This window comes from Chamaea fasciata, unplaced genomic scaffold (assembly GCF_029207755.1).
Source record: "Chamaea fasciata isolate MVZ Bird 193981 ecotype frontalis unplaced genomic scaffold, bChaFas1.0.hap1 SCAF_6, whole genome shotgun sequence".
Classification (NCBI taxonomy): domain Eukaryota; kingdom Metazoa; phylum Chordata; class Aves; order Passeriformes; family Sylviidae; genus Chamaea; species Chamaea fasciata.
In genome coordinates, this window is record NW_027094091.1 from 63,231,805 (window position 1) to 63,375,983 (window position 144,179).

General features: G+C 37.0%; 2 long non-coding RNA genes across 4 annotated transcripts; both read right to left on the reverse strand.

The window, feature by feature from the left end:
• Nucleotides 1-30,133: 30,133 nt before the first annotated feature.
• On the reverse strand, nucleotides 30,134-96,744 carry LOC136291490 (uncharacterized). Of its 2 annotated transcripts, none has more exons than XR_010721569.1 (3): nucleotides 96,723-96,744; nucleotides 31,934-32,072; nucleotides 30,134-30,205 (listed from the first exon to the last, which is right to left on the reverse strand). It is a non-coding gene; the product is annotated as an uncharacterized lncRNA (long non-coding RNA). The 2 variants fall into 2 exon arrangements; XR_010721570.1 differs by lacking the exon at nucleotides 96,723-96,744 and adding an exon at nucleotides 41,138-41,186.
• On the reverse strand, nucleotides 96,739-111,188 carry LOC136291489 (uncharacterized). Of its 2 annotated transcripts, none has more exons than XR_010721567.1 (7): nucleotides 110,978-111,188; nucleotides 106,800-106,854; nucleotides 106,035-106,146; nucleotides 104,057-104,121; nucleotides 102,045-102,115; nucleotides 100,586-100,646; nucleotides 96,739-96,867 (listed from the first exon to the last, which is right to left on the reverse strand). It is a non-coding gene; the product is annotated as an uncharacterized lncRNA (long non-coding RNA). The 2 variants fall into 2 exon arrangements; XR_010721568.1 differs by having other exon boundaries at nucleotides 96,867-96,934.
• Between the last annotated feature and the right edge of the window lie 32,991 nt (nucleotides 111,189-144,179).

The following is a 144,179-nucleotide window of genomic DNA, read 5'->3' on the forward strand; positions in this document are numbered from 1 at the left end:
TTACAAGTTGCAGGCAGGCACAAAGGTCACCGGCTCCATGAGATGTAGAGGTGCCATCAGAAAGCCAATTTCCATGCAGACAGTCAAATCCAGTTATTATTTAAATGAATGTTTTAGAGGTATATGTGTAGTAGAGGGGATACACATTATTTTCTAAGCAATTAACCTATTTTAGAGTTTCTACTGCTTGAATATCCAGAAGAGGGTGTCCATGTACAGCTATAACCTGGACACCCTCCCCCAGCATTACCTACTCCAATAATAGATCAGTGAGATTTGCAGCCTTTGCCACTTCAGTAATGAGCACAAAATTCTGACTGGAGGTGATGTAATTGTGGGACATCAGGTCAGCCAGGCTTCATATTAATCCTTTGCTCCTTATTTCAGTTAAGAGCAATGTAACTGAGAACACATGTAAAAGATTGAGATAATTTGTTCCCAGACAACTTTCTTAATATTTTTTATGCCTTTATACAGGATTTTTTCTGGATTTCCATCACTCCTTTTGGGGATGATGGCAACTCAGCCTTTTAAAAGTGACAGTTCTATAGAGATACATGCTCATAGACCTTATTTTAAGGGCCCAAATGACTAGTATGGTAAAGTTCATTTTATAATTGAAGCATGCATAAATGTTTAAATTATAAACCAATCTACAAGCCTGCAATAAGGAGACAATGCTGCTTCCATTCCCTTTCAGAGTAATATTGGGCAGTGGTTTTCTTTAGGATCTAATTGCTTGGAAAGTTCAAGTGGTCAGAAGCATCTTTCCTTAAAAGACAAAAAATATTGACTACTTCAATTAAATCAAACCTTCTAAGCTCACATAAAATTCTCTGTAATCTTTTTCATGACGTAGATTTTTTGCCTGTATTAGAGGGAATCTAATTTTGCACACTAAGTGTTCCAAAGGACTATTTGCTGCACATGGGGTAAATGACTTGCATTTTTTGTTTTGTTTGTTCATCTGATGCTGCCAGAAAATACCACTGGAGGGGGAATTGTTTCTCCAATGTGAACATACTCCTAGTTTTTATAGTTTCTCCTGAAAAGGTTTGAGATAATTAGAAATAAGGCTTATATTTGCTTTTTGCTTTACTCATGCCAAATGCAGAAAGGCTGAAGCAGTCAGGGGATATGATATTAAAAGTCAAATTACAATAAAAAAACTACAACGAGTGATTCTTTATAGCAACCAAAAATTAAAAGCAAATAACAAAAACACCCTTTGGGGTCTTTGATTTGGTAATGTCCTAAAATATGTACATAGTTTTATGCTAAAAAAATAAATCCACTGAAACTGAAAATAAAGCAAAATTAGGCCTATGCTTGATAGCTTTAAACTGAGTAATAGATCAAAACGTACAGATATATTTCCCCAAAAAGATGCATGTCCAGCTTTAATTGCACATAAATATTTATGTGCATATATATATATATATCAGTGTTTCTGTAAAATTAAATATCTTGATAAACAACAGTTCTGGTTTTGTCCATACCTTACTAAACAAATCCAAATTACTCTATCATTATGCATTACATTAAGACAAGGAAAATATCCCATGTTTCCCTCTTGCCAGCACTTTCCAAGGGTTTTTTTCTTTCTGTCATTTTTTCCTTCCTTAGAGTGAGAAAGTTCCTCTGCATTAAAAGCAACTCATCATTGGAAATCTAAAATGCAATCTTATGAAGCCCCACAGAAAAAAACACTGTCCTTAATTAAAGTTGTACCCCATTGCTGATTTTTTTTTACTTGACAAAAATGTAGATTTATTTATTTAATAAGACATTGAGAAACAATTTTTTTGCCTTTTTCTTCCTCTGGGAAGTGCTTTATTGTTTGCTTCCTTTCTCTAGCCTGCTTGCTGTGTAATTTAAGACTGATGCCTCCCTCTGGGAAACAAAACTTGATCAGAGAACAGCCTGCACTGTCACCTAAACAAATTATGTTTTAGTCACTGCTGATGTTGGCTCTGTCATAATGGAAATGTATAATTAATGCCTTTTCTTTTACTGCTTTGGAAAGACAGCTCCCTGAATCTGGTTCAAGAGAGGGAATTTTAGGACTGAACACTTTTCTCTTTCTAACCATTAACCCAATGGATCCCTACCAATGCCTCTAGAAATGAAGGATCAGGTCCCTAATCTCTACAGTTATTTATTAAATTTGCAGTCCAGATCATTTATTATTACTAAATAATAAAAATCTGCTGTGCAGCAAGAATTTGGCAAGGAATAAGAGAGGAGGGAAAACTCAGGAACACAGGTTAAACCCTACATTTCTCCTTTCAGCAGAGCTTGAAAAGATTAAGCTATTTCCATTAGTTTCCTGCAGAGTTGCAAGCAGTGATAATAGACATGTGCTAATTTCAGTATTGCACTGTGCTATGAAACAGCACTTTAGATCATCTTTCACCTGTGACACGACTCCAAATACCCCCAATTAGCAGCTCTCTTTTTGTTTTCAGTTTTTGTTGTTGAACTTGTAGCAATGACTAAACATCTGGTATTATGACTACAAATAGCCTTCATCTCCTCACCTCTGGGATGCAGTGTAGCTTTAGACTATTTATACTTTCATCTAAAATTCTAAATGACCAAATTATTCTTCTGTAATAGGTCCTAAGTGACAGTAAATGGATGGTCTCAGCTTTTACTTTCCAAAATGGACATCTCTCTCACCTCTTTTAGCTACTGCCCTGCATAAAAAACCGAGACAATGAAATAACAGAACCACCATTTTCAGGGCTGAAATAACCTTTGATTTCTACAAAGATACATAGAGACCAAGAAACACCAAAGGCAGTGTGCTTCAAACACTTTCTAGTGACATCAGAAACTGAGCATCTTTATTTAAATTCATTATCACTATGTCTGGAGCTGTACAGAAACCAGACCGAGTCAGCAAAAGTACACATCCTCAAAGAGTTGGGATCTAGACTGGTTGAAAACATGGACAAAACAGACCTGGCTTCTAAAATTAAACTGCTACTCTGTGCCATTTCCTCATCAGGTATTTCTATACATCTGCATACAGTTTCCTATTTCCACAGAAATATTCCCACATTTTGAAAAATCTCTAATTCCATTGCTGCTGCCACTATTCAAATAACATTTGTAATTACAATTGTCACCATCATCATCATCTTATTTTATGAAATAGAAAACTGTGGTGGAGGAGTTAAGTAATTTTCTGGACTTCTTAAATGATTTTTTTTTTTTTGTCTTTGAGTTAGAAATAGATGAGAAGGAATTGTAAGGCACAAGGTCTTGAGCTGATGTAAAATGGGTTACTTATTCTGAAGTCATAAATAGCTAAGATTAATTCAGACAAGTCTTGAATCTGTCCCCAAACATTCTGACTTCTAGTCTTGTAACTGAACCACTGAAGTATTCTTAGTCTATTTAGAGTCCTAGGAGGCACATAAATGCATCTGCTGAGTGTGATAGTCTTTGTTGATGTGCCCAAAACTATGACAAGTGCAACAAAAAAAAAGTTTGACACAACTTCAATCTAACAGTGGTTCTCCCTAAGGAGAACTAAATCTAAAATGCTATTTCCTTTTTTTAATGAGAATAAAAAAAACAACCACCAAGAACAAAAAAAAAGCCACCTTTTTTCAGTCATTAGTTTAGAAAATAATTGATTTTTAGAAGAATCATGACTCAGCCAAAGCATCTCTCATATTTTGAATCTGATTTAACTTTTTTTTTTTTTTTTTTCCCTGTGAAAACTATCCTTGAGTTCCCTGGCTTTTTATTATTCTACTTCTTGTGTATGTATGGAGACTAGGATCTCTTGAGAAAGCATCTGGGACAGAAGGAGGACAGGATAGAAAAAGAGACTTCTTACCAGCTTTATTCAGAGAAATCAAATCATCTAAATACCACAGGCCAACAGTAAATTAACTTTCTGATCTTGAATTGGGCTGGGTTCCAGGTATTCTAGGGGACACAATCTTCTGTTCAGGCATTCAGGTAATGAGAGTGGGGACAGGCTTGGCTGCTGGCTCTGGCACAGCCACTGAAATCCTTTGTGAAACAGGGACGCAAGTGTGTAAACAGGACCTCCCTTGCAAGCCCTCTTTACCTGGTCCCTCCACTTTTCTCCTTTTCAGGTGGTGATAAGTCATTTAAGTCCACTGATATATCAGCTGTCAAAGACTGATTTTTATAGTATACGCAGAGCTGAGTGGGTCGAGCCTTTAGGGGTGTGATCTAAGCCTTTTGGGGTGCATGTTTTGCCTACAGACACCCCAGTGTTCAGTGGGCAGTACTGCTGAGGTCTGGGTGTGCCCTGCAGACCTGCCAAAGGGGCTGATGGGGCTGGTTTGTGCTAGCCAGGGAGCAAATCCTGGCCTAAAACCTTTCTCCTCCTCTGCAAGAGCAGCAGATTGGTGTAAAACAGCACCATTTATGGTCTGATATGTCTGGAGACAACAAGGCCACAGGGCATAATAAAGTACACAGAGGACCACTTGGCCCATGCAGCTTTCCTTGTTAAAAACATCTCCCTGTTCCAACTCATGCATCACATCATCTGTCTCCTTCCTCTGAAGTGAATGCCAACAGATATTGGAACACAAGGAAAATATGAAAGAGGATGCCTTGCCACAAGCTGAGGGTTTTGGGGTTTTAATGTTGATTTCCCCACAGTAGAAACTTCATTGTCATTAGCTATTCAGCACAGCAGAGGGACCTAAATATCAGAGCCTTCAGCATTAATAATATTTGGGACTTAAATTTTTGAGACCCTGGGAAGTTTCCACTGAGCACTGATAAAAGATGACACAGGAAGAAAACCAGAAGGAGCTTTGAGGATGAAACGACAACAGCTGAAAGGTACTAATCATCACCATCAGAAAAACAGGCACACTTCCACACAGGCACCTATGGAAAGTGGCTGACAGCTGTGTTAAAAGTCACAAAATCTCTCTCATGACATCAAGCACAATCCCGTGTAAGCAGAAAAACACTGGAAAAAAGCAAACCCAACAGTTATGTGCATAGACACACACACATGACTAGAGAAGAAAAAAGGCCAAAGTCTCTCTGTTTGAATAATTGGGAAGAGCACAACAACCCTGGGGAACCAGATTTTTCCGAAAATCTATTACTGGAAATCCTGTTTGCTAAACTTAACAGTCTGACATGGGATTCCTCACATAAATCACTGCAGTCAGGCAAATGTAGGAATCCCTCTGAGGTCTTCATAATACTGTCAGGAGATATCCCCGTGTTAACCTCCCTCCTGTGCAGCTATTTTTGTTCTTCTCCTTAGTTTGCAGAACAAAAGGTATAATTTATTTTAATTATTTGTTTTCAAGTCGAATGGCTACAGACTCTGAACAAGAAATATCATTAGGCTCCAGCATTTCGAATAGCATTGTCAAGATACTATTCATTTGGAGGCACACTAAGAGAATGATAACATTTTCATTTAACATTGATAAGCTGAATGCATTTATTTATAAAGGTAGCACACGAACTTATATTCCCATAAAATATATTCAATAATGGGGCTGAGATCTGAAGCTAACAACATTATCAAAGGGGAAAAATACACAGAGAAAGGAAATGTTATAGTACATTTATCATTTACATACCCTGTGAGGTCAGGACCTTTATCTTTCTCACAGTATTTACTGGAGTGGGATAAAGATGGATGTGCTCTAATGTACTTTTGTTTTCATTGCATGGATAGCGCCATTCCTCACTCACAATGGGCAAAGACAGAAACAGAAGTATGTTTCAGTGACATGTCTTTTATCCATGATAGGTTCCATCTTCATCCTTGTACGTACTGCAGCACTTGCAGTAAATTGCTTAATATACATTTACCTGAATTTGCATCTATGCATTATCCATACAGATAGCTCAGAAAGCCCTATTTCAATGTAAATGGGGAGAAATATCACTGGAGAGAAGGAAATTAAGCTGAAATAAAAATAATGCAAGATGAGAGTTAGGACTGAAGCCTCACGATGATCGCACAGAACAACTGTGAGGTTCCCTTATTACTTTATAATTGCAAAGAAAACATGGACTTGATAATTAAGACTCAGAGGGTGAAAAAAACAGCTCTTAGCCATAACAGGTATCTCAGAAGGGCAATACCATTGAGAGTACCTTGTTCTGTCCCCTGTGCTTCCCACTGCTGGAAGCAACTGTGGTGCCCTCCTGCCTTCTTTCCTTCCATAAGACCAGCTGCATTTTCCACAGCAGGCACAGAGAGGTTTGACTAACACCCACCCACACAGGGAGGCAGGCAAAGGAGTTAGGGAGGTTTCCACTCTTCCAAGCTTACACATGGGAGTCCCTAATATAGGCTACTGTGTTAGTTTTGTGTGATAGATAAACCTTAATTTTCCACCCTATTTACATATGGATCAGGGGTTTCTGTGTCATGGACTGGAAATTGTGTGTTCAGTATCTATTATTGCCTGAAAGGCCTGTGGATTTATTTTTCCTTGTAACACCACTGTATATTAATGTAACATGTTCCACTTGAATCCCTAATGGTACTTTCACAATTAAATGAAGAGAACTTTACAACGTTCTTCTAAATACTCACAACCTTGATTTTACAAACACATTCCACAATTTAGTTGAGTTCAGCTTGAGCACTGCATCCTTTTAGCCTCCAAACACTGGCCAGAAATTGTAATAGCTATCTCTTGGGAAATGCCTCTTATGACAGAGCCTATTTTCACCATTTATTGGTATCTAATGCCACCATAGTCTTGTTTTCATTCAGAGAAGCCAAAGTGCTTAATCTAACATGAGAAAAAAGCCTCTCCTGTGGCTTTGCCTCTCTTGTCCTGCATTCTGTCTGTGAGTGGCATAGCTCTAAGGAATACGTTATTACTGCTGCAGACCACTCCAAATGATTCAGAGACCCTTTATACCGTAGCCAAAAACAGATGAAGAAGAATTAGGTCCTCAGGGACCTAGATATTATCCAGTTCAGCTGAAGTCATTCTCACTTGGTTTGTCTGAGAGTGGTTTTGCATTTTAATTTTTAATAATTCTTTAATCCAACCAAAATGGGGGAGAGCAAATAAAGCAGAGTCCCTCTGCTGCTTCCTTCCTTCTTTTCTGCCTTATTCATTTTCCCATATTTTATTTAATTCCATATCCCTCTGGTTTTTGAAGATGTTGATTGAACACATTGATATTTCTTTTATGTACTGTGAAGCACTAAATAGGAGCTTGCTAGGAACTAGAACATTTTCCTATTCTCCTTTTTTTACTAAAACAAAGTCTTCTGTGAAGACCCCTCTTTATATTGCATTGAAAGTTAGAAGCAATTAGAAACAGCCAAACTAGAGTTAAGGTTGCCCTGTATCCTTTATAGATTCTCTCCCTTTCTCTTTCACCTCCTCCTTCTTTTGATCCAACTTTCTTTTTATTTCTTCCTAATTTCAGTTCTTTCATTTCAGCATATTTCTTTATCACACTTTGTCTTACCATGGTCTAGTTCCTGCATATTCTTTACAGAGACGTGTGTATATTACAGAAACTCCCTCAGAACCTTGAAAGATTTTCTTTATTTCAAAAGCAGTTTTATCTCAGTTTCATAAAGAAAAAGATTAACTTTAGCTCAAAGCTGCTCTGTGAGAAAAAGTCTCATTTCTAAATGCACAAACCAGAGAGAGAACACACCCAAACCTCAGTAGGTAGCCATCTTTTTTAAAGCCAGCAATTTAAAAACAAAAGCTATAAAATACAGATACAGAGGGGGAAGCCGAACAGTGAGTGTAGGAGAAATGTCATTTACTTCAATCTTCACAACTCCAAAGTCTGAAAAATCAGTGTGGACTGAGCCTGTATCTTACACGTAATTACATGTAATCTGAAGAGCTGAAGTGGAGAGGATTAGTTTGCTGCTCGTTCCAGCCAATGCTCACAGCCTGATTGTATTTTCAGGGCACTGGTGGGCAGCAACAGATGGTGGTCATTTCCCTGGCAGCCCATAGCAGGGATAATTACCAGACACAGTTCCAAGGTTTATGATATTATAAACTTCTCTTTCATTTCTCATTCACTGCATGTGGAAAGTACGGCATTTTAACTCCTCTCTTATTGATTTTATACTAGTGCAACACCTTTGCCTCCAGTGATTTTGAAATGATTCAGTGGTGAAGTAAAACAAGAAATAGACCTTTTAAGTCAATAAAAATAATAAAAAAACCCTGATCTTACTGCTTTTTGTTGTTGTTGTCGTTGTTTTTGTGGGGTTTTTTTGGTTGGTTTTTTTTTGGTGTTTGAAGAACAGCTTTGTGTAAATGGAATAAAATGCAATAATTGCTAGCAGAATTTGATTCTGTCCTTTAAAAAAGGCCAATGATTAAGGTGATTCTGAAATAAATTAGTCAGTGAATTGACTACGCCTACAAAAACAGTAACACTTGGAATGTGCCAGCCAAAATCCAGAACCCCTGTTTTTAACTGGACTAGCTGAAACTTTTTTGGATTAGTTGGTTCTGGATTAATTTCAGTACAGCAAATAAGGAAGATAAAACTCAGGTCCTTGGGAGTAAACAGAATAGATGTTAAGGCAAGTTAGAGCACATGGGTCAAGAGGAGGCACAGATTTTAGCAGAACATTTTCCTTCACATCTCTTAGAAAGGGGAAAGAAATTAACTGCTCTTTGTGTCTGTAATAACAATGAAGAGACTCACTCTTCTGATAAACTTAATTAAATGTGCTCAAATTGGCTAAGTCTGAAATTTTAACACATTTCAGAGGCTCAACATCTGAGCAGGGAGTTTTACCCAGTCGGTCCAGGACACTGAAAAGCTTCAGAATCAGGCCGACTTGAGCTGAACGAACAAAAGCAAGAAGCTCTGCACCTAGGGCAGAATAACCTTGGTGTGACAATATAGGCTGGAAGCCAACCTGCAGAGCAAGAGCACTCTGGCAGTCACTAGTTGGAAAAGAGCTACAAAGTGTGCTCTCACAGCAACACGGCAAAATACACACACACACTGGGAGGAGAGCAGCCAGCAGGTCCTTCATTACGCCCTTTAACTCAGAGACAGCCTGTTGGGGTTCTCCTGAAACACGGATTTTTGATCTCTCCAGCTTGAGAGAGGTGTTGAGAATTCTGAGAAAATCCCGTGGAAGGCTGTAAGACAGTCCCAGACTTACAATACAGAATGTGCAAGGAGAGACTGGTTTGGCACAGAGAGAAGGTGTTTGTAGAGTCTGCGGCTACACAGCTGCAAATAAAATGCAGCCCAGCTCTTCTCAGTGTGGATGGCAGAGGAAAGAAATTGATGGGAGAGCAGGGCTGGAAGGGGTTATGCTGAGAGGCAGAGCAAACTCATCCTTGGAAGTTCTTCAGACTCCAGAAAACAAGGCCCTGGCTGGCCTGACTGAGGATTGGTGACAGCTGGGGTTTGAGAGGAGTGCTCCTCGGAGTGAACTCCTTTTCAACCAACATTTCTACCATTCTCTTGCAAGTTTTCTTTCATTTTGTTTTTCTGTGCAGCACTTTGATGATAAACCCGTGTCTTAAGGAAGTGCTCTCCACCCTTTCCTTGAAGTGGAAATGTAATAGGTGACATGTTTTGCTATGGATTTCTTTGGAAACCAACGCTGGCAAGAGTGTAACAAAACAAAGAACATAAAAACCCCCAGAATACCAGTAAATTTTTAGGCATTGTGAGTTCATTTATTCTCTCAGTTTCTAACCATATATTAGCAGGCCAGAGACAACTAGAACAGCACAGAAGTCACTGAAAGACAGCCCAAGGGGAAACCGAAGTGCTCAGCACTCCCACCTTCTACACCTCTAAGGTATTTGGTGCCTGTCGGGAGACCTCTCTCATATAGAAGCTGAGAACTGCAATTTCACTTATATTTGAAAGCCAGAAAGTAATACAAGTTGGGATGAAAATAAATTATAAGAATTTAACAGAGTAGAAAAGATATAGCGAGGGTAAAGGAAAAAAAATATTTTCAGAAAAGAAAAACAAACAAACAAAAAACAAAACCAACAAAAGCCCAAAAGAAAACACCAAAACAAAACCAAAACCAAACAAACAAACCCAAAAAACACCCCCGCCCCCTCCCCAAAAAAAAAAAAAGTAATGCTACCAAATTAGCTGCTTAGAGAACTTCAGGGTTCTTTTTTCATCTAGTTAGATAAATAACCAAAGACTTAACATACTTCTTTTACACCAAGTAGTTTCCTAAAGTTATGATATATTGCCATGGAGATAATTTATGCTCTATACCCAGTACTGGTTTTGTCTCTAATTTTGCTTCAGGTGTGGAATAAAGTTACACCACCTTGCAAAATTCTACCTTGTATGTGGGTTATTACTGGGGGCTGGTGAAGAAGAGTTGGTTGTTTTGTAGAATCTGTTAGAGAAAGTAAAAAATGTCCCCCTATCTCTTATCAGAGGCCTTCTGAGACCTTCTTAGGGAGTCCTGTCACACTGACCTCTCATGACGATTCCCTTCAGATCTCACCAGAATTGATCCTTGGCAAGCTCAAAAGCAAGGAGAAAATGAGAACTGACAGAAGATACTCTTCCTAGGAGTAAATATATTGCCTCACTGAAGCTCTTATCCTTTACTGTCCCTGAGTAATAAGTCCTGAAGCTGGCTTGTGAAGTGCTGTAAGAAAATGAAACTGCGGTCTGAGAGATACTAATATTTCTTGAAAGAAGGAGGGGGATCATTCCTGTCCTCTGATTAATGCCTCGTGCACTGCTCTAGTCCATTAGAGACATAAAGGTGCCTTTAACAGGCCCCTGAGCAAAGTGCTTTATGCAACGTACTCCCTGTCCTTGACACAGAGACAGAGAGGATCTTAAGCAGCGTCTCCAACTAACACAAAGTATTCAGAAAGAGAGGAGTGCCTCCAGGGAGCTCTTTCTGCCAAGAGAAATTAGAGCAGCTCGTGGTTATTCTGACTTAAAGGAGAAGCCAAGTGGTGTTATGGGCTGTGGGGTGGTGAAGGTGCTGACCATGCCTGGCACTGGGCTCAGTGGCTGAGTGGAGAGGCCACGGCTGAGCTTCCCTGCTCTGTCCTCCAGGGATTGTGAGGTCATCCCGCTGCTCCCAGCCACCACTAACAAAACAAGGGGCAGGCTTAGGCCCTACCAAAATCATGAGGGTGGCAAAACTTCAGAAAATTATTGTATTTTGTTTGTTTAGCACAACTTAAACCATCCTAAACCACTTAAGCGAGGAGGATGGATGTTTCAAATGCATTTTCATTTCTAAGTCAGACTGATACAGGGAGCAGCATTCAACAGAATGACTACTAGACTACAATGCAACAGGAGAGCTGCAATGTGCTTACATTTCAAACACAGGTGGTACAAACACCTTTGTGGGCCCTGCCTGGTAACATTTTTAAGTGCACGTGTGTGTGCACCATATGGCCTGATCGCTGTATGATCTTCTCTGTCATTTTATTATGGTTTTCTTATAAGTGTTGGAAATTGCTGTTATTATGAAAGATCAGCCCATCCACTCAAAAAAAATCCAAACAAACAAACAAAACGAAACAAAAAAACCCCACCCTCCACAATGAAACTATAGAAATTTGGCTACAAAAAAATAACGTGAAGATCTAAAAAAGAAAGGATGACTGGATATAAAAGAAACAGTTTGAGAATTTTAAGGGACAATCAGAAATTTTGGGAAAAGGGGAAGTAACAAAGGAAGGAGGAAAAGATTATTTCTCTGTAGTACTTTTACTAGAGTACTATCCCAGATTACATTGATAAGAGCATGAGTTCCTTAAGGTCACTAACACAGGAACTAATATAAACTCACAATAAGAGTTACAGAGCTGACAGGAATAGCCAATCTGTTGGCACTCTTCTGTTCTGTCACTTAACATCTTAATGATAAGTATCATGTTAAACCTGAGTACTTGAGCAAAAATATTATTTCCCACCAAAAACTCATCAAATATTCCACTAATGTCACATTTCCCACAAGAACATTTTCCTTCAAAGAAGCATTTTGCACCAAAACACTCAAAATAGAGTTATGAACAGCAAAAATTTTAACTAGAAGTAGTCAATTCACCGTCGACCTCCACAATTTTCTTGAATTTAGGATCTCTGTAACATCCTGAGGTTCCACAGAAGCTCTTTTAGAAACAATTTTACTATGGAAGGTGGAAGCCAATGTCAGGAACTTCGTGTTACTGTTTATGCAAGTGAAATTCCTGCTGAGCAACTCATCCTTTGCTGTGCTGTTCTACTTGTCTATTTCTATATGCCAGCTATGGTATTTTCTCAAGTATATATACCCTTATGATATCTAATCACTGACAGTGAAACATTCCACTTAGGTATGGCTCCAGCAGTGCATAGGAGCCATAAAGAAAACTTAATGAGCTTCCTGGGGTTTGCCTGTAATAGAGAAATGTGCATGTGGCATAGAGTTGCTTGGTGCTAATTCTGAAAGGGATAAAAATAAAGGTGTCAAATCTAATACAGGGAAGCCTTTCTCCAGTTGGGAGAAAACAATCAAGTGTTGAATTTATAGAAAACCCTTTTAAAGCGCTAACCTAGAGATTAATGAAAAGATCTGAAACTCCCCAAAATGTCTGCATTTAAATTGCTTCTTTCACAAGTGATATGGCTAACAAACTTCTTCCTATATATTTTTGACTTACATCCTTTTATCCCATGTCCTTCTCTGCAGTAACTCCACTTCTCTCCCATGCATTCCAGTATCATTCTTTGTCACTTTTGCAATATAAAGACCTTCCTCCAGATCATCTGAAGTCTTCATTCTGCTCTCCCATCCCCATCCCATCTCCCCACAAAACCTAGTAAGAAAGAAGAAACAACCATGAATGTGAGACACAATTTTTTTTATAACTCATCTAGCACAACCAAATAGATCAACTCAAACTCCTCTTGTTTTTTCCCCAAATTCTCATTGTTGACAAAATGTCTTCCCTCAGGACAACTATTGAAAATTGAAAGCAATTCAAACCCCTAGGAGGTTTGAAAAAACTTTTTTTCTCTCAAAATTAAACTGCTTAATAGGTTGAAAAATTACTTGGGAGAATAATAAATATTTGCAGAACAAATAAAACCAGATGACCACAAAAACAAAACAAAACAAAAACAAAAACAAACAAAACAAAAAAAACCCCTAAAAATAAAACTAGGAACCCAAGAAACCTGATGTTTACCATAACTTTGAATCACAGACAGAGGCTCTTCCTAAACAAACATTATACTGTTTTCCCATCATTCCTGAATTATTTAGTTTCATCCCATTGCTCTTTTTCAGCCATCTTCCAGACCATCCCATGATTTTCAGAGGGAGCTCTGAGTGCTGCATCTCAGCACCAGAGCAGCTGCAGTCTGGTGGTGTAGAGATGGAGCTGGAGAGAGAGTCCCTGTAGGGGTTGTGGGCTCAGTTAAAGTGGGACTTGATTCCATAACCAGAGCTCCAAGAGGATAACCTAGGTCCCAGCAACTACTGGCAGTGAGCTACAGCATCGTGCCTATGCACCATCTTCACACTCCTCCAATTTCATGGGAAGAAAACCCAGCTACGTATACAAGGAGACTGCAATCTGTTCAATATACTTTCTGAATCAGATTCTTATGCACAACTAGGTTTAAAATACCTATTTTGAGGTGTGCTGTGGATAGAAATATTCTTATAGAAACAGTTAAGGGTCCTCTATTTTTTTTTCTGTTGTTCGTTTTAATTTTACAAACAAGAATTTCCTTTCCGTCTTTACAAGTCCCTTTTCTTATCTTTCCTCTCTACCTAAAATGCAATAAAAAGAGCAAAACCACATAAACATGAGAAACATCATAATAATTTCTTTAAAACCTAAATGTTTTGAGATCAGACAGAGAAGCATATGTATATTTTATGAAGTTTGCAAACATTAGATACTCTGATCAAAATATGTTGTGCTTTATGCTGAGGAATATCTGGGGTAGAACATTTTCTGTTATTTCAGATGTACACTTGAACTTTCTACTTAAACTGAGAATTAAGTCAGCCAGTTCTACAGTCCCAAAGGCTTCATTGTTTCAGTGATTAACAGTATTAGCTCTTAAAATCAGCTTCTCAGCTACACAACTTTAAATAATTCTCCACCTAAGACCTATTCTGGTCAATTGTTGGGAAAAGATTGGAGATTTGAAGACACTTGGTCACTGTGCAACATCTTGCTACAGACTAAACCAAGGAGAAAATATAAATAATCATTAAATAGTAACTTTAAATGAGGCAATAAAGAAAAAAAAGTGCAATCTATACTGCAAATTCAAAGTGAGGCAAATAGAAATTTCACATTTTACAAGCTCAGAAAAAGTTGTGAAACTGCTGTAGGCTGGAGTAGTTGGTAAAAATTAGGATAAATTTTTGCTGTTCCAGTAAATTATAAGGTCAGCTCTACATCAGTGTAGAATTACCACTGACACCACCAAGAATATCAAGTTTCTGTGGTGGTGTCTGGAGTCCTTTACCAGCTTGACCACTCACCAGTCCACATGGAAAGTTTGTATCCTTAGGTTTGGTGGGTCCAAACCTCAGGCTGAGGCGTAGAGAGAGCGTGGAAGAAGAAAGAGTGACTCTCACGTAGGTTGAAGCTAGATGTTTATTGCTCCCACAGGGCCACATCCAGAGAGAGAGCTCCTGGGGTTCTGGTTTCAGCTTTTGTATGGGGGGTGTGGGGAGGGGCAAGCGGGAACCATAACCAATACCAGGTAAGGAGGGAGTGACCAAGACAGAGAGACAATACACAGGACATCTGATAGGTGATACAGGGCGGAGAAGCCATAGGCTCTGCCAATCACCCCAGCCTCTCACCAGCATCTGGGCTGGGTTGCAGGGAGATGGACAGGACCCACAACTAGGGAAAAACCAAAGGGATTAAAACATGGCGTAGTCTGGAACAAACCATTCTACATAAAATTACAAACTAATAATTTCACACCGCTACAAGTTTTTAATTTTTTAAAATTTTGAAAATATTTTAAAATTCTGAAAATAGTCTACTTTCCAACCACAAATTTAAATTAAGAAATTGCTTTAAGAAATCAAGAAATTGCTTTAAGAAATTAAGAAATTAACTGCTTTAAATTAAGAAATTTGTAATAACTCCACGAAATGATAGTAAGATTTGTTCATATTCATATATCATGGCTCACTTATTATCTGCAGTTACTTTTTAGAAATCTTGTTTAGAAAGCTACTTATAAGGTTGTGTGTAAGGAAGCGGCAAATAATCATATGATGCTGTTAAATACAACTTGGAGGAGATGCTCCCTATTGTAATAAAGAATTTATTTGACATTCTTGGTGCTTATTTCACCATCAAATCAAAGTTAATTTCTAAAAAAAGGATATTTAGCCAATGACTTTGTTACTTTTCAAAGCCATCTCTTTTTTTCTCATAAAAATACTTGCCTTTTTATGTGTAAGAAAAAGAAAACAGGGAAGATCAGGACTGCATATGGTGTTTTCCAAATTTGAATCTAAAAATTGCTAACAGCAGTAAAGAACAAGCTGGCAAGACTACAGAAACATACTAAGCAAGAATTCAAAGATAACCAAATAATCTCACTCACGTTTTCACATGAGCAGTCCTACTAAAAACAATGGGAAAAGTCATACCAGAACACTTACATAACATTTTAAGAAGTTGCAGCCTTCTTCAAAATAATGAGAAATGTTTTGCACAGACAGGTTTGTGAGGAATCTTATGTAAAATCTGAATGTAATTGTTCTTAATAAAGACTGTGGAGATGCATCGTTCCCTCACTTGCCTCATCCATTTCTTGACCTTCTTTTGCCCTGAAAAACGTTCCAGGTATGAATAATAAGTCAGCTGGTTATGGTAGACTTTAGTGATACACTCAGTTCCTTTCACTGCCAAATGTTGCAGATTTACAGTACACTGTAAAGACTGAAGTGCAGGCATAATTATCTCATTTCTTCCTTATGCAGATGATTTTTGAATTCTTACCACCTCCACATTTATGACTCATTCCTCAAGTCAGTCTCCTGAAGGAAAAACCCAAGAGATGTCAAGCAGAAACTGTGCTCAGCCAAAAGAGCAGGCATGTTGCTCCTGGTTCCCCTCCAGGTACTGAGCCTCAGAAGAGCAGAGAATCGCATGATGTTTCTTTTTTGAAATGAAAAAGATCTGTGCTAGTGGCTCAGCCAAAAGCAAATCTTTGCAGTGTCTCTGCTAGCACTGTGTCCCCTGTAGGTCACAGTGCCTTTCCATGCCGTACCTTCAGGATTCTATTTTGAATGCTGTTTTAGGATCATATGATAATCTGATATATACACAGGTTTAATTTCATTTTTGACCAGTGAATTATTCAGCTGATATCAAATACATGTGAGATTATTTTACCTGATAAACCTTTCAAAGTTGCTCTGGTCCAATTCCTTCATTTTTACATAACAGGCTGCTTGATCAAGAAATTCTCAAATCTGTACTTGTACATACAAGTAACTACAGTTTTACTTGGTCAGCCATATTCTGAACCCCTTTCAGCTTTCAGAACAGAGTTCTTTCAAAATGCTAACGAGATACACAGTTCATGGGGAGTGTCCTCTCTTTGTACACACTGGAAGTGGTAAGGTCAGAGTCACCAGCTGGACTTTGCATTCTCGTGACAGAGGCAGACTGTCCTCTCTGACTCATCCCTGCAACGTGGTGAGGGAGCTGACAAGGAGCTTCTTTTCCCTGTCTCTTTTTTTTATTACATCTCTCACTGCTCTTGCATTAGTGGCCTTGTTCAGCACAAGATTTTTATGCATGTGTTTCATTGTTGTAAGTATTACACGATGATGAGGAAGCAAATACTTCTTTTTTTTTTTTTTTCCAGGGGATGTGTTGAACGAATATCCTTCAGGGGATAAAAGCAGGTCAGCTATTTCAGTAGGCAGCATCTCCAGATGTAATTCCTCTATGAATTATATACACAGATATAAACTCACAGACACTTCTTAACCGAACTGGCATTTGTAAAAGAAGAGGCAGCAAACTGAAGAAGCTAATTTTCTATGGCAATGATCCTACAATGTGAGTTGTAGCTGTCTTGTACAGACTGACTTCATTTAACTCCTGAAAATGGGTCTTATACACACTGACTTCATTTAACTCCTGAAGAAAGGCTTACTTTGATGTCAGTTGATGTGGTTACTTTGGTTTCTAAATCACGTCATCTATACTGTATTTAAGGAATTCTTTTCAGAGACTGGAAGAAAGAAAAATTGGCATGAAGGTATAATTATGAACGGAGAAATTGTTCTTTATGATGTGAGCTACAAAAAGTGTCACAATGTTCTGAATTAATGAAACTCTCCTGTAGTACAGGAAACAGTAAAATTAGAATCTCAAATGCATTAAACATATGCCTTAGGAATATTTTAACGGATAAAATTAGTTTATTTCAGTTGCCAGAGATATAAATGTAGTTCAGAATATCTGTATAAACAGAAATACAACCCACAAAATTTACTAGTAGTTTAAATATTCATTGTCAAACAAGTATAGTGATGGGAACCATATTCATGTCATGTGCCTATCTTTTTCAATGCCAGATTGCAGTGCCCACTGATGACAATCACCATTTTGTGAACTTAACTGTTTATCTTGACTGAAGAGATAACCATCTCTTCCTCTGAAAGTAATCAGAAAGTTTTCATCAGACTTGAACAGTGATGTATCAGGAGTAACTCTGGAGGATATTATGTCCTGTGGGCACACTTTTCCCTTACAGTCTCTCAAAGAGTTTATTTTCAGCCTAAGATTATTTTGCTCCTACTTTATACCAGCAATATTGCATTTTTTAGTCAATGTGTCTATGAACGCAGCAGAAGGGACGAATTACAGACTCCTATTGCTCCAGCTTTCTTCCATCCATATATTCAGGTATCAAAAGCAATGGAAAAGAATTAACACAATTTAGAATTTTGGACTTCTAAAGCCAGCAGTTCCTTGGCCTATGTACGGAAACGTCTGCCACAAAATTAAACCAGTTTTGGAGAGGACACACTGGAAGTCAAGGCAGATGCAAACCCTTGGCCTACTATTATCCACATTTAGTGTGGGTGGTGAACAGAAGTTTAACTCAATTGTGTCCTTCTGGAAATAAAGTAATATTTTTAGATATAAATGTTAATTTGTCATCTGAGGATGCTATCCCTAAATTTAAGGGATTGAGACTTCAGCGGGGGCAAGAGTAGAAAAGAGTTGAAGCAGGAAGTGGAGGAGGAAGGGAATTAATCAACCAAAGGTTGTATATAGTATTTACTGGGAAAGTAAACATGTTTTGTGAAGAGTACCACTATGAATATTAACTAGAGGTCAGACAGACAGATTTAGGAGTGTATTTGTGAGATGGTAACTAGAACATCCTCACAACATTCTTTTTTAACTTTGACCGTGATCAGTAAAGCTTCTTTTATTTGTTTCCGTCAGCTTACGTTAAGTCATCGCTGAAGAAAAAGAAAACATTCTGCTTTATTTGCTTCATAAATATAATTATAAACTTGCCAGAACCAGGTTAGCCACAAATTAACATGACAGCTACATTCACTTCCACATGGATTATTTATGAAGAAACTTTGATGGGCTAAAGCTACTGATAGGACCAGGTGTTGCTGTAGAAGCCAATAGAGTTGCTATAGTGACAGGCCACAAGAATGGTCTAAAAGGTATGATAAATGACAAACATCTTGCAATTTGCAAGCAAAAAAGCTTGGCATTTAGGAAATACTTGCTACATCTGCAAATTTATTTTCTCATATGGGAAAAGGCAGGTATATTGTATCAGGGTTCACGTTAAGTTGGTATACTCCCTTGGCTGTTTTATTCCTATAAACACTGTCTGTGGAGGAACTAAATTACTCCCTTCTGCTGTGCAGAGAGAGATAGTGTCTCTTACTTTCCTCTTAGCATTAGACTTAACAAATTTCCACAAGATGATTCTCTTCAGTACCTTTGAATTTACCAGTGTATGCTATCTGTGGTGGCACTGGATTTTAAATATTTAAAGTTCATTCACCTTTTCAGATCTCTGAGCTGCTGTGGAAACTGGTAGCAGGTTTTCCAAATAAATAATACAACATAAACCTATTTTATACGTGAGTTAACACTTCCAGGCTAAACAAAACAGGAAAAAAAAAAAAAAAACACAAAAAAAACCAACAACAAAAACAAAAAAACCAAACCAAACAAACAAAAAAACCCTTAAATTCAGAACCTCCATAACCATAGTAGAGAATGCCTAGAACTTTTAGTAAAGCTGTTAGTAAAATCTCAGAGCTGTCTTTACAGTGTCAGACCCTCCTGTGTGATAAATGTTGCATTCGTTGATATTTACACATTATAAGGTCTCCATTTTTCCTTCCACCTACTGAATTGCAGGAGGTCAGAGACAGTTTATGAATACACTGACAAGGCTTAAGACAAGAGATGGGAATCACAAAGCTAAGAAACTGCACTTTTGCAATAGCATAAAGTTGAATATTGGTGGCAAATTAGTATTTAACTTTGAAGCAACACCTGTAGTACTACACCCCCATGCAGAAAGCTTGAATTCACGGCAAATTTGTCAAACAGTACTTGAATGCTAGGTAAATCACATTTCAAAATGGAATTGGCTGCAATGGACACTTGAAAATTCCATTGCAGTTCTCAGAGGTATTATATATGTAAGGTTCACATTAATCTTTTAAATCACCTTCTGCGTTTTTGGTCTAAGCAACTTTTGTTACTGCCCCACTTGCCTTTTCTCCTTTCCACACCTTGTGGAAAAAATATTAAACTTAAGCAGAAATGGCTATGATTACCTTCTTCCTCCAAGGCAAGAAACTTCTTACTTCTGAACTTGTGAAACACCAACACATGAACAAGCGCCAAAACCTGTAAATTTCAGAAATCATCATTCTTTATGGAAATAAATTATAGTTTGTTACTTCAGACATATGATGTGTACTGGCTATGTGAAAGAAAGTCATCACCAAAATGACTGTATTTTGGGACTGGAAAAGCAGCACACCCAACATGAGTTTGCTGCAAGCTGCTAGAAATAAACCTTAGAAAATGTTGAGTTGCATCTTCTCTGGCACACACAGTTATGCAACAAGCATCAAAAGCAGGGGGAGGTGACAAGGGAAGAAAAGTGTGGAACTGTATTCAGCCTCTACTCCAACACAAAGGACTGTTTCTTTCAACTAGAGTCAACTTCACATCACAGAGAGTTGCTACACTTCATCCCAAACAGAAGGAGGAGGCAAAACTCCCACTGACAACTGTGAGCAGGAAAAAGACTGGGCTCATGCCCCCCATAATGCTGCATGTTACACAATTAGGCTTTTAATGCTCGCTTCAGTGCAGCCTCATTGCATGCCATGGAAGGAGTGATGCACACAGATCCCTCCTTAGGGTCTGGCTTTACTGGGTGGCTGCTTCCTACCTTCAACCTTCACCACAAGCTATTGCTAAAGAACTTGAGCCCATCTCCTCAGGGCTCAGACATGCCTTTTCCCTTTCCTCAGCCTCCGACGATGCTCTCTTCCACCAGACGTCCTCAGAAAACCCCACAGCCCTGAGCAGGGTGTGATAATCCACATCCCTCAGAAGGAGGATCCTCCCCACCTGCTTCTCACTCTGTGGCCCAGGTTCCTTTTGTGTGCCTTTCACAGAATCACTGGGTTGGAAAAGACCTCCAAGATCATCAAGTCCAACCCAGCCCAAACACATCAACTGAACCATGGCACTGAGTGCCACATCCGCTCTTTTTTTTTTACATGCATCCAGGGATGGTAGCTCCACCACCTCCCCGAGTAAACCATTCCAGTACTTTTTCACCCTTTCTGTAAAAAACTTTTTCCTAATATCCAACCTCTATTTCCCTTGGTGCAGCTTAGGACTGTGTCCTCTCTCGTTCTGTCAGTTGCTGCTTGGAGAATGAAATCAGCTTAATTTCACCTGCCTGTTGTCTTGTCCCCCACGTGGCGGCATCCATCACCTCGCTGCACAGTTCACTGCTGTCGATGGCAAGCTGCTTTTCCTTGGAGAGATGGTGGAATGACACGGTGTGGTCATCAAAGATAAATCAACAGAAATCTCAAGCTTGGATATGAACATTTCACTTGAAACATGGAGCTTTGCTAACTCGTGTAGGCTGCTGGGTGACCTCTTATTATCTGCCAGTCTGGTCCTGGTCTGGATTTTCACTCATGGATTGGCTCAAAAGAACTCAAAAGAAAATAAACACAGGGGTAATCCTCATCCTAGCCCTTGATCATACAATAGTGGATGTACTAGGATGTACTAGACTGTATTGCACAGTTCAAGACTCAGAATATTTTAAAGGTTTATGAAAAAAAAATTAAAAATTAACAGCTTTCTATCTCAGTATCTCTCTTCCAAATGCTGGAATATTCATGTTCGCTACTTTTCTCTCTAAATTCTGTTAATTTTATATGAGACACCACATAAAGCACTCAATGATTTCATGGACAGAAAACTGCAAATTCTTCATTTTTAATTTCTCCATATCAATAGCAAAAAAAAAGAAGAAGAAAAAAAACAAAACAAAAAGAGAGAATTAACTAAAACAACAGAAACTACTAGAATTTAAGAAGGCTGGAACAGTTTTATAACCCCAGGAACTTCTGACCTTGTAGTGCACTTTGAAAAGACAAAGCACATGAGAGGTCTGAATTCAAATAAGCCAACCAGAAAAATATTAAGAACCAAGAAATCTTCTAGACTTCAGTGAAATCTCTCTTCAAAGACTCAACATGTACAAGTTTTATATGCCTGCAGTACTTCAGGGTTTTTTGTTTGTTTTTTTAAAGACAAATAAAGACATGAAAAATATTTATCACCATAGAGGAAAGGAAATGGATTGTTAATGCTATATGAAAATGTTATTTACAGAAGAAAAACAAAGTGCATTATAGGCAGAAAGCCAATGTTTGCTGAACTGCTTTGCAAAAGTGAATCTTCTCCAATCAAATGTATTTTAACTATACTTACTTTGATTTCCTTTTAATTTAAAAAAGTCCTTTTCAAAAAAAACAGTATTTTTTAGTTCCTCATAAGATCTTGTGGTTCAGAGGAGGCAGATTGAATAGTAACACACATCTTTCTTGTTTACTACATGGAAGTTTAGTACAGTACACAGCTTAGATTTAAAGAGAAGAGAAAAAGAAGAGAGAAAAGCATTAAAAAAAATAAACCATCATTCTCCTCTAGGTGGATTTAGAATCAGGTTTGGTTGTTGGGTTTTTTTGGGTTTTTTTTGGTTGTTTTTTTTTTTTTTTTTTTAAGAAGGATATTAAAATATTCCGCTACTTAAGAAATACTCTAAGGTTGTATTTCAATATTTAATAATAAGAGAAGTGGAACAAAACATTTTGTTCTGCCTGGTACTGAATAATTTATCTTTATATTGATCTTTACAGACTTATTTTCAATATTTGGGTTTAAAATACAACTACTGAAACCACTTCTGGAGCTACAAAAGACAAAAAGGAAATATATATATAGACAAGTGTTTAAGGGGTAAAAATGCAAAATATGGTTTTGGATAAACTTTTGGAAAATGTTCTTTGCCATACTCCACCAAGTATTCTTAACATTTTTCTTCTAGCATGCAATAAAATTTGAATGTGATGGTTCACAAAACATCCCAAACAAACTACATTTAATTTCTATTTATTTCAGATAAAAAAAAAATCCATCCGGAAATCATAGTCTATTTGCAATCTCTCCATATCATAATTCAGCTTTTTTTTTATTTTTTTTTTAATCGTTTCCTTTTGTGCCCTGTGGGGCAGAATTATAACACTATGTACTGAATAGAACAGCTTGAAGACTTGCAAAGGTATTTCTTATTATGTCAAATTACTTTTCTCCCACTCAGAACCATCCTAAAACCAGCCTATTTTAGAGTGCCCATGCAAATAACATATATTAGAATTTCAAAAGGAAGGCAGAAAAAAAGCCCACAAACAAATCCTTATTTCTAGACTTCCTTATTTGTCTTACTTAGAGTAATTTTATCAGTCTTTCTGTTGTAAAGACTGTGTTTTAGTATACAATGTAAGATAATGACAATTTATTTTTGTTCTGTTTGCACAACAAGAAAATAGATATAGTAGATAAATTAATCACTGTAAAACATTCACTGAATTCTGCAATTAGAGCTTTCTTATTGAACGACTGCATTCCCACAAATGCTTTTATAAATCTTTATTTTTAGATGGAACAGCATTACCCACCTTGCATAATGCATTCGTTATGCACTAGGAGCAAAAGAGTAGCAAAATTAAGAACAACAGTCCACAAAATAATAATTTTGGACTATTACAGGTGATCATTCACAGGGATAGAGTCTAAATGGGTACAATAAATGCAAGTACATGGCCTCTGCAAGCCAGGCTTTCTCATGCTCTGAGAGTGAGGTGCTTGAAAAAGGCCTTTCTCTGAATATGCAAAAACATGGAAAAAAACCCACTTACTTGTCCTGTTTCTGTGAAAATACACCACACCTGAACTGGACCAAGAAAGAAACTGCTGGCAGACTCCTTTATGGCTATCTCTTCTAAATGTACTTCTAAATGAGGTTCCAAGAAAGGGAAAAGCTTACAGACACAGGCTGAATTCAAAGCAGCATCAATTTTGGGTTCATTTCAACATCAGACTGATTCCTTGTAGGAATTTCTTTCAAAGGCTTTTGTCCTTCGATCTTGGTAAAGTTTAGAAGCATATAGTGTCTTAATTCCAAGACACCCAAGCCCTGAGAAATCCAGTAACTGATTCATGATCATCTTCAAAACAAAACAGAAAACAAACAAATAAACAAACAAAAAAAATTTACCACATGAATACTTTGGATAAGCATTTTTTAAAGTACAGCAGTATTTCAATGAAGAAATATGATAATTACTCAAATTAATATTTTTCAATGAGAATTTATTTTTTTTTAAATGTTGCCAGTAAGAATATGAAGATCAAGGAGAAAACACCAGTGTAAAAGCAAAAAACAAAACAAAACAAAAAAAACCCCAAAAAAAACCCAACCAAAAAACAAAACAAAAAACCCCCAAACAAACAGCAGGAGAATATGAAATATTTCCATATATACTTGAAATACTTTTTTGTATTGTCAAGAACCAGCTTACACCAAAGAAGTTCAAAATGAATCATACAGAATATCTGGCTGGAAAATGTAGAAGTGTAAAAGTAAGTTTTGACTATTCATAGGAAATTCTTAAATATAAAAAAAATTTAAAAATAAACAGTCAAATAAGAGGATAAAAAGTTAACTGAAGCCTGAAGAAAAACAGAATTGAAATCTTGTAAAATTAGACCTTCACTTTAATGACAAAATATAATTCAACTAAGCAATTTCAAATGGTTCATAGATGCTTTCACAATGCTAGACCATGACTCAGAATCAAGTGATTAGAATATACTTCCTGAGGTTTACTGCTATTCATTACTATTTGATCTCACTCCAGAGCTGCAAGTCTGTCTTGAGATATTAGGTCAATTTACTAATTAATTTTCAAAGATAAAGACTTCAGATGCACTTCATAAGAATGCATTTTTTCTATGCAAATAAAATGTCTTGAGAATCTTAATAGTTTTAATTCATATTTCTGCTAACCTGGCTATGAAGTTATGTCAATTTGACAAACTTTTTGAGTGCAGAAGAATTACAAGCCTTTGATGCTCTAGCATAATGAGGAAAACCCATTTCTTGACAGCTTCACCTACAAAAACTATAAATTTGTGTAAACGTTGTTCTATGTACAGCATGTTTTAAATTATTGGGAGTTTATTGATGCCTAATTATCATGGGTGACGACTGTAGTGGCACACAGAAATTATACAGAAGGGGTCAGAATAGTCTCCACATAGCTTTAGGATCAGAATTTAGGTGTTACAGGCATGAAGAACTTCAGCCTCCAAGCAGGCAGTCACTGTTCCACGAGCAGCAGCTTGAAGGCAGAAGGAGCCTGAGGCAGCACTCAGGGGAACACCCTGCTCCTGACACCAGTCAGACTTCAGCACTGCATGTGAACAGACAGGCAGACAATGCAGTGAGCCTTTACCAAATGCAACTTCTGAGTCAACAGGAGGCCCCCAGAAACACGGCTGGGTCAGGAGCTTGGAATGTGGTCGAGGCAGCCGTAACTGACAGACATCTGTGCTTAGGTGCACTTAGAAATAAGTTTATGGAAAGGCAAAAAGAATCTGAGCAATTAAAAAACTGTCTTGTACTTATTAGAGTTTTATACTTATTATTTATACTTAACTTCACAACCATGACTGCACAAGTTCATAATTTAGTTCCATGGCATTCATTATCCTGACTTAATAAACAAAACACACGTGCACAATTTCAGACTGCAATCAACCACTAAGAAAGACCTGACTTGGAAAGACTACACAATTAGACTATGTCCAAAGTCACATGGGTGGTTTTGAGCCCTTATTATACCACATAGATCCAAAAGGCTAATCTAGTTTATGGTGAATACGACACATTTCAGGATCTATGAGATTTGTGCCTATGCTTATTTATTCATTCTATAGCACAGACTTTTGTTGCACTAGGTATCAATTTGCCTCAGTTTCCTGACTTTTGGGGTACCTGGCCAATAGTTATCATCCTAAAATTCAGCAAAACAGGATAACCCTTAACTGCAGATCTCGGGCTACCTCCAGACATTAATTAATCAGCTGGTTACTTAAGATGTTAAAAAAACCTGCCTCAGTATATATAACACAGCCAAAAATGTAATCATATTCTATAGAATAATGTGATTCATGTGTAGAACCTTCCTGGGCACTATCTATAGCGTATACTCTGGGAAATGCAAACTCAGAAATTATCTGAAGCCTGACAAGCTGGTGGTGTATTTTAATTTATGGGAATGATGGTTAAAGGTGATCTGAACAAACAACTGAGAGTTGAAGCAGTAATTAGTGGAACCAGGCAAGTGTGGAATGATTAGGGATAAATAAAATAAAGTCATTTTCTAGTGGAGGGTGTCAGAAAGGTTCTTAGGAAGAATTCTAAATGATTTGAAATTGTTTTATGAAAATTCAGTATTATTATATGGATTAATGATCCATTAATGTCTATCATTTATAATCATAATAAAGTTTACTACTCGAAGCTACGTAAAATAATGGTGTATTTAATATATCAGCATAAAGATGGAGCACCAAACTACTGCAGTTAACTGCTTATATATGCTGGGCAATAAGCTTCTTCATTACGTCGTAAAGTCACAGTCTTCAGGACTCACTGTTCTTCCTCTTCAGTTCCCTCATATTCAATATAATACCTGAGTTATGCACACCATTCTTAAGACTTAAACCTCCTCTAATGCTTTCTTCATTCTGAAAACAGTATCAGAGGAGGATGGGACTTCATTTCCTCACTTCTAGAGCTTCCCCAGCACAGTAGTCCCAGCAGTTGTCTGTGTGAAAGTAAAGAGTCATTTGGGTGGCTCATTCAGATATGAGGACCCACATTAGCTGCATTTGCTAAGTGACAAGTTGCAGTGCCAGAAGAGACATTTAAAAGCATACTGGAATAAAACTTCCATTTCTTTCATGAAGGGACTACTAAGATGTTGGTTATATGAAAAAAAATAGCAGTGCCACAGTGCAAATGCACCATCTATGTTCTCCAAAAACCATTGACCAAGTTTTATGGAGCCTTAGCTACAGCTGGGGAAGAAGTGCATGGATTTTAAATCCCAGCCCTAACTGATCCTGAAATTTTTCAGCTAGCCAGATATGCTAGACTAAGATTACAGAGATATTGAAATAGTAGCTCAGCTTGTTGGGTGCAGAAGAAAACTGAGGCATCCAGTAATGCACATCACAAGGTCCTCATTTGAGTGCTTCTCTCAAAAGGGGAGAAATCCTATCATTAGCAGATTTGTTGAGGTGATGTTGACTCCAGTTGCAACTTTCAGAACAAAACAGGTGTTCCTATCCAACAAGTAACATAGCAGCATTAGGGACAAATGAAAGATTTTGGAGCATAACTGTTGTCAGATTTCACCTTTTTTTTTTTTTTTTCTCCCCCATATAGAAGTGGAAAACACACATTAAGCAATAGTCTGTACCTCTCCAAAAAGAGTACGTGGGATTAGAGAATATATTATGAGAAGTATAATTTTCTGTGGGACAAGTGGCAACCTCATGTCAGATACAGCTGTGACCCCCCCCTTGAGTGGGGTGGAGAGGTCACATTTCTATTGTCCATGGTAATATAATCTACAGTGTGTTCAAATGTAGATTTTACAGCAGTAATTAATACTGTGGTTATTTTATGTGATCTTTTCCTGTGGTCTCCAAAGAAACTATAGCCAATGAAATGGTTTAATTCAGTGAACTGAACTTAACCTGATCCTATCATAGTGACATTGATTGCAGATGTGTTGTAGCTATTCTGGGATAAATTAGACCTGATTTGAATACGAAAAGAAAATCTGAGATGCATCCAAAGTTCAGAAATTGAATTTGATTCATAGAAATTTTGAAGCAAGAAAAGACTATCCAATCTGACCTGTTGTGTAACAACAGCACAAGGCATGGTATGCCTGCAGATCCTTGTTCTGATTCAGCCAGTTTATGTGCAGACATGCCTTCAGAAATGTAAACGGTGACTATTTTGAATTCCTATGTCTGAAAAAGTGCCTAAAATTTTCAAATTGAATATTATTTCTAGGAGATACTAGCATTAATATTTCTCATCTTGGATAAAAATCCTACAAGATCAACTTCTGGTAATTTTGTCTTCTTTTCTGTCACCTGCTGCAGGTGTATCTGTTGGGTAGACAGAAAAAAAAAAAAAGAAAAAACCCACACAAAACCACCAACCTGTAAATTCTTTCATATTCTTTCATACTGCATCTGACAGGGAACTAAAATGAAACTCTACTACTTGAGTGCTACCAGAGTAATTTATTTCATAATGTAGCTTTGGATCTCATTCAGCCCCTTAGTCTGACGGTACCACATCTTGATGTCCAATGTTAAACAATAATATCTCTACATTATTTAGATCTCTACTACCGTACAATGCATCCATTGGCAAACTGCTTCCTTGAACAACTAGTCTCTTTCAAATTTGCTGTTGTTTCACTGTCATCATAATTCAGACATTAGCCTCATACATTCTTCAGGAATGGGATGTCTAACCACCACAAAAAGAAGATACAAGTCAAGATATAAGATAGAGGTTTGTTGGATTTGTTTTTTGGTTTTGCAGCTGCATCTGGTTTTGTCTTGCTATTGCCACAAGTTTCACAGCATTTCTTGTAAAGCCTGTACCTTTTCTTTTCTTTTGCTAAACTGGCAGCTTCTGCTTGCTAGCACATGGTTTTGTTTCCCTCAGGAGAACAGCAACAAAAAGGCAAAACCAAAAGGCTGTAAAACATCCTTGCTCTTGCTTCTGCTGTAATAAGCTCCAGCCCACCTGGTTACAAGGCAACAGGTATCTCTTCTAACATCTCATCTTTCACATGTTTTTAAAGGAATGTGTTTCAGATCTTAGGAACTTTCTGGACATGACCACTAGCACTACAATGCGATAATCCACTAAATATCAAAGAAACAGCATCATTTTATCTCCTTTGCAGCCAATGAATGGATAAGTCCAAAAGCACAGTATTCCTAGGGACAGGATTTTCACTAATGAGCAAGAATGTTGGTGTGGTGCCATGTCCCTTTTACTGGACTCAACTGCAGAGAAGATAATCAGGAGAAAAAGAGGACAGATCTGTGATGTCCCTAAGTTCCAGAAGCTCCTGTTTGCCAGTAAGCACCACCAGGGCAAAAGGCTTTAATTTTCTCTAATTCATGAAGCAAATCAGCCTGGCCAATGGCCAGTTTTAGAGCAGCAACTCAAAGCTAGCTGACTCCATCACAGTACATTACACTATGCTAATCCTGCACTGTGCTAAATCAGAAAGATTTCTCTAAAATTATGAAAGTGAATTCTCTTATAGTTTCCTACTAATAAATAGTAAATAGGAAAAAACCCAAAAATCCAACATATGAACAAACCAGAAATCCTCCTAGCTATAAGACTGTTTGCAACTGATGGATTTTAAAAGTTATAAATTATATGTACAGTGGTGATTTTTAAGCAATATTTGTCTATGGTTTTAAAAGGTTAAGAATTAAAAGATGTTGAACTAAATTCTAATTAACTGTGGGAAGTCTTGCTGCAAGACAAGTGGGGTGAGAAACAATTGACTTATTACAGACCTTGAAAGAGAGCAATGAAGAGGGAATGAAGGCCCTTGGAGTTATTATAAGATTGCAAAATTTGTGAACTCAACAGTATCTATGGCAATACAATTTAAACCCAATTCATATCAATTTTACATGATTTCTTTCTCATACAAAACTAAATCAATGAACTAAATTAATAAAAGTGTCCATAAGGAAAGTTGCACAGCTTTAAGCAAAAGAGCTCTAAAAATGACATAATCAAAAGCAATGCAGCTCATGTGAAACTGCCTCGGTTTGGGAAGACAGGTATCTGCCAGGTAATAAAAAAAAAAAAAACAAAAAACAACAAACTGCAGTTTCCTTTGGGATGGAGAGTGTAAAATCCCCCTCCCCACTCCCTTTTTTTCTTTTTTTAATTATAAATTACAATCAGAGGCTCTTAGGCAAAGATTTGGGAAATAGGAATAGCAGTTCTTTACTAGTATGTATTACAAAGCAAACAAACACAAACACACACACAAAAAAAAAAAAAAACCTCACCAAACAACTACAGCATTAATAACAAACGAAAACAGTACCAAGAGCCTTGAGGGCTTTGTTTCACAAAACCCAGGGCAGTTTGGTTTCGGTGTCCCTGCAGGATCCTCAGAGCACCAAGCTGGAACAGTGGAAAAGTCCCGGGCTGGTCGCTGGGATGGCAGGGTGTCCCGGCAGGCAGGGGCAGGATGTCCCGGCAGCGCAGGGGGTGCAGGGTCACGCTGTAGCAAGAGGAGCAGCGCCGAAGAAGCCGAAGGCGAGGCAGAGCCAGCCACGCTCCCGCGGGTGGCAGAGAAAAACTCAGGATTCCGGCCGAACCGGTGATAGTAGATTTCCCAGGACTGGATCCCTTTGGCCACAGTGAAACTCTTCCAGCCAGCAACAGCCGTTTTCTCTCTCTCCAAACGCTGGAAAAAGAAGAGCCCGCAGCTGCCTTAAGCTCTGTCCTTTACCTGCATTATCTCCCCCTTCCAACTTTGTCCACCTCTTTGTTTTGGTTAAGTACTCTCAAGTATCCAACACTTGGTCTCCTTGGTAACTTATGGGGAAAAAATTCTTTAGAGAAAGAAGGAACAAACCTAACCCCCAACAGAAACCAAGCAATAAGATCATCTGCTGATGAATAGGAATGAGAGACGCTGTAGAAACAAAGAATTATTTGATCAGTTTGCACACAATCTGTTCTATTTTTGAATATGTGGTAGAGGCCCTAATTGTGTTATCCCTGTTCTTTGCAAGTCCTTATGTGGTAGAGGCCCTAAATGCTATCCCTGTTCTTTTGGAATCCTTTTCCCAAACTCACTGACATTGGTAAGGACAGTAGCAGGCCCCTGCTATTGATTGTGTCCTCCTTTACAAGGCCACAGGCAGGCTCCCAGTAACCTAATGCAAACCTAGATCCTAAGAATATCTGGCTAAATAATGAATAAACTGTGACACACACACACACACATTGTGCATAATCACAGTGAAATCTCTGAAATTTCCTTGGTAACTCAATTAGGCAGTTATAGTCTAATTGCATTAGAGCGAGTGTTACTCACTGGGCTCAATTCTTAGAATAGGCTGTCACCCAGTCTCCTATGTTACAGTTCTGGACTTATTCACACACCAAGCCTTAAAACTTCCAGGAAATTATCACAGATGATGGAATGGTGCAGTAGCATCCTCTCATTACCAAATTCATATCCCAGATGGCTTGGCAGTGACACTCCTCCAGGTCCTGCTGTCATGCAGGTGCTTTATCCGAATTACCTGTATTCCAGGCTCCTGGACACCTTCCTGCACTCTTTCCCTACACATAATGCATCCACCAGGCATTAGCCCTCACCATCCTTCACCCCACTGGAGCAGGATGGGGCCAGCTGAAGGAGGCAGGGGGAGGAGATGTGGCTGCAGGAACCGCTGGCTGCATGACTGGTGGCCACAACTTGGAGACGCGGAACCCACACATGGGACACACAGCAGTTCCTTGCCGTGCCCCGAGGTCCTGGCAGGTGAATCCAAATCCAAGTGCACCCTGCCAATTGCTCTCCTTGCTGAGCATGGGTTCCTCGGGGCTTTAATTAATTCCCCTGCAGCGTGAGCGCCTCCGAGTTGGATGCACAACTCGAGGAGTCTGGGCGGATAATTAGCATGATGGAACAAAGACTAATGGACTGATGGAAACAGTGGAATGGAAACATTCAGGAAAAGAGAGAAGTGGAATTTCAGTGAGACACACAAATCTAACTGGAACTCATTCTGGCAGAGGCGGTCACTACAAAATACACATATATAAATATATATATATATATATATATATATATATATATATATATATATATATATATGCATGCGCACAATATTTTTTTTGTTCTTCACTCATTTCCCTGAGTGTCCCAAAGGCTTTGTGTTTGAGAAATAACTCCTCTTAGTTCTAAGTTGTACCTGAAGCTGTATTTAAAAATAATGTCTAATCATTTTTTTATTTGGCTTAAGAACTCTTAGGGCAGTTGGAAAAAGAAAAATCATAGTTTTCATTTACTTTTGTTCTTGAAATGCTGCTTTATGAACCCTATCCAGCAAGATGAAAACCTGAAAAAAGGGGAAATTAAATCACAGCAATAAAATATGGAGGCATTTCTTTGACTTACCCAATAAATGTGCTAGTCCAGATAAATGAGAAATGTGTATATTCTGTTAGTGTTCTTCTTAAATATGAATTTCCTTTCCCCCTTCTCTCTCAATTCTTCTATGCCAGGGCACAACCTTCCAGGTAGTTCTTTTTCATTCCTGAAATCAGACAGCAGGAATGCAAGTTTTCATGTAGTACCCGTTTTCTGACTTTACAGATCTGGTCAAATTTATGCCACTACTATGTTCTGGCATGCACTTTTCTAAAATAAATGAAAGGTAAATATAGTATCAATTTTGCATCAAACAAGTCCATTCCTAAATTTACCAGAAAAGTGAATGATTTGAGCCAAGCATAATGATGTAAAAATTTTGGTCAAATCTTTAAGGCAGAAGAAAGATACTACAAAAAATTGAAGTCAAATTAAACCTGAATTAGATTAAAAGAAAATTCCACAGAACATTATCAAGAAGTACAATGACATGCTAATGGTTTAAATTATATCATTTTTTCAATGAATTATCTATCTTTAGGCTCAACAATATAAAGTAGTGTAAAGAAAAAAGAAAGGGAAAACTGATGCCTTTGGTCTCAGATTCAGATCTTTCATGCTGTACATCTTAAGTAAGTGGCTAATAACTACAGGATATTTCAAAGATGTCACCTACTTATCCCATGACTACCTGAAGTTTTCCCCTTTGCTCAGAAAAAATATTTACTGCATCTATGAAAGGCTGATTTCAGGCAGCTACTGGGACCTGATCTGGAATGTGCTAATTGGAAAGAAATGTGCATACAGGTGTCCCAAAAACCCAGATGACTGCCTTGATCAGCAGTCTAGGTAATTAGGACTCTGTTTCGGGGGTTTCATAATTTGGAGTGTAGTGTTGTAGTGTTGTCACCAATACAGGAAAAAAAAATTAAAAAACAACAAGAACAACAAACCACCATTCAATCTTGTATTACATGTGAAATTCACTGTATCCAGATTAATCAATCTGCATTTCTTTGCTATTGCTTGTAAAATCTTTATGCTTCTTAAGAAATACCCTTATTTCACTTTCAGGAAACGGGGCAACATTTTCACACTCTGCAGTTCCCTACAGAAATCCAGGCTTTCGTAGGAGAATTAAAGAAACAGAGAGCAGGCGCAAATGAACAAAAGGGGTCAAAGCATGAGGATTTTTAGGTACATCTCAGAGAGCAAAACCTGTCCAAATGGGAATAAACAAACCTTTCAGTGTGGCAGGTCTTTCAAAAGGTATACCACCTCTGATTCATGCTGACTAACCCGCATGAGTCTCTTTTCCATGTTCAGTGCTACAGTAAAATCCCAAATAATATCCAATTTAAGAAAGAGCCAGTGTCAGCTGCCAATCAACACAAGTTCTGCTTTACTATGTATCCAATTTATTCTCTAAGAAGAGCCCCAGGTGTAGTTTGCTGCTCACTTTATTTTGAATTTTTCTCACACTGCTGCAGCTTGGTTTTACTTGTCTTTACCACTCTGGATGAAGCTGTTGCAGGGTGCACATGTGGTTCCTGCTGGTGTTCCAGAGCTGTTCATTATTGTCAGCATCCAGCACATGGTGATCTTCCTACAGGCTGCCAACTCCTCTTTCTCATGCGCATAGATTTTATGCCAAAACAATGACAAGTACTATTTTTACTTAATAAAATTACTGTAATAATATTACCTTGCATTTCTATAAATCCCCTTTTACCCAAAAGCCTTAAAATAGTTTGTGGCTTGTTGTTTGTATGTTTTTCTCCCCTGGATATAATGCTACAATTTTTTCTATCTGCCACCAAAAAACCAAAATCAGCACCTTTTAAATATAAGACATATCTACTGTTGTAGCACAAAGCAGTGCTACACCATTTTTGCTCAGGAAGCTGTGGATGCCCCATCCATAAAAGTCTTCAAGGTTGGATGGGGCTTGGAGCAACCTGGTCTAGTGGAAGGTGTCCCTGCCCATGGCAGGAGGTTTGGAACAAGATGATTTGAAGGTCCCTGTCAAAACTAACAATTCTATGAATTTAAACATGTCCATATGACTACAGCAGTCACAGAAAACAGTATCACAAGCATCCCAGTGTAGAAGCACAGCAGGACTACATTAGAAAGTACCAATGTGGACCTATTTGCTGCTCCTATAGTCACTGCCACCAAGAAAATAGGGTCACAGGTCTGGTGACCTACCAAAGTGGATTTAAGGGGAAGTCTGAGGCATTGCTTGCAAAAATAGATGAAAGGAACTCAAAAGTAAAGACAGCAGTGCCTAAGATGATAAGGGTCACTTATAATTGTGATTATATCCAAAAAGCCTAAACAAAGCAAAGTACCAAGTTTCAATTAAAACATGGCAGAAGCAGGTGAGCTGTTTAGCATAGAGGCAAACTAAAACAGCTTTTGCCTCTCTAGCTCCCAGCTAAAACAAGGTCCTGATGTGATGAGAACTTGTTCTGTATTCAACCCCATGGGCAAACTATCCTAATGGCTTAGTAAGTTTCTTACTTTCACATAAGCTTTTTGAATGCTTTGATTTAGAGACTGAAACTCCGTAACAGCACCAAGTAGTATTATTTCTCATAAGTGCTGTAGCAAAGTCTGAAAAAGGAGGGCAGAAGAGATCACATTATTTCCACAAAAGATATTGCAATACTGTAGAGAAAAAGCTCACTTTTTCTATGCACTTCATCACCTAGAGTTATAATATCAGCTGGTCCTTGGGATGGTCATTTGCACTGTGCCACAAAGATAGGCTGCTCACCTACGAAATAAATGTAGGACATAATGAGCTTAATTGTAAAATTAATAAAATTTTGTGTGCTTTTCCACCCAAACTCCTTCTGTACCTAACAACTAGCAAAAAATTGTTTTTTCTAAATATGCGTCCAACATGAACCCTTGAAGCCCTGTACATGCACATCAAGGACAGCTCATGACCCCAAGTTTGCTTGAATAAGTTTGGTTTTTTTAAAAAAGGCTGTTATAGTATTGGCCCAGTTCTTATCTCTTGCAGACAGTGGCCCAAATCTTCCCTGTTACACAAGTCCAATCTCACATTGATTTCAATAGGTTTCAGCAGAATAACTGAAAGGAGAATTTGGCCCGTAATCTCTGACTATATCGTATAACTAGAAAGTGTTTGGCTAAGATTAGATTCACAGATAGCCCAGGAGGATAATTCAAGGACTCCAGAACCTTTATTTGCACCAATGTCTCTTTCCTTTGGGGAAAACACAAAACAAAAGAAAGTGCCTCTAAAGGCGCTATATTCCGGAAAAACAGGAAAACCCTTAACTAATTTGCTGTTTCTTTTCCTTCATCATTAACACAAATAAGAGAAAATATGTATGTTCTAGAACAAAAGTTGGGTTTTCTTTTTCTGAAGTCTTCTTTCAAAAAATGTGTAAGTGAATATACATGATTGTGTCAGCAAAGAAAATATCTTTCTGCTTATCTTTAATCCTATGTACAATATACATGGAAACAGCAACTGCCTCGAAACACATTCATCTACAAAGATTTTCTTTTGACTTCCTTTGAGCTGATTGCCTAAAAACCATGGGCCTAGTTTCTCCTGTGGGCTGTTCTGTGCTACAGGTAAGCACTTTATGAGCTCAGGGATGAAACTTTTTTGAGGCTTTTTGGGCTGTGTACACAAGGTAAATTCCTACAATCTCAAACTTGTGAGGACAGTAAGTTTAAATGCTTGTTCATCATGGAGAAGGTGGCTTATTCGCCCTTTTTCTACTTTATTCTTTCTCCCTTGAAATGAAGTGGGACTTGCAAATTAGCAAGAATTAATCCCCAAAAGCAGAAGTCACCAAGGAAAAAGGACTTGTTAGCATTTCACAGCCATGCGGCTGCTCACTGCTGGCTTTTAAAAGACAGGCACAACACTCCTCACGTTCAAACAAATGAAAAACAACCAGAAAATAAAGTCAAGCACTTCTAAATGATCTGAATTCTTTAGTCATACACCACCACTTGATTTATATTATGAGATATTATGAGATGAGAAAAAAACCCCTGTGATTTCTATCCATCATGAATGAGAAGGTCAATAAAGATCACAGCCACATTTCCAGATTTTAGAAAGATATTCATCTCAACAAATGCAGCAGATAATCTTTTTTTATGAAGTAAACAAACAAAAAAATGCCCAAACTTTGAACCCTTGACGCAAAAATAATCAAGAAATAAAAAGCAAATGGTAATTTTGAGATCATTTTTTAAATGAGATTACACTTGAAAGGCAAAAGGAGAAGGCAAATGCTAAGAGCACAGGATCAGTGAATTAAAAGAAATCCCAGGAGTAATGGGTAACTCAGAGCCACTTCTGCAAGCTTTCTTGTATTTAGATTTTTAATCTATTATACCTCTGGAAAGAAAAACCTATGCGGGGTTTAGGTGCCTGCAGAAATGTAACTTGTGGAGAATACTTGCAGAAGCTCTGCTCCCTCCCAGCTCTCCAGAGAAGGCACTGATCAGGGCCACAGGACCAGCTGCCAGCTGAAGGTCTCCTGTTCCCTTTCCAATTTACCTCGGGCCATAATGACAGCCTGACACACATTTAATTAGCAAACGGCTGGGGCTGGTATGGATGCCACAGCCCACCAAGTCTGCCACTGTCCCTCTGGCTGAGGTCCTCATCTTGGGAGAATGTTTGAGAGCTGCTTTACAGGAGCACTTCAGTCTGAATCCATCATCCCTGGCCACCTGAGGTGAGTCTGGACTTTGCCTTCAGGGTAGTGCCCTGACCCTGGTTGAAATCACACCCTGGGCGGGGACAGCAAGCAGCTGGTGGCAGTTCAGTTTGATGAGTTAAGTTTTAGCTTTCATGATTTTCAGATTCTGTGCTGCCTAGGGGTGCAGTTCTGAGCCTCATATTAGGTACTAGTCAGCTCTCTTCACAGAGCAGGTAGACAAACCAAATCCCTTTCCTGCTGGAGACCAAGGGCAACTTTCAGGCCCAAAAGCACAAACAACAGTGGACTGAAGGGAGGAACAAGACGAATGAGACCTCACAACTAAAAGCTGTAATTGGACAACTAAACGCCAATATGCAAATGGACCAAAACTTACAAAACTATAAGACCTTGTGACCAGTCAGCCATTTAGTGATCATTCTAAGGCCACCTTGGGTGTAGGCCTGGTCGGGCTCCTATCCTTTATTTCCTACCCAGGCTCAGCTCTATGTGGGTAAAATCAGTAATGGCTGTTAATATCAGACAGAGAGGGAGCATCCCAGTGTTGTCCTTGTCGACTGGTGCAGCAGCATAATAAGTCTACTTATTTTACATTTGAGTGGTATGGACTCCGAAATCTATTCCTAAAAACAATTTCCACAAAAATGAAACAATTCCAACTTACGCCTGTATGCAAGATCAGACTCACTGCACAATTACAGGGAATTGCACTCTGCCAACACTGTTAAATTGAGGACCTCTGGTTTCCTGGCTCTGCTACTGTTGGACAGCTTATGTTCCTACTGCTTTGCTTCCATCTGTGCTAAAAACAGAATCCTTTTTGATTAAAATGTTGCTGAGTTATATTGTGAAAGTTCATTTGAACTGTGCACTCTCCTCCTGTAGAAATATTCCTCCTCCATTTGGATATAAGATATAAGCATTTGCGAGTTACACCTCCAGCCTGAGTTATTTCAGAAAGAGGGGGGGTAAAATAGATCTTTTAATTAATGTACAGTTTTTCAAGCAAGGGGAAACTTAAGCTCTGGAGGAATAGGCTTCTTCTATTATGTGTGTATATATATTGGTTAGGTTTTGACTGGTTTGGGGTTGCTTTCTTTGGTTTTTTCTTTTTTTTAATAATAGAGATAGTTAACAAAAAATTATAAAAAAATGCCTGGAGGAAAGTGCAAGTGGAGAATATCCACCCATGGGATGCACAGGCTCTGATTTCAGAGTTTTCTGAAATTAAAAAAAAAAAAAGACTCCTGTTTAAGATCATTTTAAAGGAGACACAAAAGGAAACATAACTTAATAGAAACGGAGGTTCTAAACATTGGATTGATTGTATTTCATGAAGAAATCTGAGGACACTGTGGTCTCCACAATAAATCTACTTTTTTTTTTTCCTTCCCTTTTAAATCATGAGCAACTTTTCCTGTGTTCTGAGCAAGACTGATGATTGCATGGTCATTCCAGTTTCCTAATGAAACCGTGCTAACTGCAAAGCCATATTTTGGTGTATTGTGCAGCAGGTAGGGACATACCTTTTTTTCATCGCAAAGACTGTAAAGTCTATTTCCCAATTAATGGAGAAAGGATAAAAATGTAACATATTAAAACAGGGACTAATAAGGAAATTACCAGAGGAAATTAAGATAAATTAGTAATTAATTAGACTGTAATTAGGAGATAATTAAGAAAATTAAGGAATTTAAGACGTACGTTAAATGTTCTAGCTAAAACAATAGTTCTAGTTTAAAATCTAATGTCATTAAGCACTTTTGTAATTCTCTGGGACACGTTTCAGAAATTGAAGTAGCAAAGTTGGCATTTTCAGGTGGGCCTTCAGCCAAAACAATATCTCTGTGTTCAAGAATAGTGGATTTATTCTTCTTCGAGCAGAGTTGGATCTGTTTCTTGGGAACTGTTCAAAATTTGGGGAGTGATGCAATTCCTGCACTGAAAAAAAGATCAGGTCTGAGTCCAGGGTTGAAGTGCCTTTAAGTGAATGAATCCAGGATTCGGTGTTTTGTATCAATCTTGCTGACAGCGGAGAATATTAATGGAAGAGATGGAGACAAACAGAAAACATTCCCGGCATTTCCAAATCTCAGGATATGCTCGTGCCAGAGTTTTATACCCAACCTGCTCCTGGAATGGGCAGTTCCAGGAAGGGTCACTTAGGCTGACACAAAGGCAGGTTTCACAGGTGTTCTGATAACAGAAGCACTGCTGTCTCTCACACTGATGGCCAAACATCTACTAATAGCAGAAGGAAGATCCTGTTTGTTTCCACTGGTCTCCAGAGTTCTGGTGCCACTCAGACCTAACATTTACTTGGAATATGCATTATTTAGTAGGTTGTAGCTCAGCCCAGGTACAACCAAGAGCAGGCATTATGTGCAGTTATAAGCTCGTAAGTCCAACCTAACCACACTTTTGTACCAAGTTCTTACCCTTTGGCAAAACACAAAAAACTCCATCCACACAGTGGGAAAAGGTCTGTTTGTAACAACTCTATCATACTGGACTTCAGCTATTCCAAAGCAATCCATTTTCTGACACGCTTAACCAGGAGTAAATTTAGGTTTCAAATTATTACACTGAAATTAGCCTCTCTGCCTGTTATTCCCATCTGATATGAATTCTTCTTAGACCATAAAGCTACAGAGCTAAAGCCTGATTTAAAAAAAAAAAAAAAAATGAGCATACACTATTTTCTCCATGATGAAATAGCTGTCTCTCTTCAATGAATTTAAACATGAAATTATATTTGAAGAGTGATGTCAGATAAATGCTGAACTTCTGTTCAGGCAGTGAGCTATATCTTTATATTCTCTAGGTACTGCTTTGAGCCACAGGCCAGCTTCAGGAAAACTGTCCTTGCTGCTTATAATGAGCAGTTTGTGGGATGTTTCTGGGAGGAATCCTGAAGAAGGAGTACCCAAAAATTTGCATGAAAAAACAGGGGCAAAGGTTTTGGTTTTGTTCTATAATTCTGTTCCCTCTGTCTCTTTCATCAGAAGTACATCAAAATATATATAATACCTGAATATACAGAATCTATTATTTACATGGCATTAATTACTTGGATGGAAAGCACATTTACCAAAGAAATCTGTGCAGGAACCACGGGAGTGACCCACTAAAACACAATCATCCTTTAAATAAATATAACTACACCACAATAAATATAACTACACTGCAATAAATAGCAGAAGCATGCACTACAGTCAGAGAGGAGGAGTAAAATAATATGTTCAATTGTAAATCACTATGCATGGAAATTTAGCCAGGCATAATACAATTACCCGACTGGAGGTCAAATGCAATTTCACAGGGTGAATAGCAGACTATGACCATGTATCTGTTTAATTTTTTTTTTAATTTCAGTATGATCCATCTATTATCCAACATTTTGAAATATATTTAATTTTTCATATGCTATTCCAATGAATACAGTTAATTAATATAGCAGACAATTGTAATTATCATAATTTTCACAAGTAACACTTTAGTTAATATTTGGAGGTTTTTTATTCCAGTCCCCCATTCAAACTAAAAAGGGAAGGAGTGCAAAGTAGACAGAGACTATTGACCAGAGTACTCATCTGAAATCACATAAAACTACCTATCATTATAATGGGAATAGATACATTTTCTGGAGGGGAAAAGTACTATAAGTAACAGAGATAGGGCATTAAAATTAATTTTCTAATGAATATATATACATATGTATATATATATGAGGAAAACTTCAGAGATATCTTACTGATCTATAAATCCTCCATGAGATATAAGAAATAAATTTAAATTAATGAGTCCAGGTTTTAGCTTTCAAGCCCACAACAATTATCTCTCCTAGAGTTCTGGTTTGTGGACAGTCTCAGGCTGGGTCTCACAAAAATAAGGATCTTGCTCTTTAAGTCCTTCCTCATGCTTTGGAGCCAGTGTTTACTACCTACATCCTTTATTGTTACTTACCAATACTCAGGGTTTTTTTACTGCCTTTCCTTGAAGACTTTGATTCTGTAATGCACACAAGAAACAAAATAGCAAACAAAACAGCCAGGCTTTTTTTTTAAATGTGACTTTTTTCATCATGTTGATTCAGAGTCAGAAGAACAACTCTAAACAGAGGTGCTTGGGTCAGTTTTACCTCTGAGACACTGCTCTAAACAAATCAACATTCATGGAAACATTTCTATCCTTTCACTGGCCAGTTCCTTTGTTAGCTTGCAAAGCCAACTAAGAATTAAAAAGTCGTTATTTTTGAAAATGTGGTTTTAACCAGCCTTTAGAGGCTCACATAAATACCTGATTTGTGGTATTCAGATTGACACAAATAGTTATAACTTGCAAAATACAATGCTTATCACAGTAAATTACATGTATTGTTCATCACCTTAAAAACCTTTAGTACTAAAGGTTTAGTACTACAAATACATAAATACAGTGCTTCATCAGTAAGACATTGAGTTGGATCAGTGCTGGCTCTCCCTTACATTTCTGCACTACATACCTGTCTCATTTTGTTAGTTGTTTAATAAACTGGTTCCCAGATCAATCCCACAAGTACAGTGTGGTCTCTGCTTTAAAAAAAAAAAAAAAAAAAAAAAAAAAAATTAAGAATATGATTCAGCTGATACATATTTTAGAGGCATTCATCCATGCAGTACTTAGTGACTTCTTTAGGCCAGGAATCAGCAATGAGCAGCAGTGTGAAGCAACATTTTCTGCTGCTTTGCTTATGCATTGTGAAGACTGGAAACAAATAAAAATACAGCTCAGTTTCATTAATTAAAAAAGTTCTTTGAAAAAGACATTTGCTGCATTCATCAGCCATTCCCTGGGTGGGGCCATATATGCTGTACGCCTGAAACACAACTGGGACAGGCCAGTGACACACTGGTGCATCTGGTCACGTTGTTTTCTGAGGCTGTCACAGAATTAAAGATTTTTCTTCTTGAGTGCAGACTGATAACATCAGTGGAGTCACAAGCCTACAAAAAAGAGGTGAACTTGGCAACATCAAAACTGAAACCATAGGGTAAAATTTATGTTTACTGTACGTAGCCTAGTTGTTCAAAGAGCTGAGCATGCTGGCACCAGTCCAGCAAAGCACTTAGAGGACAGCTGGGACTCCTGACGTGCCAAGAGCTCACCCCAGCAATCAGCACTGTGCTGAGAACACAGCACCCCATAGGGCAGAACCCACCCCAGACAACTGGGGCTCCTATTGGTACCTGCTGATAGCAGGAATGCTGGTGACCCACTCAGAGGGACCAATGTTACATAAGGAAAACAAGGAATTCCTACCACAGAAGCTCCACCTTAGTTACTGGAGGTTTTACTGTGGCTTTCAACACAGATGTAATTTCATTTGGTTCTTCTGCCCAACTATTATCAATATTATTATTATTACTACTATTATTATTATTCCTTTATTAATATAAAGTGTTTTCCCAATTACATTGATCAATAATTGCACAGCAGGGCTTTGGCCACTGAAGGAGGAAATGTTCATCTCTGAATACATCTACCAGCTGCCCTTGAAACCTCATTAGCACCTTGTCTGATTGGTTTTGTTGGTAATGAGCTTGCCCTATATTGGTAGAAGAAGAAAGAACAAAGTTTAAATACCAAACAGCTTAAACTATTAACTTTTCTAAGAGGTTTACATATGAGATCCTGGGGGAGTTTTTTTAATCCATGCCAAAACTGCAGGGGCCAGCACCTGGATGCATTGCTTGTGTGCTGCTTTATGGCTGTGATTAGTAACAACCTATCCCCAGGTTTGAATATGATGAAAGATTTCAGGGTTTTAATTCCTTAAATACAATATCCAGCTTTGCATCTAAGAGGATGCATACTTTTTCGCATGCAACAATCTAGAAAGGTGCTTACTAATGGAGAAACTGACAACATATTTATCTACTACTTTATCAGTGTTTGCTCGGGACTTAAAAGAACTTTTTGACCTCAGAACAGAGGACCCACATTATTCATCTCAAAATTTCTACAGCCCTGAACGAAACTCTCAGTACACTGACAAGAAGATTCCACCCAGGAATTTTTTCCCATTCCCGTTTCACTGTTGACTTTTTTTTTTTTTTTTTTTTTATTTAGACCATTCATCAAATCCTTGTCATTTAGAACAAGGCTTTTCTACAAGACAAACAAGTTACGATCTTAAGCTAAAAACCTTCTGTAAAGGCAGCACACCTTCTCATCTTGAACCTAATAACTTGCTAGTAATAAACCACAAGAGAAATTCAAAAGGCTGATAATCTGAAAATAAGGAATGATGGGAAACAGAAGGTTTCATAACAGCAGGGAAAAAGCAAACATGATTGGTTTCCTAATTTCAGATAATGCTTCCCCAGCAACCCATAAAAAACAGTAATTCCTTTAGTATATTTTTAAAGATAAAATTCTATCAAAAACCACTCTGAGTACAGTCAATATCTTCAGACACTGTGTGTTCCTCAGTTCTTGTGAGATTTTTTTCTGCCATATTCAAATATGTAAATCAAAGCTTTAATCTGAAAGCTTGTTATTTTTGCAGTGATTTTCTCTCTTGACTTCCCTCCTATGTATTAGCCTGCCTCTTCATCATAAAGTAATTCTTAATTTTCCTTCCACTTCTGTTTCTCCTCTAATTCCACTATTTTGGAATAAAGGAGATCCCCGCCCCCAATCTTTCTGCTAATCATTTAAAAACTAACTTGTCAGTCCTAACATAGCTCTATTCATTCATATTTCAGCCTGGCCCATAAAGATCTTTATGTAGATATTATATAGGTATTAGCCATCCCAAAACACAAACAAAAGAACCTAGCAAAAGAAATGATAGATCAAGTGTTGGGTATCAAATCTACACCTGTTATTCTTTGACTCTGCTTGTTCAAGTTTGCTTCAATATCATTCAGAGGATCTGCCCCCTGCTCTCTATTTCAATATTTTCCCTTGATTAATATCTCTAAAGAAGTTTAAAGCTTCTGCCTCTTTTTTTCTTGTCTTCATTAAGTGTAATTTTCAAATGAAACTGATATCTGGAGCCAACACATATTTTTGATAGAAGACAGAATTATTTCCATTTTTCTCTGCGTCCCTGCATCCTCCTCCTGCCATGCTCATACCTTACCCCTCGCTCCTACACATATATTAACCAGAGTTATGGGACGGGCAGCCACAAAAATGATTTCTAGAAGAAACTCCTCCTTATGAAATTAAAATACTAAGGAAAAAAACTTCCATCCTTTAAAGGTAATGATGCTAGGAGGGAATTCTTTTTTATCATTTTTCAGCAAGTCTGACTACTCACATATGATTTGCAGAATTCTCCTTGCCTTGCAAACACAGACACAGGATATAAATTCATATCTTTCTGCCACCATGAGATGGCTTAATGCTGGATACTTCACAAAGTCCACAGCCATATCTCCAAGCAGCCTGTATATGAAAATGAAGTTTTAATTCTCCAGGTGACACTTCCTACTACAACACTATGATTTATTTTCTTTAACTTTGGGCTAATAACAAACAGCAAATAGAAATTAATTTTAAAAATACGGTTGCTCAATGGTTGTATAAAACCCATATCGTAGTGGTAGGATGGGATGAATGCAGAAGGATGTACTTTATTCAGTGCACCTGTGAAAAGTAATAGAAAACTTCAGCCTCGAAGAGAGGGAGCCTTGATGGTTTCCATTACTCCCTCAGTCTTTTCCAACCTGCTGCCCCTGAGCCATAACTCACCTGGATACATCAGTGGGACTTAATTGTCACACATCTTTATCTGTGCAAAGAAACAAAAGCAAAGAGAGAGAGGCTCACAGAGAAGAAGAAAAAAATAGCACCTAAATTATATACACAGCAAGGCTGTAAATCAGCCTTCCCTTCTGTTTCCTACAGACTTACTTCCACCACATGATAGGTCACGGTCAGGTTAGTACAGTGAAGAGACAGAGCTTCTTCCCTTGGCACAGAACCTGAGCTGTGTGTTGGCTTAATTTAGCCACTTCATTATTATAAAAAAAAAAAAAAAAAAAAAAAAAACCAGCCTTGGTTCATGGCACACAGTAACTTTAATTTCCTCCAATAAAAAATGTAAAAACTTATTAAAAAACTCTCATTCTGCTCCAGAGCCCTGAAACTAAATCATTGATTTCATAATCTTTAAATTTTAATTAAAACTAAACTCTCTCAAAACAAATTAGAAATACATAAATATCGTGTGTTAAGAATACCAAAGGATTGTTCTGACAAGGTACAGTGTCAGTCCCCCTGTCTCTGTGGATGCAGCATGGTACAGAAATGTGTTCTGTGGTTTCCTCAGTCCCAGCTTCAGTTCATGATCAAAGGAGCTTGTCAAGTAGATGTCACAAAATTGTCACTGCATTAAAAATGAACATAACTTTTTCTTTTTTTATTTTTTTAATAAATTGGCTGAAGTTATTACTATTAGAAACTACTAAATGTTCCAGAATCCACCAGAGAATGAATAAGAAAGCCCTGTTACCCTGTGTGCTGTGTTCAGCGGGCTCCCTGCAGTTGGTTTTGGTGGGCAGGATAATGCTCCAAGGGTGCTCCACCATGACAAATGCCAGGGGAGTCTGCCTGGGAATAATGGGGTAATAATTTTTTCCCCTTACAGATCATTCATGAAGTTTTAATTCTTATCTATCTGACACATAGAAAAACACCAAAAAAACCCCAGAAAACCCAAACAACAACAGCAACAAAAAAACTCACAAAAAACTCAAACAACAAAACCAAACAAACCACAACAAAGTAAAAACAAAAAAACAAACAAACAAACAAAAAAAGCACCAAACCCACCACAACCCTAAACATTGTTTTAAGTTTAAAATGCTTCCACCAGTACATGTATTGCACAACATTTTCCACTCATACTGGTAACAATTTTTGAATCGTTTTACAGAGTGAAAAGGAAAACCATTAGAAAATTTGTAAATTTGTAAACCTTAACTTAAAATTACCAGAAAACTGAAGGCTCAGCAAAAATTGCCACTGCAAACTGTTATACACCTGGAGCATGCAGCTTTATGGAGACAAAAAGCCTGAATGATCTTAATGGACTTCTTTTCTCCAGCAACAGCTTGGGATGCTAAGAACCCATGCAAATTTGAACCTCTGGAAATGATGCTTTGCTTTTATTGTCTTGGTTTGTTATGTTGCTTAAGTCTGGATACAAAAACCCACATAATTTTGGTGAAGATTTAGCTGTAAAGATTCAGAATAAAATAATTGTGAACAAAGTATATGTTCAACAGGAAACATCCCAAGGAAATCCTCATCAGCCCTCTTTATTATTAGAAAATAAAATAATTTTAAATTCTTCTACTAGTTGCTCAAACATTTTCTAATTTTTATATGAAGGGCTCGTTCCACTCAGTCGTCAATATTTACTTGGGAGAATTTACTGGGTGCTGATTACTTTTTAAATGTTTTGGAATGCTTTAGGAAAATGCTCATAAACTATTTCCAAGAGTAAAGGAGGGTGAAATACTGTTTGAAATACACAAACAATCTTGTATCCAGCACCTTTAAATGCTTTACCATTTCTAGCGGAGAAGCTCCTACCTGAAACTTGGGATTGTCTCTCACTTACAAGGACTCTTCTTTTGCTGGATAGGGGAAAAAGCAAAGGATAAGGGCAGGCTAAGGCTTTGATCACACTTTCCATACGCTCAGCGTTTTGGCAGATGATCTCTCTGAGGAGCCCATCTGCAGTGACCTACTCACGAGCGGGGCTGTGCCGAATTCTATCCGTGGCTGCGGCAGCTAGATGCCACTGTGGCACAAAGCACTGGAGCTGCAAGGGAAGATCCTTTTTTTTTCTTCTTTCCTTCCCTTCTCGCTGTCTGCCAGGCGCACAGGAGCGAGCTGGAAGCAGCCAAGCTTACACACAGACAGGAGCAGGAACTGGACAGGTTCAAGAGATTTGGTGCAGGGAAAGGTCAGGATTCAAGAGGGGACCGTGCTGTGAAGGAATGAGAGAGGGAATCAATAAAATACTGAAAAAGAATGAGCTAGGATTATGATTCTGAATTAAAATGTAAAGTGAGCATGAGCCAGGGAGTGGCTCAAGATACTGTGATTTCATACTGCAAAACGAACAGGCAGAAAAGGAAAGAGAAAACAGGTCTGAGTCCAATATTCTTATATTTATACAGCACAGAATAGAAACTGAGAAATTTGGTGCCAAGTATTTGTCTCCTGAGAGTCTGCTGCCTTAATGACAGAGAGATACATCCTGTGGATTTTGATTAGACACAATTGTTTTGTTTACTATTCAAACATTCAAAAACTGAATGAAGAATAGGAGTGTGGAAAGAAAAAGCAAGCGAAATCTCAGGCTCCTGTTTGTTCCACGCCTGGTAAAAAACCAATTCCTACACTTGCATTTTCTTCTTTTTGTTCCAAAGAAACATTTGTATCATTAATCTGTGTAATGTTTCACATGATTATTTATATGAACAATGAAAGTCTTGTTCCTGATGTGATAAAGTTTTGAGTAGCTTAATCTGCTTGTGGGGGACAAAGAAGAAAGAAATTGTACAACATATCTTACCTCTGTAAAATACTAAGTCGTATCATAAAGACAACTGAAAAGAATCTGAAAAGCTACCTTTACTCTATGAAAAAAAAAAAGTTAACCGCAGATAAATGTGCCCCTGAAGAGAAATTAAACATCTTGCCTTACAGCTGCTGCCATAGCCTGAACTTCTTATAAATGCTATTTTTTTGAGGGAGAGAGCTCCAGTTGCTTAATAAAGCTAAACCACTCAGCAGTAGTACTCCTCCAGTTGTCCTTGACAGCTATATTTTTTCATGAAACTTATTTGCTTGGATTTAGAAGTTTCAATGTTTTGATCCTTATTACTGCAGATCTGTAAAAATGACAAAAATACCACAATATAAATTACCAGAAATTGAAGAGATGGAGTCTGATGATTTCTGCTGAATTTAAATTTTCAACACTTCTCTGAAAATATAGGAGAAGTATTTGGTGAGTCCTCCCTTCTGCACAAGTGACTGTACAGATGAGGCAATGGAAGCTGTGCTGGAGAGTTATGTTGATCACTGGTGAGGATTTTATTTGAAGGTAAAAACTCCAAAAATGCCCTATACTTCATTGTAGTAGGGGAAAATATACATACTTAAACAGGACAGCCACACCCAACCTTTCCTTTGTTTCCCTCTCCCTTTGGGTTTAATATATCCCCTTCTCTTTCCACAGTTTCACAGCATTTCAACTTTCCCCACCTTGGTTTTCTTCATGTGTTTCAAGAACCAAAGCCGGGCCAGAGCTGGCTCATTGACATGTGGCTTGTTATCCATCACCAGGGGCACACAGACTCCTGCTCTGCCACCAGGACAGCACCTCTGCCTCTTCAGCAGCAGCTCCAGCCCTGCTCGTTCCCTTTCTGCAGAGGAAGAAGGGGTGGCTGACCCCTCGATATTCCTGTTCACACAGGAGAGCAGAGAAACACCACGTACACAGCACTACAGACAGAACAGCTCGCCCAGGAGATGCAGAACGTAACTCAGTTCCCTGCTGCAGCCACAGCCATGCAGAGAAGATGAACTTCCCCCATCCTGGACAAACCCAGGAAACCTGGCTGATCAGCACTCTGCTCCCTGACCTGCTACATTCCCTCAGGAGCAAAGTTGACTAGCAGGAGATTTCTGCTGGAAAAGCACTGTCAAGCAAACCTTCAGGGAAAGGAACTGAATCTCTTTTTTTAGGTTTGTTCCAGGATTTTTTTTTTTTTTTTTTTGCAGCAGAACATGTTATGTTGTCCACAATAGACAGCCTCAAAGTTTTTAATGCATTGCAGAGACCTTGAAATCTCGATCTGATATATGGCTCCTTCAGTCTGTGCTTCTTCCTACATCATTATAAACTTGACCTTAATTAACCCTCTTAGTGAAATGGAGTTTGTTGATTCTCAAGGACAGTCTCATTGAAAAACAATGTTGCAATATCACTCAAAAGCTAAAGTAAGGCTGCTTTATAAAGGGATTTGTACTAATAATCCTTGAATATTAACAGCTTCTTATGCTATGTGGTTTATATAAACTTATCCACATTTCCTTTAGCAAAAACTATTTCTCTTGGGCAAACACTGCATTGACTTAGTAAAAAAAAAAAAAGGCAGATGTAAAATTAAACCAGGATATCCAGTAAACACAGTAATTTTTGCAGTGATTTACCTAATAACGTTTGTCCCTTCACATCTTCAAACTTTTCACACTGTTTTATAGAGAACAAATATATGGACCAGATCCTTAGGGTGGATAATTTCATTTTAAAAGCCTCAATGGAAGAGCTGAGTGTACCAGTAATGGCTGCCCTGCATCATCTAAAGCTCTTGGAATACGCTCGGGGCTGATGGTGAGGAAGGTCTGTGTTAGCATCCAATCTGTATGCTACAAATAGGACAAAAGAGAACAGCTACTGATCTTTTACAATTCACTTTAAAGGCAGCATATTCTTTCTTATGGAAATAACTGAGACCACTCAAAACTAAATTGCTTTCTTTGTCCAGAGTTTAAAAGTACAGGCTTCAGAGCTGATGCTCACACATCTTTTTGTCCTTACGCATCCCTGTGCCTGTCCTCACTTTAAAGAGCTATAACAAGCTGTAATTATTCCTCAGACTGTTTAGAGACTAAAGAGAGATTATGAGTTAGTTTAACAATGAAAATACACATACAGAGCATGTAAGTACCTGAAGTTACAAAAAAAAAAAAATCCAACTGATATTTTCTGAATGGTAAAAACATTAATGTTTTTATCCCCATAAATTACAAACTGTTTTATGGATGTACAGTACACTTATTACCTTGCCATTAAGTACATTTTATCCTCTTGATTCTGAATAACAGTATACATATATAATACATATATAGCACAGCATGCATATATGATAAACAATAAAATTTAAGATTTTGCATACTAGGGAACCACAAATAAAACTATCATTTACCAGTGGGTTACTGTGCAAGCATTTCTCGCCTGGTATTGTACCTGAAATTCACAGAATTCTACATTTTCATCCAAGTCTAGAGCATTTCTCATTCCACTTATTTTTCTACTACAGTGCTGAAGTATCTAAGTAAAAACCTGAATATTTGAATATTGTGTCCACTACAAAGAATATGCTGCCATGGAACCTCAGTGGGTGATGAGGGAAGCACTCTGCAGCATCTGAGCAGATGGTTCAGAGGGTGATGCTTTGTAGTGGAAGTTTCTGGTCTTCTACCAAAGCCCAGTGCTGGGGAGGATGGCTGAAACTCCACATTAAGGGGGAGCTCAGAGGACATAACCAGTCCTCTGCCAGTGTTTAGCACTAGTAATTGCATGGACTGGCAAATTTGGTTCATCCAAAACTCTCACCTGTCCTTTTTGCAGAGACTCCTTTCCCTTATGGATACAGCAGAGAGAAAGAAAATTCTTGCCATTTTTTTGGGGTGAGATTCAGCAGGGTAGGAAGAGCTTTCTGCACTGCAGAGACCACCATAAACTGCCAGTCCCTGTCCCCTTCACTTGTATTTTCTGTCATTAGAATGTTCAGTTTTTGAAGACCAAGATATTGGAGGTTTCTCTTATATGCCTACAAATATTAGCTGTTTTACTTGAAAATTAGAAAAAAGACATTAGATGCTAACTTGCTGATGTTAACAAAGACAGAACTACGTGTTGTTCAAAAGGGAATAAATCTAAAACACAATATTAAATGCTCAATTAGCTTACAGTCAAATGCTAGGCCTGTTTACAAGCATCACTATGTCTACCTGTCACTATAACATTAGTAATCATTTGCCCAAGTAAAAGATGTTAAACCATGTTAGCACAGAGCCCAAGTCATTTCTCTCACACCAAAGGTGCACACTACAACTGTGACACACAGTACTCAAGAAGAAAAACCTCACTGTTCCTTCTTGTCTCTCTCAAAGCTCTTCCAGATTTTGTATGTTTACAGTAGCCCAGCAAAATTATTTAGGAGAAAATAATAGGTTTACCTACAGCATAAGAAATGCCCAGCTGTCCAGATACACCTTTATCGCAAAGATTTAGTGAATGGAATTGTTTTAATCATAACAACAAGTCTCCTTGACTACTCTTCTTACCAGCTGTTCAGTTCTGCCTCAAATTTGATTATTTTAACTACTGTAGGAAAGGAGAGGGTCAAGGCATGCTTTAACCTAGTTACCATGCCTTTGAAAACAAAAACAAAGAAAACAACAACAAAAAAAAAACACCAAAAAAACACAGAGCCAAAGAAAATTCCCCAATGCCAAATCAATTAATTGCTGGAAGGATTGAATGGTCACATGGTGACCATTCAAAATCTATTCTATCCCCCTGGTTTCCTTCTCCACCCTTTTCTTCACCCTGGGCAATGACCTACTGACCACCACTTCCCTGTTGTATACACTCATATGACAGTAAAGGCCAGACTAAACCACAACTGAGTGTGATGAAGCTGGGGACTATGAATCTGAGTGCCCTGTTTCCAAGTTCAGATTTATCATCTTTATTTGCCAGTCTGGCATAGACAGAGCGTATTTTCTCTTTCTCCTATGACATATAACCTTTAGGACCTAGGACTCAATTTTTCAAATATGTCAAACTGTTTAGCTATGCTTAAAAAGGTAACCTTTGTCTATGTGGAATGTGAAACTTTTTGATTGAAGGCATTTTCTGGAATATTTAACCAAAACAAGAAAGCCTAGCATGGCTGGAAATTGTTAGCTTTTGTTTTTCATTCCCTGTAATATCATGTAAATTGTTCAAGCTAATTCTATTTACTTTCTTTGATAGGCTAATGTAAATACATTCAAAGAAACGTTTACTTTTTCTATTTACTTTGTATAAATTTTAAAAGAAGACAGCTGCTTTAAAATCAAAATGATGAAATATACAATAAACCTGGGCAAAGAGCTGAGTGCATCTTTCCTATTTTTGCTATTCTAAGACAGAAGAACTTGGCAATTTTCCTTAGGCAACAAAGTTTTGACATGATTTATTTTAACCAAACTCTATTTATTTTTGCATGTTTGTAGCAAAGAAAACATGGGGGGGGGGGGGGGGGGGGGAGGGGGTTCAATTCTAATATCTGTAAGAATTCCATCTGATCTATCCAGCCCTAAATATACATTTAATTGCATCCAAAAATGATACATTTCCTTTTCAGAATGTTCTAAACATGCAGAGGCTGGCAGATTGAAAATAACATTTACAAATGAGAAGCCCATGCTGTGCCTTTTTTTTTTTTTTTTTTTTTTTTTTTTTAAAGTAAGAAAAATAATGACTCCCTGAAAATTGGCAAAATGTAAGAGCATCTAGCTTGCTAAAGGTATGAGAATTTAGCTGGTCATTTCCTGAATGATACCTGACTATTAATTTTTTAGCTGAAAGATCATTGACTAAATATTTTACAGAGGGAGAGTACATTTATCATCCTGCACATGGTGAAGGATTTCTCTTGAATAAATATGACCAGTGAAACAAATGAGGCAAACATTAACTCATTTAACAGCCTTAAAAGGACAAGCAGCACAAGTAAAAACTCCTCTGGGAATGAACCTATCCTTATGAAGGACCTCATGAGGAAAAATGGAAAAAAAAAAAAAAAAGAGTGCTTTCTATTAAAATAATTCAACATCCCCTCACTTGCCTTCTCAAGCCTCATGCTGAACAAAGTGTGCAGGAACCTGAGAATGAGGACTGACAGTATCTGTCTTACAGATGTGGATTCAAATATATGCACACACACTGGAATGCTGCATTCTAAATAAATCTAAATTTCTATCTTTGTTCAAGAAAGCCTTCCCTTTGATCCCAATACCTACTCTATTTTTGAGTAAGTGTTACAGACACTTAGATGGCAAAGAATAAGTTTCATGTTTTCAGATTAAAATTACTAAAACCATGTCAGACAATGCAGAAATTCCACTCAATGCCCATTAATCCATTATTAGAATAAGAAATGCATTATTAATAAGGATTTCCTTCTTGTTAAATAATACACTTCCATCTGTGATACATGGCCACCTAGTGACTAATTTAAATTGATTGAAACATTTATGTGATACATACTGTTAATTACATTTCACCTTCACCACTTTAACAATTCTGGAACAACTGTCATGGATGCAGCACTAACTGGTGGCAATGAAATGATAAAAACTTTGAAAAATTTGGCTTGCACTTAAATAAAAACATTAAAAGAAGTCAAAGAGAGTTCCATTATTTTTTAAAAATAATGCATTCTTGTTTGGAAAAACCTCCCACATTTAACATACTTAACGAGGAAAATGTTTGCATGGTTTTTTAAAATTTAAATATAAGTTCAAGATGGAATTGCTTTTTTTTTTTTTTCCCCATGTTCCAATTGTCAATAAAATATAAAACTCTTTGCTCAATTTCAGCTGAAACTGAGTAGTTTTCAGAGTTTGAGAAGTTAGTTTCTTTAGGGTTTGCCTTCCGTGAGGTTAGGTAAAAGAGATTATTGTTTTTACATTTCAGCACTTCCAGGTTCTATCCTAAACTACAAATACTCACAATGTCCTAACACACATCCCTATCTTTGTTGTAGCCATTTCATGTGGTTTTTTTTCTGATACTTTGCACCACATTTCCAAAAATAAAAAAAAGCAAACCACACAACCCCTCCCAACCCAAAACCATCACCAAAATTGTATTTGAAGTTGCAAATAGGAATTTGAATTGTGCACATTAAGCTGTCAAGTTATTACATCCATACTGAATGCTCACAGATCTCTATTCAAACATAGATTAAAATCCAGGCTGCTTATTTCGAATCCTATAATCTTAATTATAGATGCACATTGCTAGCAAATTTTGTTTACACATACCATTTCTTCAGAGTGTATTATGAAATGCACACAACTGCTGCTAACCATCATGAGTGAAATAAGCAATAGAAATGGGAAACTTATTTATTACCTTTCCCTAGCTGATTTTATTGCTGTAATTCCCCTGTTTTCATTAGATTCAAGAACTAAACATTTGTACTTGCTGGTGAGCTGAACATGGACCAGAGAGGTAATTTGAAAAGTGATGGTGACATATGGATTGGTGGTCTCTTGGACTCCTGCTGCCTATAAAATAGCCATACAGCAGAAAAATATGAAGAAGGAAAAGTATCCAAGACCTCCAGGTGGAGACGATGGAGAAGGAAGATTAAATAAGCATACAATCCCGACAGTTCTTTTTCCATTCCTGGCAGTTCTTGGCATTTGAAGGCTTCTGTATCATTAGTCATGACACAGTGCACTTCCCCTCTCTCTCAAGCTTTCTGCACATTTTCGAGCTCCTTTCCCTTGTAAAGTTTAAAGGTACAATTGCTTTAACATTGTTTTTTTGGGCTTTAAATTTAGCTTAAGTTTTCTTTCGTCTCATTGCGAAGTCAGTTTATTTCTGGGCTAGTTATGAATGAAACTTTAACAGAGCCTAAGAAACTAAATTTGTTACTACAGAGTAAAAGATTGTTTCCACTATGTATCAAATTTTCACTGGTGAAACATTGCGTAGCATGACATATTCTCTGTTCATAATTACAAGTTTAAAAAAGCTCTGGCAACGATGAAAACAAACAGCAACTTTCCCCAGCTAATTATATTTGACCTTTACTTGCAGCGCAGTTTGCAGCATAAAAGTGCTGAAAGTAGCAGGAGTAATCTCAGATAATGGGTGTTGTTCAACAAAGAAAATACTTCAGAAGCTGCAAGTGGTAACAAAAGAAAGAGGTGTTTTCTATCACACTGCTCGTACCAGTTATTGTTGGAATCACTACCAAGCTGGGACCAGTTCCTGGTGTGTTTCTGTATCACTGCTGCATTCCTTCTCTGACTCTGACACCTGCAACCAGCCAAGGCACATCAGTGATCACCACAATTCTTCTTCTCTTAGAAAACAGAATTCCCTGAAAACTTCTCTTCTTGTCCCTCCATGTTGAATAACAATATGAAAAATAAAATACAGTAGATGATCTTTAAGGTCCCTTCCAATCCAAGCCATTCTTGGCTTGGGTTAGAAGGGACCTTAAAGATCATCTATTTCCCATGCCCTGCCATGGGCAGGGACATCTTTCACTAGGTCAGATTGAAATGATAAATTTTATGTCCTCCTCAAAATATGCAACTAAAGTACTACGCAGGAAAAGAACCTTACCTGTGCGATTCTAATTTTCAGACTGGATGTTTCATAACTCGTCATTAGACCAATTATTAATCAATCCGGCTTGTGGCAGCCAGGGATAAAATGAGGAAACAGGCTTCATTCTCAGATGGTCATGTTTGGAAAGGTGATAGTCCTTCTCTCTCTGTAAAGGAGAAATGACGGGGCTGACAGACCCCTTGATGTCAAGCTCCAAAACCATCATCAATCCAGTAGCTGGAATAATTTAGATCATAAAGATTTACAATTTACAACACACCTTCCTCAGGTCTTATTGGCATTAACAGTGCATTTTTAAACACATATATGATACAGAAAGTACTACTGGGAACAGAGAGACAATTGGAAGAGACAGTCCATAATCTTTTTGCTTTTGATAAAAGGATTCCAGAGTTTAACAAATCAGATTATGAAGAATTTTAGAGTCACTTTCTGGTCAGAAGACTTCTTGGCAGTCATCTGGACAAATCTGAACAAGAAAACAGACTTTTTGGTTAACCTCTATTGTTCTTTTGGATGAGTTTTAGGGCAGTGAGCATCTCCAGAATACTCAGTTTTATCAAATATAATGTCAAGCTCACTAATCACTTGCCATTTTCACATATTATCCTTCAGAACACTCATCTAATATCTCTGCATAAACCTGCTTCTGAGAATATTTGCATTTATTCTTTGCTAATTGAATTAATTGCAATATGCATTCCCTATTGTAAACAACTTATATGTTCCTTAAGCATTAAAAAACATATTGTCTTTTCCAACTTTGAGTAAAGTGCCAATGAGGGAAAGTATTCACAATCACACAGGTCAGAATCAAGATCACCATTAAATGTTTCATCGTCCAATTAAAAAAGCCAAGTAACAGTTATTGATAGAAGTAAGAACACAATAAGAAGTACAAAAATGGAAATATGAGAGTATAAACATCGAGCGCATATTTCATTCTATTTTTAAATTTCTATCACTCCTACAGTTCATGCCACAAGATGTTGACTTCCTCATGTAAAAGTAGAAGAATATTAATTTTTTCTAATGAAATTTTTTAAATTCCTGAGCACAAAAAAACCTTGCTCTGGTTACACAAATCCCTTCCATTGAATGCATATTTATTTGGTCTCTGACATGTAAATTATTCTAATGGGACAATGTTGTTTCAATGCAGTGTGTTGAACATTCCAGCTTTCTGAAAGTGAAATGCCATTGCTGTTCCTAATTAAGCTATTTTCCTTTTAAGTTTTCCAGAGGATGATGTGAAGGATGGCAACATTGATGAAGATTAATTGGATTGAAACTAACAGCAATAAAGCTGTAGATAAGGTTATTCTGCTGGGTAGCAAATGAAAATTACAGCCATTTAAAAACTGCATACTTAAAGTCTTTACACTGCTAGAATTAAAATGGTGTACAATGAAGGGGAAAAAAAAAAAGGAAATATGCATATTTCAGATATTGGATATGTTGGCTCCTTCACTCAATGAAAGAGCAAAGTGGAAATGCAATGTCAATTCCTAAATAAATAATTAAAAAAATAAAATATACCTGTTGTGTTAATGGATTAATTTGCTTTGTCTGAGAAATTGATGAACTTATGTAGCTAATATAATTTAAAAACCATGGTGAACATGTGCTTGTTTGGGTTTTTTTTTTTTTTTTTTGAGCACTCTCACTAGAGTGCTCTAAAAATACCAAACAATTCTAATTGCTTAAAAAAGACAATTTTCACAACAGGTGAATAGATGTTTACATGGGGCCAGTGATGTCCTGTGGACTTTTTCACCTACACAAAACTTTAGGCTTGTCAGAATTCAACTGATAGCAAGATTGATAAATAACTATGGAAAAAAACCAACAAATATATCAGCCCAGACGATCTTACATTTTGGAGAAAATAATTCAAAATCCATCAAACAAATTGATATTCCAGATGCTGATTAGTGTTTCATAAAGAGAAAAACAAAAGTCTTTTGACAATTTACTTGCTACATATTTGTTTGTATAACTCTTGGTCAACCGCAACACAATATTGCCACTTCCTAAAACCTGGCTAGCAAGTTCTTCAGGGATGATCTTCTCAATACCAGGCAAAGTAACCACAATTGCATTTTTATCAAGAGATTTGGAAAAAAACAAAGCTGTGTAAGCAGCACAGATACAGTTTTCTGAGCAGCCAGAGTAAGTCTATTCTGCTGTCCTGTGAAGTCATAATTATACACACATCAAGGGCACAAATAAGGATATAAAGGAAAAAAGCAGTTGAAAACTCAAAGTATTTATGTTTCACAGTTACTTAACCTAGCAATTCATTTTCCTGACTGTAACCTCACACTGTAGCAAGAGCAAAACCAGCAGCAAACAAAAACCAAGGCAGTTACCTGGAAAGAAATGAAACCATTACAAAGATTTTGTACAAACATTTCAGACTGACAATGCAGAAACAAAAGTTCCAGGCACATCTGCTAGCAGTACCTTTACCTTTAGGTATGAATTATAGCACACATTTCCTCCATTAACCAAGTCAGATGGTATTGAACTGTGTATAAGTCAGCACTGCAACTTCATTAACCTCCTCTTGCTCCAACAGCCTCAGAGTCTGACCAGTTAAATAAATTTGGTTTCACATTTGCAACGGTTCTGTAGAGCTATGGCTTTAGTGTTTATTTCCTCCATATGCACAGGTGTAGAACCTAATCAATCAAGTGACATACATAGATCTATACATATTTATATACACATCATGTTTATACTCCTTTCATACTTATTTCAAGTATTATGAAAATCAATAAAATCATTTGTTTTATGTACTTCCTTGCAAGCAGTGAGAATACTTTGACTACAAATCCTCATATACCGTGTATAGGTGCAGTGATACTATTTACTACTCAGAAATAAAAAATATCTTTACAGTCACATTTGTATTATGCAGATATACAACACAGCCTATAAAGTCGCAACATCTGCTTATACTCATAAAATAAAAAAAAAAAAAAAAAGAAAATTCTTACTGCATAAATAAGTTGTGAAGATGTATACCTCCCAATTTTCAGTTTCCTCACTCACATGCAAAATTTCTCTAATTGCTATAGCTGCCATCACCATCAGCCACCCATTAAGCAAGAAACTCTGTCTCAGTCATCCAGAGATCTGGATGTCTTCATCATGTACTACCCATGGCAGTACCCAGGTTTAGCACAGAACCACCTCAGAGCTATCAGATCTTGTTAGAACGGCCTGTGTGACAGGGACGTGTCTCCACTGCATAAGACAGAGCAGAACCTAAAAAGCTCAGTAGTACATGAGGCTCCAGCAAGGAAAACAGCTGGCTATGAAAAGGCAAAAGGGCTTAACACAAAGTCAGTGCCAGTCACGTCCAGCAAATATTAAAATGCAAAACCTGGTGTTGTCTCCTCGTATTGATTTTTTTCTTGAATGTACACAAATAAGGGAGATCTTACTTAACTTGTTAAATAAGCTAAACCCCGTAAGAGAATGTTCAATGAATTTTCCTAGGAAAGAAGAATATTTCCTGAATATCATTAAGCAGAGCACAGAAATACAGAAGCAGCCATTTAGCATAATAAAGCTCCAACTCTGTTAAGCCTCTTGAGACTTACAATTTTCAAACAAAAAGATTTCTCGACTCTCATAAAATCCCAAGCCAGAATACAAACAAAACAAACAGCAGACATCCATCCATTCAGATCTCCCTCAGATACTTGTCATTTACAATTTACATGCTATTGAAATTCATGCAAGAAAATGAAATGGTGATTTAGTAAGTTTTGCAAGTCAAAGAAGAGAAGCTTTTTTTTTTTTTTTGCCTATCTGCCCGCTTTTCTTTTCTCAAGTGTTCCAGAATCCTGCTGGAAACCATATGTATGCCTTAAGCTTCTTTGAGGACTTGGGTCTTCATGAGCTGTTATGGTTTGGAAAGATACAGCATCTTTAGTTTTGAGGAGCTGGAATCTTCCCTATTTCACATCACATTAGCAAACACCTACAAATAATATTACCCATGAAAAAGAATCTGAAAAGGCAGAAATTTAATTACACTTCAAATTAAATAACTTCACACGTTTTATAGTCCATACTTATGGCTGAATAAGAAACTGCTTTAATTTCTAAAGTCATCCATATCACTATGCTCTTTGAATTTTAAACACAAATGAATCCTGTAATCTTTGACACCAAGAAGTGTCTTGGTTCTGCATTCACTTAGGTAATTTTTTATTCCTTACAGAATAGGTAAGTAGTAATCAGATGAAAAGTAAGTTATGAGCTGTGGTCCAGCTGCCTACATTTTCCCAAAGGCCACAGTTTATAATAAAGCCTTATTTAAATTGTTACTTATCCATGTTCTCTTCATGTTTCAAAGTGTTTGGCTCAAGTGCAACTCTTATGAGATGCTGCAATGCCATTATGAATGTTTTCTTATTAAATGAAAGACAAAATTTAAATCAAGATCCTTTTAAATAAAAAGAAATAGAGCTATCCAAGCCCTGACTTCACATTACCAACCAATTTCAACAGCACACTTTCCATCAGGTCTTCAAGACAGAGAAATTCCTGCATCTTTATTTTTAGGGGAAATTCAGATTCACAATTAGCAATACTATAATGTTTCTATTATGATTACCAGGACAAGGCACACATAGAAGCCTCTTTCTCTTCTTCTACTTCAAGTTGCAGAGCTCCCTTTGATAGAGAGGCTGGCCAGTGATGTTCCACGACACAAGCACCCAGAGTGCTAAGGAGCTGTACAGACAGATCTCATTTGTATTGATGGAATCACATGCTGAAAATGCCTCCAGCTCAACTTTGGTAATTTACCTCTACTGATGCAGTTTAGTTGACTATCAGTACTGCCTCAACTTTTTTTTTTTTTTTTTTTTTTTTTTTTTTTTTTTTTTTTTTTTTTTTCTCCGTGTAAACAATGTAATTACTCCACAAAATAGAAAATATGTAAATGTTATGATTTAACTTTACAGAGCAATTCTGTACTAAGCTATACTGTGTCCCAGGAGGTTTTGCCACTAGATCATTATTTACTGATGGGCTGTAGGGGAGCCATAGAATATAACCTCCAAAGGCACAAAGATGAATATTTAATCCCGGGTTTCTGCCCATTAATATTTTATTAAAGCCCGGTTGTTTTCCACCATCCTGCAAATATTCTATTCCATTAATGATAATTGTGAATCTCAATGGATTTGAGTTTTAGCAGCTTCTGAATATTACAGTGAAATAATTCCTATGCTGGCCATTAACAGCAAAGATAGTACTATTTGCAGCTTCAAACCCCAATACTCATTTGTGAATAATTTTCTTTTAACCCAATCATTACAGCATAGGACTTGGGTTCAGAGGTCACAATAATAACAGTATTATAATTTTTTGGTCAAATATCAGAAGATGCACTTACGCTTTAATTGCTTTGTGGTGTGAGAAATAAAGAACAGGCCTTTCCTCTGTTGTTAACTGAGCCAACTTTTACAAACGATAGCTGCTCACTCACCCAGGTAACACTAACTGGATATCAAACCCTGTTTTTTCCAGCCCTGTGCAAAACAACGTACACGATGATAACACTAACAACAAAGGAATGGGAACTAAATTGAATTTTCTAGTTCAAGCTCTGTAGAAAAACCTTTCCCTGTGCTTTTCTATGACTGGAAGACTGATCACAAATGACTTTATTGAATGTCTTTCACAGATATTTGATTATCTAAAACATTAAAACAAAACAAGCCAGGTTATTGCCTTGGGAACAACACATTTCCTTCTTTACAGAGGTACCAGAAACAGAAATACACCTTTCGGCTGTCCTGCCTGTAGGACTGGGATGGAAAGAAAATTGTTAAGCAATTGTTCAGGACCAGTACACACAGAAAAAACCAAACCCTTCCTTAAGCCATTAAGCTTCAGAAGAAGTTGCACTAAGAAGTTTTCCGTTATTATTTTTAATAGCATTTTTATACAGTCCATAGAGCTGTTTAGTGATTGTAATGGACTAACCAAGATCTGTCTACTGAGAGATACAAACCCAGCTCCATGTGCTGCCTAAGAACCTGAAACTATTCCCAAGAGACAGATCCATCATCTAAACCCCAAAAGACCCGGTCTGGTGTCCTTTAACTCCTTGCAAGACCAGTTAATTTACATTTTTCACTCACTGGTGTAAACCACAGAGACATCTAAGCTACATTTGATGAGCAAATGTTTATCATCCCTGGTAGCTTTTGATCTAAAAATATAAGTTAAAAAAATGTTCAATTTCATTTACATTTATGCTTACCTGTCACTTGGAAGGTTATTAATGCACATAAAATCAAACACATTTTGTTTTGAAGGCTAAATCTTCAAAACTGTAATGAGTGCAGAAGTTACATAATTGGTACACATGTTCATTAACAAGCTTATTTTAGCAGCAGATTTTACCATATAATGCTTTCTATCCAAGTCACAGAAACAGAATTTATTACTTTCTTTTCCTGTGAGAATATTATTATTTAAAGCATACATTTAATGAAATATATGCATTTCTATATCAAGATATTTTGGCTATTACGTGTGCCTACAAAATACAAATTAATACAGGTATCTAATTTCTATATGCAAAAGGCCCCCCCATGTACTTCTCACTTTGCACCATATGGTCCATTTATGTGCAAGATTAATCCCATTCTAAAGGTATATAACAACACATTTGTCACTGCTCTAATGCTTCATAGGTGTTTGCAATGCTTTGGTTCTATTTCATTGCTAAATATGCTCATTTTTTTTAACTGCAGTTTTAAGTTCCACCTGACAGTACAGATGTTCAGGCCTTGATACCATGCTCACTTCAGTAAATAAAAGTTTCATCTACCTAAATGAAGTAGGTAAGTCCATCCTCATTACCCTTCGGAGTGCAAACCATCCTTCCTTCACTACAAGTTTGAGTTTCTCTCTGTGTTTCAGCATGTGGTGAGTAGATGTTTTACTTCAGAAAGCTTTCACTTTAACTTTTGTTAAAATACTTCTACTTTGCAATTAAAGCATTCATACATTTCTTTGTGAAATTCTTCCATGTAAAACCCATTTTCTTAATATTTTTCTTCATTATTCTTGAACTATTTCTACACCTAATTCCAATGCCAGTAAAAGGAAGATTTTTGTTGCAGAACAAACAAAATATTCCTTCTCCCTTCTCAGTCACACAGAGACACAAGAATAAACTGACAAGTTGTTTTCAAAAAGAAACAAGTTACAGAGCCATTTACTATTTTTTTTAACCTAATTACATCACCAAGGGAAGAGAAGATCGAAAATGAGCTGGTGTGTATTCTGCCTCATTTCAGGTTTCAAAATGTTTTGAGAACAGTGACTATGACCAGAAGAGTGTCAGCAAGTCAGGTTGAAAGAGGTAGGTAGAAAATTGAAAATGCACAGAAATAAATCAAACATGCAGGGACTTTTGTGTACTTTCATCACAAATCTTGCTATATTCAGCACAAAATGGTCCTAAAACAGCAGTTCTGATGTAATGGCTGATCAGTTTAATAAATGGTAAGCATTTTGCCCTCTTGTGATGACTGACATGCAGGGTGTTTTATTCCAGATGAGAGCTGTATTTTTGCCCACAAAAAAGACTTGCACAAAACCCTGTGTTTAGGCAGACTCTTAAATGTGATGGTCTATTAATTATTTAGACCAGGTAGGAAGTTATTAAGGGTTGCATTAAATACTGTCACCATGCAAGTGTGAGCAAAAACAGACCCAGAGCATTTGACTGATGATAGGTGGCAAAGGCCCCCACATAAACTCACAAAGAACAGACTTGATAATGGCAAAAATGATCACTAATTAAGGCACAGAACTGAAAGATGCATATCTAGAATGTCATTAACCACAAAGCCTGCATGGAGGGGAGGGAGCTGAAGGATATACATATATATCTAGAGCTAATGGTCTATGGCTGGCTCCTAAAGATCTTCTCCCTGATAAGGATTTTTCCTCTGAAAGATAGAGTGGCAAGAGATAACTCACTTGATGGAGCACTTCTCAATTTTCCTTCTGACTACAGTGGAAAATAAATAGGGAAAACCTATAAAATTTGGGGATACATTTAAATGCTTTCCTATTAAGATATTCCTTTAAACACTCAGACTATTTAGTGCCATTATTTCCATAAGTGAACATGCCCTACACTGTCTATTGCACTCAGCTGTTTCTGTCATTTTGTGGGTTCTGGCTTGAAATGTTACAGATTTTTGAGGAGAAGCTTCCTCCACTTAAAAAAAAAAAAAAAAAAAAAAAAAAAAAGTTTATCACTCAGATGTGAATATTAAAGTAGCTAAGTTCTGGCTGAAGTGTAGTCTAATACTAACAGAAGTAGTGTTATGCTTTCATGTAAAAGCACACTCACCTCAAAGATAAACATCACTCACAAAATTCTTGTCATGTAGTCATATTACCTTTATACTTTTTATGTGTTTTCATCTACTCTTTCAGAATAACAACATAGAAATTTAACAAGTAGTTGTCCAAAGCTTATGTTACTGGGCAGAATAGTGCATAGTAAAGAGAGAGAAGACAACACTTACTTAAACAGCTAACTGTTAAAAAAAATAAAACAATCAAACAAGAAATCCCCCAAAGCCTCACCTCTCTTGTGTGCTTGTGTCCATCCAATGGATACCAAAGATCTTGTGAAAAAAATTAAATTACATTGAGTAGACTTTTAGGCAGACTGTGATCTGCCTGAGGAACCCGAGGGTGACACGGCTATTCAGTTAGATCTATAGCACTCACCTCTGCATCAAAATCCTTTTAGGTGCACAGAAATTTTAACTTTTTTTAATGCAAAACCAAGATACTGTGTCATGCTTTACTGAGACCCCTAAAATCTTTTTATTATTATTATTATTTACTTACTTATCTTAAAGAAAGAAAAATGTTCAAGATGATGATGAAACAAGGAGTCTTTCGTATAACTGTTATAATCTACATATATAATGACATTGTAGAATCCATGAAAAAATGTTAATTTCTAATTCACAGATCTAGGTCTAGTAGGAAAATAAGCAAACCCCCTCACATTTGTTCTACCAAACCATAATACCCCTCTGACTTCTCTGCAAACTCTCAACATTTAAATTAACACTCCTCAAGATTGTTACAATGGTTAAGAAGCAGAGTGTGTTTCTCCACACACAATTACATACTTCTAATTTCTAAAGGTTAAATTTAAATTAATAAAATTAGAAAAAAAAAGGAAAAAAACCCAAAGAAAAAAACCAAACAACTCAAAAAACCCAATAACAAACAAACAAACAAACAAACCACAAAAAAACCAAACCAAAACACCAAAACCCACAAAAGTGGTCATTGTGTTTGGAAAAAGTTACTCATGATTTAAAAGAAATTTCAAAAATAAAGAAATTTTACTGAAGTGTTCATTACTGAACACCAAAAAAAAAATTAAACTTTTTATTTATTTCATATTATTTTTAAAAGCTCATTCTAGATACTTATAGTGGCACCTGAACCTTTCAAATAAAGAACTTTAAATATGTACATGTATAAAGGTGGACATAAAAAAGAACAGGTGTTTCAAGTGTCAAAGCCAACAAAATTACCAGTCCTCCCTCCAGAAAGCTGTATCTATTAGGAAAATTATGTTTATTTAAAATAAACAAGATCAAATTGGACTGAGTGACTGATGTTGACAAAAGTATATTTATCTGAACCTAGCAAAATACAAATCCTAGCAGTCATCACTGAAACACATGCCAAAATTGAGGCATGATTATAGGTTTAGATGAATGCACAAGGAAGTATTTTCTCCCTGCCCACCTCTCTAGGAATGCAATGAGGAGCAACAACACCTCAATACCTACAAACAAAACCAATCCCAAATCAAAAATGCAAATAGTGTGCTAAAATCTCTGAACGGCTGTACGAATGCAAACACTGGACTTCTCTAACACTTCCAACAGCATGCAGAAGCAAAGAGTAAATATAAAGCACTGAGAACAACTTCTAAAAAGCAGGTACAATGTAGAAGAACTAAACTGACACTATAAAATAAAATTAGAAACAGGTTATCGTGCCCCTCTGCAGAATGCACATTTCTCTAAACTGCAGATAAGAATCAGTGATGTTTTTCCCTCACAAATCTCGGGAGCAGAGAGGGACAGAGCTCTTGTTACACCATTCATCATCGATATAAAGTTGGCTTGTGGGGACAGAATATTACTTCTTATCTCCCCTGGATATGCATATGTGTGGATTTGTTGCCCTCTCCTATCTTTGCTTAGTAAAGGAATAAGAAATACTGACTTCTGCATTATCAGTGGAGCTTTAAGCAGTGGCCTGCTGAATGCTTGTGGAGAACAAGATAAAATCTAATTAATTTTTTAGGGAAACTATCAATAGGAATTCAACCAGGTATAGACAACACATTTCAAGACTCCCAGGAAAGACTAATACAACAGAGAAAGCTAACTCACATGTCTCCCAGCCTGAGCAAGGAAGATGCATCCATTCCTTGCTGACAGAGACCACCAAAAACAGAGGAAAGATTCATTAAGGTATCCTGCCAGAGAGATGGCATGAAATGAACAGTTAGTCCATACCAGAAGCAGATAATTAGTATCAAAATAAATACCTGAAGCATTATTCTTTCTCTTTTTGAATCAAAACTCTTGCATAGTAAAAAAAAATCCCAAGTAGGCAGAGGTTCCAATAAACCACCAGAGATCATTTATACTTGCTTTCCATTTGAAAGAAGAAATATCAAGTCTTAACCAAACTAGTCCAACTCAGTTTTATAACAGAATTTTGGGTATAGAGATAGCTTCTTTTCAAGGAAAACTGAATATTTTGACCTCAAACTGCGACACTGAAACTAAAAAAATTCAAGAACAAGCATGTAAAGCTTTTATCAAACTCATATTCGGTTCTGTATGAACAGCCAGTGATGTTAATGGTGACATCACTCAGCTGTAAAAGATAAAAACAAAATGAGAGTTCAGGTGGTTTTTTTATCCAGGTGCATACAAGGCACAGTGCAGCATGACCTGCTGCTCACGCTGCAACTCCCTCAGGACAAGGGCCTTTTCTGTGACCTCACAAATCTGAGCACAGCTTGACCCCTGGTGCCAGCGTGGATTCCCAGGCACCCCCAGAAGTTCAGGGAGCAGGCTGCAACATTCCCTGACCACAGTCCACTGGTCCTGACCCCGGCAGCAGGATGATTGCAGCAGCTGCCCTGCGGCACACGGCTGCTGCCTCTCACCTGCTCTCACCTATAGTTGCCAGTGAGGCACCAAGTACACATTTTCAATGCAGGAAGACAGAGAGCAGGATGCAAGTGGCAAAACACAACAGTTAGAGGAATTTCTTTATCTTACCCTTTATGCTGGAGTCAAGAGATCAGCCACCCATTCAGCCTGGTGCAAACTTCTGGTAGCTGTTAAGAAAAAGACGCAGCTGCACAGCTGTTGCATCACAGTCCTGACTGCAAACATACAAGCCAAGCCATAATACAGCTGAAGGGATGCTTAACATTTGCCAGCTTGGCTACAGAGTAAATTATTTACCCCCCTCTGGTGCTTCCTGAAGCTGAAATACAGTTATGTACCCACAGATGTATACAAATAGATGGTTCAGGGAACAATTTATTTGAAAATGTTCTGTTTTAAGCAAATAGAGAAGTAAAAACTGTGCAATCAATTCCTTTCCTACTTATTCAAGCACTATGGAAATATAATACATTACCAGCCTGCTCTGAGCATGAAAAATTTCCTTGGATTCATGCTGGCAGTAAGTGGCCCTTTGAGGATTTGGGTGTTCCCCCTCCAGATACTCTCCTTATTCTTCTGGTTGATCTAAATCTTATCAATTTCTACCTCCTCAAGTAAGAAGCAGTCCAACTCCCAGACAGCCTGTGGTTTGCAGGATTGAGGTGGAGGGAGGATGACAGCCTGTCTGTCTCAAAATCTATTTCTGAATTCATTTATGAGCCCTCATAAAAGATGTAAGAGAATTATGAAGGCAGAGAAATAATGAAATAGATGTCTTTTCCAAACTGGTCTCACTATCCCACCAGGTTCAACTATCTGATTTCCATTGTGACACACTTTCTTCTGCATTGATGAATTTTAATTTCTGTTGCTCAAGGGTAACACTTCAGGAGCAGTGCGAGTGGTCATTATATCACACACATATTAGAGTCCATCCCTTTTTAAACTAGATGCCTGAATTAATAAGGTCCTTTTCCAGTACTGTGCTGCCACACTGGCAAACACTTTCTGACTGAGTAAAACTAAAGTGAAAAAAGTGCTTTCCCAGCTGTCTTGTGAAGTCAAGATCAGAGAGCAGCATGCAGCCTTTTGATATTTCGTGTCGGCATGTGCATTCTCCACAGCTTTCCATGTTGCCAGTGGAGACCTCGTTCCATGACAGCCTTCAACTTGTCAAGGGGTCAGAAAAAAACTTCTGCCTCTCCTCCAGAACACCCCACCCTAAAAAAAAAACCCACAAGGCACCACCATAACAAAGTATCAAAAAATATGTTATTTCTGCTAAGTATAGATTTAGCCTAGTGAGGGCCAATTCACCCTTCTTGATATACAAACATTTGTAATGATGCTTCAGCATTCATAGCTGCACTCATTGATGTTTTGGCCCCTACAATTTCATCTGCCCTCTGCTTTGAAGGTAGGGTATAATCAACTCTAAATATGGGACCTGATTTATCATTACTGGTTTTGAAAGATGGGTTGAGGTATAGTGATGTTTACCTTTGGCTGAAGATAGAAAACCAGACCTCTACGACAAATTACTGACAACAGTTTAGTTTTGTTCTTTACTGCAAAATAATAATTTTTGCCATATGCTGAAAATGTTGCAGTACAAAGGATGTAAAACACCTTTAAGAGGTTTTTAAGAGCAAAAAATGTAACATGATTTTCCTTACAGGAAACTAGCTTGTATATTATACTTCCTATTTTTATAACAAGGAACCAAAAGGCATAACAGTGCTAAAGAGCTGAATACTGTCTGAACACTATCCCCACACGAATTCAAACTTCTGTGCAAAAGAAAAAAAAAAAAAAAAAAAAAAAGATGCATGCCCATTTCATTATGGTACAGTGATATCTTCATGAGTTGTCAAGAGCAAAACTGTCAGCCAGAATCACTGAGGTATTCAAAGGACTCATTTGCTTGGGTAAAATGCTGCTCTGCTGTTTTCTGAAGCACCTTTTCAAAATACAGCTTGGGTATTCCAGCCCAGCAATAAGTTTCTTTATAAAAGTATGTAAACTGTGCAGAAGCTGCCAGCAATTTTGCTTTCTAAGTGCTCAGTCAATATTGTCTGATAAGATCATATCACCAACACGGCCAGCTTTTCAATATGAACCAATTCTATATCTTATCTCTTCCCAGGTGTCTGGCTGTGATGCCAAGCGAAAGGGTGATGAAGACCTCAAAACATGAGATAAATGATAAATGCCTGCGAATTTAATTAGCAATCAAAAGTCCATGGATAGCTATTTAGTGGAAATATGTAAAACCTGGCAAGATATCCATGGGTTCTTCTATTTCAGCATAATAAGAGACACATTGGCAAAGGGGAAAGGAAGACCTAGTTTCTAATTATTTTCTCAAATTTGGAGACAAACTCTACGCCACCCCATGGCTGGTTTGCTAGACTGGCCTGTACTTGAAGCTACTGCTCTGTTCCAGCCATGTCACTTCTATGCATACAAACACACACCAGGTGGGCATGTCTGCATAGGAAATACCTCCCCAGACCTGTGCCAAGCTCAGTGTGCTTATTTGGATCCATTTCTTTAATTAAAACAGCTCCATTTTTGCTGCAGACAAGACATGACTCCGTTTTGGAAGACAGGAGATAAGGAGTAGAGGGAAAAGAAATTAAACAACTGTATGGGGAGGAGGTTTTAAAAAAATCTTTAGAAATAACTGCTGAAAAATAGTTCTTTCAAGGAAAATTAAAGCTCTGAATGAACCCAGTACTACTGAACCCAGGAGAAAAAAATTTGCTCAAACCTCCACTGTCAGTTTCATTGTAAAAATAACTTCTGGAGCATCTATCAAGATTCTTGAGAAGCAGATAATACTGTTTTAAGACACAGTATCCTGGTTTTTTTTCTTTTTTAGATGGGGTTGAAGAGACAATACTAATATATTCCTGGTTACATGCAGACTCTGACTTTACATTTCCCAGATTTCTTACAGTTTCTAGAAATTTACATACCAAATGATTTTAAAAATGTCTACTTTTTTAACTTATTTTTATTAATATCTTAAGAGTATCTAATTGTAGCAGTGTTTTTAATTTTATTCCTTTCCAGGTGACAGCAAGCAGCAATCAAAAAAAGAAGGAAGTTATGTTTAAAAAAAACTATTTACCCTCCTGTTATTGCATTTTCCATCTCTCTCAGAACTGGAAGTGTTGGCAGCTTTCTGGAAAACGAGTTTTGTAGTATGCAGCAAACACCAGAAAGACAGAAATGAACGAAGATTTGAGATTGACAGACAGCTGGCTGGATTTGTAGGGAAAGTAAGTATAGTGGTGGTAGCATCTATGTGAACTTAATAGCAGAAAAGTGAGAGTCATGGGACATCTGGGATAAGATCAGGTTCTGTCAACCAGAAGATGATATTACACCTTTAAAGCCATCAGGGCTCCCAGTCTGGTAAGGAGACAGAGGATTTAAAAATACATCTGTCTAGAGTTAAGGGAGGAGTCTGAGCAGGCAGAAGGAGCTGTAAAATTGCATCAATTTAGGATAAAGTTCAGCCTGCTCTTCCTGTAGTTCAGAAATAGGGGGAATGCAGTGAGAACATGCAAACTCTTTTCTCTTTTTATATTTTCCAATTGTTCTTACATCAGCTTTCAGTTTGCACATACTTAGTATAGATTGGCATGCCTATGGCTTTTCAATGCCATTCCTATAGCTACTCTTTGTAGCTATAGTTTTGCTTTTCCCTACTGAACACCAAAAAAAAAAAAAAATTTAAAAAAAAAAAAAAAATAAAATCACGATCACTCCAAAGTCACCTAATGAAAAAAGGATACAAGTGCAAAACATCCTTTTGCAGTGGCTGATGTGAAGTTGTACTGAGGAACAGAGGTTTTCATACTAATAATGTCACCTCATTTACTTTATCAAGGAGTCATTGCTACACTGGGTTAGTTTCATTACACCAATGATTTTAATTGCAGCTGCCAAGGTGTGAACAAAGTATTCCTCTTCTTAGGGATTTACATTTCAGGGAACAGGTAAATTATATAAAACACAGAAAAAGGAAAGCTGGTAGAATTAATAAGACAGATTACCCCTGGAATATAGTCTCCAAATAATTAATTCTACAACTTCAATATTAGAATTCATTATTTTACACGACCTTCCAAAATTATCTTCAGTTTTTGACCCTCACAGAGACTGAAAAGCTCTTCCTTTCTGTCATATATTTGAGAGAGTCCTTTAGGATATTGCATAGATTCCACATAATTTTTTCTTGCCAACTAGTTGTTTAAATTTTAAGTCTGTTACTGATGACTTTAAGCATTATTTTTTAACATTTCCCTTGCTGAGAGTTTGCATGCATGGGCAAGATATTCTCAGATATTTTGCTATTTCTTTAACGATTTCTTGCGACATATAAATTTCACACACACTTTTTTTCCTTAGAGCATCTAATTTAGTATCAGTTAACAGCATCTAGCAAGTGCAGTGATGACTGTAGGTCTCTATTTCAAGTGGTCCCACTGCTGTCCTTTGCCCCTCTGTCACACTCCAGTTTCTCTGCAGGCAGCATAATTTGGCAAAAGTAAAAGAGAAATGCTGAGAGAGTTCTTCTACATTCTTCTCTGTGAAGCAGGGTAGGAACTGCTTAAGAAGTGCTAGAACTTTCCCTAAAAAGGTACTGGACTTATTGGGAAGCCTAATAAGTAATCTTCAAAATGACCCAAACATAAGGCATTCAATAAGAATGACAGAGTAAAGATAAGGCCAGGCATGATCCCAAAACCAAGTAAATGCTCTTCTGTAATTAACACAGAGGCAAGGACATCGCTGATGATCAAAGAGAAGACAGCCAGGTGAAATTCCTGACAGTGAATCTGTATCCTGAGATGAGAAAAAATCCACAAATTAAAGTTGAGCAAGTAAGGACCAGGGAATGTTCTTAAAGGAAATTGTATTGAGAAGGGAACTATATCATAAAACAGCAGGAGAGTTATCACATAACAGGAAAACTGTAGATCCTGCACTTTGCTTTAAGAATGAGAAGGAAAAAGCAACACTAGGCAAAGAGCATTAGTTTTATCCCAGTTGAACAAAACATTGTATCTGAAAACTTGTGTGTAAAAGGCAGAAACAAAAGTAATTGGAAGTTTAGTAAATTTGTGTTTAAGTTTATTGAAAATAGATTGTTCCAGAGTAATACAAGAATGGTTTTAATAAACAAAATAAATTTACTAAACTCGATTAAATTTAATGTAAACTCAAATAAACTGCTTTATGTCTAATATTGTCCTACAACACAAAGGATGAGTTCAAGTGTAAAAGGTTGTAGTACAAGAATTGCAAACTGTGTAAAGCACCAGCTAAAGAAAGGAACCAGTAATCTGCATTAGACTGAAAGTTGTTCAAGTATTCCCACAAGGATGAGTCTCAGAAGTAAAAATTTGTTATCAGTAACAATTTTGTGGGAGAAAAACTGAATAGACATGTAAATTGTGTTGGTCAGGAGAAATCGCCAGATAAAATTAGGTGTAATGGTGAGGATCTCATGGGAATGATGGGAGTACTAATATTGTGACGATACTCAGGGAAAGTGCAGGATCTTTTATTCACCAAAAAAAGAATTTCTAGTTTTAGATATGAATCTTTTGGATGTGTCAAAGGAAGACAGACTTGGATTTCTTTTTCAGACTGATTGACTGAGCTAATAATTCAGTGTAACTGTGGGAGAAACAAATACAGTCTTGTGAGGTGGCAGATGATGTATTTCCATTTTCTAAAGTATCATTAATGTCATGGTACAGAAGTCCTTGTGAACAAAACAGTTTAAAACAGTGACATCTACCCTGCCCATAGCACTGAGATAATGAAAACGTGCCTCTTAGAAAGCAGAGAACTTCGTCAACTACTGCACTGCCACTTTTCAACTAGCAGAAAACTCATTAAAACTAAAGATGATAATGCAATGTATTCCTGTGCCTGAAGAAATTCCTCACACCAAGTGAAGATCATAAACGATGCAATTGTTGTGAAGAAGCACAAGCTTCAACCAGTTGAAGGCAACTGGACAAAGTTAACCCACTGGGCTGCTGTTTTGTGCCTTGTGTTTAGAATTAGAAGAATTTCTAATGAAGAGTTTCTAAAGAAGCACCTCTATCTCAATGGCAATCCATCATCAGCTAACATACCTAATGGCCCAGAGGAAGCTTCAAAAGTTCACCTCTGAATATCTCAACTGATCCTTTTATGGCACTTTTTTATTGCTGTCATTGTATAAAACTCATGTTGCATTTCTGAAGACTGCATGAAAAGGACTACAAGACAATAAATGTAAAGTACCTAATTAGGTATTTCTTTGTTCCAATGTTCCATCTGTGAACAGGCCGCTCTGTATTTTCATTGCATGTTCCCTGGTCTGCAGGGCTGTATGATTTGTTACCTCAGAACTCCAAAGGATAAAGAATAGAAACGAGTTAGAATGCTACATCATAGCAAAAAACCCAGGGTTATAATCACCACCACAATTAACCTCTACCATTTAAGGTACAACTACTAAATGTCTCATATTACAGTAAAGATTAATCCATTTTTTGTTTTCCTATTAAAGTACCCCTTTGGAAAGGATACAATTTAACATGGCCTGGAAATGGGCATATTCTTTTTTACTTAGCAAAAGAAAAACAGCACAATATTTACTGATTTTACACAAATGTTTTGAAGCCTTTCTTTCTGCAGTACCATGACAGCAGCTTCTTGTTGTTCAACATCTACTACCTCATGATGGGAAACAAACGTTTCAAACACAATTTCATGGTTTGGATTTTCATTGCTTTCTATCCTCCCATATGTGCATTTCTCAACAAGCTCTCAGCACTCAATCATTTTGCCAAAAGTTACCAGACTGAACAAAGCTTTGTCTCAGTCACCACAACAAAACGGGGTTATCCCAATCCAAGAACACATCCTAAACTGGACACTTGGCTGGGGGGGAATTTCAGTATACCCAGAGTGATATTAAGGCACAAGAGTGGTCAAATGTTGGTAACCAAAACAATAATTCATTTCTATTCACTATTAGGAAAGAGAGCAAGGAGGAAAGATAGGAAAGGAAAAAGTGAGGAATTACAGAAAGCAAGAAAGGCAATCACCACCAGGAATCTGCAGCATCCCACGAAGAGACATTTCCCAGACCCAACCAGTGGCAGGACATGTTGTTTTCTAGCACTTTTCCATAAGGGCGAAAGTAGAAAAACTGGCCAAAGTTGCAGCCACAGCCTTGACTTTCTATACGTTCTGCATATTTTTCTGGATCCTCTGTCAGAATCTAGCTGGAACAGGCTGACCCGAAGCCACCTGTGGTACTGGGGTACCTATTTTCAAAAGTCAATTAAAAAACCCTTCTGTAACCGGAGCAAGAAGCACAAGCTCAGCTTGGAAAGTCCTAACACCAATCCTGCATGATCTCTTCATCTGATTCTGTGTAATTAGAACACACTCTTCCCAAATATGTCTCCTTAGCTAATTATAGCACTGAAAAGGAAATCTCACAGCAGTCCAGAATCAGGCAGGGGAAAAGGAACTGAGGGTTTAATCACCAACCTAAAGGCAAAAGCAGTACATTATGCAGCATGATTTTGAAAGCAGTTCTACTGATTCCCTATCAAGGGTTAGATACCTGCAGTCACGTTTATCTATGGCATAAATCAGTATAGTTCAGTGGAGATACCCTTGGGAAGAATTTGGCCTGTTTTAAGACATAATTTAAATTTGAAAATTCATCCTGGAGTGGTTCAGAGAATTTCAGTTTCTGTCATTTGTATATTGCCTTTTTCAGCATTTTCTGTAACATAACGGCTAAAGGTAATGACCAAACTCAAAAGACATGCAAAAACATCACTATTCTTGATGCAACCTATAAACAAGGACATGTACATAGGGTTGTATGGTTCTGTACCACCCCTTTTCTCTGACAATGCCTTTTAAAGCTTTGGAAAATACATCATTATTCTCCAGGTAAATCAGTATATTGATTGCAGAAGTACTTCTTGTACAATTTTACCTGCACATTTAAAGTAATCACACTATTATTTTTCATTTCAATACATTTGACACTTTGGGTGTGATAAGCTGTTTATGAAAAATTTTGACTGAAAGGGGATGGAACAAAGAATGATTTTTTTTTTTTTAACATGGTACTTTCACATCAACTTTCATACTAAAAAAAAAGAAAAAAAGATCATCATGAATGCACAGAGGTTTTAAGAAAAATAAATAAATCACAGCACAAAAATTGAACAACATCAACTGAAGACCTTTTATGTGTTTGCTTGTTACTCCTCAGAGATACACAGTAGGTGCTCCAAAACTACTGTGAGCAGCAGAATAAAGAACTTAAGCTTCAGAAAAAAGTTAAGGCATAATCTTAACCTAAGTAGTGTCCAAGTCAGCAGATGTGGGTGATGTGGGAGGTATTGAGATGCTGTGCAGGAAAAATCTTTTGTGTAATTATGTACATGAAAAAGTAAATTCCCAATTTTTGCCTGAAAGCACTTGGTACTGAGAACTCTTCCTAAGTCATCATTGCCACAAGTGTTTTTAGCCTTTCCTCCTCTTTCTGGCACAGCAATTGCTGCTTAATCTCCATCTGCAGCTGTTGGGCTGCTTCACCATCCAAACAACTGTCTGCAAGCCCCAGAAACAGTCTTTTTGTTGATGACCTGGTTTTAGTCCTCTTCATTCTACTCCCACCAAAAACAAGAAAATGCCTACAGCTGAAATTAAGCCAAACCAACTTTTGCCTGTAAGAAGCAGGAGAGGAGCCTGACAGTTTGGGGCTCATCCCCCAGTGCACATTATTTAACATGCACCTGAAGGGAGGAAGGCCTGCAGCTGAGAAAGACACATTGCAGAACCTTTTTCCAGAGTGCTCAAAAGGAGGGAGTTCCTTAATTCCTGGTCACAGGTCCCCTCTGACCTCCTCCTGGAAACATTAATGATAAAGGTGATAACACTCAACGAATGCCTCGTAACCCTGAACATAACCTATAGATTTAATTCAGCCATTCTTGTCTCTTCAACTTTCTGCTGGAGTCTTGTTCAAGAGTTATGCTATCTTGGCTTATAACTTTGACCTCTGAAGGCTAGGGGCATGGAGTCAATCAATTTTTTCATACTTGAGACTAGTGTGAAAAGCTGTTTCATTATGTCTTGGTATTCAGTTTTTGAAAAACTCGCTTTGAATATTGGAAATATGTTTTATTCAAAAAGCACTATGAAAAAAATGGAGCTTTTCCAGCTGTAGTCATGTTTTAATCCTCCTTATTTTAGCTGAGGGGGTGAGTGGGGCTGTGTGAAAAGGTGATGTCGTGTGTGGGGAGTGAACCAAGCAAAAAAACTCCTGACACATTTAATAGTAAAACATATGTGTGCTGGTATATCGCAAAAAGATTTTTTTTTTTTTTACTTTTTTACTTCCAAATTGCCAAACTAATGCTGTGTTCTATTTTTATTCTCACATTTCATGTGTGACTTGAAGTCATAGGCAACAGAATAAAGAGGAGGAAAAGGCACCTAACAATTCATGTTTGCCTATCCCTCTCAAAAGTCTCTCATTATTAGCAGCCCTTATTTCCACTGTACGTATTGTTATAGGTATGAATTAGTTTAAATATCAAAGTAGGCCATTAAATAAGTAGCCAATTAGATAATCTCTGTTAGAGGAAAATACTGCTGTTTAATTAGCTTGTTAAAAAACACCCCTATACACATACCCTGAGGATAAAACCTCCTGTAAAAGAACAAAGATATTTAGCCACTACAGCTGCCAACTTTCACAGGTATACAAATGCGTTTCTCAGAAAGAATACGTAGAGTGCATTGAGAGATTTATTCCTCTTGTAATCACAGGATTCAAAAGTGCCTGACACCTGTTCTCTCGGCCAGTATGGTTTAGTGCAGAGAGCAAATTTTGGCCAGATATGTATTGGAGGAGAGGAAAATCGCCCTTATATCCCTCTCCAAAACAAGACACTCAGAACACTAGCCACCTCTGAGCAGTCTGCACAGAATCGAACTCACCTGTCACAGATGCAGCAGTTCCAGTTGCTTCCTTGTCCCTATCTTCCCAAGGTACACATCTGCTTTTCCATCTCCTACATTCATTATTTTCAAAGATAGATTTAAATTTTCCTCCTAATGACGAAAACGATGCAGAAGGATCCATCGACCCTTAGAAGAGCCTGTTCACTGTCAAGCCCAGAGTCAATGCTTGGAAGCATAATTTATTTCTCACTATATTTGAGCTGTGATAAATCCAGACAGATTTAGCAGAGGAAACACCAAAAAACATCATTACTCTGCAAAAAAGAAATGAAATTTGCTAAATTTATGTAGAACCTGGATATTCTTGCAAATGCTCCTGTAAATTTATATTACCTTAGTAGCAGAAAGAACTTTTCCTACTTTTTCATGTTACCTATAAAATACAGTTTCATGAAGACAGAGACATCACACAGAAAGAAATCTTCACAACACTATAAACTTTCCAGACAAAAGGAAAACCTACAATCATAGAATATCCTGAACTGGAAAGGGACCCACAAGGATCATCAAGTCCAGCTCCTGACCCTGCACAGGACAACTCCCAAAATCACCCCCTCCCATTGTGATTAAAATACAGATTATGTGAACTAAGTTTTGACAAAAACTGTGATGGGATGAGAAGATATGTGGAGTCTGAACTGCACTTCATAAAGCAGATAGTTAACTGAACCAGTCAATATCAGTAAAGATATTTCCAGAATGCAATATCATAAAAATCAATAATAAATTAGTTTTCAAACACAAAAAATTAAGATTAATAATGATAATACTATAAAATCATTAAAAAAATAAACTAATTTTTTTCCAGCTACCAAAACCACTACAATTAATAATTTCAGTATGGAAATACCTTACACTGTCCAGGGGAAATTCTCTCAACTAGCTTGAAACAATCCAGTTTAATGAATTTTAACAAGACGCATGATTTAAAGACAGGGAAAAAACTCCTCACAAGTTTATCGTACTGTTGCCAAATAGTAATTCATTGGCATGCTGCCTTCACTTAATTTTTTGGCAATCAGTAAACCTGCTTGATGCAACAGACATCATGATCTTTTGTTCCATATAAAATGAGGGGTCTTAAGAGTTACAACTCAGGCATCATATGTAGGATTCAGTGCAAACATAGGTGCTTATCATCATTTTAACTGTCAAGTAGCATCCCAACTGCCTTCACCTGCTTTTCCAAAATGTGTGCCCTGTTTCATCTGTCAGCTCTGCAGTGATTTCTTGGATACTCAAAGTCTTCCATCTATTTAGGCAACTGCATCCCAAATGGCACCAAGCTCGTAACCTACCAACCATCAACTGAAGATCTAACATGTGAGTGTTTGGTTTCTAGACAACAGACATTACTTACAACCTCACCTACAGTAAAAGATTATCACCATATATTTTCCAGAGGCTGAAAGCATCCCCAAAACCTTCCAAGGATAAAAAAAGTCCTAAGCCTGAAAGACCTTAAAGGCTGCACTCTCAGTTTTGTTTTTCAGGAAATAAAATTTTGCTTCAATGCTTGCTCTGTAAATCTCACCAGTGACTAGAAGGCATTGCCTTTGAAACTGAGGCATAGCTCATATCCTACTTAGCAATTCTCCTCTATAGAATTGCATCAGGATGTCTCGTTACAGGCAACCTTTCAGCTGCATGCAAATATGATCTTGGCTTCCACAGTGCTTTACAAGCTTCACAGTACTACACACCATTCTACCAAAAGGGGTACATTCCCAGCACTTGGTGAGGAAAGAGCCTCCAGACATAAGGCTGCTTGATACAGACATTCTGCTTTTCCACAAGCATATTTTCTTAATTGATCATGGCATATATAATTACTCTAAAAAAAGGTAAATAAGCTCACATCAGCTCCCTGATAAATGCTGATGTATTGCCACCCAGCTTGACAGAAGTCGAAGGGCATCAGGGATACTCAAGGAGATTATGTGTTTTTGACTTGGCATCAGCCATGGGCTGGGTCAGAGCCACCCACCTCAGCTGTAGTTTAGAGATGTGTGGCGGTGCAGGGATGTTCATCTTATGGTCATGGGGCAAGCTTACAGCATCTTGATAGGTAGATAAATTAGTTTATTTAAGGGAGAACAGATCACAGAGGTTCCAACATAAAGTGGCATGTTACGCCTCTGTCATACTATTTGTGAAGTCCAGCATCAGTGGATAAAAGGCAGGCGGGGGCCTACACTGTAGGAGCAAAACCAACTATTTGGTCAGAGAAAGATGCTAGGAGACTTCACTGGAACATCTGTCTGCGAGATTGAGTTTGGAGGACCAAACTGAGGATACAAGAACTAACAGGATTTCAGGCTGGGTTTTTATCTTGATTATCACAACCATGAGCAATGGTCCTCTGTCCATCTGTCAGTGTAGCTGTCCTCACCCACCCCACTCCAAACAGCAGCTCTTACTTTTCTGGGGTACTGGGACTCCCAGCTCTTAGAGAAATCCAGAGTAAGTCACTCCTGGCCATGTTTTGTTCCAGTTATCTGTACCCAGGTATCTCCCCAGCACAAAGATAAAGCAACCTGCATTCTACTGTAAGAGACACCTGTATATTACCCCCCTCAGCTATGTCATATGGAGCAAAAAAAGAAAAACATGAGGGAGGATATTTCTCTTTCCTTCCCCACGTTACAGGAAACATAAATGAGTGGTGTTAGCCTACATAGGCAGGAGATTTTCCTCTGCCTAGCAACTGCTGTTTTCCCCTCACAGCATATGGTCTTGTTTAGATTTTCTCTCCTAGCAGTGAACTAATATACAAGAGGAAGGCCTCTGTGTTTTCACCACGGGAAAACCAGAAAGGTACTTCTAACAAAAGGTAGACACTTATTTTGGTGCCATGAAAAAGTGTTCATGCCCCATTAAACAGAAGGTAGGTTCCTGTCTCTCTGGTTCTAATGTTTGTTGCCTCAGATTGTTAAACAGAGCAAGGGCAATTCTACTTCCAAGCACCTGCATTTAATTGCAGCTTATTGCATTCCCCACAGGGAAACAGGAACAGCTGCAAAGGAACACTGTACTGATGCAAGAGCAGAAAATATTGTTTTTTCCTGAGCAGGAAATGTGCGCCTTTCTACAAAAAGCACACCACTCTAGAGAGAAATCATTAGGAAAAACGTCTACTACTGCTTGGTTTCCCTGTTTTATTTCTTTGTTTTCATTCAAACAGGTTAATAAACAGCTACTATTAAAGTAAATTTTATAAAATTTAAGACTCTATAAAGAATATTTAAAACTCATTTTTCAGGAAAAATACTTTTTGGCTGAGCAACCTTTTTTTTTTTTTTTTTAAATTGGAAGGTTTTCCATCATGCCTTGGCTGGTCATTGAGACTTGAATTGAGGGGAATATAATTCATATAAGCAATGAATAAACTAAGTTTAGAACTATGTTCTAAATAAAAAACAACTGAAAAAAATACAAATAAGGGTTTCTTCCCAACCTGGTTTTTTGGGGGTTTTTTTGTTTGTTGTTGTTTTTTTTTTTTTTTTTTTTTTTTTGTTAATTAATAGCTCATCTATGGAGGACTATGTAATGAAACTCTGGGAGACCATGTACATTTTAACCTCTGCTGCCTTCATACCCTTTTTCTTTTCATCATTTGTGCCATTCATTTATCTTCTGAATAAAATATTTTTAGTATGATTCTTAATAGATAGTGTATTATAAAATAATACAGAGAGGCTACTTTTAGCTGCTATTTTTCCTGGATTGTTTTCCTGTCTTTTTCAGAAACTACCTGGAATGAAGAAGAATGCTGAAAACCTTTATAAATAGTCCAAGACCCACATGCAGAGGCTGACCAGCAGTTTCTGCTTTTTACTTGGGTGCTCTCAATCAGCTGGCAGAATAACAAGCAAACCTTCATGTGACGCAGGGCATGTTTGAGACCTCCTCCAGCTTAGGAGAGCAAAGATGATCCAGACTGGAGCTCTGTCCTCTGGCTTGATGAAAGTCAGCAGAAAAACAAGACACACTGATGCAAGGAACTGCCCATGCTCATCTCATGTGGAAAAGCCAGCAGGAAAGCTTTCCCTCCTACATTAACTTCAGGACTTCCTGGCCTAACTAGGTACCTCTACAGAAATCAAATGGCAACAATAATCCTAGAGTATGGAAGCCCTAAGGCTTCCCAGCATGGTAACAACAGCTCTTCTAGACTGCAAATGCTTTCCAGGCCCAAGTTTTAAAAGAGACATTTGCTTTCTCTATGTCAGCCTCTGTACCCAGAGGTGGCACAATAAACAGTAAAGTTACTGCATTGCTTTCTGTTTGGGCCTCCTAAAACCAGGAAGGTTTTAGATGGGAAAGATGGGAAAGAGCAATTGTTTCTTTGTGTACCCCTCTCTTGCATTATTAAATCTTTCCCTTTTTCCCCCAAAGCTACTAAAGAAATAGAATTCTTAACCTTCCACCTGCTTACCCAAAATAAAAAAGAATAAAAATGGGAATGTTTTCTTATTCTCTTTGAAGTTCATTGGATTCAAGCAGACTGTAATACTGAGGTTTGGTTAGTTGCATGCACTGCATGCTTTGTGTTATGCTCCAACTTCCTTATTTATTTATTTTAGACAACTGAAACAGACTTGTTTTTAGTATAAACTATAGACTAAAAAAGTCAAAAAAAGAGCCAGTTTGACAACCTCAGTGTATGATGATGTCTTTGACAGAATAGGCACAAGCCAAAACCAGCATTCTTTCCCTACCTTGTTTATTTGCATCAGTCTTAACTTTGAGATACCTCTTTTAGACTGAAGAGCAGCTCAGCTTTAGCAATCCTTCTAGACTTTGCCTTAGGTCTTGAAACAACAAGGAATTTTCAGATGGGAGGAGTGGAGTTTTCATTCAGAAAGAAGACAGAGCCCACTGCCACTCATGCAGATTAAGGGAAGGAGGAGACAAACACGATGCACAGTGATCAAGTCACAAATGCTGGGAACTGAAATATCTCAGGGAATCTCATCTCCTCCTTCTTCCCATCTACCACCCTCCAGCCAATTGCTCTGCAAAAGACCTGTGAAGGGGTGGCTGCTGCCTGTGTTCCCCTCTTGGACCCATAACCACGCTGCAGATGAACAGCAGAAACCACAAGATTGCCCTAAACACACAAGAACAGCACCTCTTTCCTGTACACTCCTAAACGTCTTGGAAACCACCTCAGTTCAGGAATGTCGGTGTCCTCCTCATCCCTGCAGAGGCACAGTGACAATCCTGCCCAGGTCCCAGCTACCTCTGATGTGTGCCTGCACACTGGCTCAATTTGCTCTGATTTCTGCCTCATGCTCATGCTAAAAGGTGAGGCTCCAGAGACGAGAAGTTCAAGCATGATGGCCCAGAAAAATTTTGCAGTGGAAAAAAACATTCTGTGGGAATGAAATGAATACAACCTTTAAGTTAGTTTCTTTCCTCACAACAACTTTCTAAGGATTTAGTTGAGAGGTACTTGTCAGTATTTCAGTCTCTTGGTAACAAGTAAACGTGAATGGTAGGTAACAGGCTCCAGCTCTCAAGGAAATGTAGGAAACCTTGGAAAACAGTAAGGAAACTGTAGAGGAAGAGCACTGGTTAGTACTGGAAGGATATTTGTTGCCACCAACTCTGAATTAAGCTTTAGTATTTCTTTCATTTGCTGGACCTGCCTCAGGTTAATTCATTTTCTGCCAGACCAGGCTTTGGTCTCACAGTCAGTGATGACAGGCAGCAGGTTGTGACAGATGAAGTTGTTCTCAGGTGCCAAACATAGACTGACATCACATTTGCTTCTAGTCCAAGAGTATTTTCCTTTACCTTGAAAGGTAAGGTAGTTTCTCGGTATTAGTGGGCAAGAGCAGGGATAGGAGCAGTTCCCTCTGAAGCAGCTCTTGCCATGTTCACACCTCCACTTCCCCTCTACTGAAGTTTCCGAAGCCTCAGTCATACATTTGCTTACAAATCTGACTGAGGTAATAACTCTCCACGCTTGTAAAGAAATGTAATAATAATGTAACTATATGAACATTTAATATTTTAATAGCAATATGGTGCCATCATTCACGCTGTGGCTATATCTCATCAGCATCCTCTAAAGAAAGATCTAGAAGAAGACATAACACAGAACTAACAGACAGGATTTCAGACTGGGTTTTTATCCTAATTATCACAACCAAGAGCAATGGTCCTTAATTGTTAAAACACCAGCTCCAAACTAGAATATTCTCAGATTTCTGAGGGCCATGTGAGTGTAAGCAAAACAATTGTATGGATACCATTTTTTATTATTACCTGCATGCTGAGGATTAAATGAGAGTCCTACCAGTTCCGTTCATCACATCTGTAATTTTAATTGAGAGGTGACACTTGTCATCTTCTCCTGCTTACTTTCTATTTGTCATGTTATTTTTCATATTGGCAAGCCACATCTTGTCAGACCTTGTGAATATTCTCTAAACTGGTTAAACAAACTGACAATTTAGAATAAATATTCATAAATCATCCTTCCTGCTGTTAGTCAGCTAGTTAGTCCCATTTGTTCTCAACTCCTTTCCTAGCACCTGAGGCTCAGGTGTCTAAACCTTTGAGATTACCTGAAGATAAGAAAACACACTTTTATTTGGCACTCAAACAGTGCATTCTGCTTGTGTATGTTGGAGGCAGCAACTCCATACCCAAGAAAATTTTTTTTAGGGCAAATTAAATGAATTTGTGTATATGCACACATCATTAAAGTACAACATTTAGAATTTATGCAAGATCTAATTGCCTGTACGCCAAATGGAGTTTTTATTGCTCTCTGTAATAGGAAATCTAGATAACTCTTTTTGTTTGCTTGTATGCCTGCCAATATACAAGTTGACATAATTCAATCTTTTAGATTCAAAGCAACCAAGATGATTAAATTACTTGCATATTATTATATCTTCACAGAAACTCCCTCTCCTGAAATATCATTAAATCTGAGGGGGTTTGTTTGTTTTTAAGAATATTGAGTTGAAACAGAAAACAGTCAACACAAATTTTAAGTCTACATAAAAAAAGGGGAAACTACAATTTATTTAAGACATGTAAAAAATGAATGGCAAGTGAGTGATGGGTTTTTTGGCTACTACAGAGGACGAACGAAAAGAAGTAGGTGCAGGGAGACCTTTTCTGACCAACATATATAAACCCTAATTAAAGATATGTCAATTTGAAAAAAAAAATGTTACTAGTAAACAAATGCATCACAATTTCAGGGATTGTTTCAAGCTTTTTGAATGTTTTCCTGATTATCCTGTATGTTAAGGTTTTACTGAAGTTAGTCTCATTATGCAGCTACTAACTCTTGTATTTCTTGTAAGCATGAACAGTTAAAACACTTCTATTACTGTCTCATTACTAAAGTGCTATAAAAAACCGAAAATTAACGCCCTGTGTACATCAAGTGCCATTCACAGCAGAACGGCATTCACATTTCCCTATACAATTGCTTGGTGAATCTTGACCAAGCACGAGTGATAAGCTACTCTCTCAGACTGTCCAAGAATATAACATGTAAAAAAAACCCCTTAAATTCTAATTATCAGTTGAAATTAAGGAGATCTGTCCACGTGATGTTTGCCAGCTAAGGAGTCTAAACTACTCTGCCTCTCATGCTCCCCTTCACCTGTGTCCTCCCACCCACTCCACCTAAAATGTTGTTTCTCTTGGAGATCATTATCCTAGCCCTGGATGCTGAAACACTGACATGCTCCAAACAATAATTTAACCTTTCAATTATGGGCTACCCAGAACTCCAGGTATTCAGGTTTCTTGTATACAGCTGCCCACTTATAGACCCTTCTGGTGCCAGCAACACCAGCAGACCAGCTGGCATGTAAAAGTAATGCCAAAGTACATAATATTCCTCTCTGGATACCTACTGATCATGCCATCAATACTCAAGCCCTGAAAACAATGAGGAATTTACCTAAATGGAGGTCCTGCAAACCTAGCAGAGATGCTTACATGTTCTCTTAATTTAGTTGATAGAAGGCCAGACCTGAATATGAAATAAAAAAAAAAAGTATTTTCAGTGAAAATCATCAAATTTGCCTGACTTTACTGAAAACTTCAACAGAAAAAATATTTCTATAAAAAATAGTATCATCTGCAAACAAAGGAAAATCATCATTAGTTTCTCTCCACAGCCAGAAGCTGAGGAGCATAAAGGAGTCTGGAAAATGCAGAGTGCTTTATAAACATCCTTAAGGGTTTTACTAAACCACAATATAATACATTTTTTAGCTGACTAAGATAGAATCACTCACTCTTCCTTCTTGAAGAGTCAGGACACTCAGTTCACATGCTGGCTGAACCTCACTTGCATCTCATTTCTTATCAGCAAAACACAGAACATTTTAAAGAATTTTCAGGTCTTTTCTTTTTGGCCCCCTCAATCCCTACTTTACAAAAGGCTTTACATTTTTTTACAATACTTTACAATTATTTCATTACAGAGATCTGGGTAATTTTCTAGTTGTGGCATGTATCAACAGTACTATGCCAAGTTACAGAGCTGTAGGAAGTAAATCTAAAGAGATTAAAACAAACCCATATTCTTCCCTCCAAATCTTCACACAACCTGATTTACACAACTGTTTTCTTCTCTTTTTTTTTTCTTTTTTTTAATTTAGTGCATGTTCATAAAACTTCCTTATTTTACAATCATAGGATTACAGAATGGTTTGGGTTGGAAAGGACCTTAAAAGTTGCCTAGTTCCAACTCCCATGCCATGGGCAGACATATCTTCCACTAGACCAGGTTGCTCAAAGCCCCATTCCATCAGGTTAATTATCATTTAAAAATACAGTACACGTTTAAAAAAGTTTTCAGACACTGTGTGAATAGCAAATTCAACACCCATGAAGCACACCACAAAACTTCTGAGAGAGTTCAAAACCTTAGGCTAACTTTGTAAATATTGGTGTAAAACAAAATAAAAACCTTAACAGGTGCAAATCCAGTGACAGCTACATTAAATTCACAAGAATTTCTATCCCTGAAGATTAATGTTTTCACTGATCTTTCACAGATAATTCAGCAATAATCCCTTTATACAGGCATGCAGATTCAGTTTTGCAGATGAAGTATCCTCCAAGAGCCTCAGCTTGGAGTTCTTTTCAGAAGCCAAAGGGTAGTATTTCAGATTACTTCAATAAAAGTAAGACAGTGATTAGCAACCGTATAAATTTACACAGTTGCTGAAATATACACATTTTAGCTGCATCACAGGCTCACACGTACTCATTGGAATTTTCCCTTTTCTTCATATTGACTGCAGACTGTTTGCGTTTTCTTTCATTTTTTTTACCCCACCTTTTCCATCTGTTGGCTCCTTTATCTCCATCTAACTAATGAAGGTTTGCCCATTCCATTTTAGAAATTTCAGCTATGACAGTTGTGCATGCTCATTTAAAGCACTTCTTATTTATACCTAGCCTGACTTTGCTGTGCAAGGACTTGGGACTAGAACTAGTCAGAAATTTATTTCATAAAATGGGCTTCTCCTAAAAATTATTCCCATCATCTCAGAATAATTATAGGATTAACATGAGATTCATGTAAAATTAATTTTCAAATAGATGTGACATTTTTTGGTTGGGCTTCTATTAAACTAGTTTCTTTAAAACATTAGGCTATGCAGAACATTTGAATTTATTATACCAGAAGTGTGTTTGAAGCACCACACAAGCCTCTCATATTTATCACCTGTAGCTCACCATAGAGGTCAGCTCATAGATTCCCTCATGTGATACTTTGAATAAAGACATCAGCTGGATTGGTAGGGCCAGTTTTAGCAAGTCTGTATATGTAAAAAAACCCAAACCAAAACAAAACAAAAAAAAACCCAAACTCTAGCATCTGCAAAATATGAAGAAATTTAAGAAATTACATTTAAGAGGTACAGTGTGCTACTCCTGTTGCGGGGAACCTACATTGCTTTTAATGCACAGGAAGAAGGGATGCTAAAACATTTTATATATTAAGGAAGATTAGCTGTATTATTTTTGTCAAGCAGTAAAATGGAAAAGCACATGTTTAGAAACAGAGCTAACCCATATGCATTCTCTGTACACACATAACTAAGACAGCACCAAATTTAGGTAATCACAGGCACATTTGGTCATTTACAATAGAGCTTTTCCTTTGTTTACCAAGGGCACTGCTTATGTGGAAAGAATTAAACCTGACTGTAAATACAATCTATCATATAATTCATTTTCACATTCCATATGGTTTGAGAATAACATGAGAACACTTATTTCTTTTATAAAGGTCCTTCACATTTTATGTCTTCGCTCTCTTTTTATATTTTACTATATCAAATCTTAGTGATTGGTTACTTTGTTCTCATCCCACTGGGCCTGTTATCTGTAATTAAATATAAGCCTCCTTGATATTAGTAGTGTGCTGATGGATTGTTGCTTACCTACCAGGCAGCACTTAGAGAAATGGAGGTCCTTGAAAGCAAACAGCATCAGAGCATAAATCAGCTAGAATGAAGACAGGAGTGAATATAGATTTTTGTGGTAGGAACGCTCAGGAGATTGTTCTTCGAAGTCCACAGATTGGAGATTACATTCGTATTGATTTATCGTCAGACGTTTATTGATCATTGGCTAAATGACTCTACAGATAAACATATGTATCCTTCCACTTCTGCCACTAAACCTCACCTTACTGATGATGCAAAAATAAAAGCATAATCCTCTCAAACTTAAAGTGTTGATTAAATGCTGCATGAAATTCTGTGTGATACAATGCACCTGAAACAAATTACAAAACCCAACCTCACCTCTTACTCCCATTGGAACAAATTAAACCTGACTAAAATATTCCAGATTTACTTTCAGCATTTTAAATAAACCATCCTGTGACTATCTCTGGAATTCTGAAATCTCCTTACAGCATTTCCTGTAACACCACATATACATTAAAAACAAACAAACAAACAAAAAAACCAAACAAACAAACAAAAAAACCCCACACTCCTGCAAATTTACAACTACTTCCAATTTTCAAACTGCAGGGCATTGCCATGAAGATTTGATGTCATGGACAATGGAAAATCTGATGAGTAGGAGCTGTCAGCAAATCCCTAAAATTATTTTCAGCTCGTCTTATCAATTCACACCCTGCAGTATCATAAAACGGATCCTATATTTTTTGAGGCCAAGGCAGTTTACAAGAGTTCAGTACTGAAGTTTTTTTTACTTAAGGTCAGATTTTTTTCTAGTATTTTTTTTTTCAGAAACACTTTTTTTTTCTTCCCATTTGCATGTTTCACTTAGAAATATGAAATTCAAATGTGATCACACCACAGATCTATTTTTGCAGCATGTGTAAATCTAACAATTCAGACATACAAGTCTCCAACGAAATGAAACCTACTCTTCAGTGTTGTCTGCCATTTACAACACACTGATTTGGTGAAACCCCTATGATCCTGCACTCAGTTCTTGTATTTACTCAGGAGCAACCAAAGCACCAGTAAATTTAACAACAATTACCTGGCTATAAGCCCAGATAAGCCAAAATGAAGTGGAGAAGGAATATACAAAGAAAGAACCAGTTAAACAAAGAAGATACCAGAATACATGCAATGAACTGCCAGCTTTGTTTTAATGAGCTTATGGGTTTTGCTCTGGACATCTGCAAAGATTTTCACACACTAAAAAACAGAGAGGGTCACCTGAGCTCACAGCCTGTGCTAATCAACACTCTTTCCCATCCAGACTGGAAAGTGGCACACAGAGATTTATCAATCCACCGGTTCCTGGTGCCTCAGCAGTGTCCTTACCCCCAGCAGGAACTCATTTAGTAAGAAGAGACATCAGAAGCCTCTGCAAGTTCGAGGGCACTCTCCCACCCTATCCATTTCTAAATGGATTGTTATGAGTGCCTGAATGTAATCACTCCACCTTAAAAACCCCAGGAAAACCCATCAGAAACTTTCTACTTCATACACAGTCTCTCTCACAAAGAGTTTTTGGTTCTCATATGCCATGGTAATTTCTCCCAGATCACTGAGGAACTCCTCTGAAACCTGTTGCTGGAAGAAAATCCCTAACACTTCTCCAAGCCATCTGGTCTCCTGATCTTTCTCTCTCTTGCTGTTACAGACTGTAATTAGTCCCAGCTGAACAGGTAGGTAATCTCCTCTAAGAGTCAGAATCACCCAGGGCATATGTATTTCACTGCAGAGCCAGGACCAATATTTACAGATTAAAAGCATTTTCCTGTTATCTTCCTTTCCTTGTCTTCAGAATCCACACAAATAAGATGGGATTGCAAGTTCATAGATAGGCAAATTATTCACCACGTTTTACAATGCAGATAGAAATTAAGAAAGTACATATTATTAATTCAAAATTCAAATTGACATATACTAGAGCTTTCCCACTGGAAAAATAAATCATTAATTGAGAAGAAAAAATACTTATTTGCAGATAGAAAGTATTGGTTTTGTAGAAAATGATGTCAGAAGCCAAGGGTTAGAATTTACCTCCATAAGGAGGATTTTAAATTAGGAACTGTTAAGTCAAAGAAATTGTGCCGAGTTGGAATTCTGGAAATGCATCTAGCGATGTTTAAGGTTAACCTATGTATAATACACCACTAGAGTGAAAATGTCTACTGTCAGAAATGCTTTTAGAGAACTGTAGAAACTGAAACACCAAAAAAATAATGAGCACTTTGGAACAGAAAAGCCTATTGCTTGCACTTGATTTTATGAAAAGAAAAAAATAAAACTAGTAAAACAGTATAAAAATATTTTTTCTTTTCATGGTTATAGCTCCAGTGAAATGTCTAAACCAAAACAAATTTTGTTCATTATTGTTCATTATTTATGTTGTTATGAGCAGCCAGCGACAAACTTGACTTATAAGAGTAAATGCAAATTGCTCTTACTGCATCCATACACTCATACTTATTAGAAGTGTGGAAAACTCACATTGAATAATGTGACTTTTTTCATATTTGCTTCACTACCACCATGATATTATAACATATAGCAATTTGAGGATAGGAAAGGAGAAAGGGGAAAGGAAGGGAAAAAGAAGGAAAAGGAACAGGAAGAGGAGGGGAAAGAGAGGAAAGGAAAGGGAGAGGAAAGAAAAGGAAAGGAAAAAGAGGGGAAAGAGGAAAGGAAATACAATCCTGAGGGAAAAAGAAAAGTAGATGACCAATATTGCCTGCTTTACAATGACTGGGCTACACTCATCTGTATACCTTTCCCTACTTCTCCCCTCTGTCCTTAAGAGCATGTGCATATTTTGAATACCTTGAGGTGAATTTCACATTATTTATGTTGTAATTACCATGATCTATGGTAGAGACTTACAGACTCTTGGGTGGGCCCCTGCCATTCTCAGACTGGCAATAACCACCGTGGGGAAGCAGAAATAGTGAAACACATCAAATGCCTTAGAAAATAATGCTGTGTCATCACCTAGGATAAATAAGACTTTTTTTTTTTTTTTTTTTTTTTTTTTTTTTTTTTTTTTTTTTTTTTTGGGTGGCTGGCAAACAGTCTTCCTTCACTGACAGCTTCAAATACCATCATCACTCAGACATCTGAATTAACCACTCTAGATTGACGCTGTGAGTGCACAGTGCTCATTTGCGTTGATAATGGCACAGCACTGTCTTGGGCACATCTGCTATCTCACAGTGTACCAAGACTCACACACTCATAGCTAGAACAATGTGCCAAAACTGCCCCAAAAACTCACTTGTTTTAAATGTTGCTATTGAGATTCACAAAGAATAACACAGCACTAAACATGGCAGGAAGGGGTGTTTGATGAAAATACTGATTGGCAGCCATGTGTCCCTAGTTCTGCTCCTGATTTTGCAGCTGACCTGCAGTGTGAGACAAAACGAACCGTTTTTAGGACATTGTGCCTTTATTTACCTATCCAACAGATAAGGTAACTGAAATCTACTTTTTTTCTTTGAAAGCAACTGGAGATAGATGTGGGAACAGCAAAACGATTGAGAGCAAAAAACCTCAAGCAGGGGCACAAAAGGCCTTGATGAATGCCTTCGTGAATAATATCGTGATATCATTTCTTCATCCCTCTAAATAATTTCCATAAAAAAAATGTAATTCTTCTATAGAATCTGATGATACCATTTGGTTCTGCAATTTTTGTGAGGACCTGAATAATATTGTGTGAATTCTGTCTTTGATGAAATGAGGCCAATAACTACCAATCAATCAATTCTGCTCAGATTTTCTACAAAAGAACTACAGACACACATTACAAATAGGTACAAATATTAGTAAATGGGTATTAAACAAAGATATTTTACTGTGAAAATCTCCTAGGCCCAGTTTAACAAAGAGCTATGCCTGGAAATGTGTTTCATATTTGAGAAAATGAGAAAATGTTTGTGTTGTAAAAACTGGTCTTTTACAGTCAAGTTTTTACCCCATGTGCTATCGTGTGGATAAGTAGTTTTCTCAGCCTTAATTTCTTATTTTCCCTTCTTATTTGACTAACAGCTGGTAATGCTGGCATATTATAAACTGCCAATCTCTTCAGAAGCTGCACTTACAAGCATTAAGTAAACATCAGTTATTAAAATTAAGTCTTCAACATGCTGAGAAGCATGCATTTCTATCTCAGAATACAAGTAAATGTGCTAAAAATGAGGATGGTGAGCTCTTTTCCTGCCTACCCCTTCTGCCAAGGGTAAAATACAGATTTTACTCAAGCTATCCATCTCATTGTGATGATCAGAGTAGTTTTTTGTGACAAAGAAATACATCTAGAAAAAAAAAATGGGTTTTTGTAAGGTATCTTGTCCATGACACTTACATTCTACATGATTTACATGCGGTAATGTCTTGTATAGATACCCTTAGTTATATAAATACCTGTGATGAAATGCTTTGGAGTTAGCACAGAGAGAGGTACATCTAGATACCCTGGGGAGGGAAAAGCCATACTAATTCTGGAAGCTATGTTTGACACCTTGATAAAGCTTATGATTAAGGAAACACACAAAGCAATAAAAGGAGCTGAAAGTGATTGAAATATAGTAGAGAAGAGAAAAGGAACAACGCCAAGTTTAGGTGGACAAACTACAGAAGGACATGTCTGATTTAGTGAAGGTGAAGGAAAAAGTGAGTGGAATATGACTCTCCATCCTGTCCTGGGATTAGAAGGGAGTCCAGCCAAATTTAAAGGAACTGTAAGTAATCTAGCTATAATCAGTCAAGGAGTATTAAGTGAATGGATTGCCAGTCTCATTTATTCAACAAAGAGATTAATTTCTGAATAAAGCAAATCTGCATGAAAATTGTTAGAAAGAATCACCAAGTTTTGGCTCTTACCCTTGAACATCACAGGAGCCACGTTCCCAAATCTCATCCTCATACACTAAGACTGGCCCAAGGATCACATTAAAAGCACAGAAAACACTATTGAAGGCAGTTTTCCTCCTGCTTCTGTGTATTTTATGTATACGCATGTACAGCAGTATTATATACATGGCAGTAGTGCAAACATATATAATAGATAGAAACTGGCAATATTCAGTGTGAAAGTTAAGAACATATTTGCAGCCTAATAAAACCACAGACCTATTTTTTTTTACCCGTCCTATATGATTCACTTCAAAAATTGCCAAGCCTTCCTTGCCCAGCATTTGCACTACAAAGCATTGCCCAAAATAATAGAAAGATAGGCAGCTGCATTGTAGGTTTGCCTCAACACAACTTGATTTATCCAGTTGCTTTTTCTTCTATATTCCTTTTGGTTTTATTTTTTCTTCTTCCCCAACACATGTACAAAGTGAATCTGATGCCTGGTATATATGGTACAGCTGAAAGTCTTGTTGTGCCTCAAGAAAACCTTGTTGATCAATATCAATTCTATGTAACTTACCGTGAATTCTTTGATCCTTCTTGACTAGTTATTAAAAAACCATGTCCTTGTGTTAGTCATATACACACAGCATTTCTGGCTTTTTCTCCAATAGTGATACGGGCACACGCAGAAAACATTGAAAGGAAAACATAATTCCATTTGGACAAATAACACTGATTGACAGAGTTATTTTTAAGAACACTTATCACTTAGGCTTTTATGTGTAAAATGAGATAACAGATTTTTTTTTCTTTTTTTTTTTTTTTTTAACTGAGAAACACTCTTCAAGTCCGAGGAGACTATGTTTCATCAAGAATTCTCGAGTGATGTATTTGCTCCGTGATTATTCACAATAATTCATGTCTTTGTCAGCCATGCATTGCAGAGTATATATGAACATGAATCAGATGATGGAGTATCAATAAAAGTAAAAAAAATATATTTCTGTTGAGAGTTTTCACTAGATTTATTTGCTAACACATTCACACTGAAAGCAGAAGACATTAAGGATGAGCTAGGAGCTCTCTCCTTATTTCACTGATCCTACATGGAACGAATGAGAATCTGGCCCTGGAAACACTATTACCACCAGCTACATTTCTACACAACACACCAGAAGCTATCAATAAGAAAGTCCTAAGGAAACAGTGTACATCATTTCCAATGTAACTTTTCCCCCCTACTTCCTTCAAGTAGGAAATCCTTCTCACGCAGGCAAGTGAACTTTAATTTTCTGCCTAACAGTAAATCTGCATCTAAAACCAGGATAACAGTTCCTGTTGTGGTTTTGACATTTATTTGAATAGTAATGTGGTTGCCAGGCAAACCTCAGTCAATTAAAGCTTACGTTTCTATGAATTTCATATTTGTTAGTGGTACTCCAGAGTGCCTGTGGAGCTCCTTGGAGTTAAGTATTGTGAAAAAAACACAAAAAAAAAACAAGCAAGAAAAGCAACCCAAGAAACGCCTCCAAAACTAAAAGAATTCCTTTATTCTAAAGAACTTAAATTCCAAACAGAGTAAGAAAAATACTGAAAAAATCTGGAGCTAAAATATTGTAAAGGAGTTTCCTGATCAACTAGGAAGGAAGTTAAATATTATGACTCCTCCAGAGTCACTGGTCATTCCTACCTTTCATTGAATGAGCTGAAAAATATATTTTAAATCTGTCAAGTAGAGAGCCTGCTAAAAGTCAACATTTAACAGAGAGAATTTTGAGGAGAACCTGAATAACTATACCACAGTGAAGAATAAAGTTCAGAATATATCTATCTGATATATGTTAGCTCATCAGATACACTGTGAATCACTTACAAAAGAAACCTTCATGTTGCTGCTAGGATATTTTCTATCAAACATTCACCAGCTCTGACATAATTTTTGTAAATGCTTCTAATTTATATGAAGAAAGTATATGAAATCACTGTAGATATTGTTGTTTATTTTTAATTTTCTATGGGTTATAAAACGCACATTTAGAACTAAATGCCAATCGTTTCCTCTTCAATGTTGCTGAACAAGATATCAGATTCCTAATGAGGAAAAACCAGAACATCAGTTTGTTATGCATCTTATTCATGAGTACATCCAGAAAGGATGAATAGATGACTGACTGTAATAAGGAATAGCTAATGATACACAGCACAGTAGACATTTTTCATTATACATCACTTCTCTCCAGTTACCAAAAGTATGGATTAGCAATGATGCTGGGAAAAGGAACACACCTGACATTTTGGTGCTTCAGTCAGCTCATACAAATGAGCTAATTTTCAACACATTGTTGCAAACTCAACAGAACTTCCTGAACGTCTTATATTTTCAAATTAGAGATACAGGGAGAAAATTTTAGATTCCTCTCTTTTGCATTTAGTTGACAAAGATAAAAGGCAGTGAAAATACTTATGTATGTATCACTCAAATGAGTGAAATGTGATGAACGAAGGAAAAAGACAACATCAATAAGAAACACATTCCCTGTTAATGACTCTAATTTGTGTTTCTGCCTTTTTGCCTCTTGCAGTCTTAACAAAGGCACTGCCATAGCACAGAAACACTTCCAGGATAATGGAAAAACCAGTGAAGAGGGTTTGTTTTTTACCTGCATGAAAGAAAAGCATGTTTGCATAAAGTGATGCATCCAGGCTTGTGTTTCTAAGAATTATTCCTATCCCAGGCTCATGTTTCTAAGAGTTATTCCTATAACAGAATTTAACTGAGTTTTTATGTATGTTTATAAAGTATCATGACCACGAGAAGACTTTTTCTAACCTTGAACAGAAGTTACATCTCAGATACAGTGATTGCTCTAATGCAGGCGAGTGGGTATTCCTAAACATGAAGGTTAGAGACAAACTGCTTGTGCCAAACATGCAAAAGGGTTTCTTAACCATCCAAGTCTGCCCCATCCTACCTGTCAGACCTTTTTTCCTCCCTGCCCTCACATTTTCCAATGCACAATATGCACAGGGTCATGCAATCTTTTCTTTGCTGACCTTTGAAAAACTGCTTTGAAGTCTCTCATAGGACACTGAAATTAACCCGTTGGGAAGGAGAGAACTATTTGGGGTCAGAATACCCTTTCCTTCCTGCAGAAAGCATACTGTATACCTATGGGAGAAATATTCCAAAAAGAGATGGTTGTCTGTCCTTCCACTCTCTTACTACTATAATCAGAGCTTGAAAAGTTCATTATTCTACATATTTCTGAGATGTGTTTTATTTGAACAGGAAACATCTCAAGGAAATATCTGTTAATGGAAATCTTATGACCGAGAAAAAAATCATAGAAATTTTGTGCTTCCAGTCAGAACTCAGTTGTTTTGGGTGTTTTTTTTTTCTCTCATAGCACACCAAACTAAAACAAAAATAAGGTGTTTCATCCTTCTTATGTAAATGAGTATTTTTAATTCACCTAATAGAAAAATAATTCTATTCAGGCATCAAAAAAAAAATTATTAGAATCCTAACTGAATAGCAAGCTGCTAAAAATTATTTCACATAATGTTCTAAAAGAAAAATAGCATGGATACCTTATTCTATTAATTCTTTAATTTGAGAAATATCCATAGATATAAGAAGCAGGAAAGAAAACCCAAAGTTTTGGAGTAAAGGTCTTACACGTAGCCAGAGCCACTACTGAGGATGATACACTTGCTTGCTATTTCAGAATGGTTAATTAGAAAGCTGTGTAGACTTTTGTAGAAGCTAAAGAGGAAGAGACCAACCATCAGATTTCCATACCTCCAAACTGATGGTGAGGTGAGATTTGACAAAATTAATATCTTTGAGCAGTGGGGTTGATGTCTCATTAATTCTGTTTTATTGTATAATGATGCTTTGGGATTAGCAAATACGGTTTGTCATTCAACTTTAAAAATATACAAACCTGTACAAGCTTTATTTTCTATTCTAGCCTCTCTTTTTGCTACATGTAATACCTTTGAGAATAAAACTCTGTTAATGTTCTAATACATTTTTAATGAAGAATAACAAACTGTTAAATCGCACATTAATTATTTTACTACATCCTTAATGCAATGAATAAGTAAACTCTTTGACATAACTGCTCTTATAATATGAGTAGAAAGTTGCCAAAACATGGCTGGTAAGTGAAAAAGACACTGTCCACATACCAGACTACATCTACTGACATGTGATTACTGTCTAGCTACTAAATAAACAATAATCATCCATGGTTTCAGGAATATATAAGCACAAGCCCATGACAAAAAAAAAATAAAAAATCATGAGATACTGCACTGAGATACAGCTGTCAGATGTGTTTTGAAATGATCATAATTTTCTAAGTAAGCCAGTGGTTGTTTTTGCTTGTTTGTTTGTATTTCAATGTACATGCTTTACAACAATCAAGAAAAGGAGAACCCAAAACCAGAACGTGAGATCTAGCTTCCTTCTAAATTCAGGACCTTAAGACCATCTCTCTTATGAATGCTACAAACCAGGTCTATTCCTACCTGCCAAACTAGAAGCTTGAAATAAAGATCCCTAGGAATACAAAAATATTAGCCTCAATGTAAATCTTGACAATAAGCCTCTAACCTAATTCTCAAAGCTCAGTCCTAAGCAGCCCATAAATTGATATAAGAAGTGTGAAACTTTGCAATCAGAAAACCAAAGGAGGTAAACCTGCTCTGCATGTCTGAAAGGCAGACCTGACAAGCCCAGCATGAGAATAACAAAGTTTCTTTAATGGTGGAATCCACCTTAGGCTAGTATTCAAAGTCAACTGAAATCTTCACTGGGGATTCATAAACACTACACCATCTAAGATAAATATTAGAGACATTATTGTGCTTTCTAATTAAACTATTGGGTAAAACTCAAGGCATTTGCTAATACTGCTCATGTATCTGATTCCAATCAACCATATCAGCAGGCATCTGCTTTTTCTCTGTAAGAAGTCTTCTTTAATGTTCTTTAAGGTTCTTAAGATCACAAACAATTTTTGAGTTCTTCTCAATGGATTATTGCTGCTAATGAAAGAGTCAATGGGAGCTAACTGTATTAAAATTGGAACTGCATTTAGTGACAGTGAAATGTTTTAAAAAAAAAAAGTCATATTCCCTAATAAGAACGCGTGGTCATACCTGTAACATTCCAATCTCAAGATCTTCATTGCAGCAGGTAGTCCAGCCTTAGGCAAAAGTGGGCAGAAGTGTCCAAATTCTCAGTGTCAGCCCAAGGGCCACGAACTGCAGCTTCTCAGAGGTACAGGCTTCCAAATTTTACATGCTGGAAATGAGGACAAGTTCTTTGAGAAACAGGATACACTTTTCCAACATGATTGTAGATGTATTTGCTGGAAATGAAATGCATGAACATTAACCTCAGCTTGAGAGAAATCTTCATAATCAGGAGTGGACAAGCTCTGTGAAAGTTTCCCATCCTCGCCAAGAGGAGGAGACAGCTTGCAATGATCTACCTATGCCTGATGGTTACTCAGAGAGAAAAGGTGCACGGGTTGTTTCAGGAGGAATCTAAACATCAGCTGAACTGCTGAATCAACTGAAATTTGACCCTCTTGGAGGAATTTTTCTTTGCCTCCCTGTTTGCAATACTCTTTGGCAATAGTTTTTCATATACAATACATATATAATACATAATACATATATAGTACATACATATTCTAAAAGTAATTAAGACTCCTCCCCCCCCCCAGACAATCTGGCCATGTATATATCTTGGGTATGGACTGCTGAGGGTGGGTGCAGAAACAGGGAGAAGAAAATTAATCATTTTTTCCTTAGCAACACTTTCATAGGGAAACAAATCTCTGTCATTAAAAAACTGTGCATAATTAACAGGAATAAAGATTCATTACAGACATGCTTTGTGCACAAAAGCTTCTCCATAGAGCTCAGGTCAGTTGAGCCATAACCTGTGTCTATGTTTCTGTTTCTGTTATAAGCTACTGAAGATACAGCTCAAGTGATAAGAGAAGGCAGAGTGGTTTCTCCTTCCCAAAAAAGGGGCAAATGATAACAAATACAAAAAAGTAGTCTGCAAATAGTAATACAACGAGTATGAAGAGCATCAAAGTCAGGAAAAGCTGTGATTCACAGCCTTGACCTGGAGCAATTTTGCAGCCCAAGTGACAAATATTTAGTTAGTCCATTGTATAGTGGCACCTTCAGTGTTTAAATAGATGAATTGTTTCAATTTCTCAAAGTTTCTTAAAATATCAATCCAACTCTTTTCTCTGCCTCCTCTTCCCCAGCCCTGATCACAGTTAAAGTCAAATACTCCTCCAGCTATGGGCATAACTCTGGATCTGCAGTTCAATTTCCACTCGGGTCACCAGTCAGCACTTTGTAGCCTGCCAAGAAAAAGGCACCTGCAGAGGTGCTCTGGAACTGTGACATGGCTCTAGATGGTAGTCTTCAGTTTTATAGTTTATATGGTCAGTGGCTTTTTAGGGCTCACTACCTTTCCTGGTGCTTTGTACAGCCTGTACAAACGACATGGAGTATTTCAGCACTGGCTTTTCCAGATACTCACCCCTCAGTAATAATATATAGAAAGAACTGTAATAACTTTGGAAGGATTGTCTTTGCGTCAACTTGATGTGCCAAGTGTGGCACCACCAGTAAACACCAGCCTACGGTGCCCTGGGCATCTCTGGCAACCAAAGTACTCTTGGAGGCTGTTTCCAAGCTGACCCCACTGATGGCACACCAGGTCTCCCACTCAATGTGGCTGGACCGTGGGTCACATATATTGCACTGTATTTATGTGCTCCATCCCACAGTTCACATTTCTCCTCTCTTTTTAATTTTATGCATGCAGATGAAAGGGTTCTTGAACACTAGATAAATCTTGTGCCTGACTGAAGAGAAAGGGCAAAAAGGGATTATAAATTATATTTTTGAGTTTTCCAATCTGCTTACCAAAACCTTCTTTTTTAACACGTGCAAGTAGCAAGAGCCTATTGGGTCAACAAGCTTATAATTAATTATTGATTAGATATTAAAGCCAAATGCTGAGACTCACTTGGAAACCAAAGTGCTTCCTTGGTACTTATGTTAGCATTTATTAAATATGCATTATTAATCTGAATTACGTTGTGTTCAAATGTAAGCCCTTAGAGCAAAGATAATGATCACAGCATTAGTATTTGTAAAACAGAATTGATTTTCCAACTTCACCAAATTAGCTGAAATATGGGATAGGCTGCAGGTGTTGAAGAATGAATACAACTAGAGTAAGTTGGCACACTTAGGTTTTTTTCTATACACCACAATAAAATTAATTAAAAAACCCCCTAAACCTAATTTATTCCCCAAAATAGTGTATACATAAAGATCTAAAGGTCTTAAAAAAAATTAAGAAACCTTATTCATACATCGTGGTTCACACATTTTTGTTCCACACACAAGCCTTGCAATGTCAAAAAAATTAACTTTAGTTTTTCATATGCAGCTATTTCACAGAAAACTGGTAAAACTTCAGTGAGGTAAATGGTTGGACATTTCACTACATATTTCGTAATAAATTATTTTCTTTTTCTTGTGACTAAATATATTTATGTAGGAAAGAAGCAGGAGTGATTAAATATATGACAATATTTATGATAGCTGTTTGCATACATCTTGGAACTCAACAATGAAATTCACATGTTAGTTACAATATTAAAGAGAAAAAGCAATAAACCAAAAACAGACCCAGTGGTATGAAGAATTAGTGTTAGTTTTTACATAACAACATTATAGGATAATTTCATTCATTTGATAACACTTTTATTCTAATGAGTAGTCTACTTTTTCTCTGTAAACAAAATGGTCTGTGATTTGCATGGATAATTTTCATATTTATATTCATATTGTTTTCACTCACCAACAAGAATTCAAAAAGAAATATACTGACATGGTCATAAGCCTCACAAAAATTTCTAGGGTACTGGGTGGAGGATACAGGATTTGAAAATATCCTTCTTTCTGTTTTTTTTTTCTTTTGATACTTCAAAATTATGTTTGAAAGTAGAGAAGAAAGAGGAAGTGGATTTATTCTCTGGTAATTATGCAATATGCAGCTCCTCTGAAAAGTCTCTGCAGTGCTTGGAAGGGATAAGGAGTTCAAGAACAGGCTTTTGCCTCATGATTTAAAATTCCAGGAAAAGACAACAACAACCACAAAAAAAAAACAAAAAAAAAACAAAAAAAAAAAAAAAAAAAAAAAGAACAAACAAACAAACAAAAAAACCCCCTAAAAACGGTTAAAAGTTATTTCACTTTCTTCTTGTTGTGGGATTTTTTGTTTTTGCTGCAGACAGAGGCTGGTATTTCATTTATACCATGACTACTAAACCTGAACTATAAAGAGAATTTTGTAACAGAGATGACAGTGGATACTCGGAGTTACGTTGTCTGTTATACCTACTAACCTACTTACCACTTTGCATGAATAAAATATTGACACAAAACAACAACAAAACCCCATCACTTTTGGGTATACTCCTATTTAGAATTTAAATGAGCGCAAGAGCACAACACTGTTTTGATGTTTGATTGCACTAAGGGAGAAAAGGAATATTAAACTGAGTGCAGCAGGTTTAAGACATGCCTGTATGAACACATGGCCACACACACAAATTACAAATAAAGAGCAAACCAGAGAAAGAGAATATTTTTTTTATTACAGTTAACGCTGGTTTTATAGTCACTGCTCATTTCATGTCGGCATTGTACCTGCGGTTTCACTCTCCCTTTTCTACAATTACATTTAAGTTCAGGTGTATTTACTTTCTATTTCTACTCAAAATTTGATGAGAATTAATTTGGAACCGCACTAGTCAGAACAGATTAAGAGAAACAAGAATTTGATGCAGTGTACGATGAAAAAATAAATTAAAAGCATTTTGATCTTAAAGGTGCAATTCAGTTTATGCGAATGTATTCCCCCATTTGTATCCATAAGCATTATCAGGTATTAAGTTAGATACTGAAGACCTTACCCATTCTTCCCCAAATACAGTGCAACATGACTATCAGCAAACGAGGAAGGAAATAAAGCACCTGAAATATAAAAAGAAGAAAATTTGTTTAATAGACTGCACCCTGTTGGTTCACAGCTTCCAAATTCAGCCAAATTCTTTAAAAATTAAAACCTTTCACATACCTACAATTATTTAATCACATATCATAGACAGTTCATTTCTGATTTAAAGCTAATACAATGGTATACAACAAGTTATTAGACCTATTCTCCCTTATTATTGATTAAGTGACAACTGCATTTTACTTAAATAAAGAAGTTTCTAATATTTCCATTTTAATATATCAGAAAATTGATTTCCTATATTTTTTTAATGTACCTGGAGTTTAACATGTTTCAGCAATGGAAATGCAGGCATTTGTTTTCATAGATTTTGTGAATATGGAATGGACTGTTTAAAGAGTACAAAACTGAAATGACCTTTTACTGTTTAAAAAAAAGAAGTTTTGAGCTTCTTCACCCCACCTTCCACAACAAAAAAAACATATTAATACTCTGAACAGACTCCATATAGATGCATGTCTGGTCTGGAAATATTTGTACACTGCATCAAAGTAGGGTGTTCCCATGTGTGCATGTAGTGTGCCATACCACTAACTAGTATAACCCTCAGTATAACTAAGAACACACAAATGTTTCCTGTCTTGTTTTTCTCAAGAATTTATTACAGCAGTATCAGCTTAACAGTTTAACAATCCTCATTTCGGATCATAGAGGAGCAGCAAAAGGAAAAAGGGAGAAGATGTTGAGTGAAAAAAGGAGGCAAGGCAAGAACAATTAAAGCTCCAAAATTACTGTTCAGTCATTTGGCAAGTTATTACCGGCCAGAATTGGTAAAACTTACCAACTACTACTGGGGGCAATTGCCATTGCTACTGGGGGCAAGCATGCTGGAAGCAGTGCCTTAGCTTTGATATAAAGATTCACAGCATTTTTGGGGTTAATAAAACATGCGTGAATTTACTCCCTGGTCTTTGATAAAGGTTGGATGAAAGGCAGAATTTCCATTCTCAAGGAAACTAAAAATCTATTTTTCATTCTGATTTAAAAAAAGAAAAAAAAAATTGACAGCTTGTATTTCCTGTAAAATGAAAACCTTTCAAAAATCCCTCTACTTGAGAAAAGGAGGAGAAAATAAAAATAATAAACAAATAAATAAATGGAAAAGTTGTTGCCAGGTTGGATGACCAAATGTATTACATACTTGAAAGTGGCTGTCCCTATCTACCTGGGGGAAAGGCAACCTTCCTCCATACAGCCCACAAGAGATGTGCATGCACTTTTTATTAGCAATATTACATTAACAATAATGACAGCTGGGTACTGCCTTCTTTAAAGCCTCCTCCAAAGCATTTTGTTCCCATCTCAGTGCAGACTGACTCCAGTCCCACAGGGCAGCACAACTCACCACTACCTACCTCTGGTGGCTCCCCTCTCCTCCAGACACATTCCTCCTCAGAGCCTGTGCTCCTGTGCTTCAACGTGCAACCTAGCCCACAGAGATTAATTTACATTAACATTGACAAATGACTAAAACGTTACAGATTTTTTACAATGCTTTACTTTAAAAAGTAGGGAAAACAAGTATTTCTGTTTTGACTTGGCTGCCAGATCTATGGTTTCCTGTGCTCAGTTGTTAACCTGTCTATCAGGTATTATATTTGGAGATGAGAGGATTCTTTGTGGCATTTTTTTATTGCTCTCATCCATCACGATTACTTAAACCTATATGCAAAGTAAATGAATTAGTGCAGTCCCCATTCCATTGCTCAGGCAGAAGATGACTTCTAGGCCATGTGCAGGCTTTGCAGTCTCCAGAGGTTAAAACCAGAGAAGAATAGTTTAAGTTGCAGTCATTATGTCCCTCAATGAAGTTTTTCAATTTCTCCTTTCAGAATCTGAGTTTCACTTCTAGGCCTGTATGACCCACTTATTTCAGATCACACTTATTCAACACCTAGGTCCCATAATGAGTGAATTTATTATGGCAATTATTATTAATAAGTATAAACTCAGGACAGGGATCCATTCAAACAAAAATAGAGAGACTACATGGAAACTGTGCCTTGAAACACAGAGGCAAGTAATTTAAAATTTAATTTTAATACTGCCCAGAATTAGTTTGTAGAATAGAAAATATCATTCCTCTAAGCTAAGTTTAGTGGCTTTACACATATTTTACCTAGTTGTAATAATAAAAGAAAAATAATGTACCTCAAGAGTGAGTATCCCTAAAAACAAAATGAAGGATATAAGTGGTAGCTCTCTGTCAATTAGATCTCCTTAAGAACTATTAGAGAAACATCTTTTTGGGAACACGTTGTATGTTCTGTCACATCCCCTCTGATTCCAATTTTTTGTGTTAGTATTTCTGTGTATGATATATACACATATATTTCATTGCTCCTCACTCAAGAAAAGGTATTATAAGCATGAGTGATTACACTTTGTATTTCAGTATAAGAACACAACTTGGAGTTTTCTAGAAGCCTTAACACAGTTCTTCTGATTCACAAGGTCCCTATGAAATTACTTCAACAGATAAATGAAATTGGAAATGTGTCTTGTATGCCTGTCTTTTTAAGCTGCTATGATCTGTTTTATTCTTTCCTCTCCCAGAAGCTAATTTTCACTCCTAATTTCAGGAACAGAAATCTGATATACAGTAACAATTACATGGACATAAACATCAAAGCAAACATTTTTGACAAATAGAGCCAAGAAAACTTCACCCAGAAAAGATGTCCATCAGTGTTAGTTCTTGCTAGCAAACAGTCTCCTAAGAGGTTCAAAAGCTCCTTCCTCCTGCCTCAGCTAACCCTGTAAGTGCATGTGTGAGGAACAGAGCAGCTTCATGGATCAGCTGGTAAGACCTGCTGCCAGCCAGCTAAAATTGATGAATGAGAAAAAGCAAGGAAAAGCAAAAATTAACCTTTCCTGTATTCTGAATTTTGGAGATGAGCTACCATTAGATGTAAAAAAACTCACCCGACCAATGCTTCATATTCTGCCACTAATAACAAAAAGAGCTTGTGAAGGGGATGTTCAGTTAATCATTGTTTACCAAATCCCATTTGGTAACAGTTAAATAATGCATGCAAACTTGGAAAGGTCCAGAAAGTCTTAGTCAAAGTTCATCCCAGGTCACAAACTTTGAGGAGAAATGTTAAAAATCTGCATCCAGTGAGTGAATTGCTCATCATCTATGTACAATACATGGTTCGCTGACTGCCTTATCATTCTGAGAAGGAAATCCATTTGTAGGCTGTAAATTACTAAGCTGAAACTTCCATGTTAGTAGCTTTCAATGCACTTTGTTTCAGGAATGCAGACAAAAAAACCCAGGGAGATGCATCTTCTTTTACTATAAAATATGTGTTACAATTTAGAAATATTGATGAAAAGTGAAAATCAATTTCTTCTGTCATACCTTTGTGCAGATGCCATTTGGAAGGTGATATGCTGCAGTTCTAATCTCTCTTCCATTTTGCAGCACTTGTGGAAAAAAAAAAAGTAGGTAAAACATAATGGTCAAAGGGAAAAAAAGAAGGAAAAAAGAAAGATCAGAAATTTAAAAATACGTGCTTGTGCTGTCACTATGCACTTCTCCAGCAAGAAGCCTGGCATAGTCTTTTTATTTTGTGCCAGATCCATCATCCACTTAAAGTGAAGATACAGGCTATTGCTTGCTTCAGTAGGAGATGGAACAAACGTGCAAATTGCAATTGTCAGGATCTTTTTTTGCTTTGTGGTATCCAATCTCAGCTGGTATTAAAGAGATTCAGCACTTTGAAGGCATTTTTACAGCATGCAGATAAAAAATAAATTACCAAACACTAACTGAATAGTGAAGCGTTGCCCTGTAATTGCATGTTCTGATAAACATACATTTTGTGACAGAACATTTGAAGATCTTTAAGAGTATTTGGAATTTAATCCCAAAGAATTCACAAAAAATATACAGAAGTGTATTGGGGCTAGAAAGATGTAAAAAGAGCCCAATATCAATGGATGAATAAATAGTAAATTCTTCTCTTAATTTATGCATTTTAAAAAACATCTAATTTTGGGAAAATAATTTATTTCATCTCCTATTTTTGGTGTGGTTAAGTTCAACAGTCTATTTCCTTCGGATGTATTTTAGCTTGATTGTTTTCAGAAGATGCACAATGTTTTATGAATGTTTTTCATGATGAAACATTTCAACTTTCCATTTTAAATTTGAAAAAAAAAATCCCTGAATAACAGAGATGGAGTAGAAGAGGTTGAAACACATACACGCATCATCTGCCTTTGATCATTTTCCATCTTTACACAGGAAGCCATCAAAAGTAAAGTAAACTCAACCAATTCCCCCCTTCCTTGTTTTTATCTATTTATTTTTCATCCCACAAACTAAAGCTGTCTCTCTTGTCTGCTTTAAAGTTCTACTTACATACACAGTTAGAAAATACAGTGTTTAATTCAGAGATTTTAAAATGTAAATACCGAACTACGCCACAGTTGCAGCTACACTTTCTGTCCATCTCCTCAATCATTCATATCAATCATGTACAAAAGCAATCAGCCCTGACCTTTTGCTGTTTGGGGGCAAAATTTCCTAGTACTTTTTTCTACAAATCATCAGGAAAAATTCCAGAATGCCCACCAGGACTCCCCAGATTAGATGCTTTGCTGGTCTGTCTTCTCTAATCATCACCAGTGTGTCTCTGCATACTGATTCAGATGCCTTAAATCAGCCACATCTCTTCTCAAAGGTATATATCTTTTTCTTTTTTAATTTTTTTTATGGTTTACATCCCCAGGATCACAGGGTTTTATTTGATATTTGTTTATCTTCAGGCAGCAGCAAGCACAGCTGGACTCCCACACTGATCTACAGATTCCAGATACATTTAAACAAGGCAGTGTTTACAGAAGGAGGAAAGACATGAAGATTTTTTTTTTCTCAGCACTCTTGTTCACCTGAACATGTGTAAGCTTGTGTAAGCACAAGTGTAAGCACAAGTGTAAGCTGTTATATAAGATACCACAGCTGATGTTTTCAGTTTAGAGATCAGTAGCTACAGTCTCATGTTTTTATTAGATTTCGTTCTGTTTGCAGCCATTTCTAGTCACCCTTTTCACTCCTCTCCCATAAGTGCTTTCTAATATCCAGAAGGGGTGTTTTGTGCAACTCTTATAATATATCCACTGCCTCTCTTACATTTTCCTTCCTGAGGTAAAATACTCTGAGCCTCAGATTCCAAAATGTATCTGGAAGTCTCTGCATTGTGTAAAAATCAGATGAAGGATAAAATTATCAGAACTCTGTTTTTTCCAGTCAAAGAAATATGAAAATAAATGTGATGAAGTGGCCCTTTCAAAGAATCTATTGGAATTCTTCCAGGGAATATTTCAATACCTACCACAGACCCAAAGAAAGAGGTTGCTTACAGCATTGTCCTGCCAGTCCTTGGCTCCCCAGGCTACCTCTCACTCCGAGGTCACAGCAGCACACAACAAATCCCATGCGAATGTCTTTTACGGAAGAGAAAGACTGTGTGTTTGTGGGGAGGGGGAAGATGAAATGGTAAAAAGAACAGTTTTCACATCTTTAGAACAACACAATATTGACCATGTTTACTATTTCCAAGTGTGACAAGACCCAAACCTGAGGAATTTTCTCCTTAACAGTCCTAGGACCTTACAACTGAAAGAAAAAACAAATTAAGGAAAGACTCGAGAGCTGTCATACAGTTACATTTAAAGTGCTTTTTAATAAAGAATCTAGACAGGGAAATCACACCCCAAAAGGTGGTTAGATCTTGAACTATTTATTTCTCTTCTTTCCCCCTCTCTATATTTATCATATTTTGCTTCAGCTTGTCTGATTTACTGTCCCATTTGAACAATAAAACAGGGTCATTGGTTTTAAGTGTTTTCATTATTATTTTGGTTTATTTTTGCATTTATCCCCACAAGCCTAATTAACTCCTTTGTTGGAAAGCCAGCTGTATGTACAAAGTAGGTTAAAAACATTTCAATAATCACTCGGTGGCTTGATGAGGTATTTATTTAAAATGCTGTCTTATATAATACATGTTCATGTTTTGATAGCACAGAATAACATGTGCTTTGAACAAAAGATTAAATTCCTACTTATAACTCTTTACCTCACATGTAATATTTACCTGTACCCTTTTTTTCCCTTCATCATGGATATCAAGCAATCTTTCTTCAGGTGATCTGTGCCAAAGAAAGATACAAAGCTGTCGACTGAGAAACAGATTCGCTGTTATTCTTCAAAATGGAAATGGATGGGGTCAGGAATTTTTACAAAAAGGGAAAAAAAAAAAACACGTTAAAAATAAAAAAAAATTAAAAAAAAAAGGAGTGAAATTAGTTTACTGGAAGGAGGTTTGAATTATTAAGTTGGAAGATCACAAAGTCAGAGATAAATTGAGGCCTTAAATTTGAAGAAATATAAAGTAGGAGAGAGGTATCTCTTGCAACATTTTGTTCTTGCTCTATCTATGCCATCCAGGAACAACAAAGCCAACAAAAAAAATTAGAAAATTAATAAAACCATGTTTGCAACTTCAGACTCATACAAACTTCTCAAAATCCACAATAGCTCTGACTTTGCTTCTGTGGTTTCAATTAGCTTATGTACTTCAAACTGACACTAGAGAAGATTAGAGCAATGCTTCCAAGCACGGAAACACACTTCCCTAAAAGCAATTATTATAAGATTTATGATTATGGGTATATACTTTTGATACTTCTGTATGAAAAAATGCAAATATTAGATAAATATTAACACCTCTAATAACAAAATAAAATACTGCATTTCAGTATTTTATTTTTTACTTATAATAACTATAAATTTATAAATAGTTCATTAACTTGGTAAACTGTAGCTACAACATAAGCCATTGACTTCTTTTATTAAGTAAAAAAGGTGTTTTAAAATTTGGGCATTTAAGTGAGTGATGCACAGCACTCCCCAGTTCACGGTCTATGTGCTGCAGCTAATGTATTTTTCCAATGTCATGGGGCATGCATGAACTAAATTCCATGTCCCTTTGCTCTCTTTTTATTACTTTAAATCTTATTACAGCATTGATTTTTAAAGCAGAACTCCCCACGGAAGCCAACAGGGCTCTGCTTGGAAATCGATGGTATCATACAGCCTTAAGTATTCCATTATTCGGCCGCAGAGATGGACTGAACATGTTAAAAAGGATGAAAATATCAGCAGGTAGGCTTCAAATAGACAAAAAAAAAAACCCCAAAAAACCCCAAAAAACCAAAAAAAACCCCAACCTCCTTTCAAGCAATGATTTCTGCCAGTAAAAGGTGAAGCATGTTTTCTCCTGCCTCTCTAATGGGAGCACAGTTCAAGAAAGGAGAAACTAAAACCACATCCCCATGGCCCACAGGCACTGCTGCATCCCTATCCCCCTTCTGAAAAAAGAAAGGGCTTTATTATCCCATTAACACACCCCATTTCTACCCTTTCATTAGGACACTAAGACATGCCTCTCTGCTATTTTCTGTGAAAATAATAGACATTTTATATATTTGAATGCTTGTGTGTATTTGTATCTTTTGTTCTTGGCACTTCTGTAGCCAGAATCTAGCTGAGAAATATCTAGGACCCAGAAAATTCAGAGATCTTTAAAAATGTGGCATTGGTTGGTACAGAATTAACAGGAATAAAATCAGCTTTGAGCCACTTCAGACACAGATCATGAATGGCAAGGGATACTATCAGTTTATCCACACCGGATATCCACACAGAAATCCAATGCAGGTTTGCAAACTTCAGTAAAAGAAAGCTTGAAAAAATGCTTACAAGCACTGGTCATTTATAAGGAAAAGACAACACAAATAATACAACTTCTCTGTAATGGTCACAAATTTCGTATCAGTGACTAGACATGAGTTTAACAGAATCCAATTTTTTTAATGGATTGAGCGGGGTAATTTATATTTTAAGGGAGCAAAAGATACATAGTACACTACATGTTAATCTCTCAGACCAACTTCAAACACAGCCAAACCCATTTCCCTCCCCAGCAAACTTTCCAAACCTGATCACATAACTCTTGCTCTCCCATCATCCATATAACCGCAACTCAAAGGAGCATTAATTTGTACAGAAGAGATCACATTTAACATTTGAAATTCAATGCAAATAAAACTAATGTACAATCCTTTATACAAGTAGCAGTGCTTCTGGGATGGTAAGGGGACTAGATGTGGAAGAGCAGATATCATGTGTGGAGGAAAAAAAAAAGCATCAATCTAAACTAAAATAAAATTTTTCATTATGCCCTCACATGGTTCCTGTCTGATTAGAACAAGTTTCTTTTTAGTATTAGGTGCTTAGTAAAAGAAAAGAATTTGTAATAACGTTTCTCACTGATCAAGCATCCGCTCTTTCCTTTCAGGAAGAAACATTTTCTTTTACCCAGCACACATTTTAATTGCCTAAGATGCAATTTCCCTTATGAATAATTTGAATACAGCTGACTTTTTGACTAAGCAAATTTCCTTCAGAACTCAAATGATGTGTGCACTGTAAAATATGGAAAACCATGTGGCAGGGTAGCAGAAGCAAAGCGATGAAGTACAGCATTAATTTTAATGTCATTTAAGAAGTCACCAAGGTTCGTTCTCTGTCAGTGACACGTGCCTCTGACCAGATGTGTAGCCTACATTTTAGTTCACAGCTACAAAACATTCCTCCACAAAGCTCCCTTCACATCATCCCACTTCACCTCAGCTGTGCCATTACAGACCCTCCCTCAGTACCTCATAAGGGCTCTGAAAACAAAATAAAACAAAAAATCCATGGCAAAGTGGAGTTTGGCTATAAAGCTTTGTCTCTTCATCAGAGAATTTGTTACTGCCTTCCCTTCAAATACAACCCTCGTGGGGCCCTGCGCTTCCAACTTAACATATGAATAACTTATTGAAGTCACTGTGTCCTGAAGTGGGAAAGCAAGATTTAGCAGCAAGAATTAAAATTACTCTTTTTTTCCTTTTAGTTAAAACATAACAAACCAGGAAAAAAAAAGAGAAGATTTTGAAGTATCTAAAGGAACACATTCTTTTCTAGTGCAAGTTACAGGTGTGAATTTTCAATTAATCATGCAAGAGACTTAGATATCATCTGAGAGTCATAGATAACTTGTAACAACTAAAAATTAGATCACCATTTACATTAACAGAATCAAGCTGTAGTCAAATGTTGGGTTTAATGATACCACGGAGCCCAAACAGGACTAATAAAGCAGCTTCGTTGATGTTGTCAGTATACATAATCTGGAAATCCATTATCTCATCCTAAAAATGCACTCCATGAATACTTTGTAGAAGCTGTATTAGCTGCCTAGTCTAGTAAATAAATTGAAACACTAATTACCCTTTCTTTGGAAAGAGGCTTTGTTGTTTATTTTAATGTTGGAATTATTTCAGTAAGGGGAATTTTATTTTACAAGGACTGTGTTGGGAAAATTTGCCTGCTAAGGGAAATAAACAAGTTTCTTTTGTACCAACATAAACCACCTCAAATGATGAGTAACCACTAACCATAACTTAATATAATTTCAGATTATTTGCATTTTCACTTGCCTGTAGCAGCTAAGCCATCTGTTACACCTTTTTTGTCTTTTTTTATTCTCTTTAAAAATAGCAAAAGTAAACACTCTTCATTTATGCCTTTTTAGTGGTAAGACAGTGTTCAGCTAAACTGTACCAATGAGTAAGAACTAAAAAATTCAGCAGTTTCTGATGTCTCTTCCAAGATTTTAGTTCACTGGACCAGATGCATACACAAACTAAACTCTTGCAGATGAACATAAATTCCATGAAGTTCATCTCCAGTGTGTTTTAAAAATATTCAACTTTTTTTTCCTTCATCAGGTACAAGTAAAATCAACTAAGCCTGCTAAAACCTTATATTAAGCTTCTTTTTATAACAATAACTTATGAATTAATGTACTCTTCAGTAGGAAAGATCTTGCTTAATAGAAAAAAAAATCCATCAAAAACAATCAGCTTTGATATCAAAAATAGTCATGTTGGTTTAATGGAAATGCTACTTGCTAAAGGAAGGGAGTAAAACCCTTGTAAGAAAATGAGCTCTCAGCTTTCAGTCATTTAACCCCATGTAACACCGAGCATGGTGAGATTTTCCCAAGAGGCTCTTTCTGATTTTATGTGATGTGCACTTCTTAAGGCAGAAAGTAAAACAAGAAAAACAACACTAAATTTAAACAACAACAAAAAAATAAAAAACAATCAAAAACCCCCAAACCAACAAAACAAAAACCCCACAAAATCACTAAAAACCTCTTACCTTTCTCCCTACCCTTCATTTTTCTAGTTGCATTCTGCTGCTTGACTGACTCGCTCTCATTCTATGACATTTAGTGGATGACGGAAAGGCCATGGATGTCTCTATCTGGATTTTATCAAAGCTTTAGGCATCGTTTTCTGCATCATCCTCCTGGAGAGACTGGATTCCCAACATGAGGGCAGGTGCACTCTTTGCTGGATGAAAGTCTGGCTGGTTGGCTATTCACACCAGAGAGTGGAGGTGGAAGGTGCTGCATCCAGCTGTCCCCAGGTCACACATGGTGTCCCCCAGGCCTCAGTCCTGTTTAGCATCTTTATTAACAACCTGGACCCTCAGAAGATTTGCAGGTGACAGCAAGTTGAGTGGGGATGTCGATCTTCTTGAGGGTAGGAGGAAGACACTCAGCAGTGCTGGGTTAATGTTTGGGTTTGATGGTCCTGAAGGTCTTTTCAAACCTAAATGACTCTATGGGAGTTGAGTCGTGGGATTTCAAAGAGATACACATGAAAACTTGGAAAATGCTTCCCCTCTGAAGAACAGTTATAATTAATTCATTAGTGATGAAATATATTAGTGATGAAAAATGCCTATGTATTTAGATCTGTCTTCTGGTTAGGGAAATCTTCTCTGGGTGTTGGAGAGCAAACTATTCCCAGAAATTGATACATAAAAGCATCTCTCTGTCGGGAGGAAGTTTAGCAAAACTCTGAGGGAGAAAAATTAACTGAATTCCTAAACTGTCTCTTAGTGTAGACAGTTTTCAATATTTAATGGGCACACTGAAGTTGAAAAGAGAACATATTTTTTTTTCCTTTAAAATTGTAATGATGAGGTCTTTTTGTTTTATTTTTACTGAAAACCTTAAAAAAATCTAAGATCCTGCAATTTATAACTACACCTATTTAGAAAAAAAATATTCTACCTCTACCATTAGAATCCAAATATAATTAAGTTTTATTAATATTTAGGGTGTGCTATGATCAGGGAACACCCATGAAAACTGTAGGAAATTATTCAAGTAAAAGCTTGAGGGCCCCAAAAAATTTCTGTTAAAGTACCAGGCTGAAGTAAAAGCATTACAGGAAAATCTCTCCAAGCTCAATATTAATCTGACTTGAGGGAGTGGGAAGTGGTGTGGAAATCATCATAAATCACTAGGGATCACTTGAGTCCAGATCCAGGAAAGCAGATTCTTAGCACACCAATCCTATACTGAGAAATTCTAGTCCTAGAGCTGTCAGTTTAGCAGCAAGGCTGCATGGAGAAGTAGCAGCCTCTACAGACACCCCAAACCTCTCAAAAAGAGTTTAACCCTCAATACTGTGTCTGAGAGGCACAAGAGTAGATAAACCCACCACCCAGGACTCCCACAGCCCTACGGCTCCGACAATTTCATGGAGATGCAAGATCACATCTAATAGCTTATGGCAGGTTGAGCAGCTTGTTTGCCTTCCTCAATAAGGTACAGTGAGTATAACTTATCGCCAAGAAAATTTCACTGAGTTCTCCAAGGGGGAATACTTTGCAAGTATAAAATACACCAGATCTGCACTTATTTAGGGCTATCTTATTCTTTCCTCATTTATACAACAAACTCCTCTATCCTAGAGCTGAGAGACACTGCCTGGCATGTGTGTGCCTCTTTGAAAATTAGATCAGCCTTTGGGGCTCTCCATTTACTAGGATGTCAACCAAGCATTGTTCCTTTCAATGCTTTGTTTCTTGAACATTAGTACTTTTGTCACAGGAGAGCATTTTATGCCACCCTGTGTGAGGTGCAATGTTACAGTGGGAACTTGCACAGTGTTTGTCTTGGTTTGGTCTTGAACCCATCCCAGTAAAGGCTGGCAATACACCTGAACTAAATCTACTTGAAGACACAAATATACAAGAAAAATAGTCATAGAATTTCAAAGCACCACCAAAGCAGAAGGGACAACTTTTGCCTGAAACATGGGCTAAACAAGCAACTGGAATAAAAGGAAAATGAAATTTGTTGTAGCCACATACACTGAAATAGTGTGGAGGTGTTATTCAAAATTCAGATATTTGATGAAGTATACATTTTAACCCCATTGAATACATTAAAAAAAAAAAATCCACTTGCAATTTCCAAGCTGTTTTTTCTCAAAGCTAAGGAAAAAGGCTTTATGTGTTCAGAATTTTTTCCTTTATTTTTTTCACCATTTCTGCAGATGTTTGCTTTTAACTAGTCTAACCAAACTGGCTTCGATAATTCCTAATTTACAGAACTATAAGCCTTTCTCCTGAACACCATCTGGTTTTTTACAGGCAGCAGATCTCTTTAAAGTGAGATTTATTCTCAAATCTGAAACTTTGAAAAGCATAAAATCTTTGCCTCAAACCTGGAAGTTCTTTTTTTCCCACACCCTGGCCTAGCAGAGTTTCTCTGTTCCAAAGGAAATCAAAAGTAGTGCCTATGAAATACCAGTTTCTAAAATTTCTTATTCCAAATCTATATAAAGTTTCTATCCTGATTTTATCAATAGTATACTGGCTTGTTCATGATTGTGACTGTCGCCACTTTTTATTTTCTAGTCCATTCCCACCTATACATAATTGTAAGAAAAATATGAGTCTAGGCCAAATAAAATTAACATTAAAAAGTTACTTTATATTATCCTGTAATGCTAGTGGAACTTTAAGAAAACCAGATTCCAATTATGAAGAGGAAAACAGAAGAACAACATTTTTGCTTAAAAACCTGCGAATAGAAAGGTAAAACCAAGAGATAAAAAGGGAGTAAAGAAAAAGAATATCTTTCCAGAATCATACTTTAGGAACTCACTAAGAGAAATTCTAGGTCCACACAGTGTATTGAGATGATCAAAGGGATGACTTTGGAGTGGGCATCTGAAATTTAAGAGAGGATTATTAGTTTTCTTCTGTTTTTCTTCTTAGTTTAGAAAACAATGCACATTGAAATCAAGTTTTACTGCAGGATAATTAATCCATCAGTCAGAACTAGCTGAATGTAAGTAGGATTGGACTCCAGGAGGTCACCTCATCTGATCTTCTCCTGTGACATGGGTCTGATTGCTCAGACCCTCGCCCAGCAGATTATTGAGCACCTTGCAGGACAAAGATGACATTTCCACATCTCTAATCACTTTCCTTTGTTGTTATAATTTTGGAGAGCAGCTCATGGCTGTCTTCAATTTCTTTTCTCACAACATCTGTGTTCCCAAGCTCTGGTCCTTTGTTAAGCAGGTGCTATTACAGGTTTCATCAGCAAAATAGGAAGACTTCAATGTCAACTGCCAGTGAGAGTAAATCAAACCTTGTGCCAGAGCATGGATGCAGACAGTTCATGTACAGAGGCAGTTGTGGTCACAGTGTGGAACAAAGGGTGACAAACAGCCTGTTTGGATGGTAAAGTCCAGGCTGGAAGGGGGTCTGAGTAAGCTGGTCAAGTAGAGGGTGTCGTTGTCCATGGTGGGGGGATTGGAACTAAGTGATCTTCAAGGTCTTTTCCAACCCTGGGCATTCTATGGTTCTGTAATCAATCACAACTACTGTAAATGAACACTATGCATCCTCCATGAGCTTTCAGCCAGACCTTTGGAGGATGAAACACCCTCCTTAAAGTGTGTGCACAGGATGCTTTCCTTCATAGTATGGACAAATTGGAAACATATGCTAAGACCTTTCTGGAAGCCAACATGGTGAGGCACTGTTAATCAACACTATTCTCCTACAGCAGCCAGCTCTCCCCTGCAAAAACTGTCAAACTTAACTATATTTTCTGCTTACAGTAACTGGCTTGTTCAGAGCTATGTATTAACTTTGAATAATCAGACTTCGGCTTCATGAGACAGCTGTTTGCAAAATTGTAAAATCTGTCTGAGGTGTAAGTAAACCAGCCTCATCCTGTGAAAGAGCTGGGCACAGGACACCTCCAGTGGTGCTTTTCTTGCATAAGTGTCCCTCCTAAGGATGAGAATAAGAAATTGCTTGGACAATATTCCTTACCGTGACTGAAGAATGAGCTTCTTCCTCCTTTAAGTCTTATAACACAAGCATAAATATACTGGTAGGAGACAGGAGAAAATTTACCCTAGGACAATTGACATATTCCTATGGCTTTAGCACACTCTAGTAAATACTTCTTACCAAAAAATAAAGAAAAAGAAAAAAAAAAAAAGAAAGAAAAGAAAAAGAATAAAGAAAAAGATAATGCTTTGAACTGGTAGAGGTTTTACAGCATTAGGGGAAAAAACCCCCAACAAAATTCACTTTACAAAAGACAAACTATTTCCTCTAAAGGACTAATGACGACAATGATTGGAATGGGCCCAGATTTGAGAAATACCTTTTCTAATCAGAAATACGGCAAAGTTGCACAACAAAATGACGAAGTGATATCTAATTACTAATTTGGATTAACTCCAAATATGTTAGGAAGAAAGGTCTACTGGAATGGCATAAATAAGAAATGAAAACTAAGAGCCACCGAACAGGTATAAATAAAATGCAGCAAGATTAAGTATAAACCAAATAAAGGCATATTTAATAAGAAGTATTCTCTTTTCCCTAATAGAAGCAGAGCAATAAATAGCATAAGTCCAAGACCAGCTAAAAATCCAAGTATGTTCTGTATATTTATAATGACATAACAGGCAAACATCGATGGACATCAAGATACGAACCTTGATCAAGAAGTACATACCAATTGCAGAAAACTGACTCAGACATGACATACACGAAAGGCATCTGCATGCAGCCCAAATAGTGTGACTTACCACAATCTACAGCTCTAAACATCCAGCCAAGGTAAAGCCATTATTATACATAATACCTGGAGAGCCCAGCCATGGCAGCACTCTCCTGGTACCACTACCATTTCTATCTGAGAAGGAATTTCTGTTACAGCAACAAATGCCTCCTGGAACTAATTGGCACTCATTGTCAATCTCAGAGCAGAGACTAATAAAGTACCTTTTGAGCCTGAGAGGTTCTGAAGAGGTGATCTCTCCAGCACAGAACAGAGACTCTGTAATGAGGCAGGATAAGGATGATTCCTCTGCTAAAGCTCATTCCTTACTTGTCCTCACTAAAAAAAAAAAAAAAAAAAAAAAAAAAAAAGTGATTCACTTATGTTTAAAGAATCCAGAGAGCTCCTGTGTAAAACAAAAAGTGATAATGCTGCAGTTCGCTGCTCATAGGGAGAGGGATCACAGAGAAAGTTTGCAGTAAAAGAATCTTTGTTCCCTATCTCCCACTTCATGCATTTCACTGCTCAGAAAAACTATCTGTGATCTATCAGGGAATAAGTCTGAACAGTGGTAACAGCAATAGACTGATTCCTGGAAGACATCACCGATATTCTATTCTAAAACAGTAGGGTCTTTCTAAATCTTAAACACAATCTGGGGGACTGTAACCTGTACTACACAGGCTAAACCTTGAGATACAATTTTCCTAAACAGAGAAATCCTTACCGCAGAGCTTTCCTCAGTCAGTCAAGCTGCTATTTGGAAAGAAACAGCACAACGGAACAGTTAAATTAGCTAGCATCTTAATCAAGCATTGGTATATTCCTACCAGACTACTTCTTTTTATGTGGACTGCAAATAAAAATACATAGGTTCAAGTTGGCAGGCTCCTTTAAAATTAAGGGAATGCTTTGAGTGCTGGACTACATAGTCTTCACCTATGCTTCATGTGGAAGTGCTTAAAATACAGGACAAAGTGTTTTAAACAACAAATCCACAAAAGTAAGAGTCCTAGGCACTCTGGAGGCAGTTTAATGGGCTTAAGCCAGAGCTTTTCAGCAAAAGAGGTTTATAAGGGATGTCTTGAACATGAGGCTATTACTGCAGTCCATCTACTTTCTAAATCTTTTCAGACATAATAGTTTGTTCCATCAGTTAGCTGGAAAAATGGAATTAGATAATATATAGTTATTTTGGATAATCCCAACAAGCATTTGGTTCAGCACTTTGCTTTGTATTAAGTACTGGTCTGGGTTTAGGCACTTGGTGGCAACCTGATATTAAATCATACCTCTGCTACTATCAAATTTTTGTTTCAATGAATAATAGTTATGTTAATAATTATTATGATTACTATGTTATAACACAGTTCCTTTTTTCCCCTCTGCCTATTCAAGAAAATTACCAGCAGGGCTTTAAAAAGAGCAAGATAGTGGCATAGATAACTATCCCTGAAAAAAATGGCAAAGAATTTGGCATCCAAGTGGTTAAAGGGCAGACCTCTAAATTAAAGCACTTTGGAGACACACTAAGAAAATGCCATTTACCAAAAGCCAAATTGTCATTTGGGCACATGTGGTTCCATGACTGAAGGCTGGGAAATCTGTGCGAATTCCTGCTGCAGCTTCTGACACGGGTTTATCTCCTTTTCTCCTGAGATGCTCTGCAGCTCATGGAATCTCATTGACAACATTTTCATGGCAATTGCAGCTATAATTTAGGAACATGCTCTGCTAATATGCTGCCTGTATTGAATGCAAAATCAAGGAAAAACATCTCTGAAATATTTTTTGAGAATTTTTCTGAATCTCTAGGATTCCATGTGTTGTTTTTTGCTGGTTCTGACAGTAACAATAATTATAACCATCTCTGAGTTGTGAGATCAACCAATATTTCCCTCTCCTACACTTCACTTTCTCCCATTTGTTCCTTTTAGAATCTTCTACAGTACGTCTTGACTAAGGTCCATTTGAGTTTGCAGCCCATCAGTACTGTTCTGTACTGAGCATCCAGAATCAGATGAGAGTAATCACAAAATTGCATCTATTTCTTCACAAGAAAAACTGAAGACTCCCTGGTTTTAGGGCCTCAGAACTCAGCTATGCCATGTCAGTTGGTCTAACTACATGTTTTCATATGAGTAATAATATAATAGAAGGTTACCTCACAAAGACAGAGGCAAGGATTTTTAGGTAAGAGTACTTTTCTACAAGAACTGAATTTCATTAAAGATAACTTTAATCCACATAAGTCTATACCACAAATGACATTTCCAATGTTCAAATTTCAGCATATAGAAGAACTGGAAAAGGTCAGAACTCCTCTAGCACCCCTCAAAAAATACACTGTTTAACAGACTTTAAGTATAGACAAATAGATATAAAATGCTCAGAATCCGAAAATGCATGTAAAACAATGGAAATAGTACTGAAACAGAAGTGAAACAACAGGTTGTGCATGTGTGCATAGTTAAGAAACAACATAAATTTTTGAGCTTTTTTGCTGTAGTGGAATACAAGAAAGTAGGTATGTTCTAAGCTGTCTTCCCAGGCTGGTAAAGGGTGATAATAACCATTCATGCTCCATGGAACACATTTACCACCAATACAAATAAATCTTTGATACATCTCTGACAATTAGTTAAGATGCATAAACTCTTACAAACAACACACTACAAGATAGCATCTATTACAAGAAATATCTAGCAAAAATATTTAAGCCTCTCTCTCCTTTCTTAGATTATCTTCCAAACATTATCTACAATTTGCTCAAGAAACCAAGCAACAAAAAGTAAACTATGCTAGGAAAAAATACAAGAAAGAGTATTTCTATCTGGATAATTTGATACTCCAACTCTGCAGAGATGTTGAACTTTCAATGACATGGTATTGCACGAAGTCTCCCCAAACCTAATTTTCATAAACATCTTGAGGTAACAAAAATCGTTTTCTGTCAAACAGACAATATCTACCACATGTTTCATGATTGCCACAAATCAGTGTTTCTAATTCCCAGCTCAGTCTACTTACTATTTCCTTATACTAGTGGAATTGACTTATTTGTGGCAAAAAAAAAAAAAAAAAAAAAAAAAAAAAAAAAAAAAAGTTCATCCCATTGTGGATAAATCATATTCTATTCATTCCTGCTGGACCAACATAGACATACTTGTCTGAAAACCTTTCCTTTCTGAATATGGCATTTATATGTTAATCAGCTTTCCCCTTTCATATTAATTTCAGTAACTTCAGGTTTCAAACACAGTTTCAGAGCTCTGTCAATACCAACTCCTGTGTACTGATTTCGACTTTAAGCTCATACACAGTAACGTTCATAGTTTAACAAAGTGTATCACATATATATGTATGCTCATATAACATATATATAAATATATATACATATAGCACACATCTACAGTACATTTTAAAGATATTGAGGCAGTTAATTAACATTTTATATAAGAAATTTTTTATTATGTATTATCAGTTTCTTGAAACAGTACGTACTTGACATTTATATCATACTTTTGTAGAAACAGAATTCCATAGGTAATTTCTGTCTATTATGCTGATAAATTTCATGGGAACATCTGCACTTAAAATATGTGCCTCTACTTAAGAATAATGTGCTTATTGCATTCATAGCTTAATGAAAAGACAATCTATCATTGAGATCAAAAATTAGCACCATCAATTGTCTTCAAAAGTGCTCAATCTGTCTCTTGCACAGAGTCAGATTACAACACAGAATTTTGAATGCAACACAAAATACAGCTTATTAGCAAACAAGCTAGGAGAAATTCTTAAAAGTAATTATGTTTCAATACAGACTAACAGAGGAGGAACCAACTTGACCAAACATGCAGAATTTTTTCCATTTAAATTTAAATGAAATTGCTGGGAGGTTATAGAAAGTTATCTATTAGTTACATATAATCATGTTATTAGATTTCATGAAAAAGATTCACAATACCTTCAACCTTTAAATCCCTTCTTTTGTGATTTTTAACAAGAATTGTCCTGCTTTTAAGATGGCTGTTCTCTCTTTTGATATGAAATTCTAAACATACATGGAACATGAAATGACTGACAGAATACTAATATTATTTTACTCATGAGAAATTATATTCTGGTTAATATCCACTGCTTCAATATATACAGAAGAATTTATCTAATTCATTCATTGATTATTCAGGCTCTGGTCATAACAGACTGAAGCAGATTATCAAAGATTCAACATCGGCTTCTGAAGTACAGAAAATGCATATGCTTAGGAAAGGAACAAAAATGAAAATGAACCAGCTATCTATGCAAGAGAAACTGGGGCCTAAAGTTTCTAAGTAAACCAAAGTTTTGAAGAAGAGCGTGCATATGTGCTTGCTCTTGTATTTGGATTCACATGGAAAAAAATATTCACTACTATTCACTATTATTCACTTATTTTCCCCTCTCCTCACCCTCTGTCATTTATGTTTAAACAGCTGCATGGCTGGGAACTTAGAACCTGGGTGGGCATTTGTGGAGATTTTTAAGTGTAGTTGTAGGCATAGATGACCCATCATAGTCAACAAAAATTATTTAATATCAAACGACAGCGTAAACATAAAAGTACCTTTAGCTTTAGCTGCAAATTGCCTATAGCAGTTAAGTCAGTCTTTAAAAAAGAATTCACACATGATTCAGGTGTATTATTTGTACTCTAAGAATTAATATAGAATTATACATTGGGTTTGATTGAAAAAGACCTCTAAGATCGAGTCCAAAAACTTACTGGAATCTCAGGTTCATTTCTTAAGCTTATACCTCTTTCTAAATTTTGCACTTTGCTTCCAAATCCCACCATCATGTAAGAGCAAATGTAATTTTTTCCAGTATCTGAAAGACATTTGTTTCTGACTTATCTACCTGACATTGATAAATGTATAAAATACCATTCATCTGTAAACGTCTTTCATTATTAACCTTTGATATATTACATATATATATAGGATTTCCTCTTCTAATGCTAGAAAATGATGGCCAAAGCCAGCAAACTTCACCTACCAGGCAGTGTAGGTTGACTAGCAAGAGCAGGACACAGAATCAGAATACAATGATTGCAATGCCACAAAGTCATTATCAACACAGGGTGGTTAACGTCTAAAGTATGCAATTCTGATTATTTAAAAGCTTCTCAACTGCAAGAAAAAATCCTTACTCTTGCCCCTAGGAAACACAAAGATAATCACAACAGGAGGTAGACTTTTACTATCTAGAGGACAAGATCCTTATTTCAGCCAAATACATCCTTTTGCATATAATGCATATTAGCAAGGGTCCCACAAATTTACTGTGAGATTCTCTCCTTCAGCATGTGAGTAGAGAAAATAACAAATCGGATGGCAATTAGGAAGCAAGATATTCCACAGAGGCCTCACAGTAATTTAAAAAGCAGTATTCTTTTCCTTAACACATCATTTGTCCTAAACCTTCTTAAATATTTTCTACCTGATGCTGGCTGTTCGTCCTGCTCCTAAAGGACCAGACACGCAAGTAGCTTGCAAAGTTTTATTAATCTTCCATTTTTTTAAACTCTGGTTTCCTGATGTCAAGTCTACCTCCCCTCCTGACTAGCAAAAGCTTCCTAATATCAGCAAAACTACTGGAAACCCTGCATGGAGCTCAGCCTCCTCTTGTAGCTGACAGCACAACAGCCTTCTATCCACTTACTCTCTTTTCTTCAAGACAGACAAAAAGGAAGGAAACTTCATCGGGAGGTAGCAGTTTAGAAACCTGACATTTCACTGCTTGATGCTCCCTTTCATCAGTAATGAGATCTTGACTTTAATACTGAAAAATAATGAAGAATAGTGAAATCAAAACTGACACTGAGTCTGCTTAGACTCATGGTGCCTGTACACTACCACAGAGAACAATAATGTCATTCTCTTTGAAAGAATTTTGCTATTGAATGAGAAACACCTTTAGCTTTAGCTACACATTGTCTATAGCAATTGAGTCAGTCTTTAAAAAAGAAAATTCAAACATGATTCAGGTGCATTATTTGTACTCTAAGAATTAATATAGAATTAAACATTGGGTTTGATTGAAAAAGACCTCTAAGCTCGAGTCCAACCATTAACCCAACACTGCCAAACCCACCAGTAAACCATGTCTCCAAGTGCTACATCTACATGTCATTTTAATGTCTCCATGAACAGTGACTTACCCATTCCCCAGCACAGCCTCTTTCAATACCTGACAATCTTTTTGGTGAAGAAATTTTTCTTGATATCCAATTTAAACCTCCCTTGGTGCAACTTGAGCCCATTTCCTCTCACTAGTCCTTCCACTAGTTACCTGAGAGAACAGGCCAACCCCCCTACACGGCTACCACCTCCTTTCAGCGAGTTATTTATATATATCCATATATACAGATATAGATATAGATATCTCAAGCAATAAGGATCCCCATGAGCTCCTTTTTCTCCAGGATAAACACCCCCACTACTTCAGCCATTCCACATAGGACTTGTACTCCAGATCCTTTACCAGCTTTATTGCCCAACACATTTTTCTGTACCTCAATGTATTTCTTGTAGGGAGATGACAGCACAGAGCACCCTGCAACATTAAATAAACTAGAGGAAAACGCATATTGTGACACAGTGTAACAAACCACACCAGCCTACTATGTTCATATCATAGGAATCACAGTGCCTTTTGGAAATATTTTTTTTCTATTTTATAATTTAAAAGTGCACTAACACTACCAAATAATTTGAAGTTCTTCAAGGCTTACAGAAGATGAATTCCATCAGGTTTTAGCTTTGTATTATTTTTATTGCTTTTTCTCCATTCTCCCTTTTTGATTTCATTCCCCAATAAACAACTAAAAGCTATGGGAAAATGAGAGGAGATATATTTCCACTTACTACAGGTGTTTATATATACTGCCACACTTATATTCAGATGTACAGATAAGCATGTTTTCCATCTCACACCAGTTACTGTTGTTTCTCTCTATTTATTTCTCTCAATGTATCAGAGAAAGGACATATTTTTAGAAGAAAATGGAAACAAAGCAAAAGAGAGCAAAACAGCACTATTCCAGGACAGAAAAATGGCTAAAATGTTTGTCTGGTAGTTGGAAGACCTGAGGCAGATAGTCAGACATGGATAATTGGACTTGAGTCTCTGCCATTCTAGTTTCATGCCAAGCCCACCCTGTTGGTTTTTCTAAGAAAAGGGGAGTTGTCAAAATCTTTCCGTTTAACATGAAAATGTATCAAAACTTTATTGCTCAAAAATAACATGCCACAGAAAGCTTGCTTCAAAGACTATTTATCCACAAAATGAAAACATTTAAATAAGTATTTCCACCACTCCTACATCCCCCTTTACAAGGTGGCAAAACAATTCGTTCTGATGCTATTACAAAGCCAAATCAAAACAAGGTGTACTTGTGACATGGTATGACAAAAAAGCACAAAAATGATTCCCGAAGAGCCTCTGTGAAATGGTCATTCGTGTGCACAAAAAAACTGCAAGAGAATTCTGAATCACTTTGAGGATGTGATTTAAAAGTCAGTTGGCATTGGTTCAAGCAGAAAGCAAAAAAATGCAAGGCAAACTCCACCCCCTGGAAGTTTGTATTTTCCCAGAGCTCGAACAGGAGTGTTTGCAAGGCTCAGATACTGCACAAATTATAAAAGCCACCTGCAGAGCAGTATCAGGGGCAGCCCTGTTCTGGCACTGCAGCCTACAGATACAAAATTGCTGTCCTAGGATGCAGAGCAAACTCTGAGCAAGCCAAAAATTATAATGTTGATCACATTCATTACTTCACATGTCGCTGTTCTTGGTTTTAAGGGGATTTTTAGAGTACACTTTATTCAGATTCTCATTTCAGTTTTTCTTTGTGAGCTTGTGCTTTTCTGTGCAGGTTTCTCTCCAACCTTGGTTCAAGAGCCAGCTTCTATCATCCAATAATTTTCCCACCTTTAGAAGAGTTCTATGGCCCTTCCTGTTTTCAACACCTTTTACTGTTAATAACCTATTTCCTGCAGGCGCATCTTTTACATAAAATGTTTTGCTTTTTTCTGAGAAACATTGAAGGTTTGGTTTTTGCCTCTGAATTAGTACAGATTTTTTTTTTACTACAGTGCAGATGACCTAATCTACCTCGTGATTTAGTCCCAGGTAGGAAGTAAAATAAAAATCTTTGAAAAATCTTTATGACTAATATATTATCTTAATGGGTGGGAAGTAATCTCTGCCTTTATTTTCTAATTATATATCTCTTTTCCAGCTACTGAGCTTCCAAGACAGAAGTTTACTGCAGCCGTCTGTTCACTGTAGCTTATCGAACTAGTTAACATATCACAAGAAACACAGAAGGAAAGTCCAAGACTTAGAGCTTGTGGATAATACACAACAAGCAGTTAAGCAGAAGATATCAAGGATAACAGTGTTGTCTGAGGCCCCTGTAGTACCGGGGGAAAAAAACAACCAAAACAAACTCCCATCTTTAACATATCCACTTTCTCGGGAAAACTAAATATCTCTCTAACTGCAAAACATGACAGAGACCCAAAGGGAAGCAAAATCACTAAAACCACTGTGACTACCTAAGAGCACAGGCAAACATTTGTGACTCAGATTTAGGTCAATATGCTGAGTCTGAAGGCCTCTACAGTCAAATTCTCGCAAGAAACAATGATTTTTACAGGCAGCAAATAAACACAAATAACATTGTGATCAAATTATGAATCAGCATGTGGTACGTAAATATTTTTTTCTTTCACTTTCATCACAGATAGCTAACAGAAACCTTTCAGGATGCATTATTCCTCACTTTAAGCAGTTCCTCTTCCTTCTCAGTACTTACCACTCAGATGTAATTTTAAGGTTCATATTTTCTTACTCAGCCTAGTGGAAATAGCACCATGTCAGAACAGATAAGAGGAACAGATAGAGAACATAAAATTGTTAACTTAGTGTGCAGTGAAGCCCATTCCTCTTGTTTTCTACTTTCCTTCACAAAGTGATAATAGAAAGAATATTTCAATTGTGATAGAGCATCGCTAAAAGACCTTGCAGAGGCTTTTCAAACTGCTGCCAACCATTACTCCATCACCAGTCTAATTACAGCCACATATCTCAGCTGGAGGTGGGGGAATAAACTACCAGGTGTAATGTCAGTGGAATATTTAAATTACACCTCGGGCAGTGAACTTTTGGAAAAGAAAAAAATAATAGATCACAAAGGAAGCCCTTCCTTCTCTGCAACCATTTCCTAAAATGTCCTAAAACATCAATAGGTCATTATGCCTCTCATTTCTTCACGTCAACCTTGGTCTTTTTAAACACATATGCCAGATATACTGGTTTTGCTCCAATAAACATTTTCAGGTGAAATCAAGTCAGCTGGGGAATGAGATTTTGGCAGTCATAGGATCTACAGAGCTTGCAAACTGCACATTTTTATGTTGGCCAATAGAGATTTTACTTTTATATTTTCTCTCACTAAACTTCATAATTCTGAATTTAAAAGTATAAAATTTCCAAGCCAGGCAGTATTGTGTCATATTTCAAACACCCATTTCTAACATAAATCACCCTGGAATCAGACTTCAATTTATTGATTTGTCTCAGTGTAACTGGCTTTACTCCGTTTCATCATCAAAATACTTCACACAAATGAAAACAATTAGAATGATTGCAGGTTTTCCACAAAGTACCTCAATATTAAGAAAAATATTCTGTATTATTGCTAATGACTTCTGTTCTTAAAAAAATTCTAAAGCTGAATTTCATCTAGACTTGCACGCAAATTAATTGCCTAGAGAAAGGGTTTGTGGTCTAATCTGCAATATATTAGAGGGATCTGTCTGATTGATAGGCACTGCCCAATAGTCTTATTTTCTTTTCTCCTTTCCAATCCTCTAAAGCCAATTCAAAAGTGACATCTATGAATTACTGGGTTACCTGAAGGTTAAGCCACTTGAGGGAAGGAAAAAAAAATTATTTACAAGTCGAAAATCTTTTTTTGCAAATCTTACTTTCATTCTAGGTTGAATGCTTCTAATGATATCATAGGAGCCCTGCAGAGAAAGGAAGATCATGAATAAGTATTTGATGCTCCAGTGTTCCATTGCCTAGATAAGAAGGATGCTGCCATTACTGCAAGCACATAAACTTTGATTACACTTCTTAAAGTCATTTGGTAAACTGTAAAATAAAGTGCAAGTAGCTACATTATGATGCTTCATTGAGTTTTAATCAAAGGGAGAAATGATATTTCTATTTACTATTAATCTTCAAAATGTGACTGATTTTTACAGTGATAATTGCTGAATTTCTGTAATGGTTAGTGTTAAGTGTGTCTAGATATTAATACAATTTAGTTTTAATGATGTGCCAACTAATTGCAAAAATTTATTCACATACCCATGTAAACCCTGCAGTTCTGATACAATTTTTGGAAGGTAAACTCACTTCTGCTGACATATGCTTTAGCAAGTAAAATATTAACAGAGTTAATGTTGTATTGAAGTCCTAATGTCTCTCTCACAATAATGCTGTTACATTTCTTATTGCATTAGCTAAGTCTTTCAGCATGTTGATACAGTACACATATAAAATACTGAATTGTGGAGCAGACAAAAAAGGTAAAGGGCAGCATACAGTAAAAATGTACATTTTGCAGTGTGAAAAAAACCCCAAAATTAGATTTTAATTAATAAATGCTTATCTAAAAAAAAAAAAAAAAAAAAAAAAAAAACACACAAAAAAACCACACCCCAAACCTGAATAATATCAGGCAAAGCATGGGAAAGATTGAAAAAATTGAAAGCTTACTGTTCCACTTTCAAAATATATTAAAAGTGAAAATGAGGAGGTAAGAAAATCCCTCATTTTTTTTACTAACAGTCAAGCAGACTTAAATGTGAAGATTTCTAACCAAATGAGTCCTCTCGAAGAACAAAAGATTGACTGTACTAGTTAACATTTAATCAAATTGCTTTAATATGATGCTCTCTTTTCTAGGGTAATCATTCACATTTTTCCAAGGTAGCTTAACCACTGAAATTTAGAGGCTTTCCATGAAATGAAAATTTGAACACCTTTTATCTCTAGAAAACCCCTGAACTTAGAAGATTGCTCTCTTGCCCTGGTGGTGGCAGCTGCACTGCCTCCAGTTTCAGAAGGGTAAAGCAGAACGTAGGTATGTGTCTTTGCATCATGAAAAAAAGCAGCTAAAAGCTGTGCCAGTTGCACAAATTAATTCCACATCTTATTCACAAAACCATCATCACTGAATTCTGCTAAACTCCCACGTGTACACACGGAATGCCATAGTGGTACTTCTCTCCCATGAAGAGACGAAGACAATGAGGGACATATTAATTCTTTGTATTATTTCTGTTGCATAAAACAACAGCACTGAATGGAGCCCATGAAAATATAGAAAACTGCCTCAAGAGGATAAGAACTCACAATCATTTTGTGGCAAGGTTCCTCTCTCTGGTGTAAATCAACGCTGACTTTTATGGAGTTACACTAGTCCATACCAGATGGAAGTCTGAATTTCATCAAAAAAGACTTAACCATAGGAGGGAACAACAAGGAAACTAAGTTCCTCTGTCAGTAATTAGACATTAAAAATAATAATAGCAACTCTAATCAAGAAGAAGAGGCTCCAGCAGAAGTTCTGGCCAAAGCCATGCTGATCTACAACAAGATTATAGAACACAATGCCAGAGACAATTCATAAGCTGGGAGAAAAAAGGCTAATGACAGTGCTATCCAAATCATACCTGGCAGGAGCACTGCAAAAGCCACATCTGTTGTTGGGAATCTACTCTCCTCTTTGAAGAAGAGAGCTACTTTAGGCTATTTCTTGTGGCTGTCATGAAATGAAATATCAAAGTAAAACCGAATTTACTTTTATATTCCAATTCCCAAAGTCTGCCCCCAAAGTATTTCCTGGTTATAAGGATACAAAATTCCTTTATATATTATGGATACATGAGAAACAGGCATACCATACAGAAGGCTTCAAGGTGTGGATTTTTGCCCTTCAGGATATAATCACAACTGCTCACTTTCAGCAAATAGAGATAAACTGAAATAGTACAAGTGAGGGATTTTTAACATCAGCTTTCATAACGTTTTATAAACACAGCACTTTATGTTTGTTCTCAAAATAAATTGGAACATTTCTATTTGTTCAGAAACATTGTGCCAGGATCTCAGGATAGAAAAAGCAAGACTTCCTGCATGACCATGTCAGGTCTGTTCCACTGGTACATTCCAGATAAAAGGAAATACAATCACCAGAGCCATCAGAGCCATTAGGGAATCTCTAGCAATGCCTCCCTCACTGACAAGTTGCACTTAACAGAACTTGTTTCAATAATTTTCAAAAAGCAGTCAGCATCTGAAATTCATTGGATAAACAAACTCAATGGAAAAACAAACAAACAAAAAAACAAAACAAAACAAAACAAAAAAAAAAAAAAAAAAAAAAAAAAAAAAAAAACCAACCACCCAAACCACTTTAAAGGGACTCCTGACATTTTATTTTGTGCATTATAGGGTTTATGGGTTTTAGAAACTGCATGAAAAGGAAGGCCAAATTACTATGTGCTTCTTAAATCATTACAGAGGCAAAACAACCCTCTGTTTTAAAGAAGATAATCCTTCCAGCCTAAGAATTAAGATTTACTGCATACCTATATTTCAAATCTTGCATGATCTGCTGACAGTGACTGCTTTTACCTGACTCAATAGCACAATTCCTACGTCAGGTATGTCTGCAACATGTTCATTTTAATAAACATCTACTCAGTTTCCCATATTCTGCTGTCAATGATTTTGTTGCAGTGCTTCATCTACCAGCAATTTCCCCCCTTCTATGGGGTCATGACAGAAGATCACTCAGCACCACCACAGCTCAGCTAAGTGTTCCTTTGTTTTCTTTTTAATTTCATAACACTTTATAACCATCTCAAATTAAGGCAAGGCTCCAGTGCTGTAGCTTATTGTTACACAAAGGCAGTAGGAGTTAGAGCTCCCAAAAAAGTATCTATTGCTAGGTTTGGTAGAATATATTTTGTAGTGAGGTTCTTGTTGAATCTAAGAATAACATACAGACAGAGTTTTTCTACCCACAGAGTGGCAAAAACAAAAACAAACCCAAACAAACCCATCAAACCACAAAAAAAAAAAAAAAAAAAAAAAAAAAAAAAAAAAAAAAAAAACCAACCCCAGACAAGCTCAAACTCCATCCACCACAATTTTTCAGTGAACTACTAAAATGAAGCTGAGTCCCTATAGTCAGTGTAAAGGGCACATAAAGGCTTGGGGAACACCATTAGTTTTCACTGTTTAGAAGCAAAAGTGGAAACTCTCAAGGCCAAAGCAGGGTTTTCTGGAGCATTTGGCTTGGCTCCACAGCAGCCTAGACAGAAGAGTTCAGTGCCGAGCTCTTGAGAAGTAAGCTGAAGGGCAGCAGCATATCAGGTAACACCTTTAGTACTCTCAATATCCAGTCAAGCAAAGAGAATTCAATGAAATAGAATTTTAAAAAGAATTAAAATTATTCCCACCTATGAAATTTCATATAAATCATCAAACAGTCCTGTCAGATCAAATTCTACCCTCCTGTAGAGATTAAGTTGGAGTCACTTAACTCCGCAAGCAGTTATTATGCTGCAGTTGCGAGGGAAAAGGGCAACTAAGAAACATTCACACACACTCCAGCTGTTCCCCATAATTTGTAGGTCTGAGATAAAGAAAAAGGTAGGGCTATTAGCCAACAGTAATTTCACACTCAACAATACCCTCCCTTCAACGAACAGTAACGCATCCTTCAAGTCCTGGAACAGAGTCCCACAGAGAATACATGCATCCCACCTGTCATATCCCTTTAATACAAAAAGATGTAAAAACCATCAGCAGATAAAAGCCACCCATCTGTAAGAGTCACATGACAAATCCTTTTTTCAGCTGCCTCTAATGAACGCTGGTGTTTTCTTAAAAACAATTCATGTGGAGACAAATTACCTGATTCCTTTCCAGGTAGCAGTGATATGGTTACTTAGTTTCAGGTGGTAAAAAAAATGGAAACTGCTGCCAAACAAGCCTCTAAAGTTCCAACTCTCCTAAATCCTTCTTCAAGGGTTATTGCTTTTCTCGGTAACATCGAGTCTGGGAGTCCATGATTTTATTTTAGCTTGTTTCAGCTTTCTTTTTTTTACTGGATAGTTCACTGAGGAGCAAGCCATAGTTTCCTCAGCTTAAAAAAATGTGCCTTTGTAAATGATGTGCTAATGATCTTTCTCAGCTTCATGCTTAATTCACTGAGGTCTATAAATCACTCTCAGATATTGTCTCCTGAAAGATAATAACTCAAAATAGAAATCTCATTTAATTCCACTGCAATTAAACCAATTAATATATCATGTATCTTTTCAGACACCACAAGAAGTTTTTCCGCCTTCCCCAATAGTTTGCACTGCTCTCTGTCTTCTACCTGATCCTGGAGCAAGGCATCTTTAATCCAGGTTCTTTTTTCAGGGAAATGGCAGAAACAATTTGTTTCTATGAAGTCTCAAGCCTTCCTCCACTGTAGTGGGTTTTTTTGTTTTGCTTTTGTTTTTTTTTTGTTGGTGGTTTTTTTTTTTGTTTGTTTGTTTTTCTTTTTTTTTTTTTTTTTTTTTTTTTTTTCCCCCAGGGTTGGGTCTTTCCCCTCCTCGAAACCACTGCAATTTGCAGAGCAACAAATTTTAACCTTGCTCTCTGCCCCTCACTACTCTAAGAAACACATTTTCATTTCCTTTTACAGCTAAGGGCAAATGTCTTTCTTATCAAATGTGTTGATAATTGAGTGAATTTGAATATATATACAGAAATAGTAAAAAAATTGATCAACAGTAATCAGAAGAATATATAAGAGAAAATACGAGTTTGCAAAACCCATACTTTTTTTATTTATTATCTTCACTCATTAAAGCTCTATTATGTGGCAAATATGATCCACATTATAAGCCATGGAGGCAAACTGATAATTAAGTCCAAATTTCTCAGGATGCAAATTTGCTGAAGAATATAGATTAGTGTGGTTACAAAAATAATAATAAAGCCATCACAACTATATTCTTCCAAGAATACAGATGGTTCTGTCATACTGAGTGCATCTATACTGCTTCTAAACTGCTGTGACATGGCCAAGCACTAAATTACAAGATTATTCTGTGAGAGGAAAGAAATTTTCTACTTGTGCACAGCCACTATTGTATTCTGCTAATCATCCTCATCTCTGAGGCATAGGATACATACATGTATGCACATACACAACATACCAGAAAGCACTCACAGAACCACAGGCTAAATTTAGAAAAGTCTGGTGTGGCAGCTAACAGCTGGCCTGAAGGCCTCACAGACACTCGCGATTTTGACTTTGACTTGACCAGCCTGCACCAGTGAGAAAAGGAACCCGTACCCATGAGAATCAGGTTGTATCCATGAGAAAAGAACGTAAACATCTTTAAGGAACAAAACCTTTAGTGAGCATGTACATGAGCAACTATTACCAATGAACTGAGTGGAGAAAAGTTATTAACCAGTTAGAATTAAACATGATGCTTTTAGAAATCATATAAATATGAGCTGAGAACAATAAAGATCACTTGTTTCTCGAAAAAAAGGTGCCTTGTCTGTCTCTACAGAGACAGTCTGGAACATATACTACACGTCAACTACTCTTCTTTTTCTGACAATGAGCTAATTTCTAGAATAGTATTTTATTTGAACTCTCTCAAAAATCCTTTTTAATGATCAGGGAGAACATGCTGAAATGTTTAACAGTCAGATTTTAAAATGACAACTCTCTTGGTTAGTAAAAAGTTTACATATAGTGTCTGGTGTACTCTTGATCTGTCAGTAGACTACTCCAATTTTAAAATCAGGAAGAAGGATTAAAATGAATAATGTGGTTCAGACTGGTTGTCCCTTGAAATTTAAGGTTAAGATGATGACAAGCAGAATAATGGATCCTTTGAAACTGCAAACCATTCTATTTTCTGAAACATGTATGCTTTTCTTTAAGTAACATTTTAACAAAGAAAAAAAATGTAATATCCTTCTTTTAACCTTCCAAAATTTTTAGGTAACATTCAAAGATATAACTGCTCAAAAATTTATTTGACCATGACTCCTGAAGGACTTTAGTATCCAATTCCACAGGAAAACTCAGAACATCAAAAGTGAAGAAATGCATGTCTAAATTTTCAGTTCTGGATACCATGCTCTGATCAAAATCGTTTTGCTGTAAGATCATGACATTTAAAACTACTCTCCTGGGCCCCTCTGAATAAACTTCTAGCTCCGTGGTCTCCTTCCCAACAGCAGAAAGGTGGGAATTTCCAACAGAAAACACACCTGTGCATAACCAGATAACACTGTGGTGGCATTAATTTCAAACATTCACTGGTTCATGAATGATTGCCTCAGCACAAGGTGCTGGCTTTGTATGAAATGATGTTATCTTAAAAAAAAAAAAAAAAAAAAACACCACCAAACCCAAAGAACAAAAAACAAACAAAAAACCCCCAAAACAAACCAACCAATCAACCAACAACAACAAAACCCAGAAAAAACCCACTACATATCCATTGACAGTAGCAGCTATCCCCAGAAGTAACTTTCACAAGCAGAGGGTTCACAGAGACAAAACTTTTGTTACTGGAAAATTCATTTCTCCCAAAGGCTGGTTCCATCTTCTGAACATACTCTGAATTTATAATGAGATAGGTTTGGGGCATATATCATATCTAACCCTCATTTTCTGTCTGCAGCCAAAAGGGAAATCAGGCATGTGTTTCAAGTGGGAACTGTGCATGCCCTAGCATAGCCAGAGTTTGGGTTATTACACTACAATCAGATATCTGTAATACACTAACTGGTCTGACCAATATCCAAAATCAGGATTCACATGCACATTCAAGCAAAATTTTTTGAAATTACTATTGTTTACAACTGCAATTCTAAAAACCATGGATCTGTCACAAGACAGCTAGTTTTAAACTCACCAATATTAATCTTTTCAGCACATTAGTGGACAGTAGTAACAACAAGTCCTGATTAAAAATAAATTCATTCCAAGAGGTACAAACAAAAAAAAGTCTACTTTAATTGAATTCTTCATGATATACCCCTCAGCATGATATACCCTCTCTGCATTTGTAGTATGGTAGGAATCTGACAGTTCTTGACTCTCAGCATATAAGTGAGTGATCCCACTCTGTGCCCACTTGTGGCATGAAGTAATTTACAAAATCACTTTCCTGGGGGTAAAAAGGAAGGGGGCAGAAGGGGAATGAAATTATTTAGCCATTGTGACCCTCACAAGATTTAAGAGACTTAATTGTTTCAAATCAAATCCTAACTCAAGTTTCCGTCAGAAATTCACTTTAAGTATTTTTTAATAGCAAAACTGCAAGCTCATTTCTGCAGAACTTAGTCCTAAGTAAATAACCAGAAGTTTTCTTCACTTTGAATTGTATTAAAAATGACAATGGCCAAGCGCTAACTTTTATTTCAAGATGTTGAAATGATAATAGATTAATTTCTTTGTTGAAGTAGAATGCCAAATTCTTAAGTATGGACTTAATACGTAAAAGCAGGCAAGATAACAGGAGGGTCACATGGACTACAAATGGGTACCTCACAAGACACAAAGCATTAGACACAGGTAGGAAAATACATTGGTTACAGTGGATGCCAAGCTTTTATACACAGGTTGAACACCTATCCCTACTTTTTTTCTCCTTTTATGCCTCAGAGAACTAAGTTCTTTGTATATATGCAGTTGTTTGTGTGCATTTAAACTTGCAAGCTTAAGTTGCTGTTTTAATTTCAGTGGTGTTTCACAATATTGCCTCTAATTAGTCAAGCTGATGCTCAGCATTTCTGAAAATAAAATCAATATTTTGATGCCTCAATGTAGATAGGAGCAGTTTTCGAGTGACAAATTTCATTTCATATTACCACTTCATCCCACATCTCTGTGTGGATTTCTTACTGAGAATGCTTTGGAAGCATTGCAGCACTAATGTCCAAGTTTCCCTGAGTCAATGTATGACTTCATCCATGACTAGTCTCTACATGTGTTGGCAGCTCACCCTTAGATCTTACAGAAGATCTCTGTAAACTTCATGTTCTAGGCTAGGAGGCAGTAATGTGGCACTTCGTCCTCTTTTAATTTTGCATTTTTCATGAAGCTGACATTATTTCCTATTTGTGACACAGCCATTATGTAATATTTAAAGAGGGGTTGAGTCTTTATAGTAGTATATTTTTATTTTTCAGTCACTCTTGTCAAAAGCAGCAGATACAGTATAATGCAACATAAGAGAGTCATTTACCTGAGATCATTAGGAGCTTGGAAAAGGTAACAAAGATGGGATGCAAAGGCTGTGTCAGGCCCTGGAAACAAAGCAGGTAGTGTTTATATTACCTTCAAGTGCCAAGCAAACATAGTTCATAGCTCTTCAACTTGGCTTTTTGAAACGTCATATTTTTTTAATTAGAGCAGTGAGCTGGAGGAGTTAAGTAGCTCCTCATTTCTTTTTTCAATAAGCCCTTCAGACTGAGGGGAAAAGCCTTCCTGAGCCTGTGGCACAACACTGCTTGCAGCAAGGCTGCACCTGAATTAGCAAAGCAGCCCTAACTCCCATTGATGGGACTTGGCATGGAGAGAACAGAAGAACATTTCCTAGTCTGTCTTGGAAAAAAAAGGTAATGAAAAACAGGACATAAAACTAAAGCATTTAAATTTATCCATACAACTCAGGATTTTTTTAAAGACTTTTCTTATTTGACAGTAAAAGTGTCAAATAACTGTACTTGCACTACAAGATATGATGTGAGTGTATATGCTGCACGGAGTTTGCAAGGCAAGGCTTTTTTACCTGGATGGGTGCTAGAGGGGTGGCTTCTGTGAGATGCTGCCAGCAGCCTTCCCTGTGCCTGATGGAGCCAGTGCCAGCTGGCCCCAAGACAGACCTGCCACTGGACAAGGCCAAGCCCATCAAGAGCAGTGGTAGTGCCTCTATCATAACATTGCCACACCATTTCATTTGAAAATATAATTAATTAAAGTTAGGTATTACTGTCCTTGAATGATGGTGCACAGCATCCTTAGATTTTAACTTATTCACCTTTTTTTTTGTAATCTTGTGCTTCATTAGGCATCTGTAATAATTACCAATGACAATGTCCAGATCCCCTAACCAGAAGATAAACATGATTCAAGCAGACTCCCATGCTCATGAATAGCTTTATGTCTTATAACCTGAGGTTAAAACACAAATCTGCCTCTCACATTTCTCTGGCCCATATTTTACTAAATACAAAATGTTAATCAAGGGCTGTGGTATTGCAATTGCAACAATTTTTCAATACTTGGAGGTTTCAGCACTTTTGTTAGTAAGTGGATGCTTCTGGCACACCAAATTTAAGGAAAAGAACAGGGAAGAATTTCCTTATTTAAGTTACAGCCATTACAAAGAAAAGCTATCAACTCCTAGAGGTGTTTGTCATTTTACAAACACATTTGTGTTCCTACAATGAGTTTTACAGTATTTATTGCAAAATACTTGTAGTATAGATATTTAAATTCTAATTCAGTTTTTAAATACTTAAATAAGTCAATGAATTATAAGTCAACCTTCTGCCAACTGCACTGTTTATTTCTTCTCTAAAATAGTACTATCAGTTTTTATCAAACTCTTTTCATAAAGGAGAATGCTTCAGTGAGTCAAATAATTTTCAATATTTAGAGAGATGAGAACTATAACTCAAATAAACCTTCACCACTCATTTACAAACATATATTAAACCATTATACCATTTTCCTCAATATTTGCTTCCATTTTGCCTTTATGCATTCTAATATTGTTTGTTTTTTTTTTTTTCTGAAGCTGCTTTCAGCAAAGGATTTTTTTTCCTTAGGTTTCCACAACAACAGCAAGCTAACTGAGCTGAGTCAGTGTGCAAATCTAGAAGTAGTTCTCTAGTTTTCCTACCTCATGTACATTACTTTACATTCAGACCCTGTTTTCCTTTGTGTTTCTCTCTCTAGCTGCAAAAACACCACCTCTTTTAAATTACAGTTGTCTTCCCTGGGCTTAGTTCACCTTGATACCTCCACTGCCCAACCCTTCGCACCTTGTGACCTCTCTTCCTCTTGAACAGCCACACACCCTGTTTTTCCTGTTGTTTACATCTGAAGTCAATTACTACTGCACAAGGGTGGTATGTATACATATATATACATATTTGTAGGAAATATCTTCTGCTTGATTGTCATACTTCAGAGCATTTCTCAAATTTGTCACAGTCAGTTAAAATTGTAGGTCTTCCGACATTTCATAGCTGAGTTCAGTCAGAGTAACATTAGGCTTAGCATCAGTCTTCCATGATCTTTGGTTTTGCCTTTTTTCTGACAATCTCTAATAGTTGTTTAACATTACTAGCAAAACAGCATTTTATCCATCAATTCTAATGTATATATCTATTTTAATATCTGCATTTATAGATAGGCTTAATTTATATTCATTAGTTACTTTGAAAATATATTTTGATTAATTTTTGTATTTCTCAAAACTCCTACTGTTGTTCATTTTATTTTACTGTAATTTGGCTACAGTGAGTCAGATTTTTGAAGGATCTCTTCTCAGTTCAACTGCCTAAAATCTTATATTTAGTTATGTAAGTTTTTCCTATTCTCATTTTGTTCGGTAGCACACAACCTCCTGAGACACTACTACTGTTTCCTTAAGTAGAAGAAATGCCATATCCAAGAAGTTTACTTTTCCTTAGGGCTTTCCCATGAGCTCCTTCATTTCCTTAAATCTGTCTTTCCCAAGTTTGTCATCACTCCAACGTTTTTGTGTACGTAACTTTCACATGACACAGATTTTAATAATATTGTGATCATTGTTTTTAAATGATGTTTAAATGAGCACCTATGTTCTACTTTAATGAGTGCAAGAGGTATTCACACCGCCTTGCTCTAGACAGTCAACTTGGCTCAGTTCAGACACAATTTCCCCAGGTTCCCTGTGGTGTCAATAAAGACAAAAAGCACACTGGGAGGAGGTGATTCAGGAAAAATACCAATTGTCAGAACCTGAAGTGCACATCCCGTGTGAGGTAAAATATTCTGGCTCCCATTTAACTCACCTAGCTGGCTGCTTTGGGTTTTGTGTGGTGTACGTGGGCCTTGAGAGTGATGATCGGCTTTCCTCTGAGTGTGTGCACATCCCATGGAGCTAGAAGGGAAAAAGGCATTCCTCATGTAGCTAGAAGGGAAGAAAAATGTATCTGTTCTAATTAGATGATATTAAATAATAATGTTCTGATTTTAATTAGTCTGTCTCTTAAAAAAATAACAATTTGTCTGAGTAACATCTTTATATCCTCACGTAGTCTTCATACTGACAAGACAAAACCTTGCGTTGTCTGAAAGCCAAATTACTCAAGTGCCTCTGAAAAGAAATAATGTTTCATTGAACGGGGTATTTTTTCTCCACAATTAACAGAAAAGCTACAATCTACGCCTAGAGATTTGAAATTAAAGTGTCAAGTAAGTTTTTTTTAAATATTAATATATATATATACACATTTAAAGTCTTCTTGTCTGTTTTAGAGACTCTCCAAGGCTTAAATATTAAGGGGAATTAACATTTGTGTCAACTGCAGTTGTGTGAGCTGTATGTTTTACAATAAAACAGTTCTGCAGCTAATGCTCATATCACTGAGGAACCACAGCTATCTGTTAGAGTCCAAAGACAGATGTGTAAGCTTTGACTCATAAAAACTGGATGAAGGAAACTAACAGGACACTAATCTCCCGATATCTCAAGGGACAAAGAGAAAGCAAATAAGATTTTTAAAGACTACAAAACCTGTTTCCTCTGCAAACGCCTTGTGAAATGTTACAAACATCAGCTTCATCATGGCTTGACTTTTGGGACCATCACCAAGAGTGAATAAAAAACGCCTTGTCTTGGAACCCTGGGACTGCAAAAGCATCTATTCTTCTGTGCCCAAACTCCCATCTGCAGATACAAGCTTCTGGGAACAGGTATTTCATCAGCTACTCATTGATGACAATTATGTGATATTTACAATTTCAAAACAATGCAGATAGAGCTCTCTCGCTATAAAACTTTAACGAGCAGCATGTTTTTTTGGAAGTGTCATAAAACTTTCATCAAAGTTCAAAATATTCCCAAGAAAACAGCTCTGTCTTTGACAAGAAGATCAGAAATTTTCAGTTTAGATCAAACACTGTGAAGGGGAAGAGAAATGTCGTCTGTTATAATTATTAGGATACGATAATTATACTTTTACAAGCTCAGAAAATTTTTAAAAAGCAACTCAGTAAACATTGCAAAATCTAGTACTAAGATTAGCTTTTATAGTTTTCCTCATAAGGAGGATAAGCAAAGTCGTAGTAGCTAAAACCAAAAAACAATGGTAGGAAAAAGAATGTTGATTTCATTTGTTTTTATCATTATTCAGAGACGATACTCTGAAAAACTGCCCACTTGGGAAAATGAAATGAAATACAAAACATAAAATATATTATTTCTTTACTTTATTCTGGAACAGTTCCTTTTTTCCCACTAGGTAAAATTCTTTTACTCCTTTCCCATAGCTGATGTTATAGGTAATCTTACAGAAGCAGGAGGTACTGAGTTCACTGGACTTTACAGCAGTTCCTAATTGTTAAATTGCAGCTTCCCTACCCTGTGGTTCCATGAATAATTAAATTATGAACCTTATGACCTTTGAGGCATTAAGAATTAAAACAAATCAAGGCAGAAACAAGAACTAAGACTTACACTATGACAAAAGTTAGGATGTAGTTAAAGAAAGGCTGAAAAACTCCCCAAACAGTAGAACAGAGAGTGGTTGGGGAAAAAAAAATCAAAACACATTCTACAGAATCACATACACATTATGGGAACATAAAAGGGAATTAGTTCCTTTCAGTACAACACAGGCTAACCATGACTCCATGAACCATCTGTGTGGACAAATCACAGCAACAGGGCTTGTCTTTTGTTTCTGCTTCACTATTTTGTGGCTAGCTCCAGCACAGACCATAAGGAGATTGACTGCTTCACTCTGTCATCTGTCCCTGGCCTCATTTTCCACACTTAGTGTTGCCTCCATAGCACAGATCAGGGTGCTCTGCCTGTTCATGCAGCCTATGACTATCCTCCCACAAGACCTGTTGAAGTCTTAGCCTGTTCTGAAGCAGTTCTTGGTTCCTGAATTTTTATAGAGCTGGCATTAGCCTGCCAATTGGTGAAATGGAAATAATGGTGACAGCCTTCATTTCTCTAAAACATACTTCCTGCCTCTTCTTTCCCTGGAGAGAGCAGCCTACACACCATGGATTTTTCAACCTCTCTAACAGCAGGCAGAAAGGTTCAGACTTGGTAATACAAGCCTAGATCCTCAGGCCTTTACTTGAACATATCACTCAAATTAAATCAAGTAATGGTGAGCAGCACATGCTTTCCATGTTAAAAAAACCCCACAGACCTGCCCCCAGGTTTCAAATGTACACCAGTAACTCCAGGTTTCCCTCCAGTCACTTACTTTAGATCCTAAAATCCAGGTTTTAATCATACTTTTTCTGTAAGTCCTTACTTCTTTAGTCCACAAGAGACATGAAGGCAATATTGCTGTTTTAGTAACAAAGTGGTATGCAGTACTGTTCAGAGCTGCAAGTGTGACCCTGAAAGCCCCCAGATGCCATTAAAATTCTGGGTTTAGGTACTCATATATTCAAACCAGGCTGCTTCTTAGCATGCTTGAAAGTTAAGGAATTTTCTGTCAGAAATGAAACTACCAATTAGGTTAGATAATTCCAGGGAGTACCTATGGCAATTAACCAAACTCCTCGTCTTTGGCAATTTGCAAGTAAAATCTGAGATCTGCCTTCCTAAATGTGGAAATGAGGTGAGGTGGAATTAGGAGAGGCTTAAATTCATGCTATGCCTCTGTATACATTGTGTCTTGACCAGTGGACACAATTTCAAATTCACTAGAACTTGCTACTAGGAATAAAGATTTATTGCTCATCTCATTCATGTCCAGGATGTCACAGTGTGTGCTGGCTTTGGTCTTTGGTCCAGATTCTTTTAAAAGCAATTGCTAAACTGGAACTGAAACAACACCTAGATTTTGGTTTCAGGCACTACTCCTGCCCTCCAGTTTGCCTTTACTAGCTGTAGCTATCCATCCTACACATTCTGGAGAGCCATGAGTCACATAGCCAAAATTACTTTCCACCCCAAATGGCTAGGTAGTGAAATAATAAAATGCTGTTTGAGCTGTAGAGCAATCAAAGCAGGTCTTTGTTTCCCACTCTCACTCAGGAGGGCAGAGGAATAGATGCCACTCTACTGCAGCCATAAGATCCCCAAATTCACCTCATGTTCCCATTGCCAGGATGGGAACTGCAGGATGGGTGCTGTAGGAAGGGGTGGGATCGTCCATCTTCCAGCCATTTCACTTCATCATTGCTCCAGTGTAGATGATTAGAACAATTTTTCTATCTGGTAAATAGATACAGATATTCCACAACACACCTGTAGCTGGCCTGCCCCTTCAGTCTTTCTTTGCAATCATCTCACTTCTCTTCCTCTGTCAGGACTGCCTTTTTAACAGCTCATTCCTTTTCACTCATGTTTGTATGCCACAGACCTGCGTTTATTCACTATGTATTTATGTAGATATTATGTTCAAAATACCTGGGTCAACAGAAAAAGGCAGCAATGTAAATATTTACCTCATTATATACATTCAGCACACAAATTAAAGTAACCAAAGTTTTTTTGAGTGGTGTTGGAGACTTGAATAAAACGAGCAGGGGGGCAAGATAGCAACCATGCAACATTTTCAATAAAAATACTAGGGATCATTGAGTTAAAGACTTGCAGAAAACTACTCATTAAGAGAGAGATAAAAATGGATTCATTTAATTATGCACTTGGGTATATAAAAATGCTTAACACAAAGAAGTTAAGTTACGCTAGTTAAAAGTTTATCTCCCTTTCCAGAGATCTCCATGCTTCCACACAACAAAGACATTGCCATGGATGCTGGAAATATACTTGGCTGAATAATAAAAAATAATGTATTCATGAGTAAATTATTCAGAGATTGACAGGAAAAATGTTGAATAAATTATTCACTGAACATTATTTAATAATCTAGAGAGCTGGTCAAATAATAGAAATATGCATTTCAGATAATTTATTCAGAGAGTGATGTCAAACTCTTTTGGCTAGGATTCTACTAATCCATTAGGAATAAATAATTTGACAAGTTATTGATAATAGCTAATTTCTGTATTAAAACAAAATTCAGCAGGAATGCAGCTAAGCAGAAAGATACATAATTGACAATAAAGTGTCATCATCCTGACGGTGAAAATCTTTTATCGTGCGTGCAAACACAGCCTGTGTTCAAGAATTGCTTCAAACAGTGCTTACATACCACATAAGCTCATACTTTTTGAGGGGTTTAAGGTAAGTAATTCTGTGTTAAAAAGTGTTATCAGGCAGCACAGTGGTGCTGGACAGGTTATCTATCCCTTCCTTCAAAAAGACTGCGGTTAATTTTCCTCAATGTCAGTAAATTGGTTAACTTTGATATGGGAGAGCAAAAGCAAGTAGCATCTTTCTGCACATGTTTTAGCCTAGGTTTCAAGGTATTTGTGCCCAAACAGCTGAAGTGAGAACAAGAACTAGACCTCTTTACACACCTTCACAAAGCCATCTCATAACAGAAGATTTTCCCCAGGAGCAAATCAGTGAAGAGGAAAGGCCATGGTTTGTGTGGGAAGTGCTCACAATGTCACTGCCGCCCCGAGGTACACCCAAAAGGCACTTAGGAGTCTGCTTTTTCCTGAGTGCTTTTCTTGTGGGAACGTGAATCAGAGCTACATCCTGTATAGTAGAGTTGTATGAAGCCACAGTTCAACTTCAAAAAATAGAGATTTGAAAAATTCAGTGTTTTCTTCATCAAAAGCTCTCCTCATCCTAAGGAAGCCAGCTGAACATCTGCAGGAAGTGGCAGTCTGCCTCTTCCACACTAAATGCACATACTATTTATTTTCCTCAATTCACCTGGCCAGGAAAGTTCAGACAGTGAATACTTCTCCACTAAATATCCTATGCATTGACTTCTTTTCACACTGGACATTAGATACATTTCTATCATAAAGACTGCAAATTCTTGATACTGAAGAACTGGCAGGACGGATTGAGAACCTCTGTAAATGAAAAAGTAAAATACCATGCCAAGTTAGTTACCTGAATGTTTGTCACTACAAAAAAGGCACCTGGGAGAAGGATCCTCTTCACTTGTTACTATTTTGAAAAGTAAATGTCTAGCAACAGTAATTAGAGGTGAAATGCAAAGCAGGAGTTTTGTGAAAAGTTTGCACCCAGAATTAAACCTCATGCAGATGTAACACACATTCTTGCTGCTGGCAAGATGTTTTAGTGCTGTTAGGTAGTGTCCTTCAACTTCCACCTGCCCTCTCAGGGACAGTGCTGTATTCCCAGATATTACTATACTCGCTCTATTTGACATCCATCTTCATACCATTCATCACTTCAGCCTCCTCCACAGATTCTTTATGAAATCATGGTTACCTTTTCTTCCTTTTCATATTTTGAGGGTGGGAGAGAGAGAAGATGCATTTCACAGTGCAGCTTTATATTTCATTAACAACAAATGCTAAAATCTACCAGTCTTCAATTAGTCACTTCACCATGTGTTTAGCCAGCCTGACACCTGAAGATGTCTCTGTCTGTTCTCCTGATATTGTTATATCTCCTCTTTTTCATCATTAATATACTTGCCATATACAGTTTCCATCCATTTTGTCTGTGGAGACTGTGAAAGTGTCTGCAACACTGGCAATTATAAAAATAGATGTAATTAAAACAATTTTGATACATGTTGTTTTGTAACACATTATTCACCCTTCTCCCATCAGAATGGAATTTACAATACATGCCATAAAAGCTTGCATAATATTTACTTTGCAGCATCTGTTTGAAGAACGAAGAAGCCAAGCTGACCCTGAACACATGGTGAATGCAAATGGGAAAGAATCAAACTACTCATCCACTCCACCAGTTTTAGATGGAAAACAACTTTTTTCCCCATGTTCTTAATGATCTTGAACTGAAAAGGGGATGGACTGTTGTATTGTGCGTTCAGTTAGGTGGATCATCCAACTCTTTCTTTATATCTGTTATCAGCTGACCAATCCACTCTCTGTCCAAACATCCAAACTTTAAAGCTTCACACCACCTCAAGTGCATTAATCTCATTCATGTTTCAAACATCTTAGTTTCAAATCCACATAGAACACTAAATTATTAATACTGAGACACAAAATTGCCTCATTATACATTTCCAAGTGTATGAGGAAATATTTTTAATATAAACTAAACCACCGTCTTAATGCCAGTGAGCTGAGAAGCTCTAAGGAAGGATTGATTTTTCCACGTTTAAGCTACTTCATGTTTTCGTGTTTCTTCTCTCAAGTTTTCTGAAACTTAAGAGAAAAAAAATTAAAGGTCACCAATTAAACAAAAAAAATTAATAAATCCTTTCCTATCCTTGAGTAGATTAAAAAGATATCTCACAATGTATTTATTATGCATGTAGCTAGAGAATGGCATTGACTTTTGTGTGGATAATTATTGATAGTTTTGGGGTTTTTTATAGATAAGTCCTAAGGCTGTTCCTGGAAGAATATAATTAATGGCATTAATTCTCACATTTCCCTTTCAACAAAAGCTAATGCTGTCTCTAATTTTTTACCCATAATAAAGCTACTGCCCTAACAACCTTTTCTTCCAGGTTAACTAATAATTTGCCATATAGTTACCAAATTAGAAACTTTGCTAAGGTCAGAGAATGAGACCAGAATAAGTGACATATACAGCACCTTAGTAAATCAGCCACCCTTAAAGAAAGGTGTAATTTCATAAACTGATGGAGAATTTTATCTCACTTTACTGTACAGATCTGTAAAGTTTTGCATTCTGGGCAGAAAGCACCACTGGGTCTCCAGTACAAGGAGTATAAAGCCTTAGAAGCAAAGGGAGAAAAACAGGAATGTAAAAGCATCGTGTAAACCCAGATATTGTAGTGATTCAAACCCAATTTCATTTTCAATTTCTCTTCCCTCCTGCAACTGCGATGATGCAGTCTTTAAAAAATAAGACAATACAGGAATGCCATAATAAGGATGAAGCCTGAGTAACAGCTCCAAATGGATACTAAAAAAGCTATGTAGGCATCGACATGAAAAAAATGAAGATGCTTTGATGTGTGTCATCTTTTCATTTCAGCAATTAAAATGGCTTTTGA